Below are 144179 nucleotides of genomic sequence, written 5' to 3'. Positions count from 1 at the left end.
CCTCCCTCTCTCTCTCTCTCTCTCTCTCTCTCTCTCTCTCAAAATTTAGCCTGATACAAGGTCTATATTTATAGTAAAAGTATAACTCATAAATTTGGAACAAATACCACACCGAAGATACGTTTTTTTTTTCTCCTTCAGTGAAAGAATATTTGCATCAAAAATATAATATTCCCTTTCAAAATATATTTGCATCAAATCGTTCTTCATACGATACAAAAATATATTTATTGTACATAAATATATTTTCAGCACAAAATATATTTGAAACAAATCTTTTATATTTTTAGCAACAATATTCTCCATCCATCAAATTTGGAGTCATACTACAACATTCTCCACCTTGACTCTAAATTAGTGATGATGCTAATTTAACATCAACCACCATTGCTGCTCTTTCCCTTGCTTCCCACTACACCAAGTAGCTTCACAAGTTTACACCTCATAACCCTTTCAGCCCTCGGAATGTCTTCCGCCTTCTCGAAGGTCCTTGCAGTCCAACTACACTAGGAGTTTTAGGTAGTCCCACAAGCATTCACCTTAACCTCTTCAGCCATCGGAACGTCTTCTCTCTTCTCGAAGAGTCCTTGCAGTCCAACTACACTAGGAGTTTTAGGTAGTCCCACAAGCATTCACCACATCTTCAACACATGACATCTCCCGCTTCCTTGAAGGTCTCCTTGCATCCAATCATGCTTGGCCTTTTTTTAGGGTAATCCCACAAGCCGTGCTATACATTCTTCAACCTCCGGAATGCCTTCCGTCTTCATGAAGAAATCGCTTGCTCACCATAGAGCATAGCACCCAAGGTCCTCCATAGTCGTACCATTACCGGTGTGTTCAACTCCACCTCACGCTGAGCGTACCCTACCTCAACTAGCAAATGCGTACATCCCACTATGTCTTCAACCTTGAAACCCCACCTCAACAGGTAGATCATGAGTATTCTTACCACCGTCTCTCCAGGCTGATGTTGAGTGTTTAACTTCTCTCTAGACGACCACCGCTCCACTAGGCATCACTCCCAAGGTGAGACACATCACCTTCTTCATCCTCCAAACAACACCACACCATCAGAGCACCCGCATCCTCATAACCCTCAGAGACAATTTGTGCGGAGTTACCATTAACCTCTGGACAATCCTTCTTGAAGTGACCCATCTTGTGACAATTAAAGCATTCAAACCTTGACTTGTTACCACTCTTTCTCCGGTTACCTATACCTCCACCATTCCCTCTTGAGACACTTAGGCCTTCACCGTGTTCATGAGTCAAGTCCTTGGACTTGGTCAACTCCTTGGTTCTCAAAGCCGCTTGAACTTCTTCCAAGGTAACAGTGCCTTCCTTGCCATAGAGCATGGTATCTTTGAACGATTCAAAAGATTTTTAGAGCACACAACAAGAGTATAGCTTTATCCTCATCCTCAAGTTGCACCTCAATATTCTCCAAGTCATCAAGGATTTTGTTGAACTCCGTAAGTTGCTCCATGATGGCCTTTGACTCTACCATCTTGAATGAGTAGAGTTGTTGCTTTAGGAATTGCCGATGAGCCAAAGACTTTATCATATACAAAGATTCCAACTTTGCCCACATCGATGCCGCGGTTGCTTCCTTTTCTACTTCTCTCAAAACTTTATCTCCGAGGCACAAGACAATGGCACTCCTGGCCTTGTCCACCATCTCAGTCTTCTCCGCTTGTGACATGGTGACCGGTAACAAACGTTCACCCTTCAAAGATTTCTCACACTTTTGCTGTATTAACACCGCTTCCATCTTTACCTTCCATAACCCAAAATCGTTATCTCCGGTAAACTTCTCAATATCCCACTTTGAACCCATGATACTTGATTATCCTTTGACCCTTGCCCCACGGTGGGTGCCAATTGTTGTGAATTCAATGAAAATCACACCAATAACACTTGATGTGTGGAGCAAGGGATAATCAAGAAACCAAAATAAAGTGTATAGAACAATTAAATACAAGCCAAAAGTAGAAAAAAAAAAACAACGGCGAGAAGAACACAAAGAAGAGAAGAACACAAAAGAATTTGTTGACCCAGTTCGGTCCAAATTGACCTAGTCTGGGGGAGAGAGCAGTCATCCGATCCACTATATGATGAGTAACGTTACAAAGAGAAATCAATGGGTTACAAGAATAAGTCTCCCGCCTAATTCTACCCAAAGTCCCAGCCTCTTCCCGTAACCAAGAGACTCAATCCTAATAGTGTTTCCCAAGGTGAATCAACCCACAAACCCTAGTGTTTGTTCCTAAGAGACAAACTCTATACAAACCCTAGTTTTGTTGTTGCCTTTCTAAACCCTTGTTTCAGCCCCCTCCCTCTCTCTCTCTCTCTCTCTCTCTCTCTCAAAGTTTAGCCTGATACAAGGTCTATATTTATAGTAAAAGTATAACTCATAAATTTGGAACAAATACCACACTGAAGATACGTTATTTTTTCACCTTCAGTGAAAGAATATTTGCATCAAAAATATAACATTCCCTTTCAAAATATATTTGCATCAAATCGTTCTTCATACGATACAAAAATATATTTATTGTCCATAAATATATTTTCAGCACAAAATATATTTGAAACAAATCTTTTATATTTTTAGCAACAATATTCTCCATCCATCAAATTTAGAATCATACTACAACACATGAGATACAACTAGGCCATGATCCCGATATAGTCCCCAATTAGCATAATAATATAATGTGCACTTCCAGAAGAAAATAAACATGGTTCACAAAAGAAGGAAAGTGGCTTACAAGAAAAAATTGTTTTAGTTCTTGAGACTTTGACATTTACTTGTATATTTATTTTTCTAGTTTTGTGCAAAGTTATAGTCTACTATGACCTAGCAAATAGTGCACCAAAGTGGTCTGCACTCATTATGGACCCTGATCAATCAATAACATTTTTTTTGAACAAGATCAATCAATAACATTGTCAAAGCTCATGTACATGGGTCAAATTTTCATATTTACTATTCCATGACTTTGATTGCCATATCATTTCAAAAATATATGCACAAGAAATTTTCTTAAAAAGACATGTCATAACCTATTGTTCAACTGGTAATATCTGACGCACATTGTTTGAAAATGTCAAATTTAATTCTCAATTGATAAGGTGGATCTTTGCATTTTGTCATAACCTAATGCAATTCTATTTACCATGGATAAATGAACAAATGACATCTTTCATTTCATCCTTCGGTCCTCCGGCGATTACAAGGCATATCCTAGATTTGAAGCCACTGGGGTGGTGCCTCTGCTACTCCAAGTCGACAATGTCTTTGCAGCCTACAGAGGAATGACAAGATCTAAGACTCAGAGATCTCTTAAAATTAGGTTCTCTTAAGCATAGGAACGAAACTGCAAATCAGCGACCGAGACGGATAAGCAGATTAGAGACACAAGTGAATAAAAAACGAAGTCTGAGACATAAATCCAGAAAAAGAAAATTAGTGAGAGACAAAAGATAGAATGCAGATAATGACAGCACGCGCATGAGCTGGAATATGAATCGGAAGCCACTATCAATATTATTTGGTTCATTTACTAAATGACAAGAAAATAAGTCTAGAACTCAACATTGAAGGTTTCGATTCATCATTAGGATCACTATATTCTGTGGCAAATATCAATAGTAGCATGCAGCAACATAACATATAAGCCAACCAAGTGATTGAAGTTTCCACTTGCATTGACACAACAAGTTTAATTTCAACCCGATAAAATTTGCATTATGAGTCTTTTTATTTTCATTAGGACTTACCATTGCATTCAGAGAAAGAGACTGGATATATGCACATTCAAGCCTCAGCATAGCACATCACAACACTATGAATACACAATACATAATCAGATTGCAAACTGAAACAAACACTTACCATATAGAAAATCAACATTAAATTTAACATCAGATAATGCCATAAAAAATGCGGTTGGCAAAGTTTGTGTGAACTCTGAGACTAAAATTAATAACTATAGAGAGATGAACCATAAATCAATTGAAGAGAGGAATATGTCATACACCATGAATGCTCATTGATATAGAAAACATCCAAACGTATCCCAAATCTGAAATTCAATTTAGTAAAATTAAAATTTTAAATTAGAAACCAAAAAGGAATGAGAAATTGAAACAAGGAGGTAAAACTTCATGAAATCCATGGTTGGTTGTAAAATGGAGAAGGAATGATTTTGAAGTAAACTCATGATGGAAATGGAATGACCAACTAGAACAAAAAGTTTAGTTTAATTATTGCTTTAAAAACATTCATTGATGTGACAATTTTGAGTGTTTTAATTGGTTGTGTGTGCAAAATTGTTTTAAACTATCTCCCACCACCATTAAACTTTCAAATATATTATTCCCTCCGTTTCTAAATATAAGCAAATTTTACATTTTAGGTTCATTTAATTAATGATGTATGTGGTTCGTTTAAGGTTTATGCACAATTATTAAGAAAATGATTAATTGTGTTGATTTTGATGGTAAAATTAGTATCATTTACTAAAACACTCTTGTTAATTGTAGTTAGTGGAATAATTAAGTTGGATGAAATTCAATAAATAAAAGTATAATAATGAAAAAAAAATAATAAATATTGATATTATAAAGTGACAATTATTTTGAGAAAAAGAAAAAATGGTAAAGAGACAATTATTGTGAGACGGAGGGAGTAATAATTTAGAAGCATCGAGCTACCAAATCGATAGCCAATTAGGGTTGCCAAAGGGACTCTTGTCCATGAATTTTTCCATTCAACATAATTGCCATGTTCGTAAACAACAATGCATTGACATAAATTCTCCCATCAGTCTGCTGAAATTCCCATGATAGCTAGAGTATTCCCTTTGCTTGTAAAAAACGGGAAGACCACCAAATGTCATGGGAATCTCAACAATTCCATTTAACATAATTGCCATATCCGTAAGAACAATGCACCGACATAAATTCTCCCATCAGTCACTGAATCACAGTGCATTACAGCTCGGGGGAAAACGGTTATGGCAATGATGGTCATTACGCAATCTGAGACAGTAGGCTGGCACACATGAGTAATGGATTTGTATGAATTATTAGTAGTTACTTAAATTGAAAAACTACATTATTCAAACCTACATGACAAAGTTTGAAGATATAGTAAAATGAATTGTGCTTCATGAGTATATATTATCTTGATACACACATGGTTTGAACGATTCCCACTTTCCAATTCCATACTTGTTGGTTGCCAAGGCAGCTGGGTGGCGTTTAGATTTTTCTAACTGGTAAACTGTCTAGGCGTTAGAATCCTATAAGGTTTTTCATTTTCCGCCCAATATTGTTCCTGATCTTTCATTGATTTGACCTACAATACCACATAATAATAACAAAAAATTAAACTATTAAAACTCATTATGTTCTAACCATGCAGTTATTTATACTTATTTGTAGAAAATCTGCCGCTGTGTGCAATGCAATAGAAGCACATCATGCTTTAAAGGAAACATACTCTCTGAGGGACATATTGTGTACTAGGGTTCATGTGAGCATGTGCTTGTAGGTCTGACAAACTATGCTACACAATATGTCTCTCAGGGAATGTAACAATGTCATCAAAAAGCTTATAGGTCTCCAGTGGTGGCTGCAAGAGTGAGATCACAGATCCATGAAAAAAGCTTTCGCTAGTCCTACCAGCATCTCCCCTGTTTTTCACATTATCAATTTGTGGTGATTTATCATATTCATATCAATCATGATATACTTCAACATAGATAGGATTCCATAAGTTTGTATGCTTCTTTCATAGGTTGTATATTCTTTAATTTCCAAAAACAACATGTTTCCTGCGGCAAATACAATAACAGCAACAACAACAAAAGTGAAAAACTGGAAGAATGTCAGGTTGGAAATTTCCGGGGGTAGGGCATCAACAAGAACAAGATATGCAGATTGAAGAGTCATAACTGTGTGCAATGCGATAGAAGCACATCAAGATTTAAAGGACACATACTCTTCGAGGGACATATTGTGTACCCGGCGTCCGTGTAAGCATGTGCTTGGTTTTTTTGCTTCAATGGGTTTTGTATGCCTCGAGAGAAAAGCTGTGAAAGTAAGTATAACGTTATGATCTTCTTTTTACATGATTAGAAGATAATGAGTTTTAATAGTTTCATTTTTGGTTATTAATATGTGGTATTGTAACTCACATTAATAAAAGATCAGGAGCAATATTGAGCGGTAAATGAAAAACCTTATATGTTTTTGACACCTAGAGAGTTTGCGATGCAATTTCAACTCACTGATGTTGGGATAAGCCTTCCTGTTAAACTTGCTACCTAGCTAGTAAGAAAAATCTAAAACCACCCAGCTGCCTTGGCAACCAATAAATATGGAATCGATCAAAAGATACGTATCAAGAGAATACATACTCATGAAGCGCAATTCATTTTACTATATCTTCTAACTTTGTCATGTAGGTCTGAACAATGTGGTTTTTCAATTTAAGTAACTACTAATAATTCATAAAAATCCATTGCTCATGTGGTTTTACTATATCTTCTAACTTTTAGATTTTTCTAACTAGGTAGCAAATTCATTAGCAAAGCTTATTCCAACATCAGTAAGCTAAAATGCCTCTGCAAACTCTTTAGGTGTCACATACCTATAAGATTTTTCATTTTCCGCCCAAAATTAATTGCTCCTGATCTTTCATTGATGTGACCAACAAACAATACCACATAATAATTAATAACCAAAAATTAAACTATTAAAACTCATTATATTCTAACCATGTATAGAAATAAGATCATAATGTTATATACTTACTTGTTGTAGAAAATCTGCCACAACTTTTCTCTCAAGGCATACAAAACCCATTGAAGCAAAAAAAAAAAAAAAAAACAAGCACATGCTCACACAGACTGTGTACACAATATGTCCCTCAGAGAGTATAATAATGTCATCAAAAAGCTTATAGGTGGTGGCTGCAGGAGATTTGGGTTTGCTAAAGAAGATTGTGGTTGTGTGCAAATGGCAACGTTCGGGTTGCCTTGTGCTTGTATTCTTGTCGAGAAGAGAGAAAAAAAAATTGCCTATTCTTTTGGATGAAATACACCCTCATTGGCGAAGGTTAAGTGTAATTGGAGAAGAGGTTGATGCCAATTTTTCAGTTACGGTGGAATGGGACGCCGTTCAAAAACGTATCAAGAGGGACCCTTACAAGATGAAACTTTTCATCAAATACAAGTTGCGTGAACTTGGATTTTCGGAGGAAACAATGTTGAATCCACCTCCGAGAAAATTGGCCACCAAGGGGGCACCTAAAAGGGTGAAGTCTACACCGAAAACGAGGTCCACAGGTCGAATTCCAGGTGGGAGACTTTTGATGTTCAAAATCCCGATAGTCAATGCTCACATGCCAAGAGTAATGTTCCAAAGACTAAAGGTTCACGTCTTGGCACTTGATCCCGCTCACAAAATTCAACTCCTACTTCAAAAAAGGAACCTTATTTGCAAATACCATACATTTCACGAATTCCAAACCTCATGAGACCTTTTGTTGAAGATATTGTGAATGTTAAAGGGGATGGTAATTGTGGTTTCCGGGTCGTAGCTAGGCACATGGGATTGAATGAGGATAATCATGTTTTGGTTCGTCATGCATGATGAGTCAATAATTAGATATTTTAGTTTAATATTTAGTTTCGTTTTAATTAGATTTTAGTTTATTTTATTTTAATATTATTTCCATTTTGAGCTATTTTACTTCAATTGCATTTTATTATATTTCAGGAATGAATATTTGATGGATTGAGTCTTGAAGCAAAAGAAAGGGGTTTTGGAGCTGATTCGTTACGAAAATACGAAGATTCGGAGACAAAAATATATCTCCCTCAAGTCAGAAACTTGGCACGGCCCGTGCTAAGGTTGGCACGGCTGTGCCACCTCCCAGGACAACTTTTGTTGCTTTTGCTTAGATTCTAAGCTACTCTATTTGGTTTTACCACAAAGCCCTTTGCTTTTGGAACATTCTAGTGATGTAATTGCTTAGATTTTAAGTTGAATGTTACCTATAAATAGAGTAGTTAGCCATCACAAATATTCATCTTTTCTTTGGAATTCAATAAGTGACAATTGTCTTTTGAATAAAAGTTCTTTTCTTTTCCTTTACTTTCTTGTTATTTACTTTTATGTTTTCTCTCTTCTTCTCCATTTCTACGATGACCATGAGTGAGTAGACTTCTTATGTCTTGGGATTGTTGGATAAGTCTAATGACATAATCCTAATCAAGTCAAGCCTTAAACCTTAATATTATGTAACCCTAGTTTCTCTTCTAAATTCACTGTTTTAACATGGATTAAATATTATCAAACTGTGGAAACGAAAGTGGAGGGTTTGATAATCGTTAATCCATTATTCCAAATGTTAATTCATAAAACGAAAGTGGAGCTTTAATATTCGATCAAGTGAATTTAGACAAGGATTGCGAAACATGAAAATAGTCTAGCGAACCTTGAGAATTATAGAGTTTCGAACTTCAAGGATTATAATAGTAATCAACCATAAAAATAGACGTGCTTGCTAGAGGAACACACTCACTGAGACCGATAGGAGATGTGATAGGCTTAAGAGAAACTCGTATTTAGAAACCAGATCTAACATAAGGTTATTAGTTTAATAGTTTGGTTTGTGAAGGACTTGTCAATTAGATGAACCAATAATCCCAAGGCTTTTATCTTTTCTTTTGTTATTTTCTTTTAATTAAAAATCCAAACTTTTCTACCTTCTAAACCTTCAATCTAATCATTATTTAAAGTTAATTGAATTCATAACTCCCTGTTGGAACGATACTCTTATTTTACTACTTCGATAGAACCGTACACTTGTGGTTTTATCCCATCAATGCACTTATTAATGAGTTGAAAAATCACAAGAGTGACTACTTGCCGTTTTATGCTACCGAGAGGCGTTACAAAGAGATCTTTGATGGTTTACACCCTCCAACAAGTAAAAATGGTGATGCGCCATCGGAGAAGTGGTTGACCACTCCGGATATGGGTCACATTATTGCTAGTTGCTACAATAGACCCGTTGTTCTATTGACTTTGCCCAAAATGGGTGGTGCATGCGAGACATATTTCCCAATCCAGAGTGCTCCACCACTTAATCCACATTCCAACATAAGTTGCCTTTGCTTAATTCCGGAACACTTTCTTCATGTAAAGTTGAAAGAAAATTGTCCGCTACCACCTCCTTCTAAGGAGTGGATGACTCACAAGATTGGTGTGGCAGAGCAATGACTTTTTTCAGTTTTTGGATAGACAAGCCGCCTTCGATGAGTTCATGTCTAAGGAGCCGATGTCGCCAAAGAAACCAACAAATGAGCACAATCCTATTAATTTGGACACTCCGGAAAAGCCAAAGCAAGATATCAAAGTCATGGATTAAGACGAAGAATATGCACTATCACTAGTCTAGTTAGATAGGTTATGACACTTTTGGATCGGTCGGTGTTCGTCATATTTTTTGGTGGTATTACACCCCGACATATTTTTTGGTGGCCGGTTGTGTAATTTTGATATTTATGGCCAATATGTAACTAATATTATATAAATATATGAAATGAATTATTTTGGATCGTTTACGTGTCATTAAGTGTGTTTAAATTATTACGGGTAATTACCGGTAAATTTGTGAAATTTGGACCGTTTGGATCGTTTATGTGTGATTACGTGATTGTGAGAAAAACGATGTTTTTGAGTAATTTGGATCAATTATGTCGTATTATCCGATAATCTTGTTAAACTGGCGTAATTCGGTTAAGTTATGAATGTGGCGTGATTACGGGTCATTCTACACTTTTCAAGTTTCAGTTCTGTTACTGCACTGCATTTATTGCAGTTTCTGTTGTCAGCTATGAACATGAGTTAACTCGCGCTAGTGCAAATGGCAACGTGAGTTAACTCACGTTTCACAATACACTAGCACATGTTAACTTGCGCTAAGCATTCAACAAATAACTTACAAATAACACTAGCGCATGTAAAGTCACGCTACTTATCTTAAGTTACGTTATAATTTGCACTAGCGCATGTTAACATGCGTAGGGGCATTTCAATCATTTACTTTGGAAATGAGCGAATCCATTTGGATAATGAGCAGAGTGAAGGTGGATTTGTATTTGTTAGTTGAGCTGATATTGGAGTATGTATACTTGGGTTGGTTTGGTGAATAGTTGTTAAAGGTGAGAGATATGAATTATTTGAATTGTAATGGGAATTAGTGGGAGATTTGAATTGTAATGGAAATTAGTTGGAGAATTTTCAAAGTGGGGATCCGAAAACATAAAGTATTTTCAATAAATTCAACATGTCTTGTCTTGAGCGGTAATATTTATTGATTTTAAGACCGTAACAAATATAAACACTTTGGGCGAGACTATAACCAAGAAAAACACAGCTCTGAATGTGGTTGAAGTTAGTGTGTGGTATACGGCATTAGCCAAGGAAAACAAAGACAACCGAAGGATTTGAGCTTGTTGTAATTGGGTTGATTGTTGAAAAGTGTAAATAATGGCGAGTTCATTTTTAAGGTTGATGTAGGGAGACGATTGGTTAGATATGCAGCTTTTTGGGCAGCATAGGACCCAAACAATGGAGGAAGGGATGCTAGATGAAGTGCGCGTCTTGTTGTTTCAAGTAAATGACGGTGTTTCCTTTCACAAAAACCCTTATGTTGCACTGTGTGGGTGGCAGGCACAGATCCATGCATATGCCATTGGCGGCAAGTGTCCCCACTTACTTGATATTATTTGGTTCCATACACAAAAAAGTATTTGATAGTGTTAAAAATTAAAAAAAAAAAAATTAACTATAAATAAACAACTTATAATTCATAGATATATAGGCGTCTTTTATTTTTTTTAGATGAAATAGCGTAACTTTCTTAATCTAAATTTTCGCTTTGTAATAATTATGTTATTATTTTATCACTCGTAAATTGATGTGTTTGTTTTCTTATAGAAAAAAAGTATAGTGTAAAATCTTGTCCTCACCGGTTGAAATTTTTGAATCCATTTTAGGATATATTTCATCTCCAACCCACTTCTTTCAAATCATTTTCAAATTTTCTTTAAAAAAAATCATTTTCAAATTTACAAAATGGTTTTTTTAACCCTGAATTTGATTTCAAAATAATATCAGCCAACATAATAGTTTTGAAAAATAGCGTTCTCAAAAATATTTTATGGAATATTTTTCATTAGAAACAAAAAGAAAGACAAATAGCTTATCTTAATTTCGAATTAGGGATGAAATAGACTGATTTATTTTAATTGGAGAGAAAAATAGTCAATTTAATTTAGTTCACATTTTTTTTTTATAATAAGCAAGTAGACAAACAAAATTATGAAACTTCTGTAAATTAAATAATATACTGTAAAAATATTGATGAATTTTAAAAATCTTTTCCAACCACTCAGATTTAAGTATAAATAAATATATAAACTAAAAAAAGACAATAAATTAGGTTTAAATAATATACAAATACAATAAACTATTTTATATGATATTTTTTTTTGAAGAAAATATTTTAGATAATATTACTAGTATTACATCAAATTAAAATTAAAATAATACAGTATTAATTAGATTTTGATCACGATTAATTGATTTTGAATGTCGTAATCTCGTACTGAAACAATAGATGGTTGGTTTGTTTTAATTCAAAATCCAAACATAAAAAAAACTAAACCAACCTAATTGATTTGGAATGAATATTCAGATCATCAAATTTAGTTCAGGTCCTATACTTTTAGAAAGGATTACTTTCTCAAGAGACAACACTGTTAATAAAATTATTTCAGGAAAAAATAACAACAAACATGACAGTTGAAGTCAATAAATCCTACTGGATCTAATTTATAAGACGTACCCATTCAAGTTTTTGGCACTAATGACCTTTCTCAAACCAGCAAAGGCTTGTTTTTAAGCTAACGCACAATCTTCAACTGCCTCTGGCTTCAGGCATAACATCAGAGTCCACTAAAGACATGAGACAATGTAAGCAGCCAAGCAGCGCCCCACATAGCTCTGAGGTCTTTGGCTGAGACTTGCTATAAGAATGTTTAGCAATGTCGGCTACTGTTTGGACTTGAGAGCTGCTATGCAGTCAGCATAATACCTACCTAGACCCAGAACCTGGACTACCATCTCCATAGGAAACCAAACCTTTTTGCCCGGATGCAGAGCTCGATCTAGACCTGCTACGAGATACAGAGGTCCTTTTATTATAACGCTTTGGGGGTGTAGCGTCAGGGGATCTGGAACGAGAAGAGCCATTGCTCCTTGAGTTTGACTTTGACCTCTTTCTGTTTGGAGATTGTTGACTGTCTCGTGCACCAAGTCGGGATTTTAATCTGTCACTTATGGGAGGTCGCCTGCCTTCTGGGCTAACACTGCGTATTGGACTTCGGCCACGACCATTGTCTCTATAACGGCCTCGTACTGGACTGCGGGAGATGCTCCTACTACGACTTCTTCTGCTTTGGTATCTAAACAAATAAACATATGAAATTAAGTTCATGAATGATATGTTACATTTCCAGTTTTTCATGCTAGACAATTCTTAGAAACAAACACAGCCGTGCATAATGCACAAGGTTTGGAAACAAAACACACATTATTTGAAATTTAGTAGCAGATGTAACAAATTACATAATAAAGGGAGATACAAGGAAAAAGGTGACAATGAGCACACATGAAAATGAATGTGAAATATTTAACCTACCACAGCATGTCCATAGACTAATTAAAGTAAATGTCCAATTATATATTATTGAGCAAGTGCTCTAGAAGGATAATGTAAATTGAGGGAGAAGGAACCTGGGACGGCTGCCCTTTGGTGGGCTTCGAAAACGTCGCGGTGGTGAGCGCTCAGAATAATTTCTGTAGCTTGTATTTCTTCAAATACAAATATTCCAATTACAAGTCAGAACAAGATCCAACTATTTTTCAAGGAATACAGTTTAACGGTATATACAAAGAGACATACCTATCAAAGTTCCTTCTAACATTTCTATCCCCATAACGATATGCACGAGGAGACCGCTCTGGAGATGGAGTGCGATATCTGCGTGCAAAGGCAAAACGCTCAGTAAAGCCTCGACCTTTTTTAACGCGCTTTGGCATACCATTTGGCGAAGGGCTTTTTGAAATGCCCCGGCCATGTTTGGAGGCAGCAGGTTCAGATGCTTTATGGTCAGGACTAGCCAATAGAGCACGTCCTTGGTTAAGCTCCCCAGAATTCTTGGTAGGACTCCTAGCAGGACCTCTTCCAGGACTCGCATCTCTGTTAAATGAGATATAAGATAAGCTTGTGATGGAGTTGACAACTTGACATTTAAATCAAAGCAAAATTCACATCATAAGATGAATCGTATGCTAAAAAGCAAGAGCTGACACCTGTTGTGATTTGAATCATCTGAATAAGCTCGTTGATTAGCAGGTTTACTAAATTCAGCTTGAGTATCATGCCCATTATTCAGAAATTCACCATTTTCTGGAGACAACTCACCTTCTTCATGTGATTGCTTATCTACTGTCGTTTTAACCTTGGGATCCACCTCTAGTTCTGGACTGGTTGGACTTTGTACAGGAAGAATAGAAGACTTATCTCCTATGTCTGTAGCATGAGAGGCTATTTACTTAGACAGCAATATCAACATAACAGTATTCATAAGATCCTTGAACTACCCCAAGTGTGAGGGAAATGGGGGAGGTGGAGGTGAGTGGGTGCAGCATATCTTGTCAGAAATAGATAAATACCTAGAACTTTTTCAGCTTTGTCGTCAGCTTGTTTCTTATGACCAGATTTCTTATCACTGGCACTAGAACTGTCGCTTTCTGTATCACTTGAACCTTCAGAACTCCTAAAAATAAAAAAGTAACTTAATTCAAAGCAGAGAACAAGCAAACTGTAACTTAGGGAGGCATGCTATAGAAAGAAAGAAAAAATCCACGGTTCCCCATTAAAGTCTAGCTATAATCAGACCTTTTGGACTTGTGTCTTGATCTTCTACGACTGTGCTTGCTTCTCTGCTTCCGTCCAATACTTTTCTTCTTCCCATGCCTGCGTTTACTTCTCTTCCTCTTCTTGTGCTTCTCATAACTGGAAGAACTTGAATCAGAGTACGATGAATCTGATTCAGAATCCGAGGAATAACTATCACTGTCACTATCACTATCAGATGATGAGTATTTCCTCCTTCTCTTCCTCCTGTCTTTGGAAGATGTTTTTCGTTTTCTACTTAATTTTTTGTCAGCATCAGAACTATCATCAGAAGTTAAGGATTTTATTGACTTTTTCCTTTTCTCTGAAATGAGAAACAATTCATATATTAGAAACAATTAAAATCAGAAGAACTTTCAAGTGACAATGTTCATAATATATTAATGTTGAATCTATCTCTATCACAAGTACCTTTCTCCTTCTCAACTGCATACTGGCTTTTTGCTTTAGAGACTTCACCACAATCAACAATTTTAATTGGCTGGGTAGGTTTCCCATCCGCCGTTCCCAACTGCTCCATTTTCTTCAGAATCTCTATTCCCTTGGTAACTTTTCCAAAAACAACATGTTTCCTGCAACATCACGTGATGTAAAATATCAAATCTCTCAAAAAATAGTCATGATAAAAAAGCTCAAAGCTTTTGGAGTAAATGAAAATGTAAAAACTAAAAACCAGCTAGCATGGACAATAACAGCAGCAACCAAAAACTGAAAAAATGGCAAGTTGGAAATTTCCAGGGGTGGGGGGTGTGTGGGGGTGCTGTGGACGTCAACAACAACAACAAGAAATGCAGATTGAACAGTCATAATAGTGTGCAATATGACAGAAGCATGTCAAGCTTTAAAAGAAACATACCCATCAAGATGAGCCTGGCGCTTGAATATAATAAAAAACTGAGATCCATTGGTGTTAGGCCCGCTATTAGCCATAGAAAGGACACCAGGTCCATCATGTTTTAGTTTGAAATTTTCATCTGCAAGGAAGAAGTGCTTGTAGATTTAGTCAAATCATTCATCATAAAAGCAATTAACCATGCATAAGAAAACTATCATCTTTTATTTCTCAAATGTCAAATAATTCATAAGAGATAAATTTACCTGCAAACTTTCCTCCATATATACTTTCTCCACCGGTGCCTGTCAACCAGACAAATGTTGTTCCTTACAAATCTTGGTAAAGGAGAAGTCAAAAGGGAATCTACGTATTAAATTTGGTAAACAACAGATAAAAATGTAAATGAAAACATACCATTGCCCCTTGAAAAATCACCACCCTGTCAGGACATAAGAACAAAAATTGGCATTGTTAAGTGCTGAAACAATAAAATTGTAAAATACAAAATAAGTTTGACAAAAATGCAGTAAAAGAAAATGGTGAATTCCAAAAGTTTTGTCGAAACTGTCATTTCTGCCCAAGTTTACGAACCGAAATTTTATTGCAATTGTGCAATGGATTTGGATCCTCCATGTTTTCAATCTTCCGGGTAACTTTAGGCATAAAGAAGAGAGGGTATGTGGAGAATACGGAGGGAAAATGGAAAGGAAATACGAGAGATAAAAGATGTGAGAGATTGAAAGAAAAATTGGTGAATTTTCCACCCAAAAGGTGGAGTCCTTGTCCAGTGTGCAGCACAGTACTGACACAACCTCCAACATAACTAGCTTATGACAATCATGTATAGAATAACCATGAAAGGGAACTTACTTGAGCCATAAATCCTTTAATTATACGATGAAAAGATGTTCCTTTATAATGCAAGGGTTTCCCAGTTGCTTCGCCAATCCCCTTTTCACCTGCAAACAGAAAACAGCACAGTTACAGAAAAAGCAAAGCCAGTAAATGAAAGAAACAATTACTATTAAAGCAATGCCATCATTTTAAAAGTGACATTTCAAAGTCTTTAAGCAAAAATTTCAGAATTCTTTATAAAATATACTATATTTATTACTTTTAGGCTAGAATTTATCCATGTCAACTGCATGTAAACATAAACTGTACTCTGTTACAGCTGAGTTACAAATAACTTATGGACACAAACTCTGCAACTCATATTCAACATGACAAAGATATCAGAAAGAACAAATTCAATGAAGAAATTATACATAAAGAATATAACAATTTTTTGGCTCTTTTGACCCATGTTTTCATAAGGCACATGGAGAGAAAGGATCGTGTAGTGGGGTGAGAGCTGAGGTGGCGTGTAAGTTAATGAGACTGAGAGAAAAATACACGTGATAGGGGAGTATGTATATGAGGTGTGTGAGAAGGAAAGGAGAGTAGGTTAGTCTTTGGATGTAGTTTCGGCTTTGAGCTTGGGCAGAGAGTATTACAAATTCCTCTGAGGAGCATTGCTCTTGGGTTACAGGAGTGTTCCTCTTGCAATACTTCTCATCTTTCAGTCGGTAATACAGTATTTCTTTCATCCGGATTTGGGTTCCTATAACATGTTTTCTGCAAACAAATTTAAAATGTGTGACGCTCGTGTGAATTTAAAACCAGCACTGAGCCTAAGTTTCATTTAGCAGGGCAGGGAACCTGATCCAAAACTAGGCAGATAACTTCCAACACCAAACTAACTAATGTTTTACCTTACTGCCGGACATGATGTGTTTGGTTAAAAAAAGCGCTCTCTTAGCAACAAACCAAAATATTATATAAATAAGAATGGAAATGAAAGACTATTATATTAATAAATAATTTAAGTATACCTGTACAAAGAGCTCGAAAATTCTCGGCCGTCTTAGGAACTACGCTAGAAAAAAGCTGCACCATTGCAAAAAAAGTAGAGTCAAACCAACCCATAAGACTGAAGCAAACTTCAAATATCCTTTCAAGCAAATAACTAAAAAAAGTTCCACTATTTTCAATCACCTCAATAACAATTCTTTCAACAGGATCCCCATCAACTGATACATCAAAAAATACACAAGGATTCTTATCCAGACTCATTGCCTCGACAATAAAGATGCTTCGGACACAAATTAGAAAGAAGAAAACAATCACGAATCAGCAGCGACGTTCCAGGAGTGTATGTATCACAAACAGCGTTTCAAGCCAATGCTAATCTATTATTAAAACAAAGAGCCATAGTTAATTCTTCAGCATCAAACACAACGAATTATCATCATCTTCCACAAATTTTATGTTTGAAGCAATTTTGAATTAAACAAACAAAAGCAAACACATTATTTTTCTTTCCAATTACTAGAGTGCAAGATTTTTTTACCAATACATGAGAACTACTCATCAATTAAAACCGTGACATTGTGATATCCAGAATTAGGGAAGATTAACAAGATCGTTTTTCGCAAATTCAATGCAACAAAAACCCTAAACCCTAAGTATCCTTTTCATTCAATGTGTAATTAGACTCAGCTTCATCGCAAAATCCTATATAAACCTAAATAAAGAACTAAATCGAAGTATTCACCGGAAAGCGCATTTTGCATCAAGATCGAAAAATTGTTATATAAGTAGCGAAAGTGGAAACAGAAGATGATGAAACTCTAACGAATTTCGAGTGTTACGAATTGCACCGTAGTACTAGTTGAGCAGAGAGAGAGAGAGAGAGAGAGAGAGAGAGATGAACTCACCGTGAACGGTGGTAACAGTTCTGTTTCACTGAACACTGACGAAAACGAAGTAACTAGTTCATATTCGGCTAGGGAGATAGAGGAAGCAAAGCACGAGCACGTTGTTGAACAAGATTTGGGCCATCCATGCCGGCCAAATAATCTGTTATATGGTTCTTATTTGCACCTCCGATTGTTTCTACTACACGCCCCCTTCTCAGATCTCCTCAATCTCCATGTATCGCGTCGGTTATTAGTTTAAGGTGTGTTTGGATTGGATAGACGGTTTAGAAGGAGAAATGAGGGGAGAGCTTATTTTTCATTTTTAAATTACTAACACTTTGAAATGTTTTTATTTTTTGTCAAGTAGCTTAGTGGGTAGAGAAATTCACCTTAAAAATGAATAAGTGGGGTGTCCGGGGTTCAAACCCCGGCCCCTGCACATATTGTGCATTATCCCTTACCAAATAAACTAAACTCATGGGGACACTTTAAAATGTTTTTTAAAAAGTTAACAACATAATAAACGATCATATAATACCTCAATTACAATTGATTTATTTTTAAAAAACATGTTATATAGTTCGTAGTTTAAAAAAGAAAAGAAAACTCTCTTTTATCTTTTCTTCCTAAACATTCGATCAAAACACACTCTAAAAGTTTGGTAGAAAACTATTAAACCAAACTACATCAATGAATGAGATTTTGTTTAATTAAGTTAAAAATTTCTTAAATAATAAATTATTTTATAAAATATAAACAACTTCTATAATAAGAAGAAAAAAAACCAATTTAAAAATATGTAAATACACTTGACCAAAAAAATGCAAATACAATATTGTTTTAAGATAGCAACCAACTCTTTGTGAAATCTTTCCAACAAAAAACCTTTGTGTGAAATTTATATCAATATATAAATGGGATACACACTTTTGAGCTGAATTTTTTCTTCTATATTTACCCTTCATTAAAAGTATTTTTGAATTTTTGTAATATGATTTAAATTATAAAAAAAAGGATAATTAAATCTCATTAAAAAATAACAATCCACAACAATAGAAATAGGAGAAACACTGACCAAAAAAAAGAAAAGAAATAGGAGAAACAGTCTGCAAAAATAAAGAAAATATTAAATACAATAAAAAATCCTTATTTTAATCTTATGTAAAAATAAATCGTGTTTTGGTGTAACATTTTATCTTTCAATTTTATATAGTTTGTACTCAAAAAGCATGTTGGCATTTAAGAAGAAAAAAAAATACCTAAAAAATGTTTTTGTAAACATATCCGCGGTTTTTGTAAAGCAAATAAATAAAGAGGGAATGTGTTTTTTGTTCGTGTTATCCTTTTGACAGTGTTTTTCTCTCTACACTTGAAACACGCTACGGCGGAGACGGTTGCGATAATCTAGAAACGCAAAACCGCTTATCGGAAGCATCGGCGGCGACCGCACCACCCTGCAATCGTGCAACGTCGTTATTACGGTCGAACATACAAATTACTTTGATCAAACACCGAATTTTCTCAACATTCATCTCTACTCCGCACTAATTCATTTTCCGCGTTCCTCTATCAATTATATCAAACCTTTCAAACCCTAACAATGGCGAATGATGCAACCGAAGATTCGACAAAATTCGAAGACGAATACTCACCTTCATCAACCGTCATCAAATTCGACCGTCCAATTCCCTTACTCCGAGGACCGTTACCGGCGAGTCCTTCCGACGATCCATCGGCGGGTCCATACGTTCTAGCTTTCAAAGACTCACATGCTTGGGCTTCTTCATTCATAGCCTGCGAGCGGAAGATTGTTCAGCAATGCGAACAAGGGGCGAGGATTGGTTGCGCAATTAACGCTTCTAGCAAGTGCAAGCCTCCTTGGTGGAAGGTTTTGTCAGGTGTTAAACTTGAAGATTTGAAGGAACGAGAGGCTTGTGAAGTGCGCGAAATGGAGGAGTGTTTTGCTGTGGCGAAGGAGAAGTGTGTTGGTTTTGCGAAAGAGAAGTGTTTGGTGCCGTTTAGGGATGCAAGGATTAAGGTTGGGAAAGGGGTTTTTAATTTGAAGGAAGCTGTGAAGTTGATTAGTTGGGGTTCAAGGCCGATGAATGGAATGAATTCCAACTGTTTGATTGGTGGTGAATTCGGTGTTACTAATCGAAGGGCTAGTGAATTGCTTGGTTCGGATGATTGTGTGCGACGGATTTTGGATGAGAGGCAACGAGGGACCGAAAATTGAAAAAATATTGAAATGAGGAAGCACATCCTGCATGATTTTGTTGTTTGACACTCAAGGTAGGATTTCTATGTTCTAATGTTTGTTTAAAGTTATTTTGGTTTTGCCCTTTGTTATGTCGTGCCTTTAGGTGAATTAGAGATTATATGAACTTGTTTGTTTGCTATAAAGGAAATCAAGAAATCCCTATTGCATTTGTGCTCTGTGTATTGTAAGGAAACTTGAATGGCAATGTTTGAAATGCTAGCACCATGGGAAATTAGGAATGTAGGAGTATGATTTCTATACTTGGGTATTCTACGTTTCTATTGAACAGTTTATATTTTAAATTTGATACCAAAACTTGATTGGAAATCATTGATGTCTAATCTGGAACTTTGGTTTGAAAATACCAGGACAATACCAACTACCAAGCAACCAATGAACTAAACTAAGATGAGTTCACAGACCCAAGTCTCAACCAATTCACAGACATCAAATCACAATTTAAAATTGATGGATAAACTCACAAATTACACGATAGGTTCACAACATATCACTTAAAAAGTGTATAATAAGTTCCAAAGTCGCAGGATAAATTGACAAATAAGATGTTTTAAAAAATTAAAATTACTAAAGATTTGAGGATGGTGAGGCCAAGTTCTCCCTGTTGAGTTGGGTTTTGATAAAGCTAGGCTTCAGCTCGTTAGAGTTGCATTCGCTCACCTCATTGGCCTATTGGGTTAATTGCAACCTTACAAGTTACAACCATAGGTTTGTTTCCATTTTCTGCTTCATGGTTTTGTTTATGTTAGAAGCTATGGGATTTTGACTCGATAGAACATTGTTTACCTCTTTAACAAATGGGCTCATGCTGGGATGTTAGATGCATTGATGGAGTCAAGTGCTACAATTGTTAGGTTAATGTATAGTGCATTATGGATCCTTATCATAGAGTAGACCCACCCAACCAATTCACAGACATCACATCATAATTTAAAATCGATGGATAAATTCACAAATTACAAGATAGATTCGCAACAGAGTATTATAAGTTCAAAAGCCACAGGATAAATTGACAAATAAGATGTTTTAAAATTACTAAAGGTTTGAGGATGGTGAGGTCGAGCTCTCCCTGTTGAGTTGGGTTTAACTTGATAAACCTAGCTTCAGCTCATTAAAGTTGCATTCATTCACCTCATTGGCCTATTGGGTTAATTGCAAACTTACAAGTTACAACAATAGGTCAGTAGATCATTGTTTACCTCTTTAACAAATGGGTTCACGTTGGGATGTTAAATGTATCGATGGAGTCAAGTACTACAATTGTTAGGTTAACGTATAGTGCATTATGGATACTTATTATTTGTTTTTTTTTACCGACAAATGTTAATAATCAGTTGTTTGATTATTTTTTTTCTCCTTCATCCGGGTTTGACTCTTAGCTCAAACGAGTTGAGCTACCCAACCCCCCGTTTCCTTATCATTCAGTTGGTGCATTTTAGACCTTCTAAAAATAAACAGAACCACTGCCATTTTAGGTATGTAATTGTATAGGGAAAATAAACATTATGTTGTAAACTCTTTCAATTGTCCTCAAACTCACAATTCTGTGTGAGTCTCTACGAGTATACCCAAGTTAATGCTAGAACAATTAATAATTGATTTACCTTTTTGATGCTTAGGGTTTGTAACTCGAACAATTCTAAGTTAACTCAAGAGTTTGACCACCGTGATCACAACTAACCAACAATTAGTTTGTTGTTCTGTTACGCTGTGTAACTTGCTTAACAAATTTAAAGGTTGAGAAACCCACTTGGGTTGGCGTGGTGGTGTTGGCTTGGGACCTTAGAGTGTGCTCCTCCTCAAGGTCTTAGGTTCGATTCTCCCCGGTGCCAATTTAGGTGGGCTAGTTTAGCTTCAAAAAAAAAAAAAAATCCTAATTGGATGCTGCTGTTTTTCAGCACTCCCATGAAAAGCCACCTTCTCCTTGATGTGGAAGAAGTTAGGGAATACTCCTTGAATGCCGGCTATAGGTTCGCAACTATTCTCCCAATCATGGGAACACACCCATGTAGTTGGACAATTTTCTTTGAGAATACCAGCCACTTGTATTGGAGTGTTTAAATTATTTTTTACTTGTTAATATCTATCTAGTTAATAAAATATTTCAGTCTGTGCTGGTTTGTGAGTGCAGTAAAGTGCCATTCAAATAAGCAAGTATGCATCTCTGTGAGCTTAGCTCAATTGGTATGGACAATGCATAGTATATGCAAGGTCCAGGGTTCAAACCCCGGCCACCACAAAAAAAAAAAAAAAAAAAAAGCAAGTATACATTTTCTAGATGATGATTTGAGAGCTCTTCAACTCTCCCGAGACTGAGTTACTTCACAGCTACCTCACCTCTTACTAACTAACAATCAAACAACTAACTATAGGCACATCTACCAATTCTTTCCTCCCACAAGACATTAGGTGAATAGAATGGATAAAACGACGGCAATTACAGAACACTCTGTCAATACTCATTCTCTCAACCAGATCTCGTCTTCGTTTTCAACAACCCTTCCTCTTGAATCTGTAATCCCCTCTTCCAGCAGCATCACCTTCAATTGTTTGTTCTTGCATACTTGTCCTGGGTCAAATATATCATTGTAACGAAAACACAAACAACCCTTGATATTCCTCTCCTCATCGGTCATACAATTCGAGCTGCTCCTCCCACCATCTTCTGTGGCAACTCCCTGAGAGTTGCCAACATGGTTAAAATTAACTTCTGGTGATTAATCATGCTTAGCGTCCTAGTTCTCGGCCATCAATGTTTACCCCTCATCATGACCAACCCCATAAAACTCTCTGCTGCCCCCTCCTTTATATGGATGATTGACCCACCCGTTTCCTCAAAATAATGCTCCTTTCATCAATTAGCAGGACCGAGTCCATCATCTGTTTCAAGGCTTTGGGTTTATGCACCCTTATTTCCACCCTAACCACATCCCTTAGAACCCATTCACGAAATTCCATTTAGCTACTGTTGTTGGGTAATTTTTAAGGACCCAGGTAATACCTTCAATTTTTCCCTATGTTCACAGACAGAGCCTTCTTGTTTCATCCGCGACAGTAGTTCAAACATGTTTTCCACCAGCGTTGGCTGAAATTTTTTCCCAAGTTAGGATATTCAGAGCACATTCCCACCACTGCATCCATAACAATGCCTTCTGTTCACACCAGCATAAATGGACTGCTTGTTTCTACGAAAGGAATGATCAAGTCTATATTTTTCTTCAAAATGTTGCTCCTTATTTATCAGCATCATGACATGACTCTGCAGCCACATTCACCTTTCTCCCTCCAATAACTTCACCTTATACTGCTTGTTTATGCAGAAATGACCAATTCTATATTGTTCATCACACCTTAAGATGCTTTAAATGGCTCCTACGCAAGTGGACGGTGGGATTGGACCCCTTGGATTAGTCGGTCCTTGGGTCAGATACTGAGTTTTCAAAACAAAAAATAAAGATACAGTCCCCTCTTAATCCGGCCTTGCATTTCAGCCTCAGATAGCCTCCTGAATCCCTACTATCCCGTTGACCAGCCCACTATCGTTTACAGAACCTGTTCCGCCACCAAATCTGTCTTAAATCAAGAGAATATCAAAATGATTCTGGGTCATTGCAGCCTTATACCCCTCTCAAGATATATAGGGTTTGCAACCACTGAAATCGAGACCTCTCCCTTTTAGTGCCCGTTTGGATTGGGTTATTTTTGAGCTTATGAAAAATAGCTAATGCAAATAAATCAGCTTTTATGTTAATTCATAAGTTCTCACTAACGAAAATTGTTTCTTCTTGAGCTGCTTTTTCGTAAACTACCTTGACAAACTTATGAATAATACATAAGAGCTTATTTATTTGCATAAGCTGTTTTGCATAAGCTCAAAAATAAGTCAATCCAAACAAGCTCAGTGCTATCACTACCACCTGTATTTCGTCATATATAGTTCCTTTAATGCGAGAGTACCACTCTAACTTGTTGGCCTAAACATATACATAATCTCCTGAAAACATAAGAATGCCACTTCTTCATTCACTGAGCACCTTCTTATGGACCCCAATCTCCTCTCCATTTTTATGCCAACTAGTATGAGTCCTTCTTGCACGATACCCACAGCTCCTGGATAGATGGATCTATGATACTACTTTAAAAATTATAATAACTGGATTGAAAAAATCAACTGAATTGAAATTTGATTGAAGAACCCTAATTCACAAGTTCTATACTGGCAGGATAGTAGAATTGGGCTAGGGCAAAAGATATAATGAATACCCTTACCCTCTGGTATTCGAAAGACCAGGACTCTCCCACAACAGTGATCACACTCAATGTCTTTCCTCTCCCACCCTTTTAAGTCTCTCCCCTACAATCACAACTACATCAGTTGGTTGTTCTGTTACGCTTTATAACTATCTTAACTAATTCAGAGACTAGGATCGTCTGCTCTCTTTCTGTTTCTTCTCACATAAACCCTCTTAATTGGGCCTTCTGCTTGTCATAGAACACTGTTAAAGCTTCATAATCTGAATGGATTATTTTATGATGCCTGTGGCTAGGTAGTAACTTATTCTTCTTTGGTTGGTGCAGAACGTTACCAGAATTGCCATCTCATAGAGCTTGGCGAATCAAAGTATCCAGGTTTTTCTTCCCTCTAAATTTTGATTTATGTTTTTTTTAATAAGTTACAAGGAGGTATTTGTTTGTGTAGTTGCATCGCAACTTGAAAAAAATGCTCCATAGCCCCATCTATTTTGACGTTTCATACGGTAATGCACAGAGGTTAGATTCTAACCTCTGTATTCTGGAATCTAACTGAATTGAATATCTTTAAATAAAATCCGTGTCCGCTATGTACTTCCTTTATGCAATGTTGTCTTACTGTTCTTCCGTTTGGCTAGTTTTAACCCTACTCTTTGGAAACCTGAATTTTATGGAATGCAACCATAATGTGTTCCACCCCCACCCCACCACAAACAGGCACAGACATAATGATTGAAGAGATTTTGAAGGGATTCTAAAATTATTTTATTTCCATATTATTTATTATGTATAGATCAATTTGCTAGGTTAACTCCTAAGTTTCAGACCGACTTGCTTTCTAGCTATTTGATTGCATTTGGAATGGAGCTTCATTGTTTGTCTATCAGTTAGTGTTAGTTAAGTATACCTTCTGTCTTATTAGCCTTGCTAGTGTCTTCGGTCAAGAGTTCAACCATACGCTGAGATGTGAAATTTGTTGTATGTTGTAGATATTTATTGATTAACATGCTGGTACTGTCTCTGATTTATCCTCCTGTTTGTATGCATCTAATGCCTAAGAACTTATGGCGCTTTTAATTGAGAAGTTAAACAGTTTAGCAGTAACTTTTAGCCACTTGGGAATAGCTCAAGTTATAAGAGACAAGTGGTGGATGGGTTAGCATGCTACCCTTTAAGAGCGGAATGATGGTGAAGATGTGTATATTCTGTTACCCAGTAATTTATGGGCCAGATCTAGTTTGCAAGTCTTGACACTTTAAATAAAGAGAAGTAGGCCAAATCAAAATTTTATACTTTGGATCAATCACAAATATACAAACTGTAAATCGATATGGCGAACATTTAGATGTCATTGAAGCCAACAGTGTTGACCATTCTCTTTAAAGTAGTTCCTTTTTTCATTACTTAGCTATTTCAAATAGGGACATTTCAAACATTTTTTGTATCTTTTTTTTTTGAAATGGCTAATGTTAAAATTGTTCGTAATAGTTAATATTCTGTTGACAGAGGAGATAGAACACTCGACCTCCTTATCACTCCACTTCTTAACTTTCCCACCCCAGCCATAAAACCAACTATATATCCCCATTTTTTATATCATTTTTACGGAGCATTAGGTTTTTGATTTGAATCCACTTAAAGTTTGTTACTTCTTGAGGTTTACCTGTAGCCGAGGAATTGTATTGATTTGACTCCCTGGTCATTGCTTGTAGTTTTTTCTCTATGTGAAACTGGGTTGTTAGAGTGGGAGACTAATTTTTTAATAATGGATGATAAATTTGTATTGATTCCAAAGATTCACACACACAGTTTAAAGTAACTGGAATATACATTTAAATGATGTTTCGTTGTTTACCATAAAATGATTGACCTAGTATAGCAAGACGATATGTCTTGCGAAATAAAATATGTAGTCCTTATCCGAGCATTATTGGCATGTTACGTAGCAATCATATTGAATATGATGTTTGTGGTGGTGATGATTGATTAGCAACCTAATCTAATTCCCAAAGTCTGTTTTTTGGCCATGTCCCTTTGTCCTGTACTTTTCACACATCGCAAAGGGCATATTGAAAGAAATAGATGAGTAAATTAGGCTGTCTTCTCCTACTCTGACAGAACGGTGTATTCTGCATATCAGTCCATTTTTTACCATAGCAATCAAATATTTTTCTCACTGGATGGAGTCAATTATATAAATCTATTGACATTAAAAGATAATTTAATGAACTAGATTCGAAGATAGATCATTTAGGGTGTGTTTGGTTTGGGAGAGAAGTTGTGAAGAGAGAGATTGAGAAGAGAGAAGTATGTGAGAAATATAGTAGATTTGAGGGGTTGTTTGTTACAAAAGAAAGGAAAAAGAAATCGGGAAGAGAGAAGTATTGTTTATTTTGAAAAGTACTACAATGCCCCTACATCATATAACATTTCCAACAAAATTAATTTAATTCTTTTATTTAAATTCATTTAATTAATTAATTATTTCAATTACTTATTTTAATTCAACATAATTGATAAATTTTTTAAAAATCAGCAGGAACATACATTTGGCAAATCGCAAAATACTGTATTATAAAAAGTACAACAAAAAAAAAATTACGAATACCAAAAATAGCTTACTCTTGATGCAAAAAAAATAATAGCTTCTCCTAAATTCACTTTCAAATTATATAAAGTTGACGGTGGGAAAAAAAAAAAACTGAAATCATAAGAGATACAAAATTAACTACATTGGACTAGGGGCATAGAAGGAATAAATATCACTAATCTCCTTCACTTTCTTCTCAACTTTGGAGAGAAAGGATTTTATGTGGGGTCCACATGTTTTTAGTCTCTCTCCCCTATTTCTCTTCACTACCAAATAGGAGAACTTCACTCTCTCTCTTTAATTTCTCTTTTCCTTAACTCTCTCTTCTCTACTACTCTACCAAACATAGTGTTACTGTTAAATTTCTTTGTTGGTTTATCCATAGTTTTTCTCGATTCATTTATGCTTGGTTATTAGACTATACTTTTCCTCCTTATTGGTGTTTAGAGGGTATTCTTTTGCACTTTCTCTAACAACCTATAATGACTTTTCCATTTTTTCCACAAAATGGTTATTGTAAATTTTTTCTCTTACAATTATATTTTTAATCGTGTCTTGTGTAATCTTTTATCTATTATAACATTCTCATATGTCATACCATGCTTATTTCCTTGTTTATTGTTTACTTTTTTTGGTGGTGAGTTTATTATTTACTTTCATACAACAATATGAATCTTATAGTTGCGTGAAAAATAAAAATTATATTAACAAATTAGTGATATTTTATTATTAATTTTTTAAAAATTATACAGCTTATTATGGATATCTCCGTGTGACTATTGCTGATGCAATTTTTTGTATTAGTACGGGTGGTGGGGATACTAGGATTCCCATGAATTTATCTCATAATATTTATTATAAAACAAAGACTGGGTCATCTTGAAAAGGATATTTTCCTTTATTATTTCCTCGTGAGTCGACATGGTAAGTTGCTGCGAAATTGCACTGAGCTAAAGACAACCAGACATTTGTATTGTTTGTCACGTACAAAGTTTTATTTCAGCTTGACATTTCAAAATCAAAATGTCTTTTTCGTGAGATTACTTGTTAGTTGTTGCTTACTGGTTTCTTTTCTGCAAGTCAGAACATACTGCTAAATATGTGAAAAATCAATAGGGACGAAGTTACCAGGTAGTTTCGCTTAGTCAACAAAGACTACCCATCCTGGTTTGTGTACTATTCAGATAACATACTTGAATCATAGTTAAAGATAAATGATATTTATATATATAGGTTTTGCTAGAAGATACCCTTTAAAGATGTCTTTTAGCAAGTCACACCTCAAGGTATGTTTATCCAATTTTTAGTTATAACTTGCTAAAATACACCTTCATAAAAATTAGTTGGTGTCTTTTAGCAAATGTTAATATGATATCTTGCTAAAAGACACATTCATAAAAGGTGTCTTCTAGCATAACCCTATATATATATATATATATATATATATATATATATATATATATATATATATATATGGATTTGCTAGAACACACCCACTAGTTTTTATGTGGGAGTGTTTTAGCAAGTTACACCTTAAGGTGTATTTAACTACTTTTTAGTTATAACTTGCTAAAACACACCTTTTAAAAAATAAGTGGCTGTATTCTAGCAAATGCCTATAGGAGTTGTCAACATACACCCACTTATTTTTTAGAAGGTGTGTTTTAGCAAGATTTACCTTAAGGTGTATTTAACAACTTTTTAATTATATCTTTGCTAAAATACACTTTAATAAAAACTGGTGGGTGTATCCTAGCAAACCCCATATATATATATATATATATATATATATATATATATATATATATATATATATATATATATATATATATAAAATTTGTTTTTATACATATTTAAAAATATTAATATTTTAATAATTTTTGTTAATAGAGATAATCAAAGATATTAAAGGTAAAGAAATAAGGGTAAATAATTTTTGCACTTGAACTTATAGCGAGTAGCCACAATAATACCTCAATGTGGCAAAATTATAAAATAAATTTTAATTGTGTGCTCCGTTAGTAAAATAGTATATGATGTCCCTGAAATTAAAAGCTACTTTTGATTAATTCTTGTTGATTTTATATGTCTAAGGACTATTTTGACTAATAGGGTTCAAAATAAAAGATTATTTCAAAATTTTGTTATATTGAAAGACTATCGTAACTATTTGTTAGATATTTAACGGAAAAATGACGATTTGCTCAAAAGATAAAGAAAGATGAACATTAGATATGACGATTCTCTCATTTAAACTTAGTGCGAATCGGGTACACATTGTCCTCCCGCCCTCATAACCTTTTGGAAGTAGGATAGAAAATAATGTGAATAGGGGTTCCACATAAAGATAAATTTAGTAGAAACGAAATATTTCACGGCCGGAAAAGGCATTGTACTTCTCCAATTAAATGTATTGTTAGTTTTAACTTTTAAGGGTCGTCCACTTTGCAATATTTAAAATGATTAGAAATTTTAATGATACTATTTAATAAAAAAAAAACATCATGACTTGTCTTATATTTACCTTGTTGTGTTAAGATTGTAATTTGATTGAGATCATTAACATCTACTACCACGAGATGAGATCTATAATTGTCTGAGTTTTAAATATTTTGAAGTACTAGTTCAACGTCAGGTCATTTATAAATGTGGACAATATTAGAATTTCTGGACAATATTAGAATTTCTCTTTTGTTTAAGAGTTTAGTTTCTATAATGCAAAGTTATTTTGCACATACATCTATCCAATGATGTGGCATCATTCAATATATTTGTAAAATAACTTTACACTGAAGTGCATATAAATTAAATTATTTGTTTAACCTGTTGTTTATGATATGATAGATAGTTTAGTAATTGGTATGATCTTTATAAAATATAATTGTTGATCCACATTTTTTTATTTTAATTTAGGAAAATGCTAATATGTGTTTTTATGAACGTTAACATGACCGAATAATTTTTTCCCACTTTTCATGTAACTTCTCTCGTGGAAATTCATTGCATCCACTTTTGTGCATATTAGACATGACATGTTCTCTATGATTACCTACTTTTCCATAAATGAAATGACACACTTCATCCGTCCATAATTATAAGATCTTTTACAAAAATTAGGTTGTTTTTAAAGATTAATTCAAATTATTAGATACATCCATGACTTTTAAAAAAAATATATAGTCATTATTAATATTATCAATTTTTCTTGGAATATGAAAAATAAATATTAATTAGGTAATTAATGATAGTCATAAACATTTTAGATAAACTTACTATCCCAACAACTTTATTTTAATATTAGTGATTTTTGTTAGAGATTCTATAATAAGGTAGTATTTAGTACTCCCTCTTTTTTTTTTAGCAAATTTAATACTCCCTCTATACCATAATATTCCATAACATTTGATAATTTTACATTAAAAAAGATGATAAATGAAAGAGAGAAAATAATAATTTTAGTCAATTATCCATATCATGATTAGATGCTATATTTTTTTTTACAAGAATTAAAGGATATACTTAGGAAATAAGCAATTATACTATTAAAAACTAAAAGCGATACATTACTTTTTATTTGAGACACTTATCCATTAGTGGCCAATTAACTTGAAAATTCATGTTTTAAAAAAAAAAAAAAAAACTTAGAAAATTCATACAAGCATCACAATGAGATGTCATCTCGACTTGTCACTAATCCACCAGTGGGCAATTAACTTGGAGCTGGAGAATATTTTTTCGCATCCGAAAGTAAAATTTATCTTGAAAATTAAAGCGTTGATTAAATATGAGTTAAGATTATCTTCATTTTTTAAAATAAATGTAATACGTAATTTGAAGTGAGATAGATACAAAAAATTGATAATGGGTCTTACTATTAAATGGATTCTACTATCATTAATTATTTTATACTTTTTTCAAACTTATTTGTGTTGTATTTCTCTAATTGATCATAAATTGAGAAGATCTTAACCCACTAAACACACAGTCGAGGGTGTTTTCCATGAAAAAAAACATAAGAAAAGTTGGTAGCGTAGTTAATATGTCTATCATATGTATGAATACCTAAGACACCTTGATACATATATACATATAGTGATATTAGTTAGAAGTTTATTTAGAAAAGAAACTGTAAATGTATATAGTAATTTAAAAGAAACATATATATTTTATTGATAAATTTTTAATTAAATATGTACTTATGTTTATGAACGGAGGGATACATAGTGTTAAATGTTGCCATATATTTTGTCTCTCTCTTATTTTTCTTTGTATTTTTTACATTCTTTATGTGAAATTTATCGAAAGATAGAAAATTCAAAATTTGAGAATTTGAATTTCTCTTCAACTCCTTACTTTGGTTTCATATGACACCAAAGCATGCCCAACATGGCATAAATTAAATTGAAACCATTTTAACTATTGATCCCTTCCTCCAATTTCTATGGAACACAGTTACAATACAATTGCTCTTTAGGCACACATGGTTTTCTTTCAGGCAGTTAATTACCGTACGTTGATGAATTGTAGTCAGTTGTTGTTTCAAACCTGTCAAATACAGGAACCTAGAACACATTTCTGTTTAATTACCCATTGGTATTACTTCATACCTTTGGTTCAACTTTTGTGTTATGAAATGATTATTAAAAAAGTAACAGGTGGAGTGAATCTGAGTTTATTCTTCTCTTATTCGACCATATATAATTCAAAAATGATAAACAAACACAAAATTTAGACACAAATACAACACCATATCCAACTGTTCACTTATACCATATATTTTATTATTATTATTTTCTCTTCTCTCTTGTCTTTCTGCAATCCACCTTCTCTCTTTCTTGCATCCCTACGGTCTCTCTCAGCTTGCTACGGTCATCTACCTTTGAACGACGCCGTAACCTCCGGTCATCTTCCTTTGAACGTCGTCACAACCTCCACCTATCTCATGTGCTATCTGTGTGTGTTTTGTCCCTCGAGTTCTCACTGCTCTCTCTCCCTCGAGGTTTCTCACAATCAACGGTGACCACGGTCGTCACAGATTTGATGTCCGATGTGGTGGTGATCTGAACGGGACTCCGGCGACGACAGGGAGAAGATTTCGTCGTCGTCGCGTCCAGATCTGAACGGTTTGATGGTGGCGAGGACGGTGGTGGTTGCCACTGATGAGGACAAATGATTGTGAGGATGCAGGCTGCGGTGGTGAGGACGACGGCGGGAGAGGAAGGCGGTGGTTTGGAGAATGGTGCTGTCTATGGTGAGGAACTGAGAGAGAAGGTAGAGAAGATGGGATTGGGAAGAAGATGGGTCTATGGGATTTGACAAAACTACCCCTGCTTAATGGTGGAAATATCCAAACTACCCATGGTGTCGTATTTGTGTCAAATATTTTGTGTCTAGTTATCATTACTCTATATAATTTTTTTCTGTTCTCCAAACAATCCTACTCGTGCTGCAGCAACAAGGGAGCAACTGGTCCAACTAGTTCGGTTTGCTAAGGACAACGGGTCTATAAAAGTATATGATTAAAAGATAATGGGTCTATAATAGTATACTCTCTCCGGTCTCAAATATAAGAAAATATTTTTTTTTTTTATGTTCATTGAGTAGTTAATGTATCTTGTCTACATTATAAAGCAGATACATTAATTATTCAATTGAATTTAGAAAGAGAATCTTTCTTATATTTGAGATCCGAGGGAGCATGATACAACTTTTTTTTTTGTTGATAAAATATATTGAAACTTTTGTAATAATCATTTCATTATACAAAAATTTAACTAAAGGTATGAACGACACTCAAGTACGGTACAGTTAGGTAAATTAAACATAAATGTGTTATGGATTCATCGTACACGACATATTTAAAACGTTGGTTAACCACGGTTTACAATGAACAGTAGTTAATTGCCATTTAAAGTATTTTTGTCGGGTTAAAGTGTCTAAAGACAAACCATGAATATCTAAAGAGTAACTTTTTATTATTTTTCTTGTTATTTGTCGACTCTCTATTTTGTCTCCATTCCGGCGAGTCATGTAAGAGTGGGAGATGGAAGAAGCTTGGGAGGTCCAATCGATTAATTTAATTGTGTTTTTTATATATCATAGATGTGAATTAAATAAACAGAATTAATTTAAGGACTCAAAATGATGGTTTCTGACAACGTAGGGATAACATCCTAAAAAACAAAATTACAACGACTAAAATTATTTATCTTTTTATTGAAAGTGATATACATAATACTACTGTTATAGTTTTAAAAAATAATCAATATTTTCTTTTTTTTATCAGATAGTCTAGTGGTTAGAATTCACCTTTTTTAAGATGAATAAATGAGGTGTTCGGAATTCGAACATCGGCCCTTGCATATAACAATGTATGTTCCTGCCAATTGAACTATGCTCACGGGGACAAAAATGAATCAATATTAATTACCGAGGAAATGAAATTTGTTTAAGGACATTTTTATTTTTCCAAAAGTCACTTGTTGTAAGATTGAGGAATATTATTTTAGTTCATATGACAGTTTACCTCTTTTTTCTTTTAGAAAAACATGGCACCACTAGTTGGGTTAAAATGCAGAAAGTTACTACATTGCTTGCATGTCACGGGTCTTTTGAATTAGTGTATATTTGAACGAGGTTCTTTAAATTTAAAGTTTGTGTTAGATGAATCTTTTTAGTTTTAAATTGGTTATCTATGTAAGTAAAAATGAACAAATTAGCATTTTAATTTTTTTGGTTTCAAATGATCTTTTTTCATTTAACTTTGTTAATAAGTGTTTACAGGATCATTTAACATTGAGATGAATGTTTCAAAAAAATATTTATAACACCTAACATGAATACTTGCATACATTTTTTTTTTCATTGTTTTTCCAATTTTAATTTTACAAATTAATATTTCATCAACAATATTATAAATCAATTAATCAATCAATTTTGTTTCAAATCAAAATTGAATACCTATAAACTATATATTTTAGAGTGGTGAATTTACTACAAACTTAGTAATAAATATCTATGTAAACACTTTTTAACCACGTTTGATGCAAAAGAGAGTAATGCTCGATACATTTTATAACTTAAAGATCACGTGCACACTTTTCCTAAACTATATGGTCAATATAAAATTTAAAACACGAAATCTGATACAAACTTAAAACTTAAAGGAAAATGTTAACTAGTACCCAGGACACTGGTTAAGAACTTTAAATTGTAATTTTAATGAAATTTTATGTAATAAAATACATTGAAAATTGAAAACTTTAATATTTTTAATGAATAATTATCTAATTTAAAATGCTTAAAAAGTGCACCGAAAATACTCGTTAATAGATCTAAACTTAAAGATCCCCGATGCATTTGCCCAACTTGATGATATTAAAGCTGGTTTGTCAAAAGACGGTAACTAGGCATCCTATTGTGATATAATTTTATTTTTCTTCATCTGTCAATCCTTTTACATTTATTGTGATTTCATATTAGTCTCATTTTGTCATTAGTAAATGTCTGATATACGTGAGGTTAGGTCCCGCAGCAGCAGTAATCGACACGAGTCAGGATATAATAGCTTAACCCATTACGTTTGGCTGGTGTGAAACATGCCGAAAATTTTGATGTTCCCTCTCTATTGCGTCGTGTAGAATGTACATGTCTACATGATGTTGTAAGCAAAAGTCCACAAGATTCATTCATTCTAAAAGTTAACAGTGTTAGTAATAAAAAATATATTATACTTCCAAGTTGGAAAATATGAGGTGAATGCACTAAGGAGTAAATTTATTCTTGTTTGTGTTTGGGCACTTGGTGTGTACATGATGACACGTTCATGCTAAATAATCTAAAATTTTGAACCCAAATAATGAATGATATATATAACTTCACATATTTATGTGATGGATTGCATGTTTCTATTATTTATATCAGAGGGTAAAGGAATATCGTGTTTTAAAAGATAAATATTAACCAAAATAAATAAATATTATTTGAGAAAAAAAATTATCCAATCTTGTCTGGAACTTTGTACTTGTCGCGTGTACGCGAGTTCTACGCGAAATCCTTGTCCGTCCAGGACGGCATGCCATTAATTAGACCTGGAGCTATTCAGAAACTATATATTACCCCCTCTCTCTAATTACATCACTCTTTTAAAAAAATAATGGGAATTAAGACAGTGAATATTTGTGTTAAATATGTTTGTAATTACTATTGTTTTTACAATTTTATCATTGAGAGAGAGTTGGTTTATGTTTTCAACATGTTATTTATAGCTGATTGAAGAAAAAGATATATAATAAATATTAGCATGTATGTAAAGAAATAATTAATGTAGCTCGAAATAGCAAAGAAGTCTTATAAAAAGGGACAAAAAAAATTCTCAAAAGAGTCTTATAATTAAGGACAGAGAGTACATACCATCAACACAAATCTTAACACTCAAAGAGTGTTAATACAGGTACTTAGACCATCTTCAACGAGACGATCTTAAACATTTAGATCTAATACTTATTAAGTATTCTCATTCAGATCTTAAAAGAATAACTTAATACAGGTACTTAGACCATCTTCAATGAGACGATCTTAAATATTTAGAGGTCTTAAAAGATCCAAAGCCTCACTTAAGACATCAATCTTAAGCTGGATCCACACTCTTTTGATATTAAAAAATTGAAATGTGATAGTATATAGTTATTGATAGTTGGTAAGTGAATTCCATTTAAAAAATTTGTGTGAGATGTTGGATTGGAGATTGAGTGCTTATTAGATACTACTATTAAAAAATTATGAATCAGTGATATGTAAATTTAAAACTTATTCAAGTCCCTAAAAATGTATAGTTTAGAGAAAGCGAAAGTTGAATACACAACTTTGTGTGGATGAAAACTCCTTACCATATAAGTCAGCTAACTAAAGAATAAAAATTTGCTACTGAGAAACTTTTCATAATTGTGAAAATGAACTAAACTTAATGGTATGATTGAACGTGCAGCCACGGTTCACTCCTGGGCTCTGCAAAGAACATATTTATACAATGGAGTTTTTTTTTTTTAAAAAAAAGCATATTGATTCTTGGTTGAGAAAGAAAACTACAATATATTTAATTAACGAATTTTCTGGACATTAAAATATAACAAAATGTAAAGTTATTTATTTAATATTTATTTTTTAAACAATGAAAAATATTTAACAAAATGTAAAGTTAAATTATAAATCAACGCAACCAAATCAAGCCAACAAAGGTTGAATTTACTAAAGGAGTTTGTCTCTTACAACATTACAAAGCACCATTTAAATTCTAAACTGCTACATTTAGTGTTAGATTATGAGTAGGTTTGATTTACTAAAAAAACGAAGGATAGAATATGACAACTCAAGTTGTACAATATTTGATTAGTAAAACTATTTCTTATCCTTCATAAAATTCCAACATAATTTTTTGTCTCACCTACAAGTTGTTTAAAATACAAAAATAATATTTTGTCCAACAAAAATTATATAGAACCAAAAATTATTCAATATCATCCTATGTCTTGAAATACATTAAGTCATCATTAAAAGTTTTTTAAATTTGTCATTTTTTGTTAATAAAGATTTGTCTCTTCATTCCTCCTAGTTTGTGCTATGCACCGAGTATTGACTATTGAGACAGAGATAATGGTTAAGGACAACTCAGTTTTATGTCGACTTCATGAAAATGCATCCCACTAAGTATATTTTTCATTACACAGATCGTGCATCAGTTTTTATTTTGAAATTTCCACTATACATTACTTCCATTTAATGTGTATTAGTATCAAACTTGTTACTTTCTTCTTAGCAAAAACCATTTAAATTGCACCGCAAGAATGTTTATATGTTAAAAAAGTCCTTTTCATACCTTTGACCAAATTAGATAACAACAAAAACATAAAGAAATACAGTGTAGATTTCATAGTTTTTCTAGGAAGTTACATGGAAACTATTTCATGTACACTTTAACACGACAAATATAAAAATGTCTATATATATTTATGCAACCATCCTTGTAACTACAGAATGAAGTTCTTTCCTAGTTCTTTCCTCAAACTAGATATTTCTTCTCATACTCTAAACCTTTAGTAAAATTCCACCATGTCTAATAATCATAATCTACAATATGATGGTACCTCATTTATCATTGACATCACCAATACCCTCGCCAAAGTCACTTCCAAATACACCAATGCAAAAAGAAGGTGGCGTTTTGCATACACAGCTATTTATTCTAGAAGGGTTATGCTTTCCCTTGCAAAAGAGGTTATATCTAGAAAAAACTCTAACCCTTACACAAAACTCTTTCACACAGAATCTTCAAGTTCCACCACTACTCTTGATATAATTGAACCACTAATTACACAACATAATGGAACCAATCATTACTCTTTGGTTTCTGATGTTGTTGTTGATAAGACCAAACTTGCTGATATGGTTAAGGACAAAAACTTGAAGTCCTTAAGTGAGTTTGGTGGAGTTGAAGGTGTTGGACATGTTCTTGGAACATTTCCAACAAAGGGAATTATTGGAAGTGACGATGATATTTCGAGACGGCTCGAGTTGTTCGGTTCAAATACTTACAAAAAACCACCACCAAAAGGTCTTTTACATTTTGTGCTTGAAGCTTTCAATGATACAACAATTATCATTCTTCTTGTTTGTGCTGGTCTTTCCCTTGGTTTTGGTATTAAAGAACATGGACCAGGGGAAGGTTGGTATGAAGGTGGAAGTATATTTCTAGCAGTTTTTCTTGTTGTGGTTGTAAGTGCACTAAGCAATTTTAGACAAGAAAGACAATTTCACAAATTGTCTAAGATAAGCAACAATATCAAAGTTGAAGTTGTGAGAAATGGAAGGCCACAACAGATATCAATTTTTGATGTTCTTGTGGGAGATATTGTGTCTCTCAAGATTGGTGATCAAATTCCGGCTGATGGAGTATTTTTATCCGGTTATTCGTTGCAAGTGGACGAATCTAGCATGACAGGTGAGAGCGACCATGTAGAGATTGAGCCTTTAAGAGCTCCTTTTTTGTTGTCCGGCGCAAAAGTTGTGGATGGATATGCTCAGATGCTTGTAACATCTGTGGGCAAAAACACATCATGGGGACAAATGATGAGCTCGATATCGCGAGACACTAATGAAAGAACGCCGTTACAAGCACGCCTCGACAAGTTAACCTCTTCGATTGGAAAGGTTGGACTTGCAGTAGCGTTTCTTGTACTTCTAGTGTTGTTAATTCGTTATTTCACAGGTAACTCACATGATGAGAAAGGGAATAAGGAATTTCGAGGAAGCAAAACCGATATAAATGATGTTATGAATTCTGTTGTGAGTATCGTTGCGGCTGCAGTCACTATTGTGGTCGTTGCCATCCCTGAGGGTTTGCCATTGGCTGTGACACTAACTCTTGCTTACTCCATGAAAAGAATGATGGCAGATCATGCTATGGTGAGGAAACTTTCAGCTTGTGAAACTATGGGATCAGCAACAGTTATCTGCACTGATAAAACAGGTACCTTGACATTGAATCAAATGAGGGTGACCAAGTTTTGTCTTGGTCCTGAAAATATTATAGAAAATTTTTCCAATGCAATGACACCAAAAGTTCTTGAGTTGTTCCATCAAGGGGTAGGGCTCAATACAACTGGTAGTGTCTACAATCCTCCATCTGGTTCTGAACCTGAAATTTCAGGGAGTCCAACGGAGAAAGCTATACTCATGTGGGCAGTATTGGATTTGGGTATGGACATGGATGAAATGAAACAGAAGCATAAAGTCCTTCATGTTGAAACATTTAACTCGGAGAAGAAACGAAGCGGTGTTGCTATAAGGAAAGAGAACGACGACAACAGCGTTCACGTGCATTGGAAAGGAGCTGCAGAGATGATACTTGCAATGTGTACAAACTATATTGATAGTAACGGCGCGAGGAAGTCCCTTGATGAAGAAGAACGGAGTAAAATTGAGAGAATCATTCAAGTTATGGCTGCTAGTAGTCTAAGATGTATTGCTTTTGCTCACACGGAGATTTCAGATTCCGAAGATATTGATTATATGATCAAAAGGGAGAAAAAATCACATCAAATGCTTAGAGAAGATGGATTGACATTGCTTGGCATCGTTGGCCTCAAGGATCCATGCAGACCAAACACTAAGAAAGCTGTGGAAACTTGCAAAGCTGCAGGAGTTGAAATTAAGATGATCACCGGCGATAACATATTCACTGCTAAGGCAATAGCAATAGAATGTGGAATATTAGATTCTAATAGTGATCATGCAAAAGCTGGAGAAGTGGTGGAAGGTGTTGAATTCAGAAGCTATACAGAGGAAGAGAGAATGGAAAAAGTCGATAATATCCGAGTAATGGCAAGATCATCCCCTATGGACAAACTTTTGATGGTGCAATGCTTAAGAAAGAAAGGTCATGTAGTTGCGGTCACAGGCGACGGCACAAACGATGCACCTGCCTTAAAAGAAGCTGATATAGGACTTTCTATGGGAATCCAAGGAACCGAAGTCGCCAAAGAAAGTTCCGATATCGTCATCTTAGACGACAACTTCAATTCTGTTGCAACTGTTTTAAGGTGGGGAAGATGTGTTTACAACAACATCCAGAAATTTATTCAGTTTCAACTAACAGTGAATGTTGCAGCACTTGTGATAAACTTTATTGCAGCAGTTTCTTCTGGTGATGTTCCCTTAACAACAGTTCAACTTCTTTGGGTGAATCTCATTATGGATACACTAGGTGCTTTGGCACTAGCAACAGAAAGGCCTACAAAGGAGTTAATGAAGAAAAAGCCGATAGGTCGTACCGCGCCTCTAATTACAAACATTATGTGGAGAAACCTTCTAGCTCAAGCTTCATATCAGATTGCAGTTCTTCTGATTATGCAGTTTTATGGAAAATCAATCTTCAATGTAAGTAAGGAGGTAAAGGATACACTAATTTTTAATACTTTTGTTCTCTGCCAAGTTTTCAACGAATTCAACTCAAGAAGCATGGAGAAACTTTATGTATTTGAAGGGATTCTTAAAAACCACTTGTTTCTTGGAATTATTGGTATTACTATTGTTCTTCAAATCCTGATGGTGGAACTGCTAAGGAAATTTGCTGATACAGAAAGATTAACATGGGAGCAATGGGGAATTTGTATTGGAATTGCAGTTGTTTCATGGCCACTTGCTTGCTTAGTAAAGCTCATACCTGTTTCAGATAAACCTTCATTCAGTTATACTAAGTGGGTTAAATTATTAGTCTTCAAGATTAAGAATGCTTTTTAATTTCACCTCATGTTTCACTCAAGTATCTTGAAAACTAGAATGTGCTATTCAAGTATAGTTACATAGGGGATATTGATTTTCCATGTGTCTCATACCAAATATGTGGAATTTTTAGCAAATACCTTTATTTAGGCCTTGAACTATAGTATAGTATAGGTAGCATTTGTGGTTGATAAGTTCTTGGAATGTGAGAGTGTATAATAAACATAACTAGCTGTATCTATTCATGTTAACTTCTCTTAAGTGTACCAAAAGTATATAAAGTATTAGGGTTGATGAAGCCTTCAAATTTGTATGTAAGAACAGAGTTGCATTCATTAGCTGTTACAGGTATGCATTCATTTGCTTATATTGACTCTAAGATATCCAAGCTCATCAAATTTTATGTGATTTTTGTATGTAATATTGTCTTCTGATGTTATTGCTATGCTAACAAACTATATGAGAATTGTAATCTTTGGTGTGTTGCTTTGTTATACAATTTTTCTTGGACACTTCTCTTTATCTGTAGGACGATTATTATCACATTAGACCTCAATACAAAGTTGATATGACTTGAAAATTAATCTTTCCTTTTCTTTTTGGAGAAAAACAACATTACATTTTCACGGTTGATATGAACGCGTTTTTTTTCTTTTGTTAAATAACTATAGAGTCTTATAGATTATCCACCAATAAAATCTTCAGATTGGCATTCGAGTTTAAACTCAAGCCCTTCTAAAATATGGTTTGCATCCTTATCAGTCGGATCAACTTTGATTAGCATTGAAGCATTATACTATAAATGTCAAACCAAAACTCACATAATATTTTTTCCTTTTGTGATAGAATATAGAATTTATACATATACACGAGACTAAAATAAAAAGACTTTTTTTTAGGGAAAAATAAAAAGACTATTGAACTTAATTAAAATCTACATTGCATCAAAAAATAAAAATTTATGTTGAAAGTAACAATTGCCAAAAGCAACAATTGCTATACTACATACTCCGACAAATTTAAAATTTGAGTTTTTCAAAATTCTAAAAAACTTGATGTTTGAGCCTATTGATATATAAATGTGTTTAGCCACCAAATTTGAAACTTGAATATCTTGAAGTTCGAGTTCTAACATATGCACAATTTTTATTTTTATTTTGAGGAACATATGCACAATTTTGTCATCTACTCATCTAAAACTTAAATATATTTAGGACCAAATCATAAAATTGAAATATTATAAGAACTAGTAACTTATTTAATCATTTTCTTGCACATCTAGATGTGCTATAATTGTTTAGTTTTTATATTTAATGTTTTCCTTTAAAAAAAATCACTTATCTATATATTTTGAATGGTTAAAAATTAAAAAAAAAAAAATTCTTAGCAAAGACATAATAAAACAAAGAGTCGTGCTAACTTACATTTGAAGGAAGTAAATAGTCAATTTCCCCCCTGAAATTGTAAGTTTCATCAATTACCCCTCTGAAATTAACAAAACTTTAATTACCCCCCTGAAATTTCACAACGTTAGTCAATTTACCCCCTCCGTCAATTTTTTTGTTAGTGACCATGACGTTTTGCAAATACCCCCCTGAAGTTTTGCACTTATGTGCAAAATGCCCCCCAAACTTAAAAATTTATATTATTTTTTTCTTAAAAACAAACAATTAATAGTTAAATATTAAAACTAACTATTAATTTTGGAATTTGGGAAAACTACATGCATATATACATCAAAATAGGGAAAAATGTGTATTTTTAAAGTGACAATAATGGTTATTTCTAATAGACAAATTATTATTTTTAGAGGTTTATAAACAAATTAATAATCAGATTTAAATTTATATTTTCTCCTTCACCATCTTAGTCTTTTAACTCCTCCAACTCCTTCAACAATTTGCTCAAACCATTTAAACTACACAACCCCCAATATTAATCCACAAATCATCCCATTATTGTCACTTTAAAAAATACATATTTTTCCCCATTTTGGAGCTTATTTTGATGTATATATGCATGTAGTTTTTCCAAATTCCAAAATTAATAGTTAGTTTTAATATTTAACTATTAATTGTTTGTTTTTAAGAAAAAAATAATATAAATTTTTAAGTTTGGGGGACATTTTGCACATAAGTGCAAAACTTCAGGTGGGTATTTGCAAAACGTCATGTTCACTAACAGAAAAATTTGACGGATGGGGTAAATTGACTAACGTTGTGAAATTTCAGGGGGGTAATTGAAGTTTTGTTAATTTCAATGGGGTAATTGATGAAACTTACAATTTCAGGGGGGAAATTGACTATTTACTCCATTTGGAGGATGTTAATTAAAAAATATAAAAAAGAAAAATTTCATTGAAAATAAAACATTTTATATATCCTTTTTAAGTTTCAATATTTATTTTCAAATTTTTTTTCTGAAACAAGTTATTCTAAGCACACGTGGGACAGGTGGCAGTGGTCCAAGCAAGACATGTTTGATGCTTTATCATGTCCAAGACGGATCAATCAAAGGCTTTGACTATTCTTAAGAGTATACATCAACCAAAGAGAAAGTGCCAACCACTAAGTGTATGACTTTGTGGGGACCAAGTATTAACTACATCGGTTTGTTATATACTCCATCCGTCCTGCAATAGATGATCCATTTAAAAATTTATAATTTTGATCTAATTTAGTTTGATTATATTTTTCTACTAATATACAAAGATAAATAATATCATATAAGATGTCGTTAGATTCGTCTCGATGAGTATTTTTAAAATATAAAATTTTCATAATTTTTTATAACATATTATTCAAGATATTTAAACTTAGTATTATGCATTGGCATGCATAATAGAATCAACTGTGTCATGTATTATGGGACAGAGGGAGTAATTGATTCTCCACAATTTTTCATTTGATTTGTGAGACACAATTTTTGGAAAATAGTCTGCAACTCTTTCATATATAATTCTTCATCCGTATCAACTCATATTGTTTTCTCAAGGATTGAAGCCTCGTCTTCTTCACTTTGTCATTACCTCCAAAGCTTTTCACAAGAATATCCCATGCAACTTTTGATGCTGTATCTTGTGCAACCTTCTCAAAGACATTTTGAGGAGGAGCTTAGGTTTTCTCATAATACAAAATCTTCTTAATTTGGGGAATTAAATGGTTTTTGGATGTTTGGGTAAATTTTTCTAATTCAAAATATATTTTTATAATACTTGTAAAATTAAAAGTACATTAATCATAATTCTTTTATCATTCATTATAAAAACACTCTCAAAAAAATTGAAAGACTTTTCTACTTTTCTCTCTAATCTCATCCATCGAAAACCCCCGCCTCTCTTTCCTTTCAAACTTCTAAACAAAGCCTTACATCTACACAGTAAAAAATAAAGCTTCACAATGTTTCTTCTTATTCTCCTTGAAAGATTTTATGGTTGTGTCATGTTCGTGGGTCACCATTTCAGATACTTCTTATTATACAATTTTTTGACAAATATAAATATATATTTTTTTTAAATAAACATTAACATTTAAAAAAATAAAAGAACTATGTATCTGATCCTTTTCTCAAATTTATTGTACTATTTGAAGAGAAAAGTTAATTTGGTCCATTTCCAAGAGGTTCCCGCTTTAACATATGTTTCCATATCCACTCTTAACAACTTTTCCACTCAAAGAGTGAGCTTTAGTGGCAATCCCCTTATAGTTTAGATCTAAATCCATGAATGGTTATGCAAGTGTAATTTTTTCTCATTAAAGAGAAGAAACTTTGTTGGGAAATCTATTTGTATTGCTTCAAATTGTTGCTTTTATCTAAGGCGAGGAAAAATAGTTAGAGAGTTGTTATTGATTTGGCACACAACAATTCAGGGTTATTTAAAGGGTTCGTAATTAGACCATCTCCAATGGCTTGTTGAAAGCAATTTTCAATATTTTGAAATGATTGGAGAAGGGTATTGAAAATGAGGGAAGAGGAGAGAGGTGATGAAAGGATTAAGTATGTTGAAAGTCTGACGCAGGGGACACGTGGCGCGACGCCGTTCACCAAGCTGGGCGCGTGTGGGACACGAGTCGACAAGGCGCGTCGCTGGTAGGGGACGTAGAGAGAGAAAAATTGTGGATAAAGCTGTGACACGTGGCTTGTTACGATTGGCTGCTTGAATTTTTATCTTCTTAATAATTTGGACTCAATTATTTCATTGCAAATTAATTAATTTTTTTTTTTACCAAAATTCGTGATTTTTTTTTCTCTACAAATAGAGACTTGAATCATTTGATTTAGACACAGAAAAAAAAACCAAATTTTTCACTCTCTTAATCTTATTATTAGCATTTCTTTTAAAGTTTTAGTCTTTGTTTAATGAAATGGATCCCAATAATAATCAATTCAACACTCAAAATTCTTCTGAAATTTAATTTTATAATTTCATTGTTAATTGTATTATTTTAAAACCCAAAATTCTTTTGATCCAAAAAAACTAAAAAATAAATAGTTAATTGTATTATTTTAATTTAATTATAATCGATAATTTTAGGTAATTATAAAAACAAAAATATAAAATTAAATAAGAATAAGAATAAGAAAGAAAAGGTTGTGGAGTAGGGCGTTGAATAAAAAAATTATTGGAGAGGTAAAAATTAAATGAATGTTGAATTATGAAAGAGAAAATGATGTGGAGTGTTGGAAATTAAAAAAGTGAATATTAAAGGGTATTGAAAATTTGTAACCATTGCACATCGTCTTACCTAATTTTTTCTTGGAAGACTTCGATCGAGGGTAAAAGCGTAGCGGTGGTTGAATCAATAATTCAATATATTCCACACATCTCTTGGCAATGATTTTTGGCTAAAAAGGCATAGTTTTAAGGTTGATTTTACAATTGATTTTAAAATTCTTTGAATTGCTTCGTTGCTAACCAGACAATGGATGTAGTGTCACTTATACTTACACTCATATTTTAGGTTTAGTATTACTTCTACTTTTATCCATTATTAATATATTCAATATTTACCGTGAAAAAAACGAATTTAGAGTGATGTAATTTCACAAAAGTACTCTACTGTAATAGATCCCGTAGGTCAAATTAAAATAGTTGATAATCTTGAGATCATCTACCCGGAATTTTAGTTAACCATGCACTTCATTTCGTTTCATTGTATTTATGACTCATCTCCCTATTTTTTTCATTTATACATCTTGCTGGTAAAATAATGTAATGTTTGCCTAGAAAAGTCACTAGAGGTAAGAATGGGTAGGATCGAGTTAAACTTTTGAAAAATATAAGTTTGGTCGAGTTAGACTTTTTTCATTTAATGATTTAGGCCTGATATTTTTAAACAAACAACCTTCTAAAAGGTCTTTTTATAAAGAAAGCTTCTAAAGAACCCTTAATATTCTCTACTAGGAAAAAGCTTACGCGACATGAGTCTAATGTAAGCTAGGTCGTAAATCCATATAAGATGGTCTAACCAATTTGCAACCCTAAATGTCTCAAAAATTATGTTTTTCTAATAAAATTTTGCTTATTCTGTCCGTCTCAATTTATAAGACTCATTTAGAAGTTTTTTTTTCCTTCTTAAATATAAAAACTTATGCAAATTTTTAATGGAACGGCAACAACAGTACATGACACTTAGATGAATTGATTTAGGCCGTTGGATGATCTTTTTGTTCTTCCTAAATTGCTTTATGTTTTCCTATATGCTTTCTCTCCCACTTGATTTGTGCGTGTCGTCAATGTTCGTCACATAATAAGTCGTGCTATATAGCACTCCTCATTTTTAAATGCATGTAATACTTTTTTTTTTAGTGGATATAATTACTCTTTTTCAAATTTATATTTTATTAATACTAACAGGAATTGATCTTGAAATATTAAAAATCAACATTAAATGCACTTAAAAAAATAAAAAAAAGTTAATTTAAAAATGGCCATACACAAATTATAAGCATGAATCATACTCCTATATTATTATTACTATGAGTAAAAAAGATATACCGAAGTATTTTGTAATCGTCGACCAATAGAGTAACTCATCACATCACTTCAGATCAAGTGTGTCTAGGCAAATGTTATCTTAAATAAACAACTATGGTTACATTAACCTTTTAAAATCATGCTACCTAGGAGTCTATAATGCTTTTTAAAGTTATGCTAGCAATATCTAATGCTTAAAAATCAAGTGATTAAACAAAAATAGTTAATGAACTTTATGAAAGAAGGAACCGTTGGAGAAAATTTGAGTATTGCTAACACAATTACTCCATAACATAATTACTACATGCTTATAGATTACGTACACAATTGCCAACACTGGTAAAGGGTATTGTCAACTTACACCCTTAGGCCTCATGTTTGCTTGCAAAAATAGAAATTTGTATTGAAAATATAATATTTTAACTTTTAAAAAAAAGTAGAGGTTTATTAAAATGATGAATGTACAATTATTAAGATGAAGATTTCTATATTGAGCTTCTTAATATGCTCTGGGAACGCATGTTAGTATTTTCCAGGAGTAAAGGTAGTCAAGCATAGTGTTAATTCAAATGTGACCTAACATTACAAATTTTTAATTTAATTTAAAGTTGTTTATTCATAACGACCATACAATATTTTACAACATCAATTTATTTATGTGTAGGGTAGTGATACATAAACCATCTTAGGTGGCATATACCACTTGTACACCCACATATAATTGTGACATGTGTCCATGTGTTCCCTACACACATAAGAAACTCATCTTTTGTGTCTCTCAAACACTCTCACATGGAAGTGGTACAATGTGTGTATAGAGGAAAGGGTGTTCATGAAACATTATCCTTATGTGTATGTTTCGTATCGTGTGGTCATGGCAGAATCACAGTGATCCAATGTGATTATTCAAAGCTACACACTACCTGGCATAACTAACATAAACAAGCTTACACACGCTAATGATTGTTTCATTCATTGTACTCACATAAACACGCTAATGATACACATTTATATATAAAAACAATTAACATTCTCTTCTCATACAAGCCATAAACTAACATTTGAGGACCACTATATATAGTGACCATTAATCTTCTGGTCCTACTTTTAACACGCTGCAAACAAACCGTCAGTTACAAAGTTGAGGCAGAAGATAATAAATTTAATTCTAATAAATATAAAATAAGATCACAAGTGATAATGTGCTTTTATATTATACTGTTACGGATAGAACCTGCAGGACTCATATTTAATTTAGATTTAATAATAATAGGTAAAAACTTGCACCTGACAAAATGAAAAAGAAAAATGAACAACAAAATCATAACATTAATAAATAAATACTGCATAATAAACATATAAAAACATTGATAGTTCATACAATGAACCAAGACCTAAAATAACAATCTAGGTCAAGAAAACCAAAGTAAAGGACAATATAAAAATATACTATTCATAGAAATTAAGAGTCAACAAGAAACAGTAAAACCAGGTTGGCATGAAATAACAAGAGAAAGAAAAAGTAGAGAGACAAACAAAAAAGGTAGTAATAAGTAATAACAAAGCACGCCTGCCAGAACATAACAGAAACTAAGAAAGGAATAAACGAGAGATGCTTCTTCTAACAGTAATTTCACTCACCTTTTAGGTTTAAAGTTTGTTGTGTGTCTTTCAGTATGTTGAAGAGATCGTTAGGATTAGGAACTTGGTCCACAAAATAGGAAAGAGTGAGGCTGTCACAGCATGACCTAGTCAAGGTTAGGGTTACTTACTCTCTCTTCTTTCCATTCAAAAGAAAGCTCTCTAACCAAAGTTTAGATCATGCTGGCAGCTTCACTTTTTCCTTTGTGAACTTTCATCTTCATCTCCAGCAATAGTTATGCATCAACTTCACTCTCTCTAGGTTTATATGGTTTTTTTTTTGTGTGTCAAAAGAAGTAGAAAATAAATACCTATTGTAGCACAAAGAATGAAAAAGAGAATAGATTCAGGTATCTAAACCTAACTCAAAGGAGAAAGAAAAAAGAGAAGGTGCAAGAAAGTCATGTGCTTTCATTTTAACACTATTTGTAAGCATAGAAAGAACTAGGAAGGCGAAGAATCCAATGGAATGGAAAGGAAAAACCAAAGAAGAAAACAAGAATATTACTACAAACTATGATAAAGAATCTAGATTTGGAGAATATATATATATATAGAAGCAAAGAAAGAAAGAATGGGACATATGTAATAAAGGAGGTAGATACTATAGTAAAGGAGGAATCATAAAGACATAACCCATCTTGTGAAACAGTGAATTTAAAAGGAAAGGATTTAACATGCAGAGTTTGGAAGAAAAGGAAGAAATTGAATTCAAAATAAAAACAGCTAAGAATGCTATAAAGGGAATAGCAGATGCATGATGATTGATCAAGAGGAGCGAGCTGTCTTATAGCAATAGGTTAGAGTAAGAGTAGTATAGTATAGGTCAGATTTTATATTATGCAGAGAGCTGCTATTTAAGAGTCTTGTAGCTAGAGACTAGAGTAGAACACAGTGGGGGATCCTTTCTCTCTTTTTCCCACCTATTCAACCTAGAGTTGTGTTATTTGAACATACATTTATCTAATAATTTTTTGAGATAATCAAAATTTTACAAAGAAAATAAAGTATTAGCACAAAAATTAAAATAATAGAGAGAAAAAGTAAAAAGATAATATGAGTATTAGAGAAAAAGTTGTCACAAAAACTATCAAAAAAATGATTGTTCAAATATCATTTCTTTTTTCACATATATTGATTGTTTTACTATTAAACGACAAAAGAAATATTTTTAAGAAAACAAGTTTTTAAAATAACAATATTTTAAAGATTTTGTTAGCGAGTGTCCCCGAGATATTGGTTAAGAATTCTAAATTTAAAAATTATTTTTAAAAAAAGTTAAATACATCAAATTTCAATACAGTGATGGATATATTTTTATAAAAACTTACCATTTAAATTAGGATCCTTTCTTGAGAAAAACTTGAGAAAGTTATTTGAAAGATTTAGACAATTGAAATAGAAAAAGAACATGCTTTTAGAACTTGAAAAGAATTTTTTTTGTTAAAGGTTCAGAAACATGAGAAAATTATGTATGAAAAAAATGGAGATGATCAATTTCTTATATCCAATAATTAATCAATTCATCATATATAGTTGATAGAATATTTTAGTCTATTTATAGTTGATAAAACACTATAAATGGACAAAATATTTGATATAAAAAATATGTGACTAATACATCTAATGTTTTAAGGTATCTAATAGAGATAGAGGTAGGGTGTTCAAATATTTTAATGGCCTTAGAACATTGACTTAATGTTGTTCAACTATTTCTCAAATGTAATTTACACATGAGAAAGTAAGGTGTGATCTTTATGGTTAAAATTCATTATTTCTACATTATTCATATATTTCTCTCTTTTGATAGATTGTAAGAAATCACACGTTATTTTCTCATATGAAAATTAGACATGAAAATACCTATTCTCGATGCTTATCATACTCCCATCTTTCCAATATTGTCAAGGAGGACGAGTAACTAATATGAAATCCACTAAGAGCATAAATATCGGTAACATTTTAGAGTGGCATTGCAGAAATTGTATGATACTCTGTCAGAATTTTGCATTCTCCAACAAGTCCCGTGGTACTGCATTACCACCATTGTTTTGCTACTTTTCTCTTGTAAAAAATAATATAAAATTAGAATGTGACTTTAAACTATAAATTTGAGGTGTATTGTGTGATTAGGTGGGACCCAATTTAAAGTTTTAGATGAGTTGTATAAATATTTAAAAAATGTAGTTGAGTGGTTTAAATAATTAAAAAATATGAAGTAATATTTATATATTATATGGGGTCCATTTATACCATCAATGTGGATGATATGGATGTGGATGCTCTAATATTGTGTTTGTTTCTACCTTGAGAATGTTGTGAAGGTGCATATTTTAGTAAGGCTATACTTAGTAGCCTTTTGTATTCACGGTGGAAAAAGTTTGCTCTAAACATGCATTTTCTTCTCATTTTTTGAAGTTCACGGCGTGTCCAAGTCTCAAATTGAATACTTCATGGTGCAAGAACAAGTCCGCAAACAAATAATTTCTTGGGAGACAGACAACCTGCATTTTTGCTCAACGGACCCCTATCCAAACACTTACAGTTACTAACGGCCTATTTGGATATGCGGTGCTTTGGCCATTCTCGTGTCTCAAAAGCACATTTGGCCGTGATTTGCTAAAGCTATATATTAGAGCTTCTCACCTAATGTGTGGCGGCGTCTAAGATACATTAGGCCAAACTCATGTTAAGTTTATATGTATTTTTGTGGTGATAAGAATTGATTTTGAATGAATTATTTCTATAAAAATGATTAGGACTAAAAGTGAGTTATAGACAAATTTGAATGAATTTATGCGAAAGTGAGATGAATTAATTTGTAAGTTAAAATCAACTTTATAATTAAAAATTCAAGTATAAGCAATCATACATATCTAAAATCGATTTGTCCATTTAAAATTAGGATTTTGTTAACCAATGCTCTAAGGATAATGGTTAAGGAATCTATTAGTAAAAATTTCATCTTGACAATGATTACATAACTTTTTATTGCAAAGTTACTTATTTTAATACTCCAACCAATGCTCTAAGGACATTTATTAACATTGTCCTTAAAATTTAAAAGCAAACATACACTAAGTACTCCTATTATTAATTAAGATTAGACAAACAGATATAGGGTTGTGAGTTGAACAATTCAAGAGGGTACTAAGAGGGACAGAAAGTCACCGAGGCTACAATTATTGGGTTCTGGAACAAGAACAAAAAATAGTGCTAATAAAGGGAAGAAAAGAAAGGGGGCCATGTTTAGATTTTCGACGCATATTCATTCATTACTACTTAATTTTAAACCTCTTATTCTTTTTCACTCTCTGCTTATTGCAACTCCTAGCATGAGCGAGCATGGCCATAATCACCCTCAGTTGTCAATTCAATGTGTCTTCAATTCAACGTTACTTCCTCATTCCCAGCCATCGAGAAAACGACTATCAAAACAAATAAGTGTAACACGATAACACATCCTTTTCCTTTGTACGTACCATCATCATCACAGTGTCTAGTCCTCACATTCACTCCTTCAATCTCACCCATTGCATATAATTCATGTATAATCAGTTTATTATGATATCATAATTATTTATAGTGAATTAATTATGTATCATTTCCTTAACAAAAAAATAGTAATTATGTATCATATTTTCATGTACAGCATACGTTTGTATAGAATAAAAACATCATAAAGGGCTATGGATGTTCTTCCAACATTATCTGTATTTGAGGAATGTTATTTGAACAACTCTTTGTTAGAACAACTTTTTGAACAATCAAAACATACAAAGAAATTTAGGCAGTGACACAAAAACTAAAGTAATAGAAAGAAAACGTAAAAACACAATGTGAATATGAGAGACAAGATTATCACAAAAGTTGTCAAAAATTGATTGTTCAAATATAATTTCTCTTTATACTATACTTCTACCATTTACTCATACTTATACTTCATTTCCATTTAATATAATACGTTTTGACAATTACTTATAATTTACTTTTTTTTCTTTTTTCGTGTGCAAAAAGTTACATGTACTTTGAATGGTTCTTTTCTAAGTTGTTTTAGAATAATTGTGGACAATTTATCAAACAATTAATAAAAATCAACGAACCGGTCTTATGTAACTTAAGGCCTGCCTAACAGATTAATTTGTTTCGTTCCATTTGTGTTTTGGTTTAAAGACACAAATTTACGGGTTAGTCTAAAGTATGTGTAACTTAACTCTGTGGATTTTGTGACAGCTAAATATGTTAGATCAATTCAAAATATGTTAGGTCAATGGTTCACAATTTTAAATAGGTCATTTATTGTAAGACGACGGAGGGAGCAATGGTTATTGTGTAATAGTATTCCTTTTGGAATTTCCAGGAGCCTCGGTTCGCAATTCGCATGCGTTGTAAATGTTGGTGATTTTGTGACAGCTAAGTTCTGTGGACTCTGATTCACGTTAAATTGTTAGTTATAGGCTGCCTCATAGCCCTGTAACATATAGACAATTCAATTTCAGTTGGATGCATCGGAGATGCCAATTTCTGTTTTTTAATACATTAATTTTCTTAATTATTCATACTCATCCACCACTTTTGCATAAAGTAGCTGTGTAAACTTCCAAACGTTAAATTGTTTTTTCTTTGCTTTGGTTGATTCAAGCTTCTTAAAATAAAACTCTAGAATCGCATGATCAGAAATTACAATTACTTTAGAGCTCAGCTCATAAAGGAAATTCATCTAAAACAAAAATAATTGCTAAAAGGTAAATTCTTAATTTTCCATCAATAAAAGATTGGTAAAAGTTTCTCCTATAAGTTATACCAACCAAAATTATTCATCTGTCTTCTATTATTTATACTAGAAGATAAATAAATGATTTTAATTGACAACTCACATGCGTAATCTATACCCGTCTTTTATTGATGAGTAATGTAGTTGTCTCCTCGACTTGTTTCAACAATTGATTGATTTTGGAAACCATAATATTCATCTCTTATATAATCTCATTCGAAGTTAGAAGGGTTATTTCAATTGCAATGTTTCACCTAGAAGATAAGTCATGCATTTTTATCTTTATCTTTATTAACAATCACCATCAGAATTCATAGAAGAATGTCAACTAATGATATTTGCCCTTCATGCTATTGAAGACCATTTTCATGCTTTTCGGGACTCCTCTTTGGTTAAAAATGTTTGGATCTGAATGCTTCCCATTTCTATTGTACGATTTTTTTGAACTCAATTAGACGGAGTCGTGGCTCTGAATACGAATTATTCATTTACTCTCAACGACAGTTTAGCATGAGTGACTAGAGATGATTGTTGGTGATTTTGTTTGTGTTATGTAGCAAAACTACATTTGTGTTCTGTCCATGAAGCTGAGCTTTGGTGAATTTTTAATGGTTTGAAGTTGGATTGGAGTAGAGGATTCAGGAAATTTTTTTTTTTTTTTTTTAAGAAGTTAAAATGAAATATATTAACACGACAAAGGTTTTTTTAGCACAAAGTGTGCCAAGGATCAAAGACAATACAATGTGCGAATATTACAAAGAATACAAGAGCGAGCACCACAAAACAACTCGGCAACAGAACAACAATTAGCATATTCCTAGTAAAGTAAACGGATTAAGTCACCAACCATGATAGTTAAAGGGAAGAGTTACAAGCTTCACCTTCAACCACTTGAAAGTTAACAACTTAATCCTGTCCACCACTTGCATAATAGAGCCAACCTTTGCATTAAAAATTATATTGTTCCTTTCCTTCCAAATCTCCCACATTGTCGTTAACCAAATCACCTGAATAATAGATTGCCTCGACTTAGAGACACCGCATAAAAAACTGAACTGATTAAAGTGCCCTTTGACGTCAAGAGGCAATGCTGTAACTACTCCAAGCCATTGAAAAATGACATTCCAAACCAAACAAAAAAAATTACAATGAAGAAATAAATGATTGGATGTTTCAATGAGACCACAACCAACAACACAAATTTGAGCATCAAATTCTAAAACATTACGCCTATGAAGATTATCCTTCGTAGGAAGCCGATCACGAAACAGACGCCACACAAAAAGCACCACCTCCAACGGAACGTCCTTATGCCAAAAAGAAGGCGTTGCCATCACATTATCGACTTGGACCTGAGAAATGAGCGTATTGTATGCACTCTGAACTGTGTAACAAGAAGAAGGATCCGCGTTCCACTTCCACCTGTCCTTTCACTGAACCTGTAAAGAAACATTTTGAAGTAAAAGCCTAAGCTCCGCTACCGACTCCTCCTCCCACGCAAACAGCCTACGCCTCCACCTCCACACCTCACCCTCTTCTTCCCACCCTAAAGCTCTCATCGCTGCCGCTGACTCCCCCTTTAATAACGATAACTCATACAACCTACTAAATCTATCACGTAACGACAACTCTCCCACCCAAATATCCGTCCAAAATAAAACATTATTACCATCACCCAACGAACGACTAACGTTATTATGAAACCAGCCCTCCGATCGTAAGGCCGCTATGTTCCGCCTCCGTCTATAAATGCAATCACTCTTCTAAAAGATGGTTGCATTACTACCAATCCGCAACGAACATTGGTAGAAAATAGTTATCAAATTTATAACAATACTGGTGAAGTGAATTGGAAGCATATTTTCAGAGAGACTAATCAGGTTGTCGACGATCTTACAAAACATTGTTTGTCTTTGGACAAGAGCGTTAAGGTTTTTAAGTTTTCTAATGTCTCATTGGTAGGTATAGCTGGTGTTGCTTTCCCCATAAGTTTCTAGTTTCTTTTTTAGTGCTTAGGTCCCTTTTATTAAAAAAATAAAAATAAGAGACTAAATTATGCTACTTTAGCCAAAAGAATTCAAATAGAGGAATCAATCATATATTTAAATATGTTACAAATAAGTAAGAAAAATGGGAAAAACAAAATGATCAATAGGAAAAACAAAATAATTGTCACCACAATACATTGTGATTCTACACTCGGTTGTAAGCAAATGATTTGCTGAAGAGACGACGAATGTATACGACTTGCAATAAGCTTGTACCCACAAATAAAATATACTCCAAGAGTGTGTAAAAGATAACACGTTTTCTGGTGCTCTCGTTTGCTACAGTTACAAAAGAAATTTATCATATACTCCTCTATCTATCAAGATGCATGAGTTTGATAAATGTACACATGAATTCCATCACTAGTAAGTGAGAACAACTTACTATTTCGATGTCTAGTATCACGTGCTTTCAAGTACTTTTGTTCTGTAATAATAGATTCCAATGCTTCTCTTAACTCAGCAATCTTCACATTAATTGGATCAAAATGCTCTGCAGAGGGAATGTATGAATTTTGGTGCACGCAAGAACTTGTATTATTTCTTTAATTCAATAATATTAGTAGTAATTATGCAACATGGTAATGGGCTTTTCATAGCATAATACATAGGTCCAATACTATCTAACAAACTCATGTTCTGTTGCTTGTATATCAAGTAACTTCTCTTATTTAATTGCATTGCAACTAACTACTCTAATAACTAACTAACCAAATACTCTAAGTAATATTTGAATGGTTTAATTACTTTTTTGGTCCCTTAACTTATTTTTTGATTTCGTTTTGGTTCCTTAACTATTAAAAGTTTCGTTTCGGTTCCATAACTTATTTTTGGGTTTTCTTTTGGTCCCTTAACTATTAAAAGTTTCGTTTTGGTTCCTTAACTTATTTTTTGGTTTCGTTTTGGTCCCTTAACTCTAATACATTCATTCTAACATAAAGGACCAAAACAAAACCAAAAAATAAGTTAAAGGACCAAAACAAAACTTTTAATAGTTAAGGGACCAAAACGAAACCAAAAAGTAAGTTAAGGGACCAAAACAAAACTTTTAATAGTTAAGGGACCAAAACGAAACTAAAAAATAAGTTAAGGAACCAAAAGAGTAATTAAGCCTATTTGAATTATGCTTCAATAGAGAGAAAGGTGAGAAAGCTTAAAGAATGTTCTGAAAACATTTAAGTGTTACTTCTCATTGAAATATAGGTAGTTATTTATGCAATTTGTCTCATAGTGATTGGGCTAGAAGACTCATCAAGGCCCAACTAAGTTTATTAAGTCTCTAACTGAGTTTAACTATCTAATACACATCACACATCGATTTACATTGCGAAAGCTTAGCTGTATTATAAAACTAGTTGAGAAATTAAGCTATAATTTTTTTTTTAAAAGAAATGATATTTGTAAAAGCATTTTTTAACAACTTTTGTGACAACTTTATCTCTCATACTCACATTATGTTTTTACTTTTTCTCTCTATTGTTTTGGTTTTTGTCTCAAACACCTCATTTTCTTTGTAAATTATGGTTGTACAACAAGTTGTCATTGAAATTAATGGGAGCACAATAAATGCCCCAACCCATTATATACCAAGTCTAAGAAAGAGACAATTATTCAATTAGCCTATAGGATTATCACCCAATATCCATTCGTGAGAATTTAATTTAATTCAAGTTTAGTTAACTTACCATCTTTAGCTAAGTTATGCACATTTGGAATGTGGCCAACATGAACATAGAAGGACACAGTTTCTGGCGTAGAGATAGGATTGTGAAAGCAAAACTTGTAAATTCCACCATGTATGGCTTTTAACTCAAACTTGTCCCCTGACGTTCCTTTCAAAGAGTGTACCACATTTCCTCCGGGAGATGTAACCTATAGATCATACATTCATTTAACCACAAATCACAAAATAAAATACACATATGTGTTGATATACTACTAATTAGAAAGAAAAAAAAAAAATGAAATGTCACAAAGTTTACATTACACAGACAAACGTTAGAGATATAAGTGATTCGGATTAGGCATCAGAGAACAAGATTGAACCATTGGGCCGGAGCAAATAAGAGATAAGGAGGCTCCAGTGGTCCAGTCTTGTTCATTGAGGTCTGACCCTAATCACTTGTATCTCCAACATTTGTCTTTGCAATAGTTTATCAAAATAAAAATAAAAATAATAAGGCCTAATGATTATGATCTTACCGTGAAATCAATTCCAGGATGATCTGAGCTCCAAAATATATCATGGTCCATGACAACAAAATTTCCAGAAATTGTATCACCGCCATGTTCCACATACTCTGATACACATTCAACATCGTGTAAACTGATTGAGAGAGCAATTACGTGACAAATTGTGGTACCTAAGAAAATTAACACAATTGTACAAATCTTTGAAAGCCAATCCATATTTCCCACTTTGTTATGATTGTTAATGCCTAATTCACTATTAAATTGTGGCCTAAATTTTTTGGTTACTGCTGTGGCCTAAATTAACCAGCTTAGATCTCTCTTGTAAAAATGAAAATAATTATTCGTCAAGTGATCAGAACTTTTAACGGCTTTAAATTTGGTTAACTAGTTTAACAGGTCGTTACTACTTACTAGCATCTAAAATCACGTTTTATAGTCATGTGTGTTGGTTGTAGATATATAAAAGTATATACATAAATCTTAGTAACAAATTATTTTTATGTTTTGTTAATGTGGTTGGAGTAGAAAATTAGTTTTGTAAATCAAATCAAAGAATAAAAAGAGCAAAGAAAGACAAAAATAAATAAATTTAAAATACAAAGATAGTGATAGATAGATGGGGAGATTATTCCAAAAAATGTAATGCTATCATTAAAAAAAATAGAGAATATATGGAGAAATTATTATTGACTAAAGCGACACTATGTTGTGAGTTTGTTCATATATTCATTCTTTTTGTTTTTAACAACTTTGAATTTATATTGTATCGATTATTCTATCTATTTGAACGAATATCGTTTATTTTTGTCCAGAAAAAGTGACAATAATGATCATCAAACAACATCTTGAGGGGATTTGAACTTTTGATGTTGCAAGGTCAGACTTTTACCATTGAATTTCACTTCATGAACAATGCAGTCATGCTCAAATCATGAAATTGTGGTATATTTAGATAAATTATGAAATTTTTGAGACTATTTTCTTTAAATTTTAACATTTATTTGAACTATTTTAGCATCATTTATTCAATTAAATAAATGAATCTTTTGTACCAAAAAAGAAAATCCACAGTTAGATCATGTTACACGAAGCTCAATTCTGCTATGAATCAGAGCATGACAAAGGGAGGGTTCAAGAAAATAATATGAGAATTGTGGAGTTCTAGTGTGCCATCTAACATTCAAGTTTTGGTGTGCATTATTTGCCTTTAATAAATGGAAAATGTGACACAATTATGGTTAGGGACATCAATGCCATTGAACATGTTTGGAGGAATACTGATATGACTTGGTGTTTGTGGCTGGTGCGAAATGACGTCGTTTTCAAAGGACAGCATCATACTTGGCATTTTGTTTGTAGTTAGAGATAAATCTTTCCTTTTAGTGTTCCTAACCCTTTGTCTTGCTTTCGAAGTGCTTAACACTCATATTAATGAACTTTGTTTATCAAAATGGATGTCCAAAATTTGATCTGATTACATAGATCACACAATCACATGATAACATATACAATTTACAAAGAATGTACATATAATTGTTTGATAACATTGAGTTTATACACTTTATTTTCTACACCGTAATTATAGGTGTTCTAGATTGGACTCAAACATAGAGATTTAACATAGACAAATTACAACTTGGATCTCCATATAATCGTTTTAAAGTAGATGGTTGCTCTTTAAGCCTCAAGACCGACAAAATAAATCATTGGAAATATGTTTGATATTATAAAAAAAAAAATATGACAATGGATAACAAGTGGACCTTATATATGAGAAGTGTTAACAACACATCTTTAATACACAATTTCTAATACACTTTCATTTGTTTGTTTAAAACTCATATGAGCTCCACCAATCCATGTTAATCTTGTCAAAATTTGGTAAAACATTCATATATTTTAACCAATGATGAAGAATATGTTAAAAATTGTATGTTCAAGAGTGTGTTATTGTTAACTTTATTCTTTTGTACATTATTTTCATGAAGAGAATATAAAAGAGATTATTCTTTTGTTTTCTCACATACCTTTCACTTGAAGTAATTTCATTTGAAAAATTGTTGAATATTAAATATGGACACTTTTATCAACCGAAATTTAAACATTGATTCGCTATATTGTACAATTCTAACATATTCCTTGTTCAAAAGAAAAAAATTCTAACATATTCCGTTAGACACAACCTCATGAAAAATTGGATGAAAGAAAGTAATGTTATCTTTTTACACTCTTAATATAACATGAACAAGAAAATAATGTTATCTTTTTTCACTCTTGATAACAAGAAAAATCATGCAAACCTTAATCCATGTGAGAAACATGAACAAATCATTACTTAAATTAAAGATTTTATTTTTTTTTCAAAAATTATCCACTCAAAATAAGTATTCTCTCCCCTTTTGAAAAATCTCTAATATCAACCTCTCATTGATTATCTTTCATCACTCCTATCTATTCTTCCTCATTGAAAAAGGAGTGAAAGCAATTGTTAGTTTTATCATATTTTCCTCACTCTAATTCAGTCCACTCATTTCTCAAGAACATAGTGCACACACAATTTTGTCCCCCAAATAATTCTTCAAATATTATTATTTTTAAATGAGAAAGGAATCTTGAACACATGAAGATACCTAGCAAAACACTACATATGTAACATCATGAAATTCGTTGATGGTGCCTCTCTCTTTCCCTTTTTATTTCATGACCACAAGACAAAAGTACAAACAATTGTAAAGTTTAAAAGGGAAGAAAAAAATATCAAACCGACAAGGTTAACCACCAACAGGATCTTCACTCAAAAAGCAAATTCAGTTATGATTCTTGATCATCAGCTACTTCGTACCATTCTACATCTTCTGAATCATCTACATTTGTTAAGGTAACATTATTATTAAAACAATAAGAGGCAAAGACCATATCTTGGTTGACATGGTGCATTTATTACATTCTTTTTTTTTTTTTGTTTGAGTGGGAAAATTGAAATGACATTGAATTAACAAAATACTGAACCTTGAGTTAATAATCATCTCTATCAACTACCAGAGGTTCTTGTCCAATCAACAGCTGCAGAACCTACCTAATCAATAAGAGAGAAACATGAGAAATTGAAATTTTCGTGTTTGTCTGGTATCGTGGTGAGTTTGACAAAATCACGATGCTACTATAATTTTGACCAACCCATTAGTATACCAAACATACACTTAACCTGTTACTACAAAAGGACATATATTATAAGAGTTAGAAACACAAAAATTTAAATGGTTTCCACAGATTTTTTGCTTGGTAGTTTTACTGTCACACCAAGTTGCCAACCAAGATCACACTACTAGTGTCCGATCGATTTTGAGTCCGAATCCCAATCAGTCAACCATAAGAAGAAGGTTAATCTCGATTAAGCGTAATTCATTTCGAACTAGAACCTAAGTAACCAAAGCGATTGGACAACACATTGATATCTTCATCATCATCATCATCATCATCTTGAGAAGTTAGAATATCTAATTCACTCTCAAATTTCTCACTAAAAAGTTCTTCCCAAAACCCTTCATCAAGTTCTTTATTCAATTTCTCATTAGTCTCAAATACCTCAATCTCTTCCTCATGTTCTCCACCACCTCTTCCAAGACCCTGCATTTCCATAGCCAACATTTCCAACTCTGACACTTCAAATCCATATCGAACACTACTCCTTCCATCGCCACCATTACTTGATTCTCCATACTCAATTGGCCTTCTCCTCTTCTTAGTAATAGCATCTTCAATCTCCTTTCTCTTTTCCTTCTGTTGAAGTAATTGCTGAATAAAAGCTGGATTTTTCATAGCTCTGGCCAAAAAAGCCATCATTTGTTGCTGCTTAATTTCAGTTCCACGTAGCCTTTCCTCCATTGCTTGAAGAATGGATCTTGTATTATGTTGCTGTTGTCTAAGCTTCACAAGTTCCATCATTAACACTTGTTTGTCGCGCCTCAAATGATCGATTTCTTCGTCTAATCCAAAACGACCAACTTCAACACAATGACCTTGTGAATGTGATGATTGTTGTTGGGAAGTACTAGGTTGTGATGTTTGTCTCCTTCTCTTAATGTTTGCTAAAAGATGTTTATGTCCTCTTAGAAATCCTTCATTTGCAAACTCCCATTTATCAGGATCAATTTTTCTAAAACCCTGTATACAAAAAATTGAGTCCCACATCGACATGTAAAATAAAAAAACTTAACTAATGGCAATAAATATAGAATTGTTCAATTACTTCAACCATAGGTAATGGTATAATGGTAATTACAACATGATATTATTTTTCTTATTAGATGCATGAATGTGACATCTAAGCTCAACATCAAATGGAGCAGGTAGGAGGAGAAATCCAGAAACCAAAAATCCAGGAAACAACAAGACAAGACGCGTGACATTAAAATATATCATATACACTTCCAGATAATACTATATTTTATGGAGATTAAAAAAAAGGTTAATGAATAGAAAAATATTATAAAGTAACTATACAGTGTTTTTTTATTTTTTATTTATTTTAAGAACTATACAGTGAAATATTTGCTGACTTTAGTAGATACATACATACATATTCAGTACAAACGTTTTATACATTAATTCAACTATTTTAATATAGTTTGATAATTGTATAAAGTATATTTTTTTCGTCAATACAGATAACTTATATAAAAGGTAAATAATTAATAAATAAAATATTATTTAGCTTGCCTAGGAATTTTTTTTAGCACAAACATATATAAAATATTAAAAAACTTGTCAAAAAAAGTAATGTAAAATGATTAGTCAAACAAAAAAGTTGTGTAAAATGATCCAATCTTCTAAAATTCAATTTTTTAGTGCATATTAATATTAATTTAGCTTAAGATCAAAATTTTCTCCTGGGATAAAAGAAAAGATGGTATTTGTTACTTAATTAGGTTAAATATTGTTTATGCAAATGAAGATGAGAAGAATACTTACATAGGTGTTGAGTTGTCTAACAAAACTTGAGAAATTGTTGTGTTTGAAGTATCTAGGAAGAAGGTCTCTGGAGAAAGCATTTGGATCCCAAACAACAAAGCTAGCACCACCTCTGCTCCATGAAACTATGTGACTTGTTGTGGGGTCCTCCACAACATCAAATGTCTTTGTAAGAAATGGTGGTGGTCCTACTTCATGAAGCCCCTCCATTGGCCGTGGAATAACAACCGTTGATCCCTCATCACTTCCTCTTTCATATGTCAATGATGACGGGGTTGCTTCAATTTCCAAATACTCTTCTTTCACCGGGTACAAATAGTTCATTTTATAATTCACGACCTAAAATTTGAGGGTTGCTCGAAAACAACAGAGTCGCGGTGGAGATAGTTTGAGTTTGCTTTAAAATTGACTAATAATAAGGGAAATTTAAAAGAAGTGAAAGCAGAGGGAGATTTTAAAAGAAGTGAAAATGCTCATAATAAAGGAAAGGATTAGACTCAATGAAATGGTGATGAGTGTAAGAAGGAGAAAGAAAAAAGATGAAACATTGGAAATTTGGGAAGTTTTTTTTTTGTAAAGGAGAAGGGAGTTATTTTGTGAAAGAAGAAATTTCGAAAGTCGTTAAGGCAGTTGAAAGAAAAAAAAAAACAAGATGAGGTGTCTTACCTATATTTGAAGAAAGCTAAAGAGGAAGTGTTGTGAGGGTTTATATAGAAAGAGAGAGTGAAGTGTAGTGAGAAAAAATAATATTAAAGATGTGTATTATTAAGAACTTTCTAGACATCTTGGAAGGAAATATTGTGTTATTTTATTAAACCAAAAACAAATTGTAATTATTTTATTGATAAATTCTTTCCATGAATAGCAAGTGGATGAAAGAGACAAGTTTGTGGGTGAAGGAGTGGGTTCTTTGTTAGGAAAGTTCTGGAAGTTAGAGAGGAAGGAAGTATTTGATATGGTGGTGGGGATGCTGTAGTTTTATTTTAATTATTTGATTAAATTAATATTGTTTGTGGGGGTTCACATGTTGGGAGATAGTGGTTTTGGTTGGCACACTGATTTTATAATACTTTGGATAGGATATGGTGTGATGTGCGAAAAGGAAATTAAACCATGGTTCATCAATTGGGTGGTAACATCTGTAGAAAGAGTCCATAATAATTGATTTGAATCAAATGAAAGTGGATAAGCACAGAATTTATGGTAAGGTTTTTCAGAAGTAGAAGAATGAATGGAGAGTGAGCTTCTTGTTCTCTCATGCTTGGTTGGTGAGGTAAATTTATCTCTGCCACCAAAATCTATGGAGGAAAAGAAAAATAACATTTGTTTAGTATTTCCGTACATGCACAAATCTTATGTAACCTTGTCTCACACACACATCTCTCATATATATATATATATATATATATATATATATATATATATATATATATATATATATATATATATATTAACAAATGGGACATATATTGATATTTGAGTAAACCATCAAGTTGTTAGGTAAGACTCTCTCAAACATATCAATGACTATATTAATATTTGAAAATAATTTTTTAAGGGTTAATTAAGTTTTTGGTCCCTATAAATATCTGCAATTTTGTTTTTAGTTCCTATGAAAATAAATCACACTTTTTAGTCCCTACAAAATTTTCTGTTAGTGTTTTTAGTCCTTGTTAAATTAAAATTTATTTAATTATGCTTAAACTTCTAAATTTTTGAAAGATTTTTTACATACAGTTCATAACATCATAAGACACTCTTTTATAATTTTTTTTAGTTTTTTAACATGTAATGAATTAAATATGAATTTTTCTAAAAGCCAAATTTTTAAGATTATATTAATGAAAATTTGGACCTAATAATAAAATTTTAAGTTACTTTTTTGCGGAGGAACTTTGTATAATATTCTAAGTAAGTATGTGAAAAATATGTTATAAATTTAAAAGTTTAAGCACAATTAAGCAAATTTTAATTTTACAAGGACTAAAAGTATGTGTTGGTCCCTATTAAATTGAAATTTGTTAATTATACTTAAATTTTATATTTTTAAATTATTTTTAACAGACATGTTAAGAACATTATAATAATCTCTTTTATAAAAAATTAGAATTTTTTAACATATAATGAATTAAATATAATTTTTTTAAAACGACAAAAATTCAAGATAAAACTAACGAAAATTTGGACCTGAAAATAAAATTTTGAACTAATTTATTGTGGCGGAACCTTTTATAATGTTTTAAACAAGTATGTAAAAAATCATTAAAAAATTTAAAATTTTAAGCATAATTAAACAAATTTTAATTTAACAGGGACTAAAAACACTAACGGAAAATTTTGTAGGGACTAAAAAGTGTGATTTATTTTTATAGAGACTAAAAACAAAACTGCAGATATTTATAGGGACCAAAAACTTAATTAATCCTTTTTTTAACTAATAATGTGGTTTAGTTTATTCTTTGTCTATAAATTGTAAGATCAAACTTCATGCAAATAAGTTGATTTTTGTTTGATAAAACTATGCCCGAGTAGATTACACATTTCCATTCGCATGATTACTTATTATTGTCAATGTTAAAAGAACGATGTATGAAACTCACCTATATATATATATATATATATATATATTTCCTTTTGCCGGCTTGTGCTAATGATTTTATTTCATTTTTCCTTTACCATTTTGAATCCATACGTTTCTTCGATTTATAATTGTGTGTTTATAATATTAAACCTGTCAACTTAGAACCTTCTTAAAGATCTAACTCAAATCCTAAATTGATATGTCGAGTTAATTTGTTGAAGAGAAATTATTCTGGACCGGACCTTCGGCCAAACAATGGCCCAACAAATAGATGTACTACCTTATAGACACTTAAGGAAGGTCACTTGTGCACTTGACCACACAAAAATACCACCTTAAGATGATATTGGATGTTCGTTCAACATCCAACTGTCTTCCATAACCCTCGGCAATTTACACAAGAACGATTAGAACCAATTCGAGTGTGGCTTCCCTGTCACACCCATGTACGATCTGAGAATCACACTTTACTCTCTCTCTCTCTCTCTCTCTCTCTCTCTCCCTCCATCTCCCTCCCTCCCTCTCAACCACACCAGAGTTCCTCCTCCGTCGTACTGGTTCACCGCAACCATATCGTTCTTAAGCTCTATTCCAGGACAAATAAAAAACATATCACGTTTATCAAATCACCACATCTATTGATCGATTTATCTTTTGAGCAGTCTATCAGATGTGTGAATATCCAAATAACATTTTTCTCAACTAAATTAAAGCAATGGGAGCGAAAGTGTGCAAAAGAAGTTATAAGGTAAAGAATGCAACATGTGGCGCATTTGTTGGCATTGACAAAGCAATGTAGTCGGACGATTGCACCATACTCCATCCGTAACTTTTTTTCACTCTTTAGATTCATTGAATAAAAAATGTATATGATCTCTTTCAAAGAAAAATAATGTATATAATCTATATTATTGTCCACATATATATTTTTTTTGGTAGGGTAGATAAACTTTTTTTTTTTTTTGGTGGTCGGAGTTTGAACTAGTTTAAATATATTTAATAAATTTAAAAAATAAAAAGTTGTTTATACTCATAGATACCGGAAAAAATATACAAGTATATACGAGTGATGAGTGTTCGAATATTGTTCCGTAAAAAGTGTTTCCACCACTGTCAATGTTGCATTTGTTTAGATTTAAAATAGTAAACTTTGGAGAACTATTGTGCATCGTCACCTTGTCGAATATATTACCACTATTTTCTTTTTTACTCAATAAAAAATATTGGATTGATCTACCAAAAAAATATATATATTGGATTGCGTTTATGGTCTTGGAATGCTCGTATTATATTGTTGAGATTGCGTGGATAGGGTATCTTAATGCCACGCACCGAGAATATCTAATAAACCATGTTAATATAAGCAAATAATTGAATAAGCAACTAAACAAATCCAAACCGTTAATATAATATTCTTGCATCATCAAACATACTTTTTCTAATGACGGATCGATCACTAAAGATGTTACATATTTATCATTTGTCAAAAAAAAAAATGGTACATATTTTGCGCACAAATTAGCATGTGTCCTAAAACATGCGATCTAAAAGAAACGATAATTTGGCTTGGTAATCGAGGATTAGAGATGGTGTCCATAGAACTTGAGTATAAACAAGTGGTTAAAGACCTCTACAACAACATTGATATCAATTTTGAATTAGGAGTTATATTAAATTATGGTAAAGCTTCACTTTCTCTTTTACCAAATTTTAAGTTAAGTTTTGTTAGGCGCCAAACAAAATGCAAGGGCATTGCACTCTAATGCACTTTAATTAGGTCTTAATATATGTTGGATTTGTCCTACTTGCTTGGTAGAGAAATTTCAACAGCATACATTGCACTGTAATGACTTAGCCAACGAAAATAAGTATAACTACTAAAACGTGGTGAATATTTTGTTTATATGATATGATTAAAGAAACACTTTTTTCTTTCTTTCTAATCATATGATTAAAAAGTACCAATCGACAAGTTATTAAGGGGAGTTTATAAGTTATTTTGGTAAGCGTATTCATATATTAATATAGATATAAGTGTATCATATAATACAGTGTTTTTTAGTTCAATAAAGACATTCTTCAAAATATGTCTACCAATTAGCTTGAGACAAATGCTGGTAAGGGGTTATACTAGGATAATTTGTTGACAAATGGCAAGCACACACAACCTAGAATTTTTTGTTCTTGTTGCTAGAAGCATGCCACCTAGACATACTCCATAAATCCATTCCCTCGTAGTTCGTTTGAGCAGTGTCACCATGCCATGCCCATAACCTGGATTTGTTTGATTTTGAATCAGTACTGTATCATCCTTTTGAGTATAATATTATTACTTTTTTTACTAGCACAACATAAACCGAAACGTTTGTGTTTTGCATTGGTTCTCACTTCTCAGGTCCTATGTGATGGCAGTGTGTCGTGGACAGGGTACCCTTAAGGCACGTAACAAGATTTTTTTTTGGTCTGATAAATTTTTATTCAACATCCCAAAACTATAACGGAAATGTATCCGATGATTGTTTATAATGTTCTCGAAAGTTCTAGCTTCTAAAATGTATTGTTAGCAAGCGTTTGACCCTAATCACTAGAGTTGATCTCAAAAGATGAACGAGAGACATGTTACAACTCACGATCAATTTGATCATACTATATACTATTTTTTGATGTATGAATGAAACTTATTTTACTATGAAAAACATTAAAAAAACTTAACTTTTGTTGACAATAACTTCTTTTAGTTTTTGCTTTCATTCTCAATAATGTTAAGCCGCTCTTACTTGTATTGTGGAAAAGCTTTTGTTGAAAGAGAAAAACTTACGTAACATGTAGGGATGAGAATAAGTTAGGTTGGTTTATAGAGACATACGTCTTGACCCGTTTAGATCTGATTTAAGCTGTTTATTGAAAAGATTAAGTTTAAGCTTTTGAAAAAACCTTAAATAAATAGGTCAAATTTAGGCTATGAAAAAAAGCATAAAAAGTCTTATAGACCGGCTTGTTTATGCATATTATTAAAATTTATTTATATTAAAATATAATTTATATTAAACATAAAAATCAAGAAAAAACAAAGATAATGAACTATTTAGATGGGTTTAAGGCCTTACAGTGAAATATTCTTTTAAGGCTTTACACTGATAGACATGTCTTATCGTGAAATATGCTTCTAAGGTTTGTTGAACCTATGTAGAAGTAGATAAAATAAACTATTTAATAGTTTTAATATAAAATAGTCTCGTAAATAGACTTCTAGGTCAGATTAGACTTTTATATAAGCCAAGTTAGCAAAAAAAAGCCTATCAAAGTTTCGATGACTTGGCCTATCAAAGTTTGGCCTGACTTGACCTATTTATATCCCTAATAACATATCTCGTAGATTTGTCAACAAATGTAAATAAGTGACAATTATTAAAGGTTGGACAAATCTATTTATTTGAATAAGAAATAAAGAGTTGAAGGTTATGATTCGATTTAGACGAAGGAGAACACTAATTACTAATATTTATAAATTCAAAAAATAAAAACAAGCATATAATTATTAATTAAAAATTGGTGGGCACGTTCCCATGAGCATAGCTCAATTGGTAGGGACATACATTGTTATATGCAGGACTGGAGTTCGAACCCCAAACACCCCATTTATTCACCTTGAAAAAGGTTAATTCTAACCACTAAACTACTCGACAAAAATAAAATAAATTTTTTGGACACTATCAAAAGTTATCAGGAGCAGTTTATTCAGATATCCTTAAAATAATTAGTAAATTGTATACTGATAAATGTATGCAGATACTGATATGGGTATATCATAGACACAGTTTTTTTAGTTCAATAAACACAGTTTTCAAGATATGTCCACCAACTGGCATGAGACAAATGTAGCTAAGAGGTTATAGAAGGATGGTTTGTTGGCAAATGGCAAGCACAGACATCACCTAGGATTTTTTGTTGTTGTTGATAGAAACATGCCACCTTAGATGTTACTCAACAATCAACATATCCATTCCTTCGGGTATGAGTACTATCACCATTCCAAATGTCTGATTTGTTTGATTTTGAACCAGAAGTGAGAATATGAACACGGTTAATATATTCATCCTTTTTTGAGTAGTATAAGTATCACTTTTTTCTTTTGACTAATGGAATATAATTACTTTTGTCACCCAATAAATTACTTACTATTAAATTAGAAAAAGAAAAAGAAAGAGGCATGTATCGTGTGGACAAGTTACTATTTTTTTTTCTTAGGAAAGAAAGTGTACTACTTTTGTCATCCTTTTGAGTAGTATAATATTATTACGTACTTCTCAGTTCTTGTGTTATGGCAGTATTACTCAATTATACTACTATTATATGTGGCTGGTGAGGTGTCGTGAACAAGAAAATATGTATGGATCGAAAAGTAAAAAAAAAAAAAAACAGAGAGGGGTATCGTGGACATGGTATCCCAATGGCACGTAACTAGAAAAAAATATTTAACATTCAATAATAGTGGAAATAAATCCGATGATTGTTTATAACGTTCTCGAAAGTTCTAGATTTTGAATCGCTGAACGTATTTTTAGAATTTGGCACTAAAAAATTCAAAAAGTTCCAGATTATCTTGTGAAACGATGGTTTAATTTGTGTAGTTTTTTTATTGGACACAATGTTATTTGCAAAGTTTGTGGTGCTAAAGATTATTCATATCGTGGCAAGTGGTAACTCGTCATGGTACACTTCAATTCAATTCTCCATGTTATTTGTAAGCGTATTTTTCCATCTACGCGTATCCATATACATATAGATAAAGGAAAAAAAAAATGAGATTGGTCCAACATTGTTTTTTGATAAAAAAAAAAAAACGATCCAACATTGTTAATGTTTCCAAGGCTGATGCAATTTCTGTAACTTCTTTACTATTTTCCATTTTACACTGTCCTTGACTCATTGTGTACGGCTATTGACTCGAGTGTGAAGTTGTTTGGGTCCACGGAAGAGTGCACCACGAGTCTCTTCCTTAATGGCTTCCTCTTCCTTATGATTTTGCCCATAGATACTGCAACTACAAACATCAAACACATTGTTTGGCTATGAAGTTATTCGAACAAGGACAATTATAATGAATTAGATTAGATTTATGTTTATGGTCCCTAAAATTTTGCCAGTGTTTTATTCCCTGTGATTTGTTTATCCCTCTAAAACCTGAAATTACTTGTTTGGTCTTAGTAAAATGAACAAATTTTGATTTTGTCCATACAAAAATCTCTCTTGTTTAAATTCCTTTGAAATGTTTCCCTTGTGTTTAAAAATGTCCTAATATTTATCCTTGTGAGTTTAGCTCAGTTGGTATGGACAAAACATAATACATGCAAGGTCCGAGGTTGAAACCCCGGCCACCGCAAAAAAAAAAAGTTCCTAATATTCGATTTGGTTCAAATTTTATTTTTTTTCAACAACAATCTTAGTTATTTGATACAATTCGGCTTAAAAACCAGTTCGATTCAAAAAAATACATTCCAATTTTTGTAAAGGTAATTTTGGTTCAGCTTGAAACTACATAACCAATGCACCAAATCTCTCGCAATTCAGTTTGTGACGAATCAGTAACGGCTTGGTTCTGTGTTTCTGAACTGCGATAACAATTTTGTTTGGTCTAGTTCAATTTTATTCTCAAACACAACAATAGTCTAGTTAATGTGACTATCTCTCTAGTTGCATTCTTTTAAACAGTAAACCAAGGGTAGAGGGTATGTGAAGAAGTTAGAATGCAATCAATTTTGATAAAATTTAGCAGAACAAGTCCAGATCATTTTGCATGTTTACTATCTAAGATATTTATGACTACACGAGCTAAAACATTTACCTGCAGCACGAAATCTATAACGATACGCTCACCTAAGATATTTTGCTTGGTCATGACTCATGGTGTTCAATGATACAATGTGCTACTGCTGATTATCCTTGTATAATATAGATGATACATTATGCATATATAATATGAAAGAGATTATATAGTTCTGTGTTTAGTTTAGTTTAGTCAATCCCTAAAACTAAACGCTTCAGTTGTGTATACTACAATTATCAATTTATGAGGTTAAGGGAGGACTTCTAAAGTCATTCACATTAAAAAGCTCTTGATTCGATCCTATTCAATTTGATTCAGTTAGAAAAACTCTTGTTTTTCCAGTCACATTCAAAGTTGTATCTATCTCTCTCCAAACACTTTCAGTTGCCAAAGTGAAGGTGCAATATTCCTTAGAAAGTTTAGACCAACCATATCTTCATGCACTATAGCAAAAATAGCATCCAGTGTTATGATAGTAGGAGCAATAGAAGCAGGAATTTATGATCAATTGATAAAATCTCTCTCTAACTGTTGCGAATAAAACCACTTATGAGAGCCTCCACCCAACATCATAAATTTTTTGTGTGCACAAGAGCAGGAATTTCGAACATAATAATGAGTGCTCGGCAGCAACAACGACCAGCCGGCTAATATGCTCAGCTCAATTGAAAGAACTCATTGATGATCGCCACAGCTTAGCGCCCAAATGCAGAAATCAGCACACGCAAAGATTTTTTATTTATTTATGAATGCTCATTGTTCGGACAGCAGGGCAGCATTTTCCCGTTTGCTTTGAGCACTGATTACATTCCTGACGAATATAAATACAACTTTTAAACAGGTATACGCCAAAGAAAAATCATTTTGAAATTGAATCAAAGGGATTACATGCCAAAAAATTGAATACAGTTTAACCTAGTGAATTCAAACATAATTGTATGAAAATAACTTCGATTGAAATAAAACTCAATCACATAGGAAGAGAGCAACAGAGGATACTATAGCTACTTATTCATTGAATTTTCTTAAATCTGTATTTGTTTTAGTCATTGATTACTTTGAAGTATATTGTATTGGTTACAGTCATTGTTCTTAAACCTAGCCAATTAGAATTTGCGTCCAAATAGGAATCACTTTTGTGCATTGTTGGATTTTAATAGGATTTTGGCAAGAAACACTACTTTGACCTACAGTCATCAGATTTGAATACAGCCATCATTTGAAATGTTACGCTACTTATATTCTGTTACTTCACGACCGGCATACTTTCTGCAAGTCAACAACATGGAACTGAAGGCTCAAGGAACAAATGTTCAGCAGTTAAATCATCGTTATCCTTGTTGTTCTGGCATAAAGTTTAATTTCAACAGGGAAAACATGAACTAAAGGGCTCGTGCGTCAAACCATTCAATTTCGCGACGCTTTGCTTAACAAGTAACAACTTCATTTTAGAAATTGAAAGCTTGTTCCTAATATGATGGGCAGCAGTTATTGAGTAGTGCAATAGAACCATACCTTACCTTTGTGCAGATTACCAGAAGGACACTTGAAGGAAAGTTCTAGAAGTGAAATAAAATAACAGTTGAAGGACATGACAAGATTGGAATAGAGCCGCCCAGTGGACAGGCCTTCAAGAAAAATGCCCTAAAAGATCTTTTGATATTAATAGACTCCTCAACTTTTGGAAATGAAAACAAATTTGGCCACTCTTATGGGAGACGAGACTCGAGTTCTTCATGGATTTGAGATGAAACTTCCACATAATCAATAGGTTTAAAGAACAATAACGGTATAGGTGGATGTGGGGCCTTGATTTGAGAGTCTTTATAGTACAAGACAGAAAACAACAAACCCAACCGCCACCAAAAATGAAAATGCTTGACTGAAATAGCAAAAAACACCGTTTTTCAATTAAAAAAAAGGCAGCAAAGAAACTTACATTGATACAGAAGAAGTGTGTGATTAATCTGATGCCTGCAAAGTTTCCCTCTCTCAGAGGGGAGCCAAGGCTGCATTTGAGTGCACTTATTTACACTTGTAACACCGATATTTTAAACTGAAGGTGTGTCCAACAATGTTGGGCACTCAAAATTCGTGTTTGGTGTCCATTTCTGTCCTTCATAAGACATAACAGTCTACACAAGTTTCTGATCTCCGCAACAGCAATACACCTTTTCTCTTAAAAAATCAAAACTTTACCAAATTGGATACACATTCCATTGCCCGCCTTATCAGTAACCTCCAACCACAGAGAAGCAACAACACTTGTTTCCAATAAACAGAACAATCAATTTAAAGTTTTTAACAACCGATAAAATGACCAACTGATTACAAAAAGTTTTTTAAATTTTACTATTCCGGTCAAACCAACGACAACCATCGGAGCCCTTAGTCCAACTTCCAGCACCTATATAAAATTTGTCATGAGAACTGCTCAATAGGTGAGTAGCTAACTCAATTATATTCATTGAGCAAACACAACCACGTAATTCCACATATTTTAAATCATTATCAAAAAACCCAGCATATTCTCTTCTTTCTCCCTTAAATCCAACCATATGTGATTTCTCCATACATAGTTTTCTAATCTGAAAATGGAAAAATATATAATATTAGATTACTTAACTTATATATATGAACATTTTAAAATTTCATCAGGCAAATAAAACAAATGCAGGACTTATTCATTATTTTACTTGAAATAAGAGGTTGTTCATCTTGACTATGGCTATGTTTTACAGCGTATAAATACATAAGACTGAAATAGAGTTGGTTGCTAGCAGTTCTTCTCTCATGAAGATTATAACGAATAATTTCTCTCTCATTTTTATCATTATTATTGAAAAAATTTAAAATAAAATTAAAAGTAAAATTTTATGTCATTTTATACTGATCAGTTAATTCAACCACTAATTTTATCAAAAACTTCAAATTTCTACTAGCATATTCACTATAATCTATAAGCTAACTTATTCGCTATAAAATATTACATTTTGATCTTTTCAAGAGTAATTGGGTTGAAATTAATCATGTGAATTTCAACAAGTTGTAATATCTTTGCACCTATATTCCACATTCAACAACTTAAACAATTCACTTTATGACTCTAAAAGTGAAAGTACATATCTATTTTATGCCCTTGTAATTAACTATACGAGACTTTCTAATTGGGTTAAATTATAGATTCTGGTTTTTATATTAAACATAAAAATTTAACACTTAGTGAGAAAATTGATTTAGGAAACTAAGAAAAGTTACAACAATTAGTTATTAGCATATTAAATTGTATAAATGTGATTTTATCTGCAAAATGATCTATTTATTTTCTAATAGTGAATAAAATAAGTTTAAATTTGCGATTTTTTATAACTATGTAGAACACATTGCAAATATTAAATAAGGAAAATAAAACTTCTAGTACATGTTAAGTTCAATTTCATAATATTGATTTACATGTAACCATTTAGAAAATTATCATTCATAAAAAATTTAAAGTATACTTAATATTTTAAAAAAGTGAACAACTAAAAGTTGAATAACTCACCATTAGAGAAAGTTTCTGGAGATACTAAGAAGCCATTGCAATATCTAAAATCCAAAAGTAGTCCATATTAGGAAGATCTTCTCCCTTGATAAATAACTCCAATTGTCTAAGATATTGAAATCTAATCAAGACCCTTTTTAATTCCAATATTTGTTTACACCAGTAACATTTAAAGTGAACTGACAGCAGCTATTGACACAATTAATTAAAAACAAAGTATTTAGGCAGTCAATTGCAGCAAATAGCGCCGCTCCTGGCAGAACAATGTGGAGCAGAATTTGCAGCCACAAGAGTCCCCAGGCATCGCATGCTAAGGGTGCGTCCGGAGCAGCAGAGATCATGCCCTTTTTTGCAATGCAGAACGCGTCTGACAAGGAACTACATGGCTGTAACAGAGTTTTTTTATAAAATAAAAAGGTAAAACTATGAAAATTCTTGTGTCGAGAGAAACAACTCGACTTCTCTGGGTGTATGGGATACAATGAAAAATCAAGAGAAAACTAAGAAGGTAAATGACAGAACATTTGAATGTTAGAAGAAGAAGTGCAAAAGACTTCCAGTGGCCGAAGTTGCCTCAGTACGACTATGACACAGCAAATGTGTTGCAATAAAATATTATAGGCTTGATAATTCAAATTTCAAAATGAATAATATAGTCCTCATAAAAATCTGAAAAATTACTACTGAGGATTTTTTTTAGGCAACAGTTGAGATATTAAACAGCCTCGTTAAAATACTAGATGCAACATCTTCAAGGGAGGCTCACCCATATGGAAAGAATAAACATCAACTGGCAAACATGGGTTTTGACTGACTCACCTGTGAAGGGCTCATGACCATAGCTAAATTCTCGATATTACTTATTGTGCAATTGCACCAAAGGGACTGTGTAGACATTTCTTTCTCTTAGCTGTATTCCAAAAAACCTTCAATAACCTTGGAGCGGTAACATCAAAGTCCATCGTAGTGTCACCATTATATTCAAAGGATGAGAGATTCAATGCATCAATTGCATCAAAATTGAGTTTTCGGAATAAAACAGCGTACCGCAGAACTGCCGCTGGAATATACACGGCAGTTAGCAAGAAGAAGAAGAAGAAAAGACCGTGGAGAAGGCGTCGAAGGCGAGATCATTCGATGAAGATGACTATGGCAGAACCTGGAGAATTAGGGTTTTTTCTTTTTTTTTTCTTTCTAATATTAGGATTTCTTCTACTTCTTCTTTTTAACGTTTTATTTGAGAACGTTAGAAAATTTGATCTTTGAAAATTTGCTCGTCTTATTTTGATCAGTTAGCTTGTAAATAACAATGTTTGGACTTTGGATGAGAATTTGTGTCCGTCTATTTTCTCTTTTTTATTGCGGTAATATGTACAAATTATGAACATTTTTTTTTTTTTATGAAATTTTGATTTTTATTAAAATTATAGATATAAATATTTTAGATTTTTATATTGTAACAAACTATACTTATTTTTAAAATGATACCAACAATATGACAAATATATTTTTAAAAAACAATATAGCAAATATAATATATTCTTATCTTTTTAAATGACAACATCAATATAAGATTCTTGATTCATAAATAAATTTGTTTAAGGGTATAATTAGAAATGAAAATGTCCGTCCAAAATCATAAATAATCTTTATATAAGGAAAAAGATAGGTAGACACCATTTCTTAAGTACCTCTCATGATACCCCATGTGGCAGGGATATTTTAGTACTTTCACATCACACCATCACCTCCTCTCATATCTTCTTTCAATGTTTTTGCCACATGTCACAATTGTATGTGGGTGTTAAAATGTGTATGCCACCTAAGATGGTTAATGTATAAGGACTCTTATATAAAGTATATATTGGTTACTTTGATTCTTTAATTGACAAACCATGGACACTTTATTCTTTCCTGTTAGGGGCCAAAATGTCTTATTATTTGAAACTTAAGATACGAAAATGTCTGACATTCAAAATTTAAGGGTTTAAAATGAAACCAAAAAAAGTTCATTTGATCCCTTACATTATAAGTGTGTTTGGATGTGGTAATTGAAAATTTTAAAGAATTTAAAATTCTAGGCAATTCAAATGATACAATTAAATTGTCTTCATTTTTAAATATTATTATTTGTATGGAGTAATTAAAAATTTCATGGCCATCATTTTCGAGCAAGTTTTATAAATTGGCAAAATTACATAACTAGTCTTTTAACTAATTATGAGATTTCATATTGGTCCCATAATTAGTTTTCGTTTCAATTTGGTCCCATAACTTACCTCAATTAATCATATTAATCCAATTATGTTAACTTTGAACTCCAATGTCTTAGGTGGACACACACTTAAATGGTCCACCAAAAACCTCATTAATTTGTTGAATACTAGTCGTTTGACCTTTTTTTTCTAAAAATACAGCCCTTATATCATCCATGTCTAGTAGACCAAACAATACAATACCAACACCTAACTTTTTTCTCTTTTCTTAATCTTCTTCATTTCACATATTCTTCATCTTCATCATCAAGTTCATGCATTCATAAAAAAATCAAACAACCCAGAAAAAATCTAGAAAATAAAATTAAAAATGCTTATGTTACATGCATATATCTACACAAGCAATTTTACCACTCGCTTAATTATTTTTTATCGACCCTTTCCTCTCCGTCACAGTGTAACACATGACTGAGATGGTGCGCTTGCGTCTCCGTTTGCAGCGTCACCATCTTTAAAAAAATCAAAATCTAAAAAAAAAAATCTAAAAACAACTTCAAATGAGAAGCTGTTAATAGCAGCTTCTAAAACAATAAATTATTTTAGAGGAGATAGAAAATATGGTTTAAAAGATTGAACTAATTTTGTAACAAAAAATCTCTTTTATATAGTTGTATCCAAACAAACTAGATTATTTGTTTTAAAAAAGTGAAATAGATTCTAATTTTTCATAAAATCTCTAAATTATTTTATGTGAAAATCACTTTTATTTTAATTTATATTGATTTATTAACTTGCGCCCTCCATTTCCCATATTTTAACGACATTTTTGTACTTTTGTAACATAATTCCCTCTTCTCTCATTCCTTCTCGCCTTTTTCTTTCTTCACGACTTCTCTTCCAAACCAAACAAACTTCATTGAAAAACTCATAACACCCAAAAGAGCACACTTCAACAAACCTACTGCACTTCCTCAAATCCCCTCGTTCTATTGATAATATCTTCCTTACGGTCGCAAACCAAAACAAAGTATGAAAGTAAATCAATCAATTTTAACTTTACCTTGTATGGTCTTATTACCGAATATAGCAACTACACGTTTAAAGAAGAAAGGCTGATTTTTTGCGGGAAGATGAATGCTAAGTCCCCTAACCTAGCTATAGCTTCTGGCGTGTTTTGTCTCTTTGTGTGTGGTTCAGTGGTGACTTAATGAGATTGTTTGTTTGTTTCTGAAAAAAAGGCCTGAAATATGGCATACTTGGTTTCAATTTTCTTGTGCAAAAGTGATTGAAAAACTTGTGAAAATGGGTGGCATTTAGCATGCACAAGACATAAATTTGTGCTCCATGCACAAGTTATGCATAATTGTTCCAAAATTCAATCTGAACCGTTCATTTAATATTATTTTAATGCGAACGGCTGAGATCTGTTTGGATGGAGTTGTGGGTTACCTGGTGCCATAAAGGGAGAGAGTTGATGTGGGTCCCACGCGGGACCCACCCTTTTGATTAAATATGAATATTTTATTGTATTTTTTTTGTAGATTTTGTATTGGGCTTGGGCATAAACAATTAATTTTGTATTGAAAGTATAAATGTTTAAACTTTTGTGATGTTAAATGCACAATTTCCAAAAATATTATTCTATCTTTAGCTTCTTAACTTGTGCCTTAAGGACACAAGTTAACATTTCCCTTCTATAAAATATTACTATACTAAAGAAATTTCATGTATTCATGCTTATACTTCATTTTGGTCATCCCCTTTTTTTTGGTTGAAAAGATTGGCCATCTATGCTAACTACTACTATATGAGTAGGTTTTCATTGTCTCATAACTATAAAATTCAAATTCATAAGACCCTCACGATGCAATTACTAATATTTATGGCAATTTTATGAAAAAAATTTCTATGGGATGCCAAATTGAATTTTGTTGGCCCGAAAATTGAAAATTATTTTTTCCATTCCATAATTTTATTTATTTCATGAGCAAAAATTGCTATTAATTTAATTAATTAGGAAAAATCTGAAAATGAATTAAATATTAGTAGTAGTTGTTTTAGTAAATTGGATGGTTGTTATTGGATTAGAACTTTATTTGGAAAAATTAGAAGATGAATAAATTGTGTTTAATATTTGGTTAGTAAAATTGTTTTCGAAATATTTGAAGATGAACAAATTGGTTGTATAAATATGAGAAATTGATTGAATGATGAATGTTTAAATATAAAATATAAAATATGTTTTGTTGTTGTAATATAATATTAATAATGTTTATTTATATCGTAAGTCAAAGATGAATGATTGAATTATGAAAAACTATGTTATCAGAAATTGTACTGTTAATATAAGGAAAATACGTAGAAAGGAAAAAATATTAATAATATTAAGATGTAACATTGAAATAAGAAAAAAATTAGATTTAATTTTATTAGGAAATTAATATTTTTGTATGGTACTGAAAGAAATAACAGTTGGTTTATTTTATTTTTTAAAAAGAGATTTTTGGTGGGCACGACCGTGCTTTCGTTTGAAACGGTCGTGCTTAAAGATGTGTGGAGATGGGTTTGAAAGTATAAGTGATGGTGCGCACGACCGTGCTATTATTTGAAACGGTCGTGCCTAAACTTACTGGAGTTGGTTTTGTAATTGTTATTGTATTTATGCACGACCGTGCCTGTTAAGAGCATGGTCGTGTGTGATTGTCAGATAGTGTTTATTTTTATGTTTGGAGTAGGTGCACTGTCGTGCGTGCACGTCACACAGTCGTGTGTGTGTGTTAGCTGGCATTATCCAGTTGAACCAACCATCATTAGTAAAAAAAACAAAGCCATGTGTTTTGTTAACATGTAAACAAGTTGAAGATCAAATATAAGTTACAACATAATTATAATCGGATCATTGTTCATACCACTTCCTATGGAAGTTTGAAAAGCTCTTAAAAGAGTACTTTCAAAATGCAGCCAAAACAAAGCATTAAAGTTGAATAGGTGTAACTTTATTATTGTGAACCGGGTGGTGGATATTGGATGTTGAGTTGCCACATTGTTGCTGCAAGCATTTGTTTGACGACTGCAACCTCATCATACGTCCTGTCAACCTTCGCCTCCATCCTTCGACGCCAATTATTGTCATCTTTCGAACCCTCCGTTGGTTGTTTTTCCTCCCGATAATCACCAATTTGTTGGAATTGTTACGTCAGTTCTCGATGTATCTGGCAACAAGATTGAATCTTCGCCGAATACCAACAATATAAAATTCATGTTGTTCCCATCTAGATCCCTTACCATATGTATCTGTTTACAGAAAACAATATCAATGATATAGTTTCCATCAATGCCATTTTCTTGTGTTGCACTTCTCGCTCCCAGCTTCCAAGCTATGAAACTAACCAATCCCCCCGCCGCTATCTTACCTTTGGGTTGTGCCGCCACATATGCCAAATGATCTAATAGGTAATAGCTCGTTTTTACAGGACATTTCTTAACCATAGCCCATAAAAGAAATAGTTCATCAGTCCTCACCGTTGCAGTTTCCGGCCTACCGAAAATGGTGTAGGCCATTATTCCATGCAAGTATCGGAAAACAGAGTTTTGTATCATGATGGCCTTGGCAGTTTTACATTCATAACGGTTCCGGTCAATTATTTGAAACCAAAACCCATGTTTGTCATATTGTCGGTGCCTGTTATCATGGTTACGGGATACATGAATGACCCCCGTGCTCTCGAAGCCCATTATGAACACCAACCCATATTTTCCATTGGCGACGTGGCTGTACAATTGTACCAACCTTAGGTGCCTCAATCTCCTCCAAAATTACTTCACCGGCCAAATCCCCGACAACATAAACAACATCAAAACACTGACCCATCTCAACCTCGGCGGCAACAACTTCACTGACTTCATCCCGGTGCGTTAAACATGATGAACTGCGACAGTTGTTGAAGCTTAGGAAAATACCAGGTCTTCGTAGAAGTAAAAACTGATGAACTGTAATTTTAATGAGTTTAATACTCCACACTAAATTTTAAGATACATTTAGCTAAATCGATTGGAACTGCGCTAAACATGAACTCTAAATTTTAATATGAGTTATTATGATTCGCAGAAAAATATCAACAGAAGAAAACATAAGCTAGAGAAGATGACTGGAAACTCGTTGGCGGCAGATTTTCAGAGATGTACTCAGAATGAAATAATAAGTGGTTCAATAGAGAGAACTCGCGACGAGGATCACAAATCCGGTGTTTGCTTTCCTTCAGCAAATTCAAGGTTGTCGGAAATGACCTCTAAAGATTGGTGGCTTTTTTCGTAGACGAGACAGAAAACACATAATTGGAAAAGTGAAATAGAAGTAGAGTAAGATTTAAAGTTATGTGTTCAATGTGGGATGCACAAGCTAAAGAGGATGCGGTGCTGTTAGAAGTTAAATAAAAAACACACCAATGAAGAACATGAAATGGAGGCAAGGAAAAGGCATGAATGTGCTGTTAAGAGTGGTAACGGTGGAAACATAGTGTAGAAAAAAATCTAGGTTGAAGAAGATGTGGGGAAAATATATGGTGTGGGTTGGTTGAAGAAGATGTGTTGGGAAAATCTAGTGTTCGAAATTATTGGTATCTCTAAAATTCATTCAATGTGTTAGACCAAAATCATCTTAACAAAAAAGATTGATTTTAAATGGATATGGGTTGGTGGGTGAATTGTAGATTTGTATTTTCAAGGGTTGAAGATGATGGAGGAAAATATATGGTGTGGACAGACCATTTTAAAATCTGTGCACTTCTTTAATCTTATGGTAAGAAAAAACTTTTCCATAGTAGGAAACTCTTTCCCTCACCCACCCTAAATGCCACCTCCACTTTATCCTACAAAACAATCAATTTTTTTTAAATCATTATTAAGAGCTAGAACTTATAGTCTTGGAAGACTTACTACTCTTCAAACATATTGCTTTCAAATCTCCAAATATTGCATCAGAAGAGCTCTTTTTCTCCCAATTAAGTGTTAAAATTCATCTGATTTATTTGAAGTTCGAACTTTATCACTTTATATTATACAATGTATCTATCAACCGACACACATACACTACAAGAGGCCGCTCTATTAGACTAATATAATTAATGTTTAAATAAGTATGGATTAATATTTCATTTATATATATAAAAAAATTATTTCACTCTTTCGCAGCACCATCCGTCAAAACGAAAAAAAAAATTCAATCTTTCGCAATATCAAGCGTTATTTTTATTTTTTTATTAAATCACCTAGCAATAGCATTGATACATATATAGCTACATGATGTGCAAAATAAGTGAGAGATTACATGAAATTTGACACCCCAAATTTTTGTGCATTTCAATCTTTGCAAGAGATAACATTGTTACGATTTGTTCTATGATTATGTATTTATTTGTTTTGTTAAATTAAATAGTCGTCTCTTAGCTAAACTCAGCCATCAAATGTAAAAGCGGAGAATCTCATGTACGACAAATAAATAAATTTTATTGTTTTTAAAGGACTTGCGTGACAAATATGCGTATCTCCAAAAATAGATATTAGAATTGAAATTTCGTACGAAGTCATCCGATTCTACTTTACTGGAACTCCTACTCCTAATCCTAAACCTCCTTTAATTCTCTCTTCTTTATAACAACTTCATAGCGGTGTTGTGTTGAGTCGGTTACACTACACTATTTGGAAAAGTTGTGAAAAAAAAAAAAATGTCTTCGAAAAGAGATGTGGAGAGTGGGGAAAGAACCCTTTACCCTACGATGCTTGAGAGCCCTGAACTAAGATGGTCCTTCATACGTAAGGTTTATTCCATCATCACTTTTCAGTTGCTTCTCACCGTTGCTGTTGCCTCCGTCGTTGTTTTCGTTCCTCCGATTCCTCGTTTCTTCGTTAGCACCACTCCAGGCTTGGTTCTTTACATTGTTCTCATCTTTATTCCCTTAATCAGTACGTCTTCTCTTCTTTTTATTTTATTTATACATTATCATATGTATAACTTATTACTAACTATATTATTTAGGTCAAATACTATACGCGGTCTTCATAATTAGATTATTATTATTATTATTATTATTATTATTATATTAAGTTGTTTTGACTAATTGGTGTTTAAGTCATAACATATGCTTATCCTATTTTCATCGAATTTAATTCAAATTGTCGTATGTCCAAATTCACAGTTCTCAAAATTAGGGTTCATAGACGTGTCATTATGTAGTTTTGATTTAAAACAAAATTGATCAATTATTTGAATTATAATATTGTTGGTGAAATATTTATGTGTAAATTTAGATTTGAATTCAAAAACAATGTTTGATGTTATAAGCACTTTTGAACACACAACCTTCAATGGTTCTAGATACTTTTAACGAAGTTAGCCAAAAAATGGGTGACATTGTAACAAAAAGAAAACTTAAAACCAATTGGTAACAAAAGAAACTTAAAAACAACTTGTTATAAATATCTAATTTAAAGGACCACAATAGGTATTTGGTCTATTGTTTATGTGATTGTATTTTGTAACACTCTTATTTGTTTAATTTTGCAGCATTATGTCCACTTTACTATTATCACAACAAGCACCCTCTCAATTACTTCCTCCTCCTGATTTTCACAGTCACTATGGCTTTTCCCGTTGGATTGAGTTGTGCCTTTGTTAGCGGTATGTTCTCAGAATTATTTTTTCTTCTCATTTTGTTACTTAAAATCTTCTTTTGATAATATGACAATTTATTTGGTTCATCAATGACTATATAAAATCATGCATTTGGTTTGAATTTGTGCATATATATTTTGCATTTTTAACTCAACCTACAATCTAACTTATAGATTTAAGTTACATGTACTGTTGGTGTATACCTTTTTTACATGTATCTAATCATATTTTATCATATGAATATTTTTGGAGATATGTCATGAAATAACCTGAAAAAGTAGTATCATACATGATTTGGTTTGGATATAAGTATAGAAATTTTTTACACTCTTAACATTGAAATTAAATCTCTTGATTTATTCTATTTTCATAATTCTTATTAAAATTTCAAATTTGGCATAAGTATACAAGTATGTCAAAGGGTTTGTTCTGTTACTATTTTTTATTTTGTTATCGGCTTTGTTTAGATGAATGCTACTGCTTTGTTTGCTTTCTATCCAGCCCCATGTGTATATTTTTAGGTGGAAAGTGAAAGGAGAAGAGAATTGATTAAGTTGGCTTGTGATAAACATGGTTTTTCAATTAATAATTGCTATGTTTTCTGATGATCTTTGAAACTGAATGCAGGGAAAGTAATTCTAGAAGCTGTCATATTGACTACTGTGGTTGTGTTCAGCTTGACTCTCTACACATTTTGGGCCGCAAAAAGAGGTCATGATTTTAGCTTTTTGGGCCCATTCTTGTTTGCAGCTTTGTTGGTTCTTCTCGTCTTTGCCTTTATTCAGGTAATTTGCTCACTAGTTAGTTCTTAATAAATTGGCAAATTAGCCCTTGTAATAGTGATTTTGATATCTAACTTTTGTGTTCTGTTTGTATATTTTAACAGTGTGATCCTTTTCTTGCAGATTCTGTTTCCATTGGGAAAGTTGTCACATATGATCTATGGGTGTCTTGCAGCTATTATATTTTCTGGCTACATTGTCTATGACACAGACAACCTTATCAAGAGGTACTCCTATGATGAGTATATCTGGGCTTCTGTCTCCTTATATCTAGATGTCATCAACCTCTTCCTCTCTCTACTTACTGTTTTTAGAGCTGCTAATTGAAGATGATATAGGAAATTCTATTTGATGTAAATTTCTGTTAGATGCTAAATGACCTTGTCCAACTGTGGAATCTAATGTCTTTTAACGGTTTCTTGAATATCTCATTAGGATTTTAAGGTTAGGTTTGAATCATGGTTTTTATGTTTCTATAGCCTCAAGGAGAGAGATAAACTATCTGTAATATCATGAATGATGATGCTATTACATTTGGTGTTAGCATTAGTTGTATTTAACTAAACTCTCTACAATTTCAAGTTTCAACAATATTGATGTTATTGCGATATGAAACATTGACTCTGTTATAATAGTAAATAGATGCTTAACAATGAGTGTAAAAAGTGTTACCTATGGCAGCTGTAGAAGTAAGAGTAGCGATACAATCATGTGAAATTGAATGGACATTCGCAGCTGAGCTAACCACAGAAGCAAGGTTGTAACACTTAGCTCACATTGCTTTGGCAGCCTCAACACACTGCACCGTAACTAATATGGCAGCCGAAGCAATATCCATGTTTGTCTTGTCTATCTTTTCATCCTTGATTGGTGTTGACGAGGCTGCTGTTGTGGCCACAATGGAAGCTAAAGCAGCCACAGTAATAGTAGTGTGCTGCTGAGCATTATGTATTTTGCTTTCCTCTTTCTTTCAACCATCTTCTTACAGTTTTAGGTCCTGAACAAGTTGTGCTGCTGCCAACAGCAGCAGTTGCTCTTCCACCATTAGATAATGGGTGAATGGAATTGTTTTCTCAAGAAATATATAGTGTGCGACTTATTAGAAAAAGCTAATAGAGTTGCTCGTAGCTTAGTAAAAATTGATTATATATGTTGACAACATCGTCAAATTGATCTGAATGACAAATTGGTGGACTCCCTGATCCGGCTAATGCACCACCATGATTCAAAGGCTCGCTGCTGAGAGATATTCTATCTGATGTTAATGGCGACACATCCTGTTGCATATGCAAAACAAACAATATTAATAAAGATAATGCCCATTGTTAACTGAGGATATGTGTGTGGGTATGTGTGGGTATGAGTGTCTTTATTGTTAGTAAAGAGTAGTAAAAACCTCCCTAACAGAGTGTGACATAATGCGCTCAAGAACAAGCTGCGAAGGTGCAAAGTAAGCGAAAGAAAACCGACTCTTAGACTCAATTGAGATTTGAGAGCTCCTCGGAGACAAAGTGGTTGCTGGTGTCTTCAGGAATAGAAGTAGTGTGGCCATTGGAAGGCATGCATGAAGGAAGAGGTGGTTGAGAATGAGGTGCAAGAACTGATGCACTCCATGACCTTGGCAGAAACTCCATAGGAACTTGAGGACCCTACGGCAGAGGGGTGCCGCTGCTTGGAACTGGTTCAGGTCGCAGAAAATTGATTGGTTACATGTCATTTGGTGTGAGCTAGCGCTTTGTGTCGGGTTGTTTTTTTGAATGTTAATTTAGAGAAGTGACAGCGTCATCCATCATCCATCAAAAACACGTAAATATATAGAACTGGTTTTGGCAGCGGGAATGAGATAATGTTGAAGTATATAAAAAACTAACCATTTGGGTAACGATGTTCTTTTTTTTTTTGAAAGATGGGTAAGGATGTTCTTGTTTTGTCAAAAACCAATCATGTGGAAAAGATGTTCTTATTTTGTCAAGCATCACTTTAAAATATCTATATTCATTATTGTTTTTCCTACTTCACATTTACACGTGACTGAAATAAAAGGAAGGAAAAATTACTTTCGTCCTCCTTTAACTTAATTTTAAACAACAATTTCGTTTTTTTTAATTTCATTTTCGTCCTTTGATCAATTTACATATGAATTTTCAAAATTTAAATCTATGGTTATATTGTCCTTTTAATCAATTTTCATATGAATTTTCAAGACACAAGTCTACAGTTTTATATGATATGAGCTCAATTGGGATGGGATGGGGTTCCAAGGGATTACATTGTAGGGATCGTTGCTTGTAGGATGACATTCTTGAGATTACAGTGTAGGTTGCTATGTGAAGTTAGAATCTGGTTGGCGAAGACAACAACAGAGTTGGGATGAGATGGTGTTTCAAGGGATAAAGACAATCCAAATAGTTCGTTCAAAAAAAAATGAAATAGGTTGAAAATGCAACATTTATACCTCATTTTTTCCCAGGCTAGTAATCGAGTTGGCACTGATACGTGCATCATAGATGATGCGAAAAGTTTTGGGCTTGCTAAAAGAAAAACATTGATACCTCCTTTCCCGTGCTGACAAAGCAGAAGTGTGTGGATTGTTGTCAGCAATCAACGTGCCGAGAGTTTATGACCTTCAATTGGAAAATGTGAATTTTGAGTTTTTCAATTAAGGTGAATAAAGTGTGAATTTTGACCTGTTAGTGTTCTTTGAGCCTTGAGGTCTAGTCTAATTTAAGCGAGCCTCGTGAGTAAACTCTCTTAAACTTTTATAACCAGAAATACCCTTAATCCTTAAAAAAAAAAAAAAACTATTTTCACACAACATCATCATATGATTTTCAGAATTTCCTATTTTCGTTATTTAATTTCAAAATACAGTAATATTTATTTTGAATTTCCTTAAATACTTATTTTATTTGGTAGATCCTTAAATACCGAATTTCTTAATTTAATAACTTTTATTCCAAAAGACAGTAAGTCCTAAAAATATGAAATCATTAAGGAAATCCCTGATTTTCCAATTTTCCTATTGCTATCTTCTATTCCTATTACTTTGTTTAATTTTTTAAAATTTAATTTTGTAACTAATTTAGGTTTTTTAGTGACAGTTTTTTCAATTGTTTGTAAAAAACCAGATATGAAAATATATTTTTCTGCTGTTTTCTTCAGAGGTTTTAAAGTAAATTTATAAGTGTATTTATATTCAGGCACGTCAAAAAAGTATTTTTTATATTCAGGTATATTTATTTATTTTTTGGTCAAAAAAGTATGTCTATCTTTTTCACGAATTCATTTTTAGTAAGAATAGATTTTATATTATTTTCATTTTCACTATTATAATTTGTTATTAATTTATAATTATGATTTAGTCTATGTATACTGGGGTTTAGTATCAAGTTCAATTGCATCTGCATTGGAATTCTAGTCTCTTTTTTTCTTTCTTTTTCTCTCATTGAGTTTGCACAGTTGCAAGGGAAAAATGTCTGAAAAAAGTGATTTAGAGGATGGAACTAAGGGAGCAAGATCGGCTTGTATGTTTATTTATACATTTACTGCACCAAATTCTTTTTGTTTTTATTAAAAAAACTCGTTTGATAATGATAGTCAAAGTTTATTTTTTTTGCCGTTAATGATTTATATAGTTTCATGTGATTTGCATATTGGATGGATTAGTGCATATATGTTTTTATAGATTTGATAATGAAAGAAGATAATTTTTTTTTACTTGTGTTTCTCTTTAGATCTTCAATATCTTTAAGATGGCATAAATACACATTTGATAATTATCTTATGGATGCTCGTTTTTTTATCAAATATACATCCATGCCAAAAGAGAAACATTCCAACATAATTGATTAAGTTGGCTTGTGACAAACTTGGTATAGATTTTCAATTTTCAATAGGAATTGCTATTTTTATTTTTTTTGATGCTGAAAATTGGATGCAGGGAAAGTAATCATCATACAGTCTCTAACATGGGCTATTATGGTAGCGTCCAATCTTGTTCTCTTCACAATTTGGGCCACAAAAAGAGGCCAAGATTTCAGCTTTCTAGGCCCATTCTTATTCAGAGCTTTCTCAGTTTTTCTCCTCTTTGGCCCCATTCAGGTATTTAACTCTTCAAAAATTTCCAACTACTTTAATAATTAATCAGAAAATTAGCCCTTGTGTAGTTTAACAGTGTGATCATTTTGTTGCAGATTTTGTTTCCATTACTTTTGTTTCCATTAGGTAAATGGCCACATAGAATATATGGGTGCCTAGCATCTATTATATTTTGTATCTGCCTTGTATATCACACAGACAACCATATCCAGAGGTTCCTCTATGATGGATCCAATTGGGATTCTGTTTACTTGTATCTAGACATCATTGGCCTCTTCTTCTCACTAGTTAGTACTAATATTTTGGAGCTGCTGATTGAAGATCTTGAAATTGCAAAATATTATATTCCATTGTAGTTATGTGTTTTTATTTTTCAAAATTCCAAGATTGCTTTATGAAATTATAACTATAGCATTGGCAGTTTCATAGAATGATTTTGTCTCTAAATGAGTTCATTTGAGTATTATATATGGTTGATGTTGAAAAACACATGTGCTCAATACCTCTCAAAATATAAAGTGTTGAATTAAATATGGTAATTACCAATAGATGTTCAATGTTACATTTGTTTTGTCGTTGCGTAACGATTGAGAGAAACCTGAAAACGCCTCGAGTCCAGATATTGTATTCTCTTCCTGGACATGACGGTAAATCCATGCACATTTCTAGCACAACATCTGCATATTGGAAACTCACTCTTGTTCTATTTTGTAATTGTTCCTGCAACAAGTTGCTCTACGTTTTCAGCATTACCTGTTTTATGTTTGCAAGCATTGTCATGGAATGGACATGTAGGGAATTCTTTTTTATGTCAGTTTTTGATAGAAAATTTTACCTGTCATGTTCTATGTATGTAATTGTAAACAGAAACTATTTTCCAAACAAGATATCGAGTTAGTCTTAATAGAACAATTTGTAATTGATAATAATGATACCGTTAGGGTGCGTTTGAGTAATTCATAGCCGTTAGCAAGTAGTTCTTGGCTGCAGCCTGCAGGAACCTATAAAACTATCTGCATTCACAATTTCTCAATTACCACTTGTGCTGCTGTTCCATATGGTATTGAGCACATTTTATCCTTGTGAAACTAAAGATTTGGAATAACTTTAACTAGCCATATTGAATGGTTGATTCAAATATGTTTTGGTCTAGAAGAGAATGTCCAACTGCATAATCTAATGTCTTAATGGTATCTTGTACATCTCATTTAGGGTTTTGTTTGTATCCTGCGATGTCAAGATTTTTTATGTTTCTACAGCCTCAAGGGAACTGCGGTTAGGGGATGGATTGATACGGGAAAATAGGATTATAAGAACGAACAGATAAAATCCAACCCTCAATGTAGGGATTTGAATGACTTAGAATAGAATCCGATACAAAAGAGAAATTGTTGTATAAAATGTAAAGAGCGGCTTTTAGGGAAGAAGATTGTTGAAACATTTGATTGATTTCATATGAGCCACAAAGGCAAGCTTAAATACAACCATTACTCCATTAGAGGTAAAATAGTAAACTGACATAAAATAAAACTACTATTTAAAATTAACTACCAAACTACTAATTCCCTGTTACATGAACTACTATTTAGCTGTATATAACTAAAATTTCCTACAATATCGAGAATAGCGACACTATTGTGATATGAAGCATTGATTGATTATTTTTTTGAAGAAAGCATTAATCGATTTTGATCACGTTAGAATAGGAAATAAATGTATTACAATGAGCGTTAAATGTGCTAGCTGTGGCAGCTGTAGCAGTAAGAGTAGTGATATCATCATGAGCTGATCACGGAAACAAGGTGGTCGCACTCAGCCCCCATTGCTTCAGCAGCCTCCACTCATTGTGCTTCCAGTAATGTTGCAGCTGAAGCAACAGCCATGTCAGTTTTGGGCATTGTCTCGCCCTTGTTTGGTGTTGATGAGGCAACTGTGGTAGCCGCAATGGTTGTTATTGCGCTTCCTCTTTCAACCATCTTCCCACCATTAAACTAATGGTTTTCTCAAAGGCCATGAAAGCTTGGTAAATGGTAATCATAATAGAATCTAAGGCTTTCTCAGTTTCTTTTAGTTGGGAGAATATTTTAGAAACAGAGAGAATGAATGAATTTAAAGAGATTGAAAACAAAAAAGGGATGGATGGGACCTCCGTAATTAAAAAGATTACAAGGAAGATAGTGTAAAAATCATGATAAGAACAGATTTTTTCACGTTTCCATATCCAGGCATGTCATGTTACAACCTGCTAAGTCTTATGGGTGCAGTTCAAACTATATATTATATCAAGAATATTATGACTCCATCCATTCTTTTTCATCTATCTTCTAGGGTGACTAGCAAATGTACCTATCCATAGGGGTTGACTAGCTTCAACGTAAACTACTGCGATTGTGATTAGGTTAATAGCAACAATTGGGGGGTTAAACGCCATCCCCGCAAGGTATGGACGAAACAAGATACAAATGGTGCCGCATATAGACGGTACACCATAACCACCTAAAAACACCCCTAAAGATAAACCAACCAAAACACATCACCACCTAAAACAAACTCCCAAAAAACAAGAACTGCAGACACGATATCCACCACCACCCATCGTCACTACTCACCTACAAAGAACACCCTCAAAATAAAACTCACAGACCCCAACACCCAAGCTGAGCCACATATCGAAGAGCACTTAACCGAAGGATCATGCAGCTATCACAAACCTCGCGACCTCCGAACCATCGAAAGAGCACAACACAAAGCCCAAAAACCAACTTGAGTCAAAGAACTGACTCCCAATCTCGAATCAAAAGTGATCGGCCCACCAGACTATAGTACCAAATTAGCAGGGCACCCCTCGCCCCCTGTACACCAGAGAAAAACCAAATCAAGTCAAACAAAGATTGCAGCTAGACCCCGACTCCCGTTCTCGAAGCCAAATGAACCGGCCCACCGAAAACCAGCACACAATATGTAAGATGAAAGACATGGCATGCGAAGTTTAAACAACAAACAAATCAAAAGGAAAAGGCTCAACACAACGTTGCAAGCACCCTCCAAACTCCGTAAACATCTAAACCACCCAAAAAGCACAACCAAGAGCTAGTGACGATGAACATGGACCCGTGTAACAGAGGTTGTATTTAAAGGAAATCACCCCAACAAGCATCCACCTCCTCACTTAAAACACCAACCACCACCACACATCATCACCCCCACCATACTTCACCACCACCATGCATCACCACCCCCACCACAATTGAATAACCTCCACCACCACTGCATCACCACCACCGTCACTGCATCACTACGCCACCAAAACATCCTCACCAAGAAACAAGCAACAACACAAACATCAATCTAGAGGAAGACGAAATCCAACAACAAAACACAGGCAGCAACGCCGGTTTGAAGCGGAACCACAACCCATATCATTTAAAGGCGGCCGACTGTGACAACGAGAATGCGTTCGTCGCCGTAGTAAAAGAGAGCCAATGGTGGAGCAAAAACGGCGGATATGAACAGCACTTCTCAGATCCCGAAAAATGTGACCTCCTCTCACCACCACCACACAACCTAAACAGCTCACCCCAAAGCACCGTAATCCAGCCCAAAACCTCCAAAAACAACCCACGCCCGAAACCATTGGAAACAACCACCACAATTGGCCAATGGAAAAGCAAACTTATAAATCATTGTCGTTTCCTCAGAAGAGAGAATGTTAAAAACTACTGGGCCATCTCAAATTTCCTTCCCTAAATTAATTGAGTAACTACTAACTATGAATATAGTGTTATTGATTACTTGATTTCCATATCTAGTATCTAGTAATGTTGCAACTAATGTAAATTGACCAAGAAAAACTTGCAAAGATTGTTTACACTTATATTTATCTCACAAAGCGCATAGGAATTTATTTATTTTTTCTTTTCATGATATTCTTTAGAGCAGTGATAATTCCAACATCATTGGTTTATAAAATACATAAAAAAATTTCTTTAGGTGTAAAATACATCACTGCCGTATAAAATACAACATTTTTTTAGGTGTAAAATACATCAAGATTAACCCACGAGCGTTTAGATTAGATGTCGTGGATCTCTTCTAACTTAACCAAGGTTCTGGGTTTGAATCCAACATTGAACATAAAGTATCCCTAAAACTCTTAAGGAGAGTTTGCCATCCATTTGAGTCTTACATTACTCGAGATATTAGTCTATGCAGTTGTGCGTGGGGATACCTAACTTTGAAAAAAAATACATCATCATGTGTTACTCAAGTTCGGGAACATAAAAACTAGTATTAAAAACAACATAAATCGTTTTTTACACTGTCTATCTTTGTTGTCTTGAAAACATTTCTCTATATATATATATTTACAAAGATTTAAATAAACGAAGGCATGTTCTCCAAACTACTATTATATTATAATAATTATAATTATAATATAATATCAGAAAATATCTTTAATATTTCTTCGAACATATTTTAGAATTAGATCTAAATGAAGATTTTTTATATTATTATTATTTGGTCTTGACATATTATTCAGTCTATATATAAATACAGATTAGTAGTAAGTTTTTGTATGTCAAATTTTTATACAAAACTTTGTATCCTAATAGAACCCTAGGCTCATAGAATCTTTGCCTCCTTGTGTAGGAAACATGTCTAAAAAAAGAGATGTGGAGAGTGGGGAAAGAATCCTTTACCCTACGATACTTGAAAACCCTGAATTAAGATTGTCCTTCATTCGTAAGGTTTATTCCATCCTCACCTTTCAGTTGCTTCTCACTATCGTTATTACCTCCATCGTTGTATTTGTTCGTCCCGTTGCAAATTTCTTCATTAACACTGCAGAAGGCTATGCTCTTTATCATGTCCTTCGCATTACACCCTGGATAAGTGCGTGTCTTATTATGTTTTTTTATATCTTCATCATAACTTGGTAATTATTGTATTTTTATAATTACTAGGGTTATATAAGTTTTTCGTGCTACAAAATTACTAACTTTTGTATTTGTCCTTATAAAAAGTGCCGGCATGATTGCGTCCTATAAATTTTTTCAACATGTGAGATTAAATCCTCATAAATTCAAATTTATTTAATCTTCTTAAACTTTTTAATTAACCTTTTTAATTTTTAATGATTTTTTGCATGCATATTATCTTTTGTGGATGAACTTTTTATAATGTTTTAAATATATCTGAACAAAAATCACTTAAGAATTTAAAAGTAAGTTTCATAAAATTAATTTTAAAATATTTAGAGATGCAAACATGTTACTTTTAAGCGATTATGAGAAAGAAAAAACAGAATTTATAATTTTATAAATAAGAAAAAAACTTATTTAACCTAATTATAAGACTTTTTTTTTTTTTTAGGAAACCTAATTATAAGACTCTTATTCTTACTAATTTGTTTACTTTACAGCATTCTATCCACTAATCTATTATAATGACAAGCACACTCTCAATCACTTCCTCCTCTTCCAATTTTTCACTGTCACCTCATCTTTTACCATTGGATTGACTTGTGCTTTTGTTAGCGGTACGTACTCAATTCTTCTTGTTTTTTATTAATTAATTAATTCTTCTGATAACGATAAGTATATATTTTGGTCACTAATATTTTTTGTTATATCAATTTCAATATTCAATGACAAAAGTACTCAAAAAAATATTCAATGACAAATTTATTTTTTCTAATGTAGGAAAAGTAATTTTAGAAGCTGTCATATTAACTAATGTGGTTGTGTTGAGTTTGACTCTCTACACGTCTTGGGCTGCAAAAAGATGTTATGATTTCAGCTTTTTAGCTCCATTCTTGATTGGAGCTTTGTTAGTTCATATCCTCTTTAACCTCATTAAGGTATTTTGCTATTAAAATGCTTATGTTTAGTGCTTAATAATTAACATGCAAATTAGCTTTGTAATAGTGATATTGATATCTAAGTAATAACATTGTGATCCTTTTTTTTACAGGTTTGGTTTCTATTAGATAAGTTGTCACATATTATCCATGGGTGCTTTGCATCTATTGCATTTTGTGGCTGTATTGTATATCACACTTACAAGATAATCAAGAGGTTCTCCTATGATAGGTCCATTTCTTCTTCGGTTTTGTTGTATCTAGAGATCATCTGCTTCTTCCTCTATCTAGTTACTACAATATTAATTTTTGGAGCTGCAGCTTGAAGATCATATAATTACAACATATTATATTCCAATGTAGTTCTGCATTTTTATTTTTTAAAATTCCAAGGTTGCTTTATGAAATTATACTAGGTTTTTCTCTTTATATGAGTTTCATTCTCAAATTACTAGATACCTTTTTTTTTTTTTTTTAATAAACCAAGCGAATTATATTAGAAAAAAACAATCAGTCCATCAAGCATAAGACGTGTTGGAGGGAGCTGAAAAGAGTTAATTACAATACATTAAGGCTAGAAATAGCCAATGAAACAAAAACAAACATTACAACACAGCCCGTAAACAACTTAAGAGATTTTGCCTCCAAAAGAGATAGTCAAAATCAAACGTACCGAAGTTCGCTTTCAACCACCAATACGTTGTAGCACATGTTTTTATCATAATGATGATACTCAATTAAGTTACCGTATTTTAGTGTTGTATTAGTTGTAGCACATATTTGCAATATCTATATATACCAATTTAAATAGAAAAGGAGTGTTTATAATAAGGGACACAGTTACTATATAACATGTGTTCATAGTGTTGAATAAAATTTGGTAACTAGCAAAATAACAAGATGAGAGGTTCAATTGTTGTATTTGTTTTGTCTTTGTGTAACGATTGAGAGAAGCCTAGAAACCCCTTCAATCCAGATATCATATTCTCTTTGATGGGTGAATGCCTTTCCACCCTCGCTTTCTGGAGACCTTCCTCATAAGGACACAACTGCACCAGACTTAAGAGTGGTGACTAGCTCAAGCATTGACCACCTTCGCTAAAGTATGAGCAACTGAATTCACTCGTTCCCTAATAAAGTCTAACACAAAATTTGAATCAACATAAAGACATATTTAATGTTACTAATAATGGAACCAGATTTTGATGCAAGTCTAGCTGAACTGTTAGCATCGGCTGTAACTTTAGAATCACTTTCAACAATAACCATGTTCGTTATGTAATATAACAATATTTCTATTTTAAGATTAAATACGCAAATGATTCATGCACTTTCATGCATTTTGACATTAGTTCTCCCACTTTTTGGCATTGATCTTTCTTCTTCCTACTTTTCGATCTTCCCATTCATTTTCTTTGTCAGTGGATCCCTCTTCTTCCAATTCTTTCCATTCTACCAACGAAAAATCCATAATAATTCTTAAATCCAGATCTACTAATTATTCACGTATAGTACTTGCTTCACTAGAAATTTCTCTATTTCAAAATATATCAAAACCTTAAGTAAAAAATTTGCGATTAGTCATTCTAATAAGTTCATGTTAAAAAAAGAAGAAGCTATTTTTTTTTTTTTGAAAAAAAAAGAAGAAGAAGAAGCTATGAAACACACTAAGGGTGCGTTTGATTTGCTAAAAAAATGAAGGACAGGACAGAACAACTCCAATTGTCCAGTGTTTGATTTGTAAAACTGTTTCAGGTACAGGACAAACTGGAGGCAAGAGACAGGACAAAAACTGATATTTTTGTCCCTCAGCAAACCACAACACAACTTTTTGTCCCACGACAAGTTGTCTAAAATATCAAAATAACATTTTGTCCCCCAAAAATCGTATTAAACAAAAAATTATTCAATGTCATAAAAATCTGTGTTGTTCTCCCTTGTATTGTGTTGTTCTTTCTTGTACTGTTCTGTACTGTACTTGTTGTTTTGCAAACCAAACACACCCTAAAAGACAATATTTTATGAATTAAACTATTTTCCTTAAAAAAAAAGAATTAAACTATTTCAACTTTTTATAATTATTATTTTATTTTAAAATATCATTAATCCTTGCATTTTTAACATTTTTTGATATTGATCCCCAAACCTTTTTTTTCTTCTTCTAAATCTTCCAATGATATTATTATGTTTTATTATTATTTTGTTCATTATTTTTATTGAGAATAATTATAAAAAAATCCTTTTTAAAGAATAAATATAATAACCTTTAATCGTATCACATCATCTTATTTTTCTAACAGCATTGTCCCTGTCAATTGACGTATGTTCACGGAAACCATTAGAAATTTTTAACAGAAACTATTGGACAATTTTTAAAATTAATGAAATAAGCGAATTAAAATTAAATTTTATATTCTATATTTGAAAAATTAAATAAAAGAAGGCATGATCGTGAAACAACAATTGTAATATTAGAAAATATGTTATCTTTAACATACATATTACGCATTAGAGTATCTTAATATATATATATATATATATATATATATTATAAAAAATCTTAAAATCTATTTTAGAATCATATCTAAATAAGATTTGTATTATTTATTTTTATTATTATCTGTTCTTGATATATGATTTAGTCTATATATACAGGGACATATCCAACCTTTATATACATGTGGAGCTAAAATTTTAAATAATAATAATACAAACTATTTTTTTAATCGATAAATATTATTACCTCATTGTTTGATACAATGTATTACAATGAAAATCGTCTCCTATCCATTTGTTGAAAATGAGCTAAAATGACAGCATTGATAATTGTTAATAAAACATCTATTTCTATATAAGTAAGTTACAAGACGGTCATTTAGCCACTGATCATCCATTTTGTTACTTAATTTACTCTTTACAACTTTCATAGATGAAAAAAACGTTCAACACTTGCAATTGCTACCGGCAAGAGCAAAGTCAACTTCAAAAGTTTATAAACCATAGCAAATGTGTTGCACTTATTTGTTTCCACAAGTTTTGTGTAACGCCCTATTTTATTATTTATTTATTTTATTGAGTTTAGTGTCTTTTTGTATAATTTATTTGAATAATTGTGATGTGTTATATGTTGGTAATTATTAGTAGTTATTATGAGCATTATTAGTGATAGATTATAATTAAAATAGATTAATGAGGCATAAGGGCAGAATTGAAATAAGGAAGATTATGCAGGTTTATAATGAGAGAGATTAAGTGAGAAACAAACTTAATTAGTGATTATAAATAGATGAGACCATTAGAGAATTAGGGTTACAACAAAATAGAGAGCCATAATACGTAGAAACGACTTTTGGGAGAAAAAGGGAGAAAGTGAGAAGTCAGAGAAGAGAAGAGGAGCAAGCTTGTAGAGTCTGAAATCATCTAATCTAAGGTAAGGGTGGGACTAGCTTTCTCTAATAATGGGTTGTATAATTCTGAAAAAGGGTTTAATGATGAGATAAAACCGCAAGTGCACGGTCTTACCGAAGTAGTATAAAAGAGTATCGTTCCGACAGGGAGTAGTTCAATTTAATTAACCTTTGGAGATGATTAGAAGAGAGAAAAGAATTGTAAGTTGGGGGTTTTTAAACGGTTAAAAAGCAATATAATAAAAGAGCCTTGGGATCGTTGGTTTCATCTAAATAACAAGTCCTTCTCAAATCAAAACCATAAGCTTATAATGTTATGTTAGACCTAATTCCTCAAGACAGTTTCTCTTAAGTTCCTTTAGCAACCAAGCCTATTTCGCTGACTTGATTACTATTGAATTTTGGTTCCTCTAACAACCAAGCCTATTTCGCTGACTTGATTGTTATTAGTTCCCTTGAAGATCGAAACTATATGTCTCAAAGATTGCAAAACCTATTTCGCTGACTTTGCAATACTTGTCTGAATTCACTTGTTCGAATATCAAAGCTCCACTTTCGTTTTATGAATTGATATTTGGAATAATGGACGAACAATTATCAAACCCTCCACTTTCGTTTCCACAGTTTGATAATGGTTAATCCATGTTAAGACGGTGAATTCAGATAAGAAATTAGGGTTACATAAGATTAAGGCTTAGGGCTTGGTTTGATTAGGATTATGTCATTTAGACTTATCCAACAATCCCAAGACAAGAAGAAGTCTACTCACTCATGTTCATCGTAGACATGGGGGAGAAGAGAGAAAGCATGAAAGTAAAAGACAGGAAAATAAAGGAAAGGAAAAGAACTTTATTTAGAAAAGCAATTGTCACTTCTTGTATTCCAAGTAAAGATGAATATTTGTGATGGCTAGCTACTCTATTTATAGTACACAATTGACTTAAAATCTAAGCAAGTATATTCCAAGAATATTCCTCAGTAGATTGTGCGCCAAAATAGAATAGCTTGGAGTCCAAGCAAAAGCAGCAAAAGGTCTTCTGGAGGGTGGCACGGCCGTGCCAAGGCTAGCACGGGTTGTGCCAGGCTTCTGACTTGTGGGAGATATATTTTGTTTCCCAATCTTCGTATTTTCGTGTCCAATCTGCTCCAAATCCCTTTCTTTTGCTTCAAGACTCAATCCATCCAATATTCTTCCCTGAAATATAATAAATTGCAATTTAAAGTAAACTATCCTAAAAAGGAAATAATACTAATATAAAATTATATAAAATCTAAATAAAATTAAACTAAAAAGCATATTAAAATAACATATAAATGACTCATCAAACTCCCCCATACTTGAATCTTTGCTTGTCCTCAAGCAAAAGGCATAAACATAGTAGCATCAACAGTTAAATCAAATGACAATTTAATTAAAACACATGTCTCCTCAAGGGCTTAAATCCCAAAATGTACACTAATTACAAACTCAAGTATTTCTTGAAATCTTTATTCTATCCAATGATCAAGTTTCAAGTGAGTGTGTGTGTGAAGTCCAACCCTTTTCTTGCTCCTGTATAAGATAGGTATTATGAGGAAATATGGTCTAATCCTAGCACTAAACTAACCAAGAAAGATTCCTTCTACAATTCACATAAGAGAGATGGGAGTTTTTGAGAATCTTTGTTCTTTGCCATATGCATATTTTAAGTTCTTTATTTAAGGAACAACATTTTCACGTAGGAGGTCGGAGGGCCTACCCCCTTCCCCAATCTAGATTCAATGGTATCCCTTAAAACATCGTCTTCACGTAGGAAGTCGGAGGGCCTACCTCCTTCCCCAATCTAGTTTCAACGATGCTTTTTAAAGTTTTTTTCTCAAGATAACAATCACCTTCACGTAGGAAGTCGGAGGGCCTACCTCCTTCCCCAATCTAGATTCGGCGATGAGATCTTGGAATTTATTTGGCTTTTTGGCTTTTTATGATCTCCCTTATACTCACTTATACTACTGGCGCTTTGAGAGTCTTTAAAGGTTAATGCACCACTAAGATTAGAACGCGTTTCCTTAAAATACCTATTCATACATTTACTCAAGGGAAGCAACTTTGTGTTTTTCTCATTGGAGAATTTTATTCACTTTAAAACAAGATGTGGTTATATCAAGAAGACTTAAAACACAAGAGTTTGCTTTTATGTACAAGAATCAACAAAATAAGAGGAGACAATGAAAAATTTTGTGTCATGATGTTTTCAATAAAAAGTAGCTACTTAACCATGCATTTTATAATAAAACAAAACAAAAGAATAAAGTTCAAGGGAGTTTGGAAACACTACGACTAAAGACACTTTATTAGGCTCCCCCCAAACTTAGGAGAAGCATTGTCCTCAATGATTCAAGATAAAAGAAAAATAAAAGAGAAGGAGAGGTAGAAGAAGAAGAAGAAGAAGAAAGAGAAAGAAGGGAAGAGTGGAAGAGGAAAGCTCACATTTTTACCATTGAGGTCCATATGGAGGACCTTGGAGGTGAAAGTGGTGCATCATGTTCCGAAGCATTTGGTTATTTTCTTCGGATATGCGGTTGCCCCTTTGGACATCGTGTCTTATGCTCATGAGTTCAACACCTTGCCTTTGTTGCTCGGTGCTTATTCTTTCGACCTCGGTAGTCATCCATGCCCATCTTGCATCTTCATTTGTTTCACCTTCATTAGGGTCATGGTGTTCCTCATCATGGTGCAGTTGTGCACCTTCCTCTTCTTGATGCAAGTGTGCACCATCTGTTTCTTCATTATGTTGTTCTATGTGCACCTGTGGGTCATCATCAACATACAACAAATTTGCTTCCACCTCGGTGTTAGTTCGAGATGGGTTAGGCAATAAAATCAAGATGGGCACATTGAGTTGGAGTGTATAGACAAAGGGGACTCGAGTTTTTATGAAATTCATAGAGATGAGAGTTTCTATGTTTAGTCTATTGTTACCCTCGATCTTGTTTATCCCTAGGTCTTCACTCACACCGAATCGCCCAGCTATGTATGTTATGATACCGCCAACTACTATTTCTCCCCTACTATCGGACCTATTTCCTATAAGGGAAAGGTAGTCAAGCAAGTAAAAACAAGTGTTAATGGGTTGGTTGTGCAGCATAGCCCAAAGCATGAAGAGTTCATCATTCCTAGTGTTCCCTAGTTCTTTCCGTCCCCTAATGGTTCAAGCCATAACCCTTTGAAGGTACCTAAGTACGGGGTTGTGAATGTTGCTAGCTTTGTTGGCACGTGTGTTAAATTGGTCAAGACCGGTGATTTGCTCCCAAAAGGCGGCGGGTTGATAGTCAACCGGTTTTAAATTTTGATCCCAAGAGTCATGGATGAATCCCGCATTTGCGAAGCCCATCTCATCACAGAAGTGCTGAAGAGACATCTCGTAATCAATATTCAAAAGCCGGAAAGAAACTCTATGGTTAGGGTTATCAAAGTTCAACCTATCTTTCATAAAAACAATAGAACTTAAAAATTCATAGGTGAAATTCTCATACCCTCGCATAGGTCTCAACATATCAACCCATCCTAACCTTTCTAGTAGATTTAACACATTATCTTTAATACCTAGCTTATTCATGTCATGGTTATCAGGGTACCTGCAAGGTTGGAGAGGTTTAGAGATTAGAAGATTGTACCTATCCCTTTGCTTGTTGTCCTGGAAGATGATGCCATGATTTTTGGCTTGTGCTTTCTTCTTTGGGGGAGGTCCTCCGGATGAGCTTGCAACTTCCTTTCCACTTCTCTTTGAAGTCATTGCCTTGACCTTGCCTTTGGTGTGGTGGTTTGGGTAAAGGTTGTTTTGGTGGAAAAGGTTGGATTAGTGTTGTGGTGAAGGTTTAAGTGAGTTTTGGGGGTTGAGTTATGGAGATTGGTGAAGAATTTTAGGTTTTTGGGTTAGGTTTATGAGGGTTACGAATTTGGGTGATGTTGTTTGGATGGATGAAATTGGTTTTTGAATGGTGGGTTATGATTGGAATGGTGTTTGTGATTGATTGGGTGGAGAAAATTTTGGGAATTGGTGAGATTTGGGGTGGGTGTGGAGGTTTGAGGTTGTATGGTTATGGAGGTTTTAGAGAGAAGGTGAAGGTAGAGAGATGTTTGTGTTTGAGAGTGAAGGAAGAAGATTAGGGAAAAACGAGCAAATAGCCTACCTGGGTCGGGCACGGCCGTGCCAACCTTAGCACGGGCCGTGCCAACATTCTGGAATTTTTGCTGGTTTTGGATAGGCAAGGTCTGGCACGGCCGTGCCAGTGTGAGCACGGGCCGTGCCAAGGTTCTGGACATGGGGCCTCAAAATTTTTCTCGTTTTCTTGAATCACCTTCGGACAATTACCTACAAAATAACTTAAAAACAACAAAAACAAACAAAACGAAAGCAGTTAAATGCGTGGGTTGCCTCCCACGAAGCGCTCTTTTATTGTCATTAGCTTGACGTTAAGAAAGTGTCCTTAGAAAGGATCAAAGAGATCATATTGTGTAGTTGACGCTAGGAAACGTTCTTTCACATTATGTACTTCAATCATGTTACAAGAATAAAGAGCGGGACCTTTCATAACATTTTCCAACTCGAATCCAATCATCGCATCACTCGCTTGAAAAACTATCCTACCACTCTGAACATCTACTATAGCACCTGCAGTAGCTAGGAAGGGTCGTCCTAAGATTATAGGGACATCATGGTCCTCCTCTATGTCAACCACCACGAAATCAGTCGGGATATATATCCCTTCTACTTTGACGGGTATGTCCTCGATGTAGCCAACGAGAGGGATAGTAGAACGATCCGCTAACTTCAAGATCATCTCGGTAGGTTTAAGCTCTCCTATTCCCATCCTTTTGAAGAGGGATAAGGGCAACAAACTTACACTAACCCCTAAGTCACACAAGGCCTTGTCAACGGTTTCTTTCCCTATCACACAAGGGATGGCAAAACTACCTGGATCTCTAAGCTTTGGGGGTTGCTTCTTGACGATTGCACTACTTTCCCTAGTTAAAGCTATTGTCTCTTTGTGATCCATAGCCTTTTTCTTTGAAAAAATTTCTTTTAAAAACTTGGTGTATAGAGGCATACGAGACAAGGCTTCAGCAAAGGGAATCTTAATGCAAATCCTTTTAAGTATGTTTAAGAATTTAGCAAATTGGGCCTCCAAGTTGAGCTTAGTGAGCCTTAATGGGTTAAGGGCCTTGTTCTTATCAAGCGGTGTCTTTATCGCATCCTTCTCACCTAGAAGCTTAACACTCTCTCCCTTGACACTTTTGGCTTTGGTAATGGTCTCTTCTAACTTATTGCCCCCAAGAGAAATGGCATTGACATGGGCTTTGGGGTTTGTTTCAGTTTAACCAGGAAAGACTCCTGGTGTTTGAGAAGAGATGGCCACTTGTTGGGCCACTTGGGAGATTTGGGTCTCAAGCATTTTGGTGTGTGTGGCGATGAAATCAACCTTGGTATTGAGCTTGGAGAGAGAGTCGTTCAGAGATCCTGTTTGGTTTTTTAACTACTGAAGTTGTTTATTTTGATTCATCATGCAATTTTCCAACAGTATTTCCAAACTAGATTTCTGAGCTACTCTCTGGTTGTTTGTATAGCCAGGTGGTGCTGTTTGCCCATAGGAACCTTGAGGATTTTTGTAAAAATTTTGATTTGGCCTCATTCCTTGGTTGTATTGAGCGTAATTCAGTTGCTCAATATTGGCAGCACTACCAAACTGACAATCAACACCTGTATGACCAGTTATACCACAGACTTCACAAGTAGGGGATGCAGGGGAAGGTTGGGCAGCATTAACATTAAGTTTTTCAATTTTTTGTGTTAATGCCTCAACCTTAGCAGCAAGGTGGTTATATTCAGAGACTTCGTGTATACCTGCCTCTTTCTTAGAGGGAGTAGGAGTGGTGACGGCTCTTTCGTTGGTCCATTGATAGTGATTTTGAGCCATGTCCTCAATCAAAGCATAAGCCTCCGTGTAGTTTTTGTTCATTAGAGCTCCACCTGCAGCTGCATCAACAGACATTTTAGTGGTATATGACAAGCCATTATAAAACGTGTGGACTATAAGCCACTTCTCTAGGCCATGGTGGGGACAAAGTCTAAGCATTTCCTTGAAACGCTCCCACGCCTCATAGAGAGACTCCCCATCTTTTTGATTGAAACACGTAATTTGGTCTCTAAGCTTAGCTGTTTTAGATGGGGGGAAAAATCGGGCGAGGAATGCTCGCCTCATATCGTCCCATGAAGTAATGGAACCGACTTCTAGGGAATGGAACCAAGCGCCAGCTCTATCCCTTAAGGAAAAGGGAAAGAGATGAAGTCTTACGGCTTCTTGGTTCTCTTTTATGGTGCCACTGAGTCTAAGGAAGGAAGAAATATGGAGATTTGGATCCTCAGTGGGTGATCCAGAAAACTGGTTTTGCTGCACTAAATTGAGTAGTGCAGGCTTGATTTCGAAGTTATTACCCGCAACCGTTGGGTACACGATAATAGCTTGTGGCTCTTCCGTTGAAGGAGTAGCATACTCTTTGAGAGTACGTTCAGCCATAGCGGTATTATTTTGTGCCTCTCTCTTTTTCTTATGCAAAAATCTTTCGATCTCAGGAATAAATTCTCCGAGACTTTTACTTCTTCGCATAAGAAACCGAGAACCCAAGAAGTTAGTGGTAAAACAAAAGAAAGAAAAGTAGATGAGAAGAGGAAGAGAAAAGAGAAGAGAGTTCTAATCACAAAGAAATATTTAATTAAATTAGTTTACTCCCCGGCAGCGGCGCCAAAAACTTGATGAGATAAAACCGCAAGTGCACGGTCTTACCGAAGTAGTATAAAAGAGTATCGTTCCGACAGGGAGTAGTTCAATTTAATTAACCTTTGGAGATGATTAGAAGAGAGAAAAGAATTGTAAGTTGGGGGTTTTTAAACGGTTAAAAAGCAATATAATAAAAGAGCCTTGGGATCGTTGGTTTCATCTAAATAACAAGTCCTTCTCAAATCAAAACCATAAGCTTATAATGTTATGTTAGACCTAATTCCTCAAGACAGTTTCTCTTAAGTTCCTTTAGCAACCAAGCCTATTTCGCTGACTTGATTACTATTGGATTTTGGTTCCTCTAACAACCAAGCCTATTTCGCTGACTTGATTGTTATTAGTTCCCTTGAAGATCGAAACTATATGTCTCAAAGATTGCAAAGCCTATTTCGCTGACTTTGCAATCCTTGTCTGAATTCACTTGTTCGAATATCAAAGCTCCACTTTCGTTTTATGAATTGATATTTGGAATAATGGACGAACAATTATCAAACCCTCCACTTTCGTTTCCACAGTTTGATAATGGTTAATCCATGTTAAGACGGTGAATTCAGATAAGAAATTAGGGTTACATAAGATTAAGGCTTAGGGCTTGGTTTGATTAGGATTATGTCATTTAGACTTATCCAACAATCCCAAGACAAGAAGAAGTCTACTCACTCATGTTCATCGTAGACATGGGGGAGAAGAGAGAAAACATGAAAGTAAAAGACAGGAAAATAAAGGAAAGGAAAAGAACTTTATTTAGAAAAGCAATTGTCACTTCTTGTATTCCAAGTAAAGATGAATATTTGTGATGGCTAGCTACTCTATTTATAGTACACAATTGACTTAAAATCTAAGCAAGTATATTCCAAGAATATTCCTCAGTAGATTGTGCGCCAAAATAGAATAGCTTGGAGTCCAAGCAAAAGCAGCAAAAGGTCTTCTAGAGGGTGGCACGGCCGTGCCAGGCTTCTGACTTGTGGGAGATATATTTTGTTTCCCAATCTTCGTATTTTCGTGTCCAATCTGCTCCAAATCCCTTTCTTTTGCTCCAAGACTCAATCCATCCAATATTCTTCCCTGAAATATAATAAATTGCAATTTAAAGTAAACTATCCTAAAAAGGAAATAATACTAATATAAAATTATATAAAATCTAAGTAAAACTAAACTAAAAAGCATATTAAAATAGCATATAAATGACTCATCATTTAACATGGTTGTTGTTGTTTTGTTAATTTACATTGTTGAGAAATTAAGTTTTTGACATTAAAATTGATTGTTGCAAGAGTAGGTAATCCGATGAAGTAAGGTAATAATTGGTGTTCAGGATGTAGAATAATCATAGGTAGAGTTTCCTATTGAATTTGGGATTTGGGTGGTTGAAAATTGGGTTTTTGGCTGAAAACAAGATTCTCCCCGTAGAACTGTGTGTCATCGCTCCCCACGACGAGGGATCTTGTTCGCCTCGCGAGTGACTTCGATGTCAACTCGCAACGGCGAGTGTTCTACTCGCCTCGCGACTGTTCAGTAGAAAAATGTGATTTTGTAAAATAATGTTTTGGGTCATGTTTTGTATGGTTTTGAGTGCCTTTTCATGTTTAGAAAGGTTTAGACAAGTTTTGGAATCAAATTTGGGCATAGGGAAGTTAAAAATGAGATTTTTGGGTGAAAAATGTCAAGTTTTCGAGAGCTATCAGTTTTAGCTCGCCACGGCAAGTACCTTGGTTGCCATGGCGAGTAGTCCATATGTTGAACTCTCCATAGCGAGTAGATTGGCTCGCCTTGCGAGTTGTTCAGTGGCAGTCTGCCCTGTTTCACATTTTTGCGTCTGTTTCACATGTTTCTGTTTTGAGTTGGCATTTAGTGTAAATATGAAAGTTATTGATAATTGTGTTATATTTCCAGTAGCCTTGGTTTGACATGAAAATCTTTTGTGGATAAATTGATATGATTATATGGAGATATTTGAATGATTGCTAGGTGTTGAATATGATGTTGTTCATGATTGAAAATTATTATATGAATGTGTACGTTGATGAATATGATGTTGTTCATGATTGATGAATTATTATATGAAGGTATATGTTGATGAATATGATGTTATATGATGTTGTCCATGATTGATGAATTATTATATGAATGTATACGTTGATGAATATGATGTTATATGATGTTGTTCATGATTGATGAATTATTCTATGAATGTATATGTTGGCGAATATGATGTTGTTCATGATTGATGAATTATGAAGTCATAATGTGAAGTTGTTGTTGTTGTTGCATTGGTAGTGTCAATGCATAATCATTTTAAACGAAGATGGCTTGATGCTTTGTCAATTCTAAGTGAAGAGGGTTTGATGCTCTGTTAATTTTAAGCGAAGGGGGTTGTAGCCTGTCAAGTCGAATTACGACATTAACGAAGAGAGCTTGATGCTCTGATGGTACCACATGCATATTGTATTTGTTGAATTGTCGTTGTTCTTGCATCGTTGAGTTGTCGTTGTTGTCGCATCGTTGAGTTTGTCGTTGTGCATTGTTGGGTCGTTGTTGTTACATTGTTGAGCAAAATTAATTGATGATTTGTAGTTGGAATTATGTGAAGTATTGTTGATGAAGAATTACCGTTGTTTTGTGTTGTTAAATTATCTTACTTGACTCATTGTTTATTAGTAATGTTGATGGTAAATTGTTGTTGTTTCATGTTGTTAAATTCTTTTATAGATTTATCGCTTATTATTATTGAATGTGAAATCTCACCCATTCTGTTTGAATGTTGCCTCTATGTGGGTAACGTGCAGATAATCAGAAGTAACCGCTAATGTGAGTTGATTCCTCGTGTCGTCTTAGGAGTCGCTCTGATACGTAACGGGATGAGGATTAATTGCATTTTATTTTCCATTGTTACATATTCTTTTATGAATTTATTGTTGAACCATTTTTAGATGAAATTAATTATGTTAATGACGTTGAGGCCTTTAGTGCCAAGTATTGTTTAAACGTTGAATATTTTCCATTGCGACATTGTTTTAATTATTGGAAGCAGTTGCTTTAAATAAAAAGTTGATTTTAACCCTATTTACATTTAATGATATTTTGAAGAACGAAATGTGACATCTTATTTGCGATGAACTCTGATTTATTTTATATTATTTATATGTTCGGAAAACGGGGTGTTACATTTTGCACAAAAATCTGAAAGCCCTTACAACTTAACAACTTTTGGGTCAGATTGAACATTTGTAACATAATTCTTAAGTTGAGTGCGTAACGCCACTTCCGGAACATCTATAAAATTATTTGGATAAAGCTCAGTCATCCTCAATAATTTGTTCACATCAAAAGTTGCAAATGACTTTACGCTACGGTGTTGTACGTATTGTACATGTTTTATCTATTGGAAAAAAAATGGAAAAAGCATGTGGAGCTAAAGCTCCACATTGCTCGTCCCTGCCCATATATAAATATAGATTAGTTTTTAATTTTTGTATCTAATCAAATTTTTATACAAAAATTTGTATCTTATGCGTTTCCTCGATTTCAGAACATTGATATAAGATATGATATACATGTACGTACCCACCGCAGCTCAATCCCAAACCCGACCCAAATATGAAAATTACTTTATTATCCTTTTTATTTATATAAATTAAACACAAACACTAACCCAATTTTCATCTGCATATGTCAAACGTCGCTTCTCTTAGTTCTCTCTCAAGCTGTCAACACTGCTTACAAAGCTGGTGATGTTATTGCTTCTTTCTCATTTCATTCATTTTGTTTCTCTCTTTATTTATCACTATCGGTTCTCTATATGAATTGTTTTCAGGTAATTAGAAATGGGTTCTATCAGATCAAATACGTCCAACATAAAGGATCGGTATGTTTCCCATTATCTTGTACTTTTTCTTCAATCATTGAATGTCGTTGTTATTTTTTCATTTTCAATTGTCTTCGATATTATCGTAATTGGTGTTGATTTTAAAGCTATTTTCATATAGGCACCAAACTGATAAATTAGCATAACCTATATAGGAATAGGACTAAAACTTTAGCTTTTGATTTTATTCCATTTTTTGGAATTTGCTTTCAATACATTCTTGCATATTTGGAATTTTTTTTTTATTAAAAAATTATTCAATACGGATTTGGAGATGGGATATGAGAATCAGGAATAGAGATGGGGAAGGTAAACCCCGACTCATTGCCATGCCTACGCATATATCACGGGAAAGAAACCGTGGCCTAAACGGTTAGGAAACACTCTTTGCACTTTTAGGCACGTTTATCCATTGTTGCCTGAAGTGAAAAATGTTGTAGGATCCTATTAATTATCAGCTTTACTTTCGCTCTTCCCATTGGATTGTGCCTTTGTTAGCTGTATGTGCTCGATTTCTTCTTGTTTTTATTAATTCTTTTGATAATGTTAATTTATTTTTTTGTCGCTGATATTTTATTGTTGTGGTTCTCCTAATGGATGAATTTGCGCATAATGTTTTTAAGGAGATAATAGAAGGACAAGAAAATTGATTAAGTTGGATTTTGATAAACTTGGATTAGATTTCAATTTTTAGTAACAACATCAAATTTTTTTTTTTCTTGGGAAATGCTGCTTTTTACAAAACTAAAACAATGAAACCGACGAGGGCATGTATTATAAGCGATTTCATCCACCAATGCTTTGTGCATGGTGTAAATAGAAAATGAAATTTTTGTTGACTTTTCATAAAAATATAATACGCTTCATCATTCTTGTGTTTCTTGTCTCACATGATTCATAAGAAATAGCGATACTCTAATTTTTTTTTCTTATGATGCTTGAAACGGGATGCAGGGAAATTAATTGTAGAAGTTGTCGTATTGACTATTTCAATTTGTCTGATTAACTATTATTTTTTTCACAAACTCAACTATAAAATTGAAATAGGTAGTTTTTTTTTTTTGAAGGAAAAATAAGTAGTTCTTTTAAACATTAATCCCTTGAAATTACTCTAGTTGATGATAAGGGCAATGAAGAAAGAAATTTGGAGAAATGTGAAAGAAACATTAGCAGGGGTATCATGTAATTGAAAAATCTGCGTTATGAAGTAAACAATCCAGCAAAAAATAAACAATATAGAAAAGGATTGATGAGCAAAACAATAGACAAGATATTGCAGAACATGCACAAGTTGGTAGATTTTTGTCATGTGATGGATTTGTGTATGAAATTATTCCTGAAAATGGAAAACCAACAAGTGTTGCATCTGAAAATCTTCAGTGTTGGTGAAAGGAAAAAGTGAGGTTTGATAGAAATGGTGTTGCGCAATAGTTGTGTTATCAAAAAGGATTTCGCTATAATGTTAACGTTTTGGATCAAGAAATATTCCACTTCAATGGATATAATAGCGTATCTGATGAACTCCTGAACACAATATTATGGACGCTTTTTTCACGTCTTATGCAATTTGGTTGTAATACAAATCAAAGGGAGTATGTATGCTTGAAATTCATTTTGATAACAATTACTTTTATACAAACTATGAAGCACTGAAACAAGCATTATAATTAGTGTCATGACAGGTATAGAAGAATAAATGTCAGTGTCATGTATAGTGTCTGTTTTGGTGCTTAATAGTTTCATAGTTTGTATGTAAATAATTATCATCAAAATGATTGTAAGTGTACGTATCTCCTTTGATTTGGATTACAACAAAATTGCGCATAACATAACAAAAGTGTACCTAAGGTTGTGTTTAGGAGTTCATGCAATTTTTGCGGAGATACATTATTATCTCCCTTGAAGTGGAATACTTTTTGGTCCGAAACATTAACATTATAGCGAAATCCTTCTTGATACTCGACTATTGCAGCAGGACCATTTCTATCAAACTTCGCTTTTTCCTTCCACCAACACTGAAGATTTTCAGATGCAGCACTTATTGGTTTTCCATTTTTAGGTATAATTCCATACACAAATCCATCCGCATGACCAAGATCTTCCAACTTGTGCTTGTTCTGCAATACTTTGTCTATTGTTTTGTTCATTACTCCTTTTCTATCTTGTTCATTTTTTTGCTGGATTATTTACTTCCTTACAATGATTTTTCAATTCCATGATACCACCGCTTATATTCCTCCAAATTTCTTTCTTCATTGCCTTTGTCTTCAACTTGTGTACTCTCTGGTGATTAATGTTTTGAAGAACTACCAATTTCCATTTTATAAGTGAGTTTGCGAGAAAGTAAAAATTGATGCATGTGTTGATGAACAGGATGCAGGGAAAGTAATTCTAGAAGTTGTCGTATCGATACTCAGATTGCGATACACATTTTGGACCGCAAGTAGACATCATGATTTCAGCTTTCCAGCTCAAGTCTTGTTTGGAGCTTTGTTAGTTCTTATCCTCTTTATTCTCATTCAGGTATTTAGTGCTTAATAACATTGTAGTAGTGAGTGATATTGAAATCTAATAACATTGTGATCTTTTTTTTTTTTACAGGTTTCGTTTCCATTAGGTAAATTGTCACATATGATCCATGGGTGCTTTACATCTATTATATTTTGTGGTTGTATCGTGTATCATACATACAACCATATCAAGAGGTTCTCCTATTATCTTTGGAGCTGCGGATTGAAGAATATAAAATTACAGCATATTATATTCCAATGTTGCTTTATGAAATTATAACTATAGCATAGACAGTCCCATATAATATGTTTTTGTATATGGGTTCATTATCAAATTACTAGAGACGTTGAATATTATTTTTACTGTATTTTAGTGTTATTGTTTAACTTAAATTAGTTGCAGCACATATGTGCAACATCTGTATAGACCAATTGAAATAGAGAAAGATTGTTTAACATATTTTAGTGTTATTAGTTGTAGCGCATATTTTTCTTTGTGTAACTATTGAGAGAAGCCTAGAAACCCCTTGAATCCAGATATCCTATTATCTTTGATTGGTGAATGAAATTGTTGCCTTTCCACCCTTGCTTTATGGAGACCTTCCACATAAAGGACATAAATGCACCAGACTTATAATCCTTTCTTTGACATGTAAAATTCATTCAATATTTAGATAAACAAATGAGGACCCCCAAAGCCAGAGACCATTCTTTAAACCATATATAAATTAATAGGGGTAACTTGGATTTCAAAAGAAAATGTTACCATGGAAGTGGTAACTTCTAAATAAACTGAATTTCAAGAATACGTAACCGAAAGATTAATTTTAGATATCGTTGTCGTTTTAAGAATGGTATTACAGATAGCCGCAATACCTTGATTAAATGACGGTAAACCTCTCATCCCAACCCTCCAAAAAGCCCTTAAGCTTCAAAATTCAAAAAAAAAAAAAAAAAACGGCACCAGAGAAACTTACATTGATGCACAAGAAGTGTGTGATGGATCTAATGACGGTTTAAGAAGTTTCTCTCCTTCAATCTGATACCAAGAATGCATTTGAGTAGGTAAATATATTTATATTAGTTTTTTTTTTTTTTTTTTGACTTTGACAAAAACAATCTCAACTCCTTTTATTAATTGAATAGCATCATTACAAGTGGGAGCAAAATCAAAACACTGGTGACTATCCCAAGAATTGACCGCCCTTGCTAAAATACAAGCAACCGAATTCGCTCGTCGCCTAATAAATTTTACCACAAACTTTGAATTAACAGACAATTTGTTTTATTGTTACAAAATAATGGAACCAAATTCTGATGCAAGTCTAGCTGAACTATGAATAGCGTCGACTGACTTTGGAATCACTTTCATAAATAACGTTCTCCCAACCTCTTTGGTGAGCCCACTGCGCATAGCTTCAACGAGACTCGTAGCTTCACTTTTTTTTATTTGAACCACTAAGAATCCAGGAGGTGAATGCTGCGACAAATTGGTCATGATGGTTGCGAATACATCTCCCAAAACCGGTCTGCAATGCATGTGAAAAGAAAATCGTGTCGACGTTGCACGTGAGCCCATTTTTTGGCGGCTTTTTCCACAAGTTGCTCTGCTGAACCGAATTCCACTCTTACCACATCCTAACAGCCTTGTTTATAACCTTATCAAGCTCCTCTTTGAAGTTATTCGAAACCAGATAGTTCCTATCGACCAAAACTCTCAAATGAGCATAAAAAAGTTGCACATTTTCTGCGGAGTCAAAAAAATGGCAAAAAAAACAGGTCCTTAATTGAGTACACCGTAGCAGCCATGGTATCAACATCATTCAGCAATCTCACATTATTCCAAACAGCCCTATTGTAATGACATTCCACCAGAAAATACCAATCTGTCAATTACATGAAATTACTAACCATTCAAAAAATTCTCCAAATAAATCTTATAGCCTGACTTAGCAGTATACTTTCCACTAGAATCCCAATCCCACATAATTTGATCACAGATGAAATATTGATGGAGGGGCATTTGGACATTTTTATCGGCCACATCAGAAGAAAACAATTTGCTAATGAAGTTTACACTATCTTCATTGTAATATTCATTATAAATAAATAACACTACAGAATTATAAATTGACAATGTTCATTTACTTCATCTTTAAGCATTTCTTGAATAAGATTCTGTTCAAACCAACAACCATTGGAGCTCTTACTCCACCTTCCAGCACTTGTATAGAATCTGTCACGAGAGCTAAAACCTAAAAGTAATTTGATTAAGCGAATTCACATTCCTCAATAGATGACTTGCTAACTCAATTACTTTCATGGTACAAACACAACCACGTAACTCCATGTATCTCAAATCATTGTGAAAAAATCCTACATATTCTATTTTTTCCTCTCAAAGTCAACCATATGTGGATTTTCCGGATGTGGATTTCTGATCTGAAAATTAATTATCATAATATTGCATATATGGAATTGTAAAATTCCACCAAGCATAAAAGAAATGCAGGACTTCTATTTTAATTGAAATAAGATGTTGTTTATTATGATTAAGGCCATGTTTGACAAGGTCAAACTGCTAGCTTATAACAAATATGCATCCTGCACCAATACAATACCTGCCCGATACGCCCCAATACGTATCGGGAGGGTATCTGGAGATTAAATTTTATTTTAAAAAATAATTGTCTCATGCTTTTTAGATAGGATACGCGAGGGATAGACGGTGGAAAATTGATACGTGCGGATGCACAATGTTTCTATTATTTTTGAAATATATGTAATTGACTAAGTAATTGTGTTTACTTTTTGTGCCTATTGTTTTGCTTTTGAGTTTTAACCCATAAGTTGTATTTTGAGTTTTAAAGTGTAGTTTAAATTTAATTTTTTATTAAAGTATATTTCCAGTACGTATCTTGAATTAAAAAAAAATATTCGTATCAACATATCGGTGACATATCCTATCTGTATATCAGGTACTAGGGCTTCGGAGTAATCGTGTCTTTCTGTCCAAGCCGGAACAAAAAAAAAAAAAAATCAATAGGGAGATATGATTCTCTATCTCTATATATATATAAATCTACACTACATAGAAATCATAATTCTCGGTTAAAACTTCAAACAAAACTTTTCTCACATTCACATTCTTCTCTACTCTTCTCCTGATTCTCAATTTTCCTTATCGAAGTTTCTACTAATTCTCAAAATCATCCAAGCCGAGGTCTTCTCCACCAACCCAATTTTATTTTTCATATGTATGTAGCTTTGTATTAATTACATGAAATCTCAGTGTACCTGCCGTCTAGGGTTTTACTTGGAATCTCAATTATTTCAATATTTTTTATTTTTTAACTTTAATTGCTGTTGTGTTTTGTGTGTTTTCTGTATCATGATCATCATGATGATGAAATTAATCATAATTCTCAATTCATCCAAGCAATCACAAATTAATCATCCGCTGAATACTACGAGCAACTCAGCGTCTTCTCCACCAACCCTATTTTATTTTTCACATGAAATCTCAATTACTTCTGCGTTTGTGTGTCTTCTGTATCATCACTGTCGAAATTACTAAACTCAAATGAAAGTTTTGTTTCATTGTTTATGCTATTAATTCAATTTCTGGTGTTCTTGCAGCAACTATGGAGATGGAGAGGAGTGAAAAACTCAAGACTGAGTTCCCTGTGTTGCCTGATTGTGTTATATCATATATCTTTTCAAAGTTATGTTTGAAGGATTTGGTGAAAACAAGTGTATTGTCCAAACTATGGCTTCACGAATGGGGATTCAGGATGGACCTCAACTTTGATATTCATACCTTGTGTGACTATGATAAATTTCCAGAAAACATCACACTCTATGAATGGGTCGAATCTGAATTTACCGCAAGAGTGGATCAATTCATGCTGCATTATCAAGGTGACATGATCCGGTCAATCCGACTAGTGTTTCCATTAGGTACTAAACACACTGGTGTCATCGAAAGGATGATTTCCAAAGTAATTGCTAAGGGAGTCAAACGTCTTGAATTGATCTTATCATATCAAGATGATGATGATGCTGATTTTGATTACATACGTCCATACACATTACCCTTCATATTACCCTTCGATCTCTTATCTGACGCTGATTCTCTAACGTATCTGCACTTAAAGAGGTGCATCCTAATAACTATGGACAACTTCTGTGGTTTGAAGAATTTGAAAACTCTTGTGTTGTCTCTAGTTTCTGTGAAACAGGATTTGATTCAATGTCTACTTTCCAACTGCATTCATCTTCTAGACTTCACCCTTGATGACTGCAAGTTCAAGTCTGACTTAAAAATAACCAGCCCAACATTGTTAAATTTGAACATTGTTAATTGTCGGGTTAAAATCCAGAAGAGGAGGAGTATCGATATCATTGCATCAAATCTCTCATCCCTTGAATATTCTTGTACTGGTACTGAAGTACACACAATGAACATCAAGGCTCATATGTTATCCAAGTTTAGCTTCACCGGCAACAGAATCTATCAACTTGTGGGGTTTTCTGGAATGAAAAATGTGACAACAATTGTGTTGGACGGTGTCGGTGAATGTATATCTAGTAAATTAGTGTCACTTTTGTTTTCTGTGTGTCTCCAACTCGAGGACGTCACCTTGAAGAACTACAACCTCATATATGAATTGGAGGTCATCAGTAAAAATTTGCGTCATTTGAACATAATCGACTGTGGCTCTCAAGAACAATACTCTCCTCCCATAAGTATCGATGCAGCCAACCTCTTATCCTTTGAATACAGCGGTCACATGCAAAGATTCTCTATTAAGGCTCCAAAGTTATTGACCATTTTCTGGAATGCAGCTATCAGTGAAAAAAATCCATATCTCTTTGGTTCAATTGCAAGTTTTCATCATATTGAGAATTTAGCTATGACCATGACCCATTCACAGGTGAGTAGTCAAAACCCATGTCTACTGTTTGTGAATCCAATGATTAAACTACTTGACCCAAAAAATATATTATCTAGTTGTATAAAAAGATTGGACATAATGTATATTGTTTCAACTGCACCCTTAATATGAGACGCACTTGTGATTGTTTTGGCACAACCTGCTACTATTGATTACCTAAGTTTCTTTTAATTAATAATTGAGTTACTAGCCGCTTGTAATCAACTTTAATTATTATTATTGGTGTACACAGATAACAGAGTTATCAACTATCTTGGTTCGATTTCAAAATCTCAGGCAATTGGAGCTATTTATCAAGGTCCCATGTGATTTTAATATAGGCTTCGAGAGCCCAGATTTTGAGATCCCGCATGATTTTAAGATAGACTTCTTTTGGATTTTGGATATTGCAATGGCTTGCCAGCATCTTCAAAAACTTTCTCTTACGGTGAGTTATTCAACTCTATTTTTTTCAGTTGATCATTTTTTAACAATACTATAAATTTTTTTTTATATATAATCAATAGTTTCTATAGTTATATGTAAATAAATCTTTTTCTCCCTGATAAGTAGAGAAATTCATTATTAAATCGATGATACAATGTCAAAGTAGAGCATCAAAGCAGATGCACTCTACATGTACACCAGTTCTCAAGATCTCAAACCAAATAAAACAAAAAATAGACAGATGTAAATAAAACCCCCCTACTATGAAGTAAGAACACTCCCGGAAATTGAGCACTCACACTATCAAGAGGCAAGCGACAACACTACATACCACTAGTTCAAACCCCTTAAAAGCCACCCCCAAAATCCAAAAGCCTTCTCAACAGAATCAAAACAAATCAACAACTTTAAATACTCCCTGAATTTCCTTATATATATATATATATAGCATTTCACTTTATCTTGTTGGTTTTTCTATGCTGCAAACAATATAGTAGGCTAGTTCCTTCGAGATTACAACCAACCACTCCCATACCATCAAATCCAAAGCTCATCCATGATGCCTCCATTGCGTTGATCTTTTCCCTTCGAGATTACATGCTCTTTTTTTTTTTACTATAAGATCTATAATATACCTTGTAGTTATGCCTTAATGCAATGCCATTATAGATTATAGTGAAAAAATGGTCATAATAGATCTTATGGTAAAAAAAATAGTCATTTGAAAAAACACTCTAAACTCATGAGAGAATAACTGCTGTCAAACAACTCTATTTTAGTCTTAAGTGTTTATAGGCTATAAGTTATCTGATTTAAGCTAGCAGTTTGACCTTATCAAACATAGGCTTAAGCATAGAAACCTCTTATTTCAACCAAAGTAATGAATGACAGTTATATGCCCGATGGAATTTTCATATATGTAATAATATGATCTTTATTTTTGAATTTTCAGATAAGAAATTCACATCCAGAAAATTCACATAGTATTGATTTTGAGAGGCAAAGAAGAGAATATGCAGGGTTTTCTCATAATGATTTGAAATATGTTGAGTTACATGGCTGTATGTGCGCCATAAATGTAATTGAGTTGGCTAGTCACATATTGAGGAATGTGAATTCACTTAAACAAATTACATTCAGTCCTGGTGAAAAATTCTACAGAGGTGCTGGAAGATGGACCGAGGACTCGGATAATTGTTGTTGGTTGTATGAGGGTATTATTCATGACATGCTTCAAGATGAAGTTAATGAACAATGTCAGCTTGTAGTTTTGTAGTGAATTTTGTAATATTATTAGGTAATTCATGCCTACAAACATTGTATAATTTATTACTTTGATATCAATTACAATGTTAATTGTTCTTTGAGTTTTTCTACTTGCACCCTAGTTAATCATGGTTGCACCCCAAAATGACAATATTACCCTTTCATAAAATTTGATTTTCAAAAAGCATATTCCTTCTTTCTTGGTTACATCCCAAAACCCTTCTTCCAAAACCATAATTCTCCAATCGATCGATTGTGTTCTGCGAAGATTTTCAAAACCATACTTTCTCACGTCCATTCATGATTTCAAAGAAAATTCGAAGCAAATCAGGTTAGCAAGTGTTGTTCTTCAATCGATTGTGTTTTCCTTGTTCTGTAAACTCAGTTTAAGTAGGTTCATGTAAACTCAGTTTAAGTAGGTTCATGTAAACTTAGTTTAAGTAGGTTCTTGTAAACTCAGTTTAAGTAGGTTCATGTAAACTTAATTTAAGTAGGTTCATGTAAACTCAGTTTAAGTAGGTTGATGTAAACTTAGTTTACATGAACCTACTTAAACTGAATTTAAGTTAACCTTACCAATGTAAATTAAAACCGTAATCGTACAGTGCATCAGTGCAGTTGAAGGAAAAAAATTGAAACTTGCAAATAGAAGAAATTCAATTACTTATATCCAATTGAGTATGGATGAAAAATATTTTGATTCACTCTTTAATTTTCATGGAGATTGATATTTAACATCAAATTGTTTGCTCGTGATCGCTTGTGGGGTGAAAGAGGGTGAAACTCAGTGACAATGAATAAAATTAGGGTTTTAAGAAAATTTATATAAAAGGGCAATTTTGGTATTATAAAAAACTTTTAAGAAAATTTGGGTGTAACCAGACAAACATGGGGTGTAAATAGAAAAACACTTGTTCTTTTAGGTGTTTTTGTACGAAGAAAAAAAAGAATCATTGTAGTGTTATACATGTAGGTGTTTTTTTTAAAAGAACATGTAGGTCTTTCCTGATAGCTTCCGTTTTTTATTATTGAAATATCTTATAAATAAACGCTTATCATATGACAAACTTTTGTCCTATAAACGTTTAATAAGTTGTTTATCTAAATAAGCTTATATATATATAATAAATTTTTAGTGGTTAAAATTGTTGTTGTAGGCGTTTAAGTATCGAGTTGGGGGTGGGGGTGTTTATGTTATTAATTCAAACTTTGTTGATTAACTCAAATCAATAGAGTTGGGGTGCTATGCTATTAATTAATTCAAACTCTGTTTGTGCAATTAAATAAGCCTATGTATTACAAATGACTTTGAATTACATTCATATCTTTCTTAAAAGTGGTTCTTGATCAACATTGTTGGAACGTTTTGATGTTGACTTTGATCACCAGTGAAGCTAACAATGGAAGTAGTAGTATCAAGTTGGGGGTGTTTATGCTTGTTGTGATTCGGACCAAAATTCACCAATACTTTGATATGTAGAGTAAAATTAGCAGCAACCAACACCAAATAAATCACAAACAAAAAAACAAGGTAAAGAAGAAGAACACGACAATATTAGTTTACCTAATTCGACACAAGGTTGACATGCGTTTGAAGGAGAGAGCATTTCTCCAATTCATTATCAAATAGTTTCGTTAGAAAGAGATACAAGGGTTACGAGGAATCAGCCTTCAGCAGCAAGCTCTCTAAGAACAAGCTATAATTTTCACCCTTTTCATGAATCTCTTCTCATTGCCAAGATACTCAATGATTTTCATACCCAATGAGTTTGAATGGTGTTTTCAAACCCTAGACCTAGAGTCCCTCATAAAAGCCTTCAACCTTTAGCCTATTGATTCTCTAAAGGTTCGCTATTTTGATTTGTCTAGGTTTGCCTTTTTCCACACCCTAAAGCCCTAAACTCGAGTTGCCTATATATAGAGTTCATTCAGCCCGTAAAACTTGGAGACCAAGAAAAAGAAACCCCACGTGAGAAACATGCAACCCTCTCTGCGAATCGCGTAAGAGGCATATACAACAATTATCCACCTTGTCTTTAAATCAATGATGATGCCACTTTAACCATCAACCACCTTGTTCCTTACCCTTGCATCCAACTACATTAAGTGGTCCCATAAGATTTCACATTTACATTTTCAAACTTCGGAATGCCTTTCGCTCGCTTGATGATTCTTGCACCCAACAACACTAGGATTTTTAGATAGCTCTACAAGTTTTCACCGTAACCTTTTCAGCCTTCAAAGTGATTTATTTTCATTCTTCTGAAGATTCCTTCACTTCTAATTACCTTTGGTCTTTTAAGTAATCCCACAAGTCATGCCATACATTCTTCAACCCTCGGAATCTCCTCCATCCTCCTGAAGAATTCCCTTTGCTCTCCACTAGAGCACAACACGCAAGGACTCCATAGTTTTACCATTATGGGGCCACCATTAGTCTACTCCTAGTCCCACTAGTGGAAGACTCAAACTCAAGTTGAGCTTTCTCCACCTCAACTTCCAAATGTGTACATCCTATATGTCTTTCACCTTGTAACCTCCATCTTTAAGGCTGATCATGAGTTATTATCACCACCTCTCCATATTGAACTTGAGTATTTTTAGCACCGCCTTTTCAGACTGATGTCTTCTACGTAAAGGTCAAATTGCAAGTGTCATCGTTTCCAAGGTGAGATACTCCACCTTCTTCCTCATCCCAACAAGACGCCATCAAAGCACATGCACATCATAATCCTCTGGGGCAGCTGCAAATTGCACAAAGTTATCATTGTCCCCTAACTCGAGACAATCCTTCCTTAACTGATCGGTCTTGTGACACTTGAAGCATTAATAATAAAACAAGACTAAGAAAACACAATGATACTTGTTCACCTAGTTCGGCCCAAATTTGACCTACATCTGGAGGATAGTTATCACTCTAATTTATTGTCAATGAGTTCTTCACAAAGAGAAACCAAAAAGTTACAAGAAATCAAATTTCAACCATAAACCCTAATTTTCTCCACTGAAAACTTTGTTGAAACTGACTTTTTATAGATATGGTCGCACATTTGCATTTGGCAGGAAAACGGCAGCCCCAAAACTTGCCTCAAGCAGGTGTTCCGGAAACTGAGCGTAAAATGACAAAGTGACGAGAAAAAAAAATTTATGACTAGTAGACTATTTGTAGGTTACTAATTTTTAAAAGGTGTGGTTCGGTCTGGTTTGGTTCTAGAGTTGTGGACCAAAATCCAACCAAACTGATTGTTTCTTGTTTATGGTGGCTGAAACAAATATAAAAAATATCCATTTTTAGCGGTTTTGAATTTTTTTTGGATGGGTTTGCGTTTTTTATCTGAACACTTGTGATAACAATTGCTATTTTGTTTCTTGATAATTCGGATGCAGGGAAAGTCATTCTAGTATCTGTTATATCAACTACTGCAGTTGTGTTCAGCTTGACTCTTTACACATTTTGGGCCGCAAGAAGAGGTCATGATTTCAGCTTTTTAGGCCCATTCTTGTACGGATCATTGTTGATTCTTGTGCTCTTTGGTCTGATTCAGGTATTTGCTCTCTATTTAGAGTGTAATTAATTGGCAAATTAGCCCTTATAATAGTGATTTTGATATCTAATATCAGTTTGATCCTTTTTTTTTGTTGTAGGTTCTGTTTCCATTGGATAAGTTGTCACATATATCTATGGGTGTCTTGGAGCTATTATATTTTCTGGCTACATTGTGTCTATGACACATACAACCTTATCGAGAGGTTCTCATATGATCAATACATTTTGGCTTCGGTTTCCTTGTATCTGGACATCATCAACCTCTTCTTATATATGCTTACTATCTTTAGTGATGATGATTGAAGATAATTGAATTACGATATTAGATTATAAATTTCTTACCTTTTTTTTTGACACATTCCATAGCTTTCTAGTTTCAATGTAGTTTTATTTTCTCATTTTTCAATTTTATGAAATTATAAGTACATGCAATTCCATGTATTTAATATATATCTCATGTTGAAATTGAGAGGTAGCCATGTTCAGAAAGGTCCATTTGATATTTATAAACACGTGTGCTAATACATTGAATTAAATTTGGCAAGCAGCAATAGCAATAACAAGATGAGAGGTTTAACTGTTGTATTTGTTTTGTTTTTGGCCACGATTGCGAGAAGCCTAGGAAACCCTTGACTTCAGATATCGTTTTCTCTTTTATTTCTACACCCGAACTCCACAATTCCCCTCGAGTCTGTTTTCAATCCAAAGTAGCGTCATTTTTCTCCATAGTTGATTAGATCTCTTAATGGCCATGCCGGTAAATCTGGGCACATGTCTGGCAGCACAGCATCTGTACATTTAAGAGTGCAAAGTTATGGCATGTGTACCTCAGTGCTATTAGCTAGTAACATACTCTTGTTCTTTTTTTAAATAGCTCCTCTAATGCTTTTTCTCTTCTTCTTTAGCATTACCGGAAATATTTACCTGTCCAATTCGATGTATGTAAACAGAAACTATTTTTCAGTGCAGATCACCTGCGGTTACAACCAAAATGGAATTTAATTGTTTTGATAAGCAGATTACTGTTTGAACTTAATATAATGGTGGTGGTAATAATTACCGTTTGAATAACATCTTCCTACAGTTTTCGGTCTTGAACAAGCAGTTGGCAATCCCAACACTTTGCTCTTCCACAAATGAATACTTGGTGAATGGAATGAGTTTGTCTGAAAAAACTGCACAGGTAACTTTGAATATTTAGTAAGAATTTATTGTATACTTTAACAACATTGTCACATTCATCAGAAGAGTTGATGCGAGAAGAAGCCGTCTTCGACTTAACCCTAGAATCAGTTAAATTTGGGATATGAAATATCCAATTCTAAATGCTTGTTGGCAATTTCTTTAGTTGGGTCATATAACTTCTTTTTAGCCTCTTTAGTCATTAGTCTTGCCGCTTTTGGTTTAATCACTCCCCCAATCCTATGAGCAAATCTCTTTGAGATATAAGCTTCATCTTGTTCGTTTGGATGCACATCTGCCTTAAGCCATCCAACATAACTAAGATCATCATCAAATAATGATACATTGAGATCTATAAAGACTTTCAAACCAGACCATTCTATTCTCAAAATTAACACCTTCAGTTGTTTGGACTCAGTAAAATGATAATGATCAATATCAGAGTAATCTTCTAGATACTTAGATGTGAAAGAGATCAAAGATTTCGATGGACCAGGATCATATGGTTCAGTGATAGTGATCGATAACGACACAAGGGCATACTTAGATGGGTTATTATCCGGCGGTTTTGGTGGTACTGGCTGTGGAATGGCAAAGCCACCTATGAATTGGATGTTAGTTGCTTCAGAGATACAATGGAAATCCAACGGGTTCAAAGTTTTCACAAATGCTGCAGGTTGGTGGTGGAATTCTCACAGAATCATGAAATTGTCAAAAACCGTGTCCTTTGAATGAGGCTCGACCCTTGGAGTGTTGATTGATACCGGATATCTGATTTTTGTGTGGTGTGGAGATGGCTCGTGAAAAGGCAAATGAATCTTGTCATGCTTTGGACTGAGCGGACGGTCACCAACAAAGGCAGAGACAGAATAAACAACAAAATTGTCAAGTGTAGAAGGCTCATCCGTAGACTTTAACGATTCATATGATTCAGGTCTCTTTATGAATAACGCATAATAACACAAATTTCAATTATAACTATAGTCAGTTCCATATAATAATTGTCTCTGAGTATGAGTTCATTTTCAAATTACTAGATTTATTTTTTTTAATGAATAATACCCGCAATTACTTTATCGCATTTCGGTGTTATTGTTTAACTATAATAGACATTTTTGTAATATCTATATACCAAAGGAAATAGTGAAAGAGTGTTTATAAGACGCTACAGTGTTACTATATAATATGCAACTCATTGACAACTATTCAAGTTAAGGGAAGTCCAATTGAGTACTTGATATGGATGACATTGATAAACATATGATGTGCTTAATTCATCTCGAAACATAAAGTTTTGAAATTTGGTAACTAGCAATAACAAAATGAGAGTTCAATTGTTGTATTTGATTTGTCTTTGTGTAACGATTGAGAGAAGCATAGAAACCCCTTGAGTCCAGATATCATATTCTCTTTGATTTCTACACTCGAGCTCGACGATTCCCCTTTTGTCTGTTTTCAATCCGAAGTAGCGCCGTATATGTCATCAAAAAGGATATTTTGAAGATATGTGATCAAAGAGGATATTTTGAAGTTTTTTAGAGGAGTCTCCATTACATGCGAATTAAAAGCATTCAAAGATAAACTAATGTTCACGGATGTGCCGAATCAAGGTAAGAACACTCCCAAATACATGGAATGACTTTCAACTTGTGTGTAATCTCTGTCTAGATCGAAACCCAAATACATGACCCACATCTCTGCATGAAACACATCACAAGCTGCAATTTTACGAGCATAATTGATCAAACAAATGTTATTGCTATCTCGAAGAAGACCACCACACCGAAAAGATTAATTGAGCTTTTATGCACACCTTAATGTTTGCATCTAAAAAAAATTTGTACAAAAATAAACGATATTCATTCATTCAAATTGATAGAGTACATTGATACGATATAAATCCCAAGTCCCTAAAAACAAAAATGATGAATCTGCTAACAAACTTACAACATATGTCAACAAATATGACTATATTCAAGTCTCCGGAACACCCATGACTCTGTATCTGCAACGTTGACGACGCCAAAGTCATTGATCGGATTTGAACTTGCTCAAAGCTAATATTTCAACATGAATCAAATAAACATTGCACTAAGACGGGAAATAAAAAACACACTGCAGAAAGACGGGGAAATCAACAAACAAAGTTGTGCAGAGATGACAAAATCACAAAAACAAACGGAAAATATGTGGAAACCAATTTGAAAAGAAGGAAAAACAATACTACGCATTCTACTAAATTCTAGTATCTTGCCAAAAAAATTACTCCCTCCGTCCCTCAATACTTGACCTATTTGAAAAAAATATTTGTCCCACAATACTTGACCTTTTCATATTTCTAAGCAGAATTTGACAGATTTACCCCTTATAAATACTTTTTGTGGTCCTCATATTAAAGTTTGTAGTGGAACAAAGAAAGTAATCATTACTTAAAAGTGAAAAAGTTTCAAAATAATGACAAGGGCAATTCAGTAAAAACATCATTCTCTTTCTTTCATCTTTACTCTTTTCTTAATCTGTGAAATAAATAGAAACCCTAGTACCCTTGCTTCTGCATTCTTCTAATAGAACCCTAGTATCCTTGCTTAAGAAAAAAATGTTTGGAAATCAAGATATCAGGAGTGGAGGAAGTGCCCTTTACCCTACGATGCTTGAGAGCCCTGAATTAAGATGGTCCTTCATACGTAAGGTATACTCCATCATCACAATTCAGTTGCTTCTGGGCATCGCTGTTGCATTCGCCATTATTTTTGTTCATCCCATTGCTAATTTCTTCTTCAACTCCAAACTAAGCCATGTTCTTCGCATTGTCCTCTTCATTGTTCCCTTCATAAGTATGTTTTATATCTTCATCATAACTTGGGTACTTTTTCTGTTATTGTATTTCATAACACTCTTACTTACTATTTGTTTCATTTTGCAGTTTTATGTCCACTATACTGGTATCATAACAAGCACCCTCTTAATCACTTCCTCCTCCTAATTTTCACGGTCGCTGTACCTTTCCCAATTGGATTGATTTGGGCCTTGTTTAGCGGTACGTAACTCTCAAAATTCTTCTTGTTTTTTATTAATTAATTCTTGTGATAATGATAATATATGTTTTTGTCAGTAATGAATAATGATTTACTATATTATATCATATCATGTGGTTTGCCTATTGGATGAATTTCTGCATATATCTTTTTCCAGTAAATTAATGGAAGGACAAGAGAATTGATTAAGTTGGCTTTTCATAAATTTCAATTTTCAATAACAAACAATTAGGGTGTTTGCGGTTCGATTTGAATCGGTTATAAGGTACAAAAAAACTATCCTATCCAAATATAATTTTGTGACTTGTTGACTAGTACATATAGTAGGTTAATAATTTTTAAAAAGTGTGGTTCGGTCTGGTTTGGTTCTAGAGTCGTGGACCAAAATCCAAACCAAACCGTTTGTTTCTTGTTTATGGTGGCTGAAACAAATCTATTTAATATTGATTTTGAGCGGTTTTGAATTATTTTGGATTGGTTTGCGTTTTTTTATCTGAACACTTGAAATAACAATTGCTATTTTTTTTCTTGATAATTCGGATGCAGGGAAAGCCATTCTAGTATCTGTTATATCAACTACTGCAGTTGCGTTCAGCTTGACTCTTTACACATTTTGGGCCGCAAAGAGAGGTCATGATTTCAGCATTTTGGGCCGATTCTTGTTCGAGGCTTTGTTGGTTCTTATTCTCTTTGCTCTGATTCTGGTATTTCGCTCTCTATTTAGAGTATAATTAATTAGCAAATTTTCCCTTATAGTAGTGCTTTTGATATCTAATAACAGTTTGATCCTTTTTTTGTTGTTGTAGGTTCAGTTTCCATTGGATAAGTTGTCACATGTGATCTATGGGTGTCTTGTAGCTATTATATTTTATGGCCACATTTTCGTTGACACAGACAACCTTAACAAGAAGTTCTCAAATGATGAGTACATTTTGGCTTCAGTTTTCTTGTATCAAAACATCATCCCCTTCTACTTTTGTATACTTCTTATTTTTACCCACATTTTCTCTTCCACCAAAGAAAAATTGGTGAATGGAATGGGTTTGTCCGAAAAACTGCACAAGAAACTTTGAATATTTGTGTGCCACTTAATAGAAATCAAGCTCTCTTTTTAGTAAGAATTTATTGTATACCTTAACAACATCATCACATTCATAAGAAGAATTGATGCGAGAAGAAGCCTCTTCGACTTAATCCTAGAATCAGTTAAATTTGACATGTGAAATAGCCAATTCTAAATGCTTGTTTGCAATTTCATTAGTTAGCTCATATAACTTCTTTATAGCATCTTTAGTCATTAGTCGTGCCGCTTTTCGTTTAATCACTCCCCTAACCCTATAAGCTTCATCTTGTTCACTTGGATGCACATCTGCCTTATGGCGTCCAACATAACTAAGATCATCATCAAATAATGGTGAAGCCACCTATGAATTGGATGTTAGTTACTTCAGAGATACAATGGAAATCCAAGGGGTTCAAAGTTGTCACAAATGCTCCAGGTTGGTGGTGGAATTCTCACAGAATCATGAAATTGTCAAAAACCGTGTCCTTTGAACGAGGCTCGACCATTGGAGTGTTGATTGATACCGGATATGTGATTTGTGTGTGGTGTGGAGATGGTTTGTGAGAAGGCAAATGAATCTCGTCATTCTTTGGACTGAGGGGGTGGTCACCAACAATGGCAGAGACGGAATAAACAACCAAATCGTCAAGAATACAAGGCTCATCCGCAGTCTTCAACGATTAATATGATCCAGGTCGCTTTATGAATAACACGTAATAACACAAATCTCAATTATAACTATAGTCAATATCATATAATAATTGTCTCTGAGTATGAGTTCATTTTCAAATTACTAAATACTACTTTTTTTTAATGAATAATTAATACCCACAATTACTTTATCGCATTTTGGTAAAATAGACATTTTTGTAATATCCATATACCAAAGGAAATAGCGAGAGTGTTTATAAGATGGTACAGTATTACTATATAATATGTAACTCATTGACAACTATTCAAGTTTAGGAAAGTGCATCTATATGGCTGATATTGATAAACACATGTACTTAATACATCTCAAAACATAATGTGTTGAAACAAATTTGGTAACACAATAACAAAATGAGAGTTTCAATTGTTGTATTTGTTTTGTCTTTGTGTAACTATTGAGAGAAGCCTAGAAACTCCTTGAGTCCAGACATCATATTCTCTTTGATTTCTACACTCGAGCTCGACGATCCCCTCGAGTCTGTTTTCAATCCGAAGTAGCACCATATATGTCATCAAAAAGGATATTTTGAAGATATGTGATCAAAGAGGATATTTTGAAGCTCCTAGAGGAGTCTCCATTACATGTGAATCAAAAGCGTTGTTAAACTAATGTTAATTCACCAATCCACTATTCTATCGTTTCACGTCAAGTATGGTTAATTTGCACCTGCTAATTCACGGATGCGCCGAATCAAGGGTAGGAACACTCCCTAATACATGGAATGACTTTCAACTTGTGTGTAATTCCTGTCTAGATCCAAACCCAAATACATGGCCCACATCTCTGCATGAAACGCATCACAAGCTGCAATTTTACGAGCATAACTGATCAAACAAATGGCATTGCTATCTCGAAGAAGACCACCACGCCGAAAAGGTTAATTGAGCTTTTATGCACGCCTTTAGAGTTGAGCTTAAAGTTTGCATCTAAAACAAATTGTACATAAATAAACAATATTTATTCATTTAAATTGACAGAGTACATTGATACAATATAAATCCAAAGTCCTTAAAAACAAAAAGGATGAATTTGCTAACAAACTCACAACATCCATGTTAATAGCATAAAACAGCAAAGTACATATGCCAACAAATATGACTATATTCAAGTCTCCGAAACACTCTTGTTTCTGGATCTACAACGTTGACGACGCCAAAATCATTTATCGGATCTGAACTTGCTCTCAAACCTAATCTTTCAACCTGAATTAAATAAACATCGCAAGAAATAATAAAAAACACATTGCCCAAAAACAGGAAATCAACAAAGTCGTGCATACAAAATCACAAAGAAGACTAAAAATACCTGGAAACTACTTGTTCAATTAGAAAAGAAGGAAAAACTATACTCTGCATTCTACTTTTCTTTTTTAAAGAATACTGTGCATTCTACAAAACCCTAGTATCTTGTCAAAAAATAATAATAATAATAAATAGAAACCCTATTATCCTTGCTTCTGCATTCTTCTAATAGAACCCTAATATCCTTGCTTAAGAAAAAATGTTTGGAAAAGGAGATATCGAGAGTGGAGGAAGTACCCTTTACCCTACGTTGCTTGAGAGCCCTGAATTAAGATGGCCCTTCATACTTAAGGTATACTCCATCCTCACCTTTCAGTTGCTTCTCACCATTGCCGTTGCCTCAGTAGTTGTTTTCGTTCACCCCGTTGCTAATTTCTTCGTCAACTCCAAACTAGGCTATGCTCTTTACATTGTCCTTCTCTTTGTTCCATTCATAAGTATGTTTTATATCTTCATCATAACTTGGTACTTTTTCTGTTATTGAATTTCATAACACTCTTATTTACTATTTGTTCTATTTTGCAGCATCATGTCCACTATATGCTTATCATCACAAGCACCCTCTCAATTATTTCCTCCTCCTAATTTTCACCGTCGCTCTAGCTTCATCAATTGGATTGACTTGGGCCTTTTTTAGTGGTACGTAACTCTCAGGATTCTTCTTGTTTTTTATTAATTAATTCTTTTGATAATGATAATATCTTTTTGTCGATAATGATTTGTTATATTATATCATATCATGTGGTTTGCCTATTGGATGAACTTCTGCATATATCTTTTTGAAGTAAATTAATGGAAGGAGAAGAGAATTGATTAAGTTGGCTTTTCATAAACTTTAAATAAATTTCAATTTTCAATAGTAGGGTGTTTACGATTTTCATCAAAACTATCCGATCCAAATATTAAAATACTTGTTTGGGCCACCATAAACAAGAAACAATCGGTTCGGTTTGGATGAGTCAAATTTTGTGACTTGTAGACTAGTAGTAGGCTAATAATTATTAATAATTTTTAAAAGGTGTGGTTTGGTCTCGTTTGGTTCTAAAGTCGTGGACCAACATCCAAACCAAACCGATTGTTTCTTGTTTATGGTGGCCCAAACAAATCTATTTAATATCGATCTTGAGCGGTTTTGAGTTATTTTGGATTGGTTTGCATTTATTTTTATCTGAACACTTGAAAAAACAATTTCTATCTTGTTTCTTGATAATTCGGATGCAGGGAAAGCAATTCTAGTATCTGTTATATCAACTATTGCAGTTGTGTTCAGCTTGACTCTTTACACATATTGGGCCGCAAAAAGAGGTCATGATTTCGGCTCTTTAGACCGATTCTTGTTGGGAGCTTTGTTGGTTCTTATTCTCTTTGCTCTGATTCTGGTATTTTGCTCTCTATTTAGAGTGTAATTAATTGGCAAATTAGCCCTTATAATAGTGATTTTGATATCTAATAACAGTTTGATCCTTTTTTTGTTGTTGTAGGTTTTATTTCCATTGGATAAGTTGTCACATTTGATCTATGGGTGTCTTGGAGCTATTATATTTTATGGCTACATTTTCATTGACACGGACAACCTTAACAAGAGGTTCTCAAATGATGAGTACATTTTGGCTTCGATTTCCTTGTATCTAAACGTCATCCCCTTCTACTTTTGTATACTTCTTATTTTTACCTACATTTGCTCTTCCACCAATGAATAATTGGTGAATGGAATGAGTTTGTCCGAAAAAACTGCACAAGAAACTTTGAATATTTGTGTGCCACTTAATAGAAAACAAGCTCTCTGCTTAGTAAGAATTTATTGTATACCTTAAAAACATCATCACATTCATCTGAATGTGAAATTGGTGCGAGAAGAAACCGTCTTCGATTTAACTTTAGAATCAGTTAAATTTGAGATGTGAAATAGCCAATTCTAAATGCTTGTTGGCAATTTCTTTAGTTGGGTCATGTAACTTCTTCTTAGCCTCTTTAGTCATTAGTTGTGCCGCTTTTGGTTTAATCACTCCCCCAATCCTATGAGCAAATATATATATATATAAACTTCATCTTGTTCATTTGGATGCACATCTTCCTTAAGGCATCCAACATATCTAAGATTATCATCAAATAATGATACATTGAAATCTACAAAGACTTTCAAACCAGACCGTTCACAAAATTAACACCTTCAGTTGTTTGGACTCAGTAAAATAATAATTACTAAAGATCAATATCAGTGTAATCTTCTAGATACTTAGATGTGATAGTGATTGGAATTTTTGATGGACCTGGAACATATGGTTTAGTGATAGTGATCGATAACGACGCAAGGGTATACTTAGATGCGTTATTATCCTGCGTTTTGGTGGTGGTGGCTGCGGAATGGCGAAGCCACCTATGAATTGGATGTTAGTTGCTTCAGAGATACAATGGAAATTCAACCGGTTCAGAGTTTTCTCAAATGATGCAGGTTGGTAGTGGATTTTTTGCGGAATCAAAACCTGTCCTTTGAATGAGGCTCGACCCTTGGAGTATTGATTGATGCCGGATATGTGATTTTTGTGTGGTGTGGAGATGGCTCGTGAGAAGGCAGATGAATCTTGTCATGCTTTGGACTGAGCGGACAGTCGCCAACAATGGCAGAGACAGAATAAACAATAAAATCGTCAAGTGTAGAAGGCTGATCCGCAGACTTAAACGATTCATATGAGCCAGGTCTCTTTATGAATAACGCATAATAACACAAATCTCAATTATAACAATATATAGTCAGTTCCATATAATAATTGTCTCTCAATACGAGTTCATTTTCAAATTACTAGATACATTTTTTTTATGAATAATACTACTTTATCGCATTTTGATGTTATTGTTTAACTATAATAGACATTTTTGTAATATCTATATACCAAATTAAATAGCGAAAGAATGTTAATAAGACGATACAGAGTTACTATATAGTATGTAACTCATTAAGAACTATTCAAGTTAAGGAAAATTCAATTGAGTACTTGATTTGGATGATATAGATAAACACATGTGCTTAATACATCTCAAAACTTAGTGTCGAATTAAATTTGGTAACTAGCAATAACAAGATGAGAGGTTCAGTTGCTATATTTGTTTTGTTTTTGTGTAACGATTGAAAGAAGCCTAGAAACCCCTTGAGTCCAGATATCATATTCTCTTTGATTTCTACACTCGAACTCGACAATTCCCCTCGAGTCTGTTTTCAATCCGAAGTAGCATCGTTTTTCTCCATCATCTGATAGATCTCTTCCTGGCCATGCTGGTAAATCCGTGCACACGTCTAGCACAATATCTGCATATATTTATGATTACAAAGTTATGACCTATGTACCTGTGCCGGTAAAAAAAAATGTGAAGCTATTAGTAACTTACTCTTGTTCTTTTTTGTTATTGTTCCTGCAACATGTTTGCTCTTCATTTTCAGCATTACCTGAAATGTTTGCAAGCCTTGTCAATGAATGAACATGTAGAAAATTCTGTCTAATGTCAATTTCTGAAAGAAAAATTTACATGTCCCGTTCGATGTATGTAAACAGAAACTATTTTCCAGTGTAGATCACCTGCAGTTATCACCAAAACAGAATTTAATTGTTTTTCAAACCAGAAATTTTGATGTAGTCTTAATAGCATAATTTGTAATTGGTAATAATGATAATGTACCGTTACGGGTGCGTTTGAGTAATTCACTGCCCTTAGCAAGTAGTTCTTGGCTGCAGGAACCTATAAAACCATCTACATTCACAATTTCTCCACTATCACTGGAGCTGTTGTTCATGTTTTTTATGTTATTACCTTTTCCAGATATTGGTATACCTCCCATTCCTTTCTCCAATGGTGTTACTGCAGCACCATTCCATAAGTCCTTCACAGCTCTAGCTTTCAGTGTTGCTGCTCCTCGGAGAGCTACATATCAAGGACCATATACACATTGCATAAACTGTGAATATAAGGATACAAAAACAAAGAATATGAAAAATAAGTCGATATGCATATTACACGTATTATATCCTTGTGAATTAACGATTTTGTATGGTTGGTTCAAATAAGTCTTAGTCTTAGACATTTTAATGGTTTATTGTAGGTGTGCTGTAACATCATGATTTTTTATGTTTCGATAGCCTCAAGAGGTTAGCTGTATTTAACTAAAATTCTCAGGAATATCAAGAATAGCAATGCTACCGCGATATGAAACATTGACTAAATTATATTATGAAATAGATGCTCAATGATGTGGGCTAAAAGTCTTACCTGTGGCAGCTGCAGCAGTAAGAGTAGTGATATCATCATGAGAACGAACATTCACAGCTGAGCTGACCACCGATGCAAGGTGGTCGCGCTCAGCTCCCATTGCTTCGGCAGCCTCCACACATTGTGCGGCAACTAGAGTGGCAGCCGAAGCAACAGCCACGTCTGTCTTGGCCATCTTCTCATCCTTGTTTTGTGTTGATGAATTTGCTGTTGCTGCTGCAATGGCAGCTATAGCAGAAGCAACAGCAGCCACAGTAATAGTAGCGTGCAGCTGAGCATTTTGTGTTCTGCTTTCTTCTTTCTTCTTTTCTCTTCTCTCTTTCAACCACCTTCCTACAGTTTTAGGTCCTGAACAAGCCGTGCCGTTGCCAACACCGGCACTTGCTCTTCCACCATTGAATAATGGGTGAATGGAATTGTTTGTCCGAAAAAACTGCACATACATTAACAGGAATAAGCATAAGCCACATAGTAAAAATATAGAACTAAGTTAATAGAGTTGTTCATAGCGTAGTAAAAATTTATTGTAAACCTTGACAACATCGTCAAATTCATCTGAATGAGAAATTGGACTGTCTGTTCCAGTTAATGAACTGCCACCATTCAAAGGTTCGCTGCTGTGAGATAATCTACCTGATGTTAACGGAGACACTTCCTGTTACATATATAATAATCAACAAAAAAACATTAATAAAGACAATGTCATATGTGAATGTGGTAAGTAAAGAGTAGTAAGCACCTCTCTTGCAGAGTGCGACATAATGCGCTCAAGGACGAGCTGCGAAGTAGCAGAGGAAGCAAAAGAGAACTGATTCTTAGACTGTATAGAGAGATCTTCAGATAAAGAGTGGTTAGTGGTTTCTTCAGGAATAGAACCATTTGAAGGCATGCATGAAGAATGAGGTGGTGCAAGAGCTTTTGTGACTTCAAGAGCTGAAGCACTCCATGATCTTGACAGAAACTCCATAGGAACTCGAGGACTCTCCGGTAGAGGGGTGTCGCCACTCGGAACAAATTCAGGACGCAGACAAGTGATTGGTTCCATGTTAGCTGGGGTGAGGTAGCACTTAGTGTCTTGTAGTTTTGATTTTTGAATGTTAAGTTAGAGAGAGGTGACAGAAGCATTCATGAAGGGGTAGGTGAATATATAGTACTGGTTTTGGCAGAAGGAATGAGATGATGTTGAAGTTTAGGCTAACTAAAGGGGCTTAGGAGGAATGGTCAATCACCACTAACCATGTGGTAAATATGTTTTTCTTGTTCAAAAGTTCACTTTAAAATCTAAATCCACACTTGTTTTTCCTACTTCAGTTCACATTTACACGTGACTGTTATAAAAAGAAACAAAAAAACATATAATTGAATCATGGAATGGTCCCACTAAAATTTGGTTATGAGTTCTTTTGAATTGAACTAGTTTTGCATGTTAATTTTTTTAATTATTTAATTATATGTTGTATGCATTGGGACTGATTCACATGACAATCTTAGGGGACTTAGGAGTATAAAAAGAATGAGTAATGATACATAGATATCATTTATTTCCATACACCTTCGTACATCCCATGCATTAGGAAGAGAGAAGAGGAGAGAAAAGAGAAAGTGTGCTTGTGCGGGGTCCACGTGACTACGTGTCAGATTTTTGTGTGGGTGTCAAAGGGTGTATTGTCACATAAGGGTGTCTATGTATCATTACTCAAAAAGAATCTAGTGGAATTCTGCAATTACCCGCATCCCAAACCATATACACACCAACACATAGACATCTTAGTCAAGAGCAAACATAATTATGAACAAGACAAAAAGGTAGTAATGCATTGCGGGACAGCCAAATTACTTTCTTTGGCCAGGTTTAGAGAATGTTATTGTCACCTTAATAGGCTTCCATGTGATTACTACACTTAAATCTGGTCAAGGCTAGTTTAAATTTCATTACTTTAATAAGTAAATGACTTTGTTATGTTACTATATTATTTTTATTTCAAGCACTACCAAAAAAAATATATTATTTATTTCAATATCAAAAGCTAATGTTGTTAATTATTAATTAGTACTAGTATCAATATAATTTATTTATTCCCAACGATAGGATTTTGGATGACAAAATTATTAGTTTTTGGATAACAAAAATTTGAATGCTATACAATAACTTCAAAATGTTAGGATTTTGATTTTCTTCAACTTCGTTACTTGTTAGTTGGTGCTTCAATTTGATAATTTCAAAAACTATTTGTTAGATGAATCCTCCCTCAAGAAGTTAATTTCCTCTAAACTTAAGATAGTTATAAAACTTAAATTAGAATTTGGTCAATTCGAACTCTTAATATTTTATTTGCATGTCATTTGGTATCATGAATCATTTTCACATAATTCACTTATGATGTTGAATAATGAATACATCATTCGGTTACTATTAAAAGCAAAAATCTACATTTTAGATTTATTCATTAAATGATATATGTACTCTATAATAATGACCACATACATCATTAATCGAAGAAAATTGATGTATACACATTTGCTTAGGCTGAAAAATACATGTAAATTACTCAAATGTCCCTCGGCAGTTAACTGCCGAATTATGGAACCGACTGCAGTTAACTACCAAGGAAAACTTCGGCAGTAAACTATCGAGGAAAACCTCGACATTTAACTGCCGCGGAAACTTCAAACCTATTTTTTTTGCGACAAAAACCATAAATTATCATTATTAATATTTATTGATTTTAAATTTTTCAATCATTATTTTGGTACGTTTCAAACAATTGCAGTATTATACTTATGCATATATATCTTAATAATAATAGCATTTAAATAGTGTAAAAATTAATCATTTGAATATTGTTTTACACATTACTTAAATTAATAAAAAAAATCGTTAAAATAATGGTGCACAACGATTTTTTTTAACGTAATAGTATGTTGTTATATTTTCTACATTAAAATAATTATGCACAACGATTTTTTTATTTAAGTAATTTGCAAAATAGTATTCAAATGCTTAATTTTTACACTCATTGAAATATTTTTTGAGGACTTAAATGCTCTTTATTTTTTTGTCAAGATTTAAATGATATTTTTATTAAGATATATATGCATAAGTATAATACTGCAATTGTTTGAAACGTACCAAAATAATGATTGAAACATTCAAAATCAATAAATATTAATAATGACAATTTATGGTTTTCGTCAACAAAAAAAAAAGTTTGAATTTCCACGGCAGTTAACTGCCGAGGTTTTCCTCAGTAGTTAACTGCAGCCGGTTCCATAATTCGGCAGTTAATTGCCGATGGGCATTTGAGTAATTTACATGTGTTTTTCAACTCCAAAGGCTTGGTCTAGTGGTAAAAAGACAGGTCTTGAATCCGAGAGAACCTGGGTTCGAGCCCCGCTAGTGCCTTTGGAGGGAGGTAAATGTAATTACCTTTGTAAGTGCTCTTTGAGCCCGAAGGTCTTCCCTGCCTTGGACTGGGGCACCATCCCCTCACCCTAAAATTTATGTAACCAAAAAAAAAAACCAAATCTTCTACCCTTTTTGGATCCATTTTGTTTCTTTTCAAAGAATGGATAAAAGAGAAAGTACCCCAATTTCTCTCACAACATGAGGAAGAACAAGGTTGCACAAGAAGCTTTAAACCCTAATTTCTCGACGGTGGCCAAAGTGTGGTGTGGTGTGGGTCGTACTAGCACCAAAAAAAGATAAAGGAAATGTATATATATTATAGTAATATAATGTTTTTATTCTGATTTTTTACAAAAAAAAAAAAAAAAAAAAAAAAAAAAGAACATAACAGAAATCAAAATAATATAAAGAACACAAGTATCCGTGCGTATCGAGACGTATCGGAAAGTATCAGATAATTATTTTTTAAAAAAATAAAATTTAATATTTGGATACTCTCCGGATACGTATCGGAAAGTATCGGGCAGGTATCGATGCAGGATACGCAGAGAATACGGTACGTCATCCATTTTGAAGTATCGGGGCTTCACAGGTTTTCTGTAACAGATTTTAGTTTTAAGGTTCTAAAGTATTTCTTTCAACAAATAAAAAGATGATTTTTTTTTTTTTGGGTCAAGAAAAAAGATAATATATTAATCAGACAATATTATGAAGTCTTCTAAAAAGAATACTGAGTAGAAAGTTATGATAACCGAGTTGTCAATGTCTCGATTTCACTTTTAAAGGGATTACAAAGGCTAATGTCTTAACTGATAGTACTAACAGAAATGATAAAAGGAAAAGCTATTTATAGTGACTTGGAAGAAATTACATGCATGAAAGCAATGACATTTTCACAAATTATAGATTAATCAACTTAAAAGCCTCCTTTGAAGTTGAAACAATGAGATGTTTCCTTAGAGGAAATTAATGTTCATCAAAATTTTGGAATAGCAAGCTTGAAAGTATCTGGCAAATAAAGTTGCAGTAATTAATTAGGACTGTTTCAAAAGAATGTGATAGCTAGTACTCAATTTTTTTTTTTGAAGGATAGTACTCAAAAGAATGTAAAAAAATAAAATTATCCTAAAAGAAATTACTATTTTGATTTTAAAACAATATTAATTATTTGTTTTTCCAGTCTACCATCGAATTAATATTACTCTCATCAATGTTAAATCAATATATTTTAGTATGAATCGATAATGTGACTGGAAGGTCACGGGTTCAAGTCCTGGAAACAGTCTCTTGTGTAAAAAATATGGTAATGTTGCATACAATACACCAAATGATGGGACCCCTTCCCGAACACTGCGTATGCGGGAGCTTTAGTGCACCGGATTGCCCTTTTTTTTATATTTCACTATGAATCGATGATTACACCTATACATTATTGATAAACAATAGTTTAGTAAAAATACTACTATTTATCGTTTTTTTATATACTATTTTTCTTAATATGTGTAAAATTGTTTGATGAGTCGCTATTTTTTGAGATGAGAGCAGTTTTTATACTTCAATTCAAATGTTCATGTCATTTTCTAGTAATGTGTTTACTACACATATATATTATGTCAAATTATTACATGAGGATAATCAAGTACCATAAATTTAGGGTATATATATGAAGCAACATAGAAGTATAGTTTATTCCATATGGTTTGGTCTTACTTACCATACATCATCATCCAAGTACAATACGGTTTAGTCTTATATGATATGGCTCATTTATTCCTTGACCAAAAACAATGCTGTTGCCATTCTCCTATTCAAGGACCATTTTGGTACATAGATGCTGTCTCTAACATTACATTAGAGAAATTGTCAGAGAGGGAGGGCTATGGTCTTTATGAATGAGGTGAGTGATTATGTTCTTTCTTGTTATAGGTGTTGGCTATGTCGAAGCCCGACATGTTAGGAATGCAAACAAAGTTTTCAGCAGAACTCTTTTTGTACATAACAGTGTTGTTGTTGGACACAAAAAGCAGACTTCACAGAATGGGAGCTTTTGCTGAAATGAGCGTGCTTATATACGTCATCAGCTACAACTTTTAACATAATATGATCAATACCCTCTTCAATTCTATGAAGAAAGGTGCAAAAAGAGAAGAGAAACCACAGCTTTTGCTTTTAGGTTTGGAAGTATTTTGTTTTGTACTTCATAATTACTGACAAAAGGTTAAAGCATTATTCCCTTTGCTTGCTTCATTTTCTTAATAATAATTTATCCTTTTTATTTCAATTGAAATTCAAATGTTGCTCATGTGGTGTTTTAGTAGAAAGAGATATCCTTTTATTTTATTTTGTAAATCGAGTATATATCTGCATGCGATTGCAATGATTAGTCCATCGAATCAATATGATAATAAGTGGCATTTATTCCACATATTGCAGATTTAAGGTCCCACGTCTTTTTTTAGATAGACGAAATGACAAAGTCATTATAAACTCACACACATAAGTGAAGGTATCCAGGTTAGAACCTCGGTCATGGCATCCGGCCTAACAATTTCGACATTTTGTCAGTTGAGCTAGGACTTCTGAATGATGTCTCTTTATATATAGTGAGGTAAATGTAATTCATTTTCATTTTTACGTGATCTTTTAGTCATGAGCTAGGACTTCTGGATGATGTCTCTTTATATATATAGTGAGGTAAATGTAATTCATTTTCATTTTTATGTGATCCTTTAGTCACGAGGTTTTCCTTACATTAAACTAAGTTCAATGCCTCACCTAATTATATAAAAAATATACCAATTTATTTCAAGTCAAATTTGGCTACTCTTTTGGACCACGAAGGAAGGACAAATAGATAACTAGTTGTCTAGTTCCACCTAATGGGTATAATGGTTAGTTCTTTCTTTGGACAAAAAAGTATACATAGATATTGTTGTTTGTTCTACACAACCCCACTTTTTTGTTTCCCTTTCTTTGATTTATTAAAGAAATAAGACCTTTCCATGTCAATTATACAAAATATGCTACGTATGGCCAGACTATACAAAGCGTCAAAATAATTAATACTCGCTCCGTCCCGTATTATAAGCAAAAAAAAAAATCACACTTATTAAAAAAATTAAAACATTGTAGTTTGTAATATAGTTTTTTGTGTTATTCTTGAAATAAGTTTTATAGAAAGTTGTAAAAATAATTTTCATTGGTTATTTATTATTGAGAAAATGAAAGAGAGAGCAAATTAAATGCACTTTGCATTTAATTTTCATTTGGAAAAGATAATTTTTTGAAACAATATAATTAAATATCATAAAAAGTTTGTATTTTTTACTTATAATTTGGGACAAAGAAAATGAGTTTTTTTTTCTCTTATAATTTGGAACGGAGGGAGTACATCATCAACAAGGAAAGAAAAAGAAATATAAATATGATTTTAGGTATAAAAAATTTAGATAAGAGGATTGTGTCTTGGTCTAAAATAGAGGATCTTCGAATTCAAATATCAATTAAAAAAGATTTATATTTATATTCTTTTAAAAATATTAGTTTCAAGTCTAAGACCCATCAATTTACTATTAGATCAAAATCCTTGAAGTTAAAGACAATACATATTTAATAAATGAATGTACCTCTAAATTGATTTGTTTGGATTGATGGTTTAAGCCAAAGCATTTGATCATTGGGTGTGATGTGAAAGAAGTTAACCTTCCTAGGCAAACATCTCCCGACACAAAACCAAATATGAGCAGAGAACGTGATAGATTAAAGAATCAAATAGATGCTCGAAGTGAATAGGAATGTGTACATCATTCTTTATTGGCTACCCACGGGAAGGAGGAAAAGAATTACTCCATCCGTCCCTTAATATATGACATAGTTGACTTCATTATACATTTCAATGCATAATTTTAAGTTTAAATGTCTTGAATAATATGTTAGAAAAAATCATAAAAATTTGATATTTTTTACTCATCGAGACGAATCTAGCGATATCTAATATGATATTATTTATCTATGTATATTGGTAGAAAAATATGATCAAAGTAAATTAGATCGAAATTGCAAATTTTCAACTAGATCATCTATTGCGGGATAGAGGGAGTACTACTAATTTGCTACTTGGCATCTTATAATAGAAAAATATTTAATCTTGTTGAAATCAATATAAAAATTTTGTAATGAAAAGTGTGAAAAAGTTGTACGGGAAGGAGGAAAAGAATATACTAATTTGCTACATCATTCTTTATTAGCAACTTTATGAAAATCTTTTTTTATGATTTCAATAAAAAAAAATAATTGAGTTGTGTTATTTGAATAACCATTGCAATAAAAAATATAATTGAGTTGTGTTATTTGAATAACAATTTAATTGATAACTTTTATGATAATCATAAATTTATAAAAGAAAAAGAGGTATTGACACAAAAATCAAAACAATAGAGAGAAAGTAAAAACATAATGTTAGTATGAAAGAGAAAGTTGTCACAAAAGTTATCAAAAAATGGTTGTACAAATATCATTTTTAAAAAAATTTACTTTTAATGTTCTCATAGTAGTCATCTTGTTTGAATGCAGGGTGTCGGAAATACATAAAGAGAATTTAAAATTGGGAGCTTCTACGGTGCAGTCAGAAAACTGATTTTTTTGAAAAAGTTAATTTTGATTTTAATGTTTGATTCATTTTTAAATTGTTGATTACTGATTAATGATCAATAGTAATTACACTTTGTGGGGTGATATTATGATCAATTGTTGATTACTGATTAATGATCAACATCTTGGACTTACAGGTACTATTTTATCGTTGGAATCTTTAACATGCAAACAAAGTTGATGATATTATGTGATAGTCTTAAGTGTTACACTTTGTGGGGTGTTACGCTTATAACAAGGTAGGATAAAATTAGATTAAGTGCAGTCTTGTTAATCTGATGAATTGATGATACTATGAGGATTGAACTTTTGATGTCATTGTACAAACGGTGTGGTGTTACTCATTACATTTTTTATGTTATAGTGTTAACTTCACCAAAAAAATCATTTTTATGACTTCACCGTAGAATTTTCTTTTAACATTACTCATTCAGGTCTCATGTGTAAGCAAGAAAGAGAAAAAAATCACATCCTTTGAAAATAGTTAACTAAGTGGATTTAAGTCATCATAAAAAAGCACAATCATTCCAATTTTACCCTTGCAACTGATTTGGAAAGTATTTAAAATATTGGAATATAAATAATTATAGTGGATTTAATTTAAGGGTGAATTTGAAATGGAGGCATGAAATATAAAGTTATAATAGACTTTTATTTATATTTGAGAGCATGAGAATTTTTTATTTGTTATTTACATGTAAGACCAGAGGAAGTACATTGTTAGCAAAAATATGTAAGGGCTTACATATATAGATCCTCTTACTTTTATATTGATCAATATTCGCTTTTCCATCAAATGTGTGATTTCTAACTTACACTTGACACAATATTTCTTTACATCACTTCATCGCCACACTCTGATTTCCTTAATCCCAAAACCACATTGCACCAACTTCAAATGTATAAGGACCTTAATCCCTAAACGACATTGCATCAACTTCAAATGTATACCAAAAACAAAGGGTGCGTAAAGGATATGTTGTGAACCTCAATAGAGATGTGTACAAAAAATAACATGAGAAAGTTAAAACACTTCAAAAAGATTAACACTTTTGAAGCATATAAATTAGACTATTACTTTTTCCACCCTGTTTCCTTCTCGCGTGCCCTGCAAAAATTCCATAAATACCCCTGGTCCGGATTACGTAATTCGGACCAGATTGTTAGTGTTTCCGGAATATATAATCCGGACAAATACGATATGAATATTTTGTGTCTTTCTTTGATGTCAAGGGTCTCTATTGACCGTTATACGACACTCGCATAAGCTGCAATGCAATTGCAGGGGTCGTATGAGCGGTCAACAATGACCATGACACCACTAACACTCCTAAAATCTACCTAAAAAACTATAAAAAAAATGAAGAAAATGTTGAACATCCAAGTCTTTTTATAGCCTAAAATAAGTCATAGGTAATTTGGAAGTCAAGGAAAACGTGTTTTTCATTCAAAACCGTCCAAAAAACGTATTAAAACTCCACTAACCGGCATAACCTTTGGTGAAACGTCACCGGCCAAAATGTTACTGAGGGTTTCCGGATTTTATAATCCGGAATGCATGAAGCTATTCCGGATTTTAAAGTCCGACCTGCATCAAACCCTTTTGTTTGGATCGTTTTCGTTGCAAATGCCTTGAAAAAAAATAGAACAAAGGTACATAACATAAATTGAAGCAACATAAGACAAATAAACAGTTAAAAAAACCATGATAACAGAAATGATGAATCTTTTGGGAAGATGTTTTCAAGAGGATTTCTTTGAGTTAGATCATGCTGCCTTGCCAAATGACATATTCATCTGGAAGGCAGCAAGATCTAACTCATAGCAACCTCTTAATATTTTTGAGTTATCTATGTATCAAGGAGGCATCAAGGAGTATCTATATATTTTTGACAGCATGCTGAGGATCTTCATCATGTCGTTATATAGAGATCTATATATTTAAAACAGCATGAGAAAGATCCTCAGCACAATGACAAAAATTTGCATGGTCTCTTTGGTGTGCTTGTTTTGTATTTTTGACAGCATGCTGAGGATCTTCATCATGCAGTCAAATAGAGAGCTAACTCATCTATTTGCGACCGCATGAGAAAGATCCTCAGCTTAATGACTTAAATTTGCATGGTATTCTTTGTTGTGTTTGTGTGTTTTGATGGTGTTGAAGCTGAAAACTGGTGAGGATGTATTTATAGAGGTCCTTGGATGTTGTGGACCACATAAACTCCTGGTGCAATGTGGTCCATACAAAAGAATTCTATGCTGAGGTATTCCGGATTTCGTAATCCGAAAATCATATATTTTGGTTATTTTATCGAATAAATGAACATATTAGACGTAAATTAAAACATAATGAAAGTTTAAATAATATATATTATTCAAAACATAATGCAACTACTTAATTCAACAACACATAACTAACACGCAATTAAAACAACATAAAACACGCGATTAAGTAAAACATAGCACATTATCACAGATCATCTAAACTAACTTCTTCCTCCTCTGGTCCCTCAAGCAGAGCCCGGATCTCTTCGTGGTTCCTGGTCCGGTGCAAACTTTTCAGAATTTGTTCAGCAGATCTAACCAACGAAGCGACCAACTCGATCGGTCCTCTTGTACTGTGCTGACCGAAGACATAGAACATGGTTCGCACGTCGTCGTTGTTCTTGAGTTTCATCCGGTTGAAGCGAAGAGATCCGGTTGAGTCGGCGTTATAGAGGTATGTGGGCGTTGTGGACCACAAAAATTGTCGGTGCAATGTGGGACGCACAAAAGAATCCAATGCTGAATAAATTCGGATTCTAAAATCCGAACCAACCCTCACCATACTCAAAGTTTCAATTTTCCCTTTGTTCACCCCAGTATCGTATGTTTCCGGAATATGAAATCCGGAATATATGTGTATTCCGGATTACACCAGAAGCTTTTGGTCGGTGGTCTGCACCGCAAAGAAAATGTTTTTCAAACGTTTTGGATGGTGGTCAAGTTGAAAAACGTGTTTCTACACTTTTTTTTTACCGGCATTGATGGCTTCCCCACGTTTTTTAATCTCCTCCCCTATAAATATGGTTCATTTCCTCAAACATTTGCACACCTTCTTCTTTCTCCTCTTCTCCTCTACAACGATGTGTTTTCATCGTTGGCCTTTGTGCTCCCCGATTTTCGGATATCAAACCATTAATTGATTTGAATCGTCAATCTTTGAACTCTCAATTTTTATTCGTGGGAAGGGAAAAAATGAGTAAAAACCCTTATCGAGACTTTGGATTCGGGGGTTGGTTTCGAATAGGGAAGGTGTTAAGCACCCTAAACGACTTCGGTACTCCGAAGGAACCGCTTACTTAGATTATCTTGTGCTAAATTCATTTGCTTACTTGAAAAATTATTACCTAAAAATCTAAGTAAAAGAATGGAGGGAGAAGAAGTATGTTTTTGGTTGTTTTTATTTGATTTGGAAGGACAAGTCCTCTGCCTACGTACCCTTTTGGGAAAGGGATCAAAACCGACGTAGTTCCACTAAAAAATTTCTTTGGTGGGTTAGGTTGATTTTAAGATTTTCTTGAAAATGGTTTTAAGAAGAGAAAGAGGCCTCAAGGCATGAGATAAAAGAAATGAGTGAGGTTGATTGATTTTAAATTTTGAAAATGATTGAAGTTGAATTAAAATTGATTGAGAGTTTGATTAAGAAAATAAAGGAAAAACGTTATTAAGAAAATGATTTTGAAGTTTTGCATATTTGATTTTTTTTTGAGAAAATGATTTTTCTAAACTAACGGTGAAAACTAACGTAACGTCGTAGAAAAACGAGCGGAAAGCGGTAAATAAATTGTGGTAGTGTCGGTGCAAGTGTCGGTGCTTGTGTTACCTACATTATTACATCAATTCCTAAATACAACCCTAAGGCCTTTATGCCAAAATAAAATGCAAGAAATAAAACTTACATCAATTTCCTATTTATACACACTAAGTCGATGACAAAATAAAATGATGAGAAAATTAAATGTGCATGCTATGATTCAAAACAAAGATTAAATCGTTAGTGAGCATAAGAAAATATTGAGATGAAATGAGCAAAAATTAAAATGAACATGTGGAAACAAATAATAGACAAGAAATTAAGAGATGACATGTAAAACTAGCAAGTAACAAATAAAAATATCATATATAAAGACACAATAAGCAAGAATTAAGAAACAAGGGAAGGAATGAGCCAAGAAAAAACAAGTAAAATGGATTTTAAGACTTGGAGGTTAAAATGATGGAAAAACATTTTTTAGAATTTTGAAGTGTTAAAATATCAAGAAAATGGAGTAAAAGTATTAAAAAAATGAAAAGACAAATAAAAACAAAGTTTGGCTCAGCAGGATTAATTCTGGACAGTTGGATTAATCCAGAGGTCCAGATCTGAATCCCAAGATCTCATCACAGCCATAGGATCTAAGATCCAACGGTTAAAAAGTAAAGCACACAGTGTAGTAGCAAGAAAGCAGCGCACAGAATTGAAAGGTAGTATAAAAGCAAGGCTACAGGTTTTTAACTCATTTCAAAC

The 144179-nt window shown here is 33.3% G+C and overlaps 12 protein-coding genes and 1 non-coding gene across 19 annotated transcripts; 9 read left to right on the top strand and 4 right to left on the bottom strand.

The window, feature by feature from the left end:
• Positions 1-11763: 11763 nt before the first annotated feature.
• On the bottom strand, positions 11764-17864 carry LOC25499177 (peptidyl-prolyl cis-trans isomerase CYP63). Its single transcript, XM_024770555.2, has 14 exons — positions 17666-17864; positions 16944-17137; positions 16781-16835; positions 15777-15865; positions 15321-15345; positions 15170-15208; positions 14928-15045; positions 14483-14643; positions 14054-14375; positions 13828-13931; positions 13465-13684; positions 13055-13351; positions 12886-12963; positions 11764-12554 (listed from the first exon to the last, which is right to left on the bottom strand). Exons 2-14 carry the CDS (start codon positions 17019-17021, stop codon positions 12185-12187), a joined length of 1956 nt encoding a protein of 651 aa, XP_024626323.1. The 5' UTR covers positions 17022-17137; positions 17666-17864; the 3' UTR covers positions 11764-12184.
• Positions 17865-18945: 1081 nt separating this feature from the next.
• On the top strand, positions 18946-24784 carry LOC25499176 (uncharacterized). The gene is made up of 2 exons (XM_013594350.3): positions 18946-19939; positions 24504-24784. The coding sequence occupies exon 1, from the start codon at positions 19248-19250 to the stop codon at positions 19881-19883; it is 636 nt and encodes a 211-aa protein (XP_013449804.1). The 5' UTR covers positions 18946-19247; the 3' UTR covers positions 19884-19939; positions 24504-24784.
• Positions 24785-36769: 11985 nt separating this feature from the next.
• On the top strand, positions 36770-40478 carry LOC25499173 (calcium-transporting ATPase 12, plasma membrane-type). The gene has a single exon (XM_013594347.3). It carries the CDS (start codon positions 36874-36876, stop codon positions 40060-40062), a length of 3189 nt encoding a protein of 1062 aa, XP_013449801.1. The 5' UTR covers positions 36770-36873; the 3' UTR covers positions 40063-40478.
• Positions 40479-54509: 14031 nt separating this feature from the next.
• On the bottom strand, positions 54510-59522 carry LOC25499172 (transmembrane emp24 domain-containing protein p24beta3). The gene is made up of 6 exons (XM_013594346.3): positions 59513-59522; positions 59441-59470; positions 56687-56784; positions 56170-56356; positions 54870-54977; positions 54510-54763 (listed from the first exon to the last, which is right to left on the bottom strand). Exons 1-6 carry the CDS (start codon positions 59520-59522, stop codon positions 54630-54632), a joined length of 567 nt encoding a protein of 188 aa, XP_013449800.2. The 3' UTR covers positions 54510-54629.
• LOC25499171 (heat stress transcription factor A-6b) lies at positions 56317-62580 on the bottom strand. 7 transcript variants are annotated; one of them, XR_005643061.1, is made up of 6 exons: positions 61649-62580; positions 60263-60841; positions 59687-59749; positions 59445-59541; positions 56687-56784; positions 56317-56356 (listed from the first exon to the last, which is right to left on the bottom strand). XR_005643061.1 is itself a non-coding variant. In XM_024769628.2 (4 exons), exons 1-3 carry the CDS (start codon positions 61970-61972, stop codon positions 59693-59695), a joined length of 960 nt encoding a protein of 319 aa, XP_024625396.1. In that variant the 5' UTR covers positions 61973-62580; the 3' UTR covers positions 57318-59541; positions 59687-59692. The 7 variants fall into 7 exon arrangements, 2 of the variants coding, with proteins under 2 accessions (XP_024625396.1, XP_024625397.1); XR_005643063.1 differs by having other exon boundaries at positions 59687-59753; positions 61649-62579; XR_005643062.1 differs by lacking the exon at positions 56317-56356 and having other exon boundaries at positions 59441-59541.
• An 18565-nt stretch (positions 62581-81145) lies between these two features.
• Positions 81146-83883, top strand: LOC25499169 (protein LIFEGUARD 4). The gene is made up of 4 exons (XM_013594343.3): positions 81146-81777; positions 82379-82492; positions 83114-83271; positions 83392-83883. The coding sequence occupies exons 1-4, from the start codon at positions 81540-81542 to the stop codon at positions 83593-83595; spliced, it is 714 nt and encodes a 237-aa protein (XP_013449797.1). The 5' UTR covers positions 81146-81539; the 3' UTR covers positions 83596-83883.
• Positions 83884-86740: 2857 nt separating this feature from the next.
• LOC25499167 (protein LIFEGUARD 2) lies at positions 86741-87722 on the top strand. Its single transcript, XM_024771063.1, has 3 exons — positions 86741-86792; positions 87209-87369; positions 87462-87722. Exons 1-3 carry the CDS (start codon positions 86741-86743, stop codon positions 87720-87722), a joined length of 474 nt encoding a protein of 157 aa, XP_024626831.1.
• A 4299-nt stretch (positions 87723-92021) lies between these two features.
• On the top strand, positions 92022-120324 carry LOC25499166 (protein LIFEGUARD 4). Its single transcript, XM_024771062.2, has 5 exons — positions 92022-92259; positions 92789-92905; positions 93069-93226; positions 109916-110019; positions 120225-120324. Exons 1-5 carry the CDS (start codon positions 92022-92024, stop codon positions 120322-120324), a joined length of 717 nt encoding a protein of 238 aa, XP_024626830.2.
• On the top strand, positions 102719-102825 carry LOC112418751 (small nucleolar RNA R71). Its single transcript, XR_003008841.2, has one exon. It is a non-coding gene; the product is annotated as a small nucleolar RNA R71 (small nucleolar RNA).
• LOC25499163 (uncharacterized) lies at positions 112889-116539 on the top strand. Its single transcript, XM_013594337.3, has 4 exons — positions 112889-113047; positions 113464-114761; positions 115015-115209; positions 116161-116539. Exons 2-4 carry the CDS (start codon positions 113469-113471, stop codon positions 116482-116484), a joined length of 1812 nt encoding a protein of 603 aa, XP_013449791.1. The 5' UTR covers positions 112889-113047; positions 113464-113468; the 3' UTR covers positions 116485-116539.
• Positions 120325-124317: 3993 nt separating the features above from the next.
• On the top strand, positions 124318-125311 carry LOC25499161 (protein LIFEGUARD 4). The gene is made up of 3 exons (XM_039828014.1): positions 124318-124354; positions 124785-124942; positions 125045-125311. Exons 1-3 carry the CDS (start codon positions 124318-124320, stop codon positions 125309-125311), a joined length of 462 nt encoding a protein of 153 aa, XP_039683948.1.
• A 2202-nt stretch (positions 125312-127513) lies between these two features.
• LOC25499159 (protein LIFEGUARD 2) lies at positions 127514-129808 on the top strand. Its single transcript, XM_013594333.2, has 6 exons — positions 127514-127751; positions 127840-127953; positions 128536-128693; positions 128796-128938; positions 129547-129628; positions 129719-129808. The coding sequence occupies exons 1-6, from the start codon at positions 127514-127516 to the stop codon at positions 129806-129808; spliced, it is 825 nt and encodes a 274-aa protein (XP_013449787.2).
• Positions 129809-130278: 470 nt separating this feature from the next.
• On the bottom strand, positions 130279-132814 carry LOC25499158 (VAN3-binding protein). Its single transcript, XM_024770286.2, has 7 exons — positions 132314-132814; positions 132107-132229; positions 131575-132007; positions 130987-131229; positions 130837-130886; positions 130699-130756; positions 130279-130618 (listed from the first exon to the last, which is right to left on the bottom strand). The coding sequence occupies exons 1-7, from the start codon at positions 132617-132619 to the stop codon at positions 130404-130406; spliced, it is 1428 nt and encodes a 475-aa protein (XP_024626054.1). The 5' UTR covers positions 132620-132814; the 3' UTR covers positions 130279-130403.
• Positions 132815-144179: the final 11365 nt, after the last annotated feature.

The sequence above is a fragment of the Medicago truncatula genome, chromosome 7 (assembly GCF_003473485.1).
Source record: "Medicago truncatula cultivar Jemalong A17 chromosome 7, MtrunA17r5.0-ANR, whole genome shotgun sequence".
Lineage (NCBI taxonomy): Eukaryota > Viridiplantae > Streptophyta > Magnoliopsida > Fabales > Fabaceae > Medicago > Medicago truncatula.
The sequence above is the reverse complement of the archived record's forward strand: the minus strand, read 5'-3'. Positions and strand labels throughout refer to the sequence as shown.

Excerpts from the sequence above, each read along its gene's own strand:
- LOC25499159 (XM_013594333.2), top strand. The coding sequence starts at position 127,514 with ATGTTTGGAAAAGGAGATATCGAGAGTGGAGGAAGTACCCTTTACCCT. Across the intron at positions 128,939-129,546 it reads ATTTTGGCTTCGATTTCCTT|ATACTTAGATGTGATAGTGA; the intron begins GTATCTAAACGT and ends GTAATCTTCTAG. Across the intron at positions 129,629-129,718 it reads TGATCGATAACGACGCAAGG|AGATACAATGGAAATTCAAC; the intron begins GTATACTTAGAT and ends TAGTTGCTTCAG.
- LOC25499163 (XM_013594337.3), top strand. The coding sequence starts at position 113,469 with ATGGAGATGGAGAGGAGTGAAAAACTCAAGACTGAGTTCCCTGTGTTG. Across the intron at positions 114,762-115,014 it reads TGACCATGACCCATTCACAG|ATAACAGAGTTATCAACTAT; the intron begins GTGAGTAGTCAA and ends TGGTGTACACAG. Across the intron at positions 115,210-116,160 it reads TTCAAAAACTTTCTCTTACG|ATAAGAAATTCACATCCAGA; the intron begins GTGAGTTATTCA and ends TTGAATTTTCAG.
- LOC25499158 (XM_024770286.2), bottom strand. The coding sequence starts at position 132,619 with ATGGAACCAATCACTTGTCTGCGTCCTGAATTTGTTCCGAGTGGCGAC. Across the intron at positions 131,230-131,574 it reads TACTGCTGCAGCTGCCACAG|CTCTCCGAGGAGCAGCAACA; the intron begins GTAAGACTTTTA and ends CTTGATATGTAG. Across the intron at positions 130,757-130,836 it reads ACATACATCGAACGGGACAT|GTAATGCTGAAAATGAAGAG; the intron begins GTAAATTTTTCT and ends CAAACATTTCAG.
- LOC25499172 (XM_013594346.3), bottom strand. Across the intron at positions 56,785-59,440 it reads GTTGGTGGTTAACCTTGTCG|AGTATGTGGAACATGGCGGT; the intron begins GTTTGATATTTT and ends AATGTGTATCAG. Across the intron at positions 54,764-54,869 it reads TGATACTAGACATCGAAATA|CAAACGAGAGCACCAGAAAA; the intron begins GTAAGTTGTTCT and ends TTGTAACTGTAG.
- LOC25499161 (XM_039828014.1), top strand. The coding sequence starts at position 124,318 with ATGAATAATGATTTACTATATTATATCATATCATGTG. Across the intron at positions 124,355-124,784 it reads ATATTATATCATATCATGTG|GGAAAGCCATTCTAGTATCT; the intron begins GTTTGCCTATTG and ends ATTCGGATGCAG. Across the intron at positions 124,943-125,044 it reads TTCTCTTTGCTCTGATTCTG|GTTCAGTTTCCATTGGATAA; the intron begins GTATTTCGCTCT and ends TTGTTGTTGTAG.
- LOC25499166 (XM_024771062.2), top strand. The coding sequence starts at position 92,022 with ATGTCTAAAAAAAGAGATGTGGAGAGTGGGGAAAGAATCCTTTACCCT. Across the intron at positions 92,260-92,788 it reads TCGCATTACACCCTGGATAA|CATTCTATCCACTAATCTAT; the intron begins GTGCGTGTCTTA and ends TTTACTTTACAG. Across the intron at positions 93,227-109,915 it reads TCCTCTTTAACCTCATTAAG|GTTTCGTTTCCATTAGGTAA; the intron begins GTATTTTGCTAT and ends TTTTTTTTACAG.
- LOC25499176 (XM_013594350.3), top strand. The coding sequence starts at position 19,248 with ATGGCGAATGATGCAACCGAAGATTCGACAAAATTCGAAGACGAATAC.
- LOC25499171 (XM_024769628.2), bottom strand. The coding sequence starts at position 61,972 with ATGAACTATTTGTACCCGGTGAAAGAAGAGTATTTGGAAATTGAAGCA. Across the intron at positions 60,842-61,648 it reads TTAGACAACTCAACACCTAT|GGTTTTAGAAAAATTGATCC; the intron begins GTAAGTATTCTT and ends TTTTGTATACAG. Across the intron at positions 59,750-60,262 it reads AACATGAGGAAGAGATTGAG|GTTCTGCAGCTGTTGATTGG; the intron begins GTATTTGAGACT and ends TTGATTAGGTAG.
- LOC25499169 (XM_013594343.3), top strand. The coding sequence starts at position 81,540 with ATGTCTTCGAAAAGAGATGTGGAGAGTGGGGAAAGAACCCTTTACCCT. Across the intron at positions 82,493-83,113 it reads GAGTTGTGCCTTTGTTAGCG|GGAAAGTAATTCTAGAAGCT; the intron begins GTATGTTCTCAG and ends AACTGAATGCAG. Across the intron at positions 83,272-83,391 it reads TCGTCTTTGCCTTTATTCAG|ATTCTGTTTCCATTGGGAAA; the intron begins GTAATTTGCTCA and ends CTTTTCTTGCAG.
- LOC25499177 (XM_024770555.2), bottom strand. The coding sequence starts at position 17,021 with ATGAGTCTGGATAAGAATCCTTGTGTATTTTTTGATGTATCAGTTGAT. Across the intron at positions 12,964-13,054 it reads GTTAGAAGGAACTTTGATAG|AAATACAAGCTACAGAAATT; the intron begins GTATGTCTCTTT and ends TTGTATTTGAAG. Across the intron at positions 12,555-12,885 it reads CCAAAGGGCAGCCGTCCCAG|ATACCAAAGCAGAAGAAGTC; the intron begins GTTCCTTCTCCC and ends TTATTTGTTTAG.
- LOC25499167 (XM_024771063.1), top strand. The coding sequence starts at position 86,741 with ATGTCTGAAAAAAGTGATTTAGAGGATGGAACTAAGGGAGCAAGATCG. Across the intron at positions 86,793-87,208 it reads TAAGGGAGCAAGATCGGCTT|GGAAAGTAATCATCATACAG; the intron begins GTATGTTTATTT and ends AATTGGATGCAG. Across the intron at positions 87,370-87,461 it reads TCCTCTTTGGCCCCATTCAG|ATTTTGTTTCCATTACTTTT; the intron begins GTATTTAACTCT and ends ATTTTGTTGCAG.
- LOC25499173 (XM_013594347.3), top strand. The coding sequence starts at position 36,874 with ATGTCTAATAATCATAATCTACAATATGATGGTACCTCATTTATCATT.